At 32.5% G+C, this 119,210-nt stretch overlaps 4 protein-coding genes across 11 annotated transcripts; 1 reads left to right on the top strand and 3 right to left on the bottom strand.

The window, feature by feature from the left end:
• Positions 1-1,026: 1,026 nt before the first annotated feature.
• LOC113510204 (uncharacterized) lies at positions 1,027-19,582 on the top strand. Of its 4 annotated transcripts, none has more exons than XM_052894580.1 (6): positions 1,027-1,166; positions 4,255-4,336; positions 4,866-5,105; positions 16,510-16,587; positions 17,751-17,956; positions 18,961-19,582. In XM_052894580.1, the coding sequence occupies exons 2-6, from the start codon at positions 4,262-4,264 to the stop codon at positions 18,989-18,991; spliced, it is 630 nt and encodes a 209-aa protein (XP_052750540.1). In that variant the 5' UTR covers positions 1,027-1,166; positions 4,255-4,261; the 3' UTR covers positions 18,992-19,582. The 4 variants fall into 4 exon arrangements, 3 of the variants coding, with proteins under 3 accessions (XP_052750540.1, XP_026749454.2, XP_052750541.1); XM_052894581.1 differs by having other exon boundaries at positions 1,049-1,258; XM_026893653.3 differs by lacking the exons at positions 16,510-16,587; positions 17,751-17,956; positions 18,961-19,582 and adding exons at positions 8,347-8,449; positions 9,245-11,652.
• Positions 19,583-27,577: 7,995 nt separating this feature from the next.
• On the bottom strand, positions 27,578-51,123 carry LOC113513917 (uncharacterized). The gene is made up of 16 exons (XM_052894579.1): positions 51,057-51,123; positions 38,516-38,685; positions 36,908-37,068; positions 35,905-36,293; positions 35,288-35,511; positions 34,035-34,137; positions 33,799-33,926; positions 32,323-32,610; positions 31,899-32,183; positions 31,150-31,643; positions 30,761-30,944; positions 30,378-30,573; positions 29,506-30,275; positions 29,230-29,422; positions 28,789-28,902; positions 27,578-27,711 (listed from the first exon to the last, which is right to left on the bottom strand). The coding sequence occupies exons 1-16, from the start codon at positions 51,097-51,099 to the stop codon at positions 27,638-27,640; spliced, it is 3,816 nt and encodes a 1,271-aa protein (XP_052750539.1). The 5' UTR covers positions 51,100-51,123; the 3' UTR covers positions 27,578-27,637.
• A 12,988-nt stretch (positions 51,124-64,111) lies between these two features.
• LOC116413214 (uncharacterized) lies at positions 64,112-69,891 on the bottom strand. 3 transcript variants are annotated; one of them, XM_052894589.1, is made up of 3 exons: positions 69,766-69,891; positions 66,086-66,282; positions 64,112-65,252 (listed from the first exon to the last, which is right to left on the bottom strand). In XM_052894589.1, exons 2-3 carry the CDS (start codon positions 66,276-66,278, stop codon positions 64,360-64,362), a joined length of 1,086 nt encoding a protein of 361 aa, XP_052750549.1. In that variant the 5' UTR covers positions 66,279-66,282; positions 69,766-69,891; the 3' UTR covers positions 64,112-64,359. The 3 variants fall into 3 exon arrangements, with proteins under 3 accessions (XP_052750549.1, XP_052750550.1, XP_052750548.1); XM_052894590.1 differs by having other exon boundaries at positions 69,771-69,891; XM_052894588.1 differs by lacking the exon at positions 69,766-69,891 and adding an exon at positions 66,469-66,657.
• Positions 69,892-73,189: 3,298 nt separating this feature from the next.
• Positions 73,190-81,811, bottom strand: LOC128200610 (uncharacterized). Of its 3 annotated transcripts, XM_052894587.1 has the most exons (4): positions 76,612-81,811; positions 75,547-75,581; positions 75,035-75,231; positions 73,190-74,516 (listed from the first exon to the last, which is right to left on the bottom strand). In XM_052894587.1, exons 3-4 carry the CDS (start codon positions 75,225-75,227, stop codon positions 73,657-73,659), a joined length of 1,053 nt encoding a protein of 350 aa, XP_052750547.1. In that variant the 5' UTR covers positions 75,228-75,231; positions 75,547-75,581; positions 76,612-81,811; the 3' UTR covers positions 73,190-73,656. The 3 variants fall into 3 exon arrangements, with proteins under 3 accessions (XP_052750547.1, XP_052750545.1, XP_052750546.1); XM_052894585.1 differs by having other exon boundaries at positions 75,547-81,811; XM_052894586.1 differs by lacking the exon at positions 75,547-75,581.
• Positions 81,812-119,210: the final 37,399 nt, after the last annotated feature.

Here is a 119,210-nt window from a genome sequence, read left to right as displayed (position 1 = left end):
GGCATTTGTTTGTTAGTGTTTAATTATTTATTAATTAATGTTTTGCTTATTGTATAAATGTTAGTAAGAGTTAGTTGTGTTATTGGATATGGACCCCTCCTCGGGTGAAAGCCTCCTTCAGTCCTTTCGAAATTTAATGAGATATATAAGCCATAGTTACGCTTAATACTTGTCGACATCTACTAAATCTTTATTTATTTAGTCTTTATTGCATACTAACATTTGTATAGACGGCAAAATATCGTATCCCATTTTATATGAGATAATTATTATGTAAAAACAGTAAGAGATTGGCAAAAAAGCTGTGAAATATTGCAAGTATAATAAAACAGATTACCTAATATAAGTTTTTATTTTAGTATTCATCAAAAAAATAATTTCTTTGCATGTGGCCGTAGTTTAAAGTAAAAAAATGTACAGTGATACTGGCAACATATAATTTTAGGCTGCGGTTACTTACACACTTGCGAACGAACTATGAATAATAATAATTAGTATGTTATTTTTAGCAAAGCAATAGTGATGTGTCGATTTATTTTTACTTTAACAATGAATCGATAATCAATATTTACGTAATTAAAAAAATGAATTTCGATTAACATGTAAAGGCGATGTCAAAGAATATTACCTACACTAAATAACTGTCTGATGGGTCTAAAGCGATACAAATTGACCTGTTAATCTGTGTAATCAGTAAATGGTAATCGTGCAATTATTTTCAATCGACTTAAAAAAGGAAGAAGGAAGGTTTCAATTCTTTCTATTTTTTATGGTTGTTTGTTAAACCATTTTAAAACATTTGAAGCATTTTTTTATGTGAAAGTATATATTTATTATTGGACCCATTAGAATTTTATCCAAATCGGTTCAGTAGTTTTGTTTTTAAATCAAAATAAATGATTTTGCCGCAATTAAAGACGATTTTTTTTTTGTGGTGTGTTCCATAATTGTATTATTAAAAATCGATATCAAAACTATATCGATATCGATTCAAAAATCAAAATTATAACTGATTACGCCCATCACTACACAACAAAAGTGAAGTGTTTACATGTGTGTGGTGTGTGTGATTCATTTAGGCGTGTTCTCACTTCGCTTAACGTCGGTTGGAATTTTGCAACTTCTTGTTATAAGTGAGAGCTTTTCAGTTGTTCCGTTTGGAAAAGGTATATTTTTATTTTCTTAAATATTCATTTACCTATATTAACTATTAAACATTTACCATTGCGCTAAATGTTGCACCACGTTTCTTTAATAGGTAAGATAATATAAATACATAAGTGCCTGGAGTAAGCTAGACTTTTTGTCGAATTTGATATTTCTTATTTCATTTTTAGTTTCTCAAATTTCTCAAAAGTTCCTAAATAGATTAAATTGTATTTAGTGACCATTAGATAAAGTAGTAGGTACTTAGCAACCGACTTTAAAGTAAAGGTGATTCTCAATTCAGTTATATTTTATTTATGTTTGTTTGTACTAATTTGTAAGTATATCCTTTCTAATAAAAAAAAAGAATAATTTTCCAAATCGGTTTAGAACTGACGGAAACATAAACAAAATTCAACTGAATTGAGAGGGTGGAAAGGGATTGTTAGTAATGGAGACTGAGAATCTCATTGCTAGCAATATACCCAACCAGGTCGACTTCCTGACGGTTCTCCCTGGAAACTATCATGGTTATTTCCTGATGAATTTATTATGATTGGCTGTTTTCATTCTCATCTATCACCCTTCACTGGTGCTCCGCCAGCGTATCCCGTTAGCGCAGGCGGGGTTACCATACCATTTTCACCCATCAAAAAAAACTGAATTGAGAATCTCCTTTAAAAAGACGGTTGAAATATAGGGGAATTAAAACAAGGGATAATTTTAAATAAATAATCAGTGATGTGGACATCTGCAGGATAACATTCAGTTTAGTTAAATATTTAAAGAAATACAAGAAACAGGCATATATGTTATTAAGATATACAACTTATTAATATTACTATATACTTATTAGCTATATCCCGTGACTTTGCCTGCGTCATTTAGTATATAAAGTATCTTATTTATGTGTTAGGTTTAGATGAGGCCCATCTATCTGTGTAGCAAATATCATTGTTGTGAGGATAGACATTCAGTGAGATTACATCACGTTAAGTCCCGATTGTGTATTTAAAATATGTGCGGATAAAAATACTAATTTTAATGCATGTTAAATTTTGTTTACTGTATATCTATCTTTTTATTGTACGGATAATCTGGTAGTATTGTTTTATTGTTACCCTATACCCTTTGGCCGCAACAGAATATCAGTGCTTTGCTCTTTTGAGGGCAAAGCAATCAACTGAGCTGTGGCCATTTTGTATTGCTATGGCACAGTCACAAACGAAAATTGTATTTAGCTTTGTGTATTTTTTTTTTTATATCTTTTATGTTATCTCGCTTTTTTTTTTTATATATGTATGTTGTAATTTGTGTGCTGTAAGTAATGCAAATAAATTATCTATCTATCTATCTAAAGTTTTATACAATTTCTTTAATTTTACTGAATTTATATAATGGGCTTTAAAACATATTTCCCATATATTTTTCTCTCTATATGCTAATGTGTTTATTCTTAATATGTATAATGATAACGCCATCCGCGTTATCGATATTCGCTGGTCAGAATGAAATGATTTTTTTTAATGGGTGAAAATGGAATAACCTTGCCTGCGCTATCAGTATACACTGTATACACAGTATACACTGACGGGGCACCAATGAGGGATGATAGGTGAGGATAAAAAACAGGTCGCATCCAATAATAATTAACCACGATGGTTTCCAGGGGGAACCTCGTGTCGACCTGATAGGATATATTGCTAGCAATGGGGCCGTTAGATCCCATTACTCACAATCCCTCTCCAACCCGTATGACATTAGAAATCGTGATAAATTTGTCAGGAATTAACCACGATATTTTTCAGGTCCTTTTTTTGTAAATATATAGAACAAGCTGTATCTCTTATGTTTATGGTCCCGACCTAAAATAGACCATCCCTTCCTTTTCTGTGGGTGTCGTATGAGGTGACTAAGGGAATTTAAAGGTGGAGGGATGGCCAGTAGCGTCCTTCTTAAAATACCACACAGGGTTTGTTGGAAGAGCATTCTTATGGAGTTAAGCTTGCATGTTGTACATATTTATTTAATATATATTTATTTATATACTAGTTGTTATCCCCGACTTCGTCCGCGTTTCCGTCGTTTTTTGTAAAATAAGTAGCCTATGTCATTTCTCACAGTTCAGTGGTTTTGATGTAACAGACACATTTCCCTTCACTGCTTTGCTCCTATTGATTGTAGCGTGATATAAAGTATACTATAACCTGCCCAGGAGTATGAAGAATAATTGTACCAAGTTTCATTAAAATTCGTCGAGTAGTTTTTGTTTCTATAACGAACATACAGACAGACAGACAAAAATTTTACTGATTGCATTTTACTAATCAATTTATTAATCACCTAATTAAAAATCAATTATATAATTTTACTAATCACCCCCTGATAGTTATTTTGGAAATATATTTTATGTACAGAATTGACTTCTTTACAGATTTATTATAAGTACAGATAAATGTTTGTTATTTTTTGTGTACAATAAAGAATGAATAAATAAATAAAAGTCTAACTGTGTTTGTTAACCCGCCTGCCAAGCGTGCAACTACTGGCATAACTTCTCTTCTGGAGAAGCTACCAAAGGGAGACTTTATACAAAAGTCGATTGCTTGGGTACCTCTGTCCCATTCGTGTTTCAACCGTGAAGCAGTTGTGTTTGCATAGCTGTGTTTCGGTTTGAAGAGTGGGATATGACGTGAATTTACTGTACTTAGGTGTTATTCCTCTGTACCCAACAGAGGCATAACGCCTGAGTCCTCAGGAGTGGCAACGCATGGGGGATTCATGGGCGAAACAGTATACTCTGTTATTTCCATGTCGATGGTACTGCTAAGAAAAAAAAATATTCTAACATATTTAATAATTTATTGTACATTATATATTATTTTTAATATTAATATATAAAAATTTCAAAAATATGTTAGAATAATTCAATTCCATCAACAGGGCTCAGATGTTACCATTCCTCTGTACCCAGTAAATTCACTGCCATATCCCACCCTTCAAACCGAAACACAGCCATGCAAACACAACTGCTTCACGGTTGAAACACGAATGGGACAGAGGTACCCGAGCAATCGACTTTTGTACAATTTATGATTTTGTCCACAGATTCACGATGTGTTACGCTGGCAAATGTTTTTATTGCATCAAAGTGGAGACGGGTTCTATGATATTTGCTGTTATCAATATGGTTAGTGTTCATCATGATGGGCTAACTGGCCTGTTTTCATTTTCATCGATCACCCTTCACTGGTGCCCCGCCAGTGTATACCGTTAGCGCAGGCGGGGATACCATTCCATTCGCAGTCCATAAGAAAGAGTCGACACCTCTGTCGCTCCCTTCTCGCGGGCTTGGAGTGCCATCAGCACTCGCCCCTGCATTCGCGTCCGGTGAAGCTGTAAAGGCCACTCACGGCCAACAGCAAACACATTCAGAAAAAAAACCATTCCATTTTCATCCAATAAAAACAAACCTATCGCTGAGGAATGGGTTCAGCTCGCATATAGCTTAATTTCCATGGAACCAATTTATTTACCTATCAAACAAAAAATGGTTAGCGTTTTGGGAGTTGTTTTAATGGAATCCAGTGGCCTTATTGCTAGCACAACACGTCATTAGAGCGACTTCCACGTGGTTCCCGATGAATTATTCCGGACGAATTCACCACGACACGTCAACCGACTTACCTTTATTCTCACTTTTAATAATTTCCTTACAGGTAATTACATCTCTGCTCATCATTGGAATCATTATAGGCACGATTATATTTAACGTGACGTTATACAAAGCTCAGCATCCCACTGATGTAGCTATATTGGATAACGTATACCAATATATGGATAAAGGTAGTCAAAACTCCCGTGACGTCCTCATTATAAATGCAATCTTGGGAGGTTCCGTGTTTATTATAATCTTACACTTCGCATTTTCTGCGGTGTTGATCAACGGATTATCCAAGGTAATTGTTACTTATTTATTTATATATGTCCATTGAAAAATAAACCTATATCCTTCTCCATCCCATGGAGTATCTATACTCTTAACTTTATAGTTAGTTATTTGTTAAACTGTCAAGGAGCCAAGAGGTAACTAACAAACTCACATTTACATTTATAATATTATTAGGGACTAGGATTTTTAGAGTTCCTTATTAAAATGATGCAAAGGATTGATGCGATTTCGTCCGTCTGTCTGTCACAAGTTTGTACTTAGCAATTACTAATGGTTACTTATTAACTTATAGACCAGAAGGAGACTGTACAAAAGTCGTTTGTGTGGGCACCTCTGTGAAGTTTTTTTTTTTATTGATGGGTGAAAATGGAATGGAATGGAAAATGGAATGGTAACCCCGCCTGCGCTAACGAGATACGCTGGCGAAGCATCAGTGAAGGGTGATAGATGAGAATGAAAACTGGCCAGTTAGCTCATCATGATGAATTCATCAGGAATTAATCATGATAATTAAAGTTTAATATTTTTATTTTATTATATAATAAGTTTTACATATACCATTTAAACAATACGATATTAATAAAATTATGAACTATAAAGATAACAGATTACATAATGCCTTTTTTTACCCAATTAATACATAACCTTTCAACTGTGTCATGTAAAATGGTGGAAAATCCACATCTGTGGTTTCCCGTGAGCGAACTTTACACAGACTAGGTATTTTTAGCGTATAGGTTTAAAAAACCTGATTTTTCCGAAATCTAATTGAAATTATACAAAATTCAGATTAGAATATTCCAACTAGATTCCTTATGTAATTTCTTACACTACACTCGAATTGCGTTGCAACTGTTCTATGAGAAATAAAATGAGGTCACCTATAAATTACCTTTTATTTTTCAATTATTAAAAAACTAAGACCTTGCTGGATGTAAAATTATATATTTTTGTACAATATTATATAGTTGATAAAATAAAAATAAAATGGTTTATGTTCCAATACATCTTTTTTATACAGCACTTGTTTATAATCATGGACCAAAAAAAGTCCCTCTTCAATTGACACATAAGTGGGTCTCCTATTTCATTATTTTACGTACATTCTTGGCGTTAGGGACAAAAGGTGGTTTGTTTATAATAATTTAAGCTTATCGCTAAGCTAGTTTAGACAAAACAGTATATATGACATTATTATTTTATATGTCCGCTGAGCGAACGCGACACAGATGCGCATCGACACAGTTGAGAGGATAATATAATTTCATTGATAATTAGAGCCGTGAAGAATAAGTCCGGCTAATCGAATATTAGGATAATCGATGTTCGAATAATCGAGATTCTATTGTATGCGAATATTATAGAAAAATGTAACTAACAGTTTTTAAGAAATTATCAAAAACTTAGTATGCTTATTTCATATGACTTGAATTTTATTATATTTTTATTTAATTTTTATCTGGTGACTTGTAATACAGGTTTAATACCTAGTACAGGCACCAGCTCCCACAAATAATATTGCTAAAATGTTTTGCAAGTTATAGATGTTAAGTCCTTAATTGTTTGTGGTGAGAAATATAATAAATAAATAAATAAATCTGTGTTTTTTTCCAATCGAGTAACAGGAATTCACGAGTTCAAGACTGATTACTTATCGTCAAAATAAATAATAATGTGTAATGTAAACAGTATGTAACGGATTAAATTACGTGTCAGTGTACGCGCGGTACAGAATTAAATGTAAATAGATTAGATTAGATTTTTTATGCAAATTACAAAAGCAAACAAGCTGACAGCCCACCTAATGGAAAGTGGTAGGTATGTCCTAAGAGTCTGGATGGTCGAGTACAGTGCTGTTTCACAGATGTTTCTTCCCACGAACGCTTAGGTTATGGAATGAGTTCATAATCGAGGTTTTTCTAAGAAACTACAGCATTGGGTTCTTCAAAAGAGTTTAAGCTTTCTTCAGGATCTACAATGTGCGCGTAATGTCCCTGGAATTACAAGCTTTCATAGGCTACGGTAACTGCTTACCTTCATCCACGGCCGCATGGTTGTTTGCCACCTCAGTGGTATAATAAAAAGCCGGTAACCGTTGCCTATAGATATGTAAAGGACTATGAGTGTAACGGAGTACACTGCGTCGCCCTTGATACCCTTTAAGCTTTACTATTCCTGAGGATCAAGTAGAAAAAATAATTAGATAAAAAAAATAGACGATTCGATTTATTTTAAATGCGTTTTAATAAATAAGAAAATATTAATTTGAATTACACATGTTGTTCACATATTTATATAGTTGTATAAAAAAAATCTATTACATTGTAGAATTTTTGCGAAATGGCAAATAAGTTGACAGCCCGTCTTATGTAAATTGGTAACCCACAGTGAAACGGTATGAAGGCAATTAAAACTATAGTCCTCACTTGAGGGGTAGCTTTCACTGACTGTTCTGTGACGTGATTTATTAATGTAATAGGTGAGTAGGTATAATGTAAGGTCTTTTAATGGGTGATAATGGAATGGTAACTCCATCTGCGCTATTGGTATACACCGGCGGAGCACCAGTAAAGGATGATAGGTGAGGATGAAGTAGGTCTGTTAGCCTATCGTGATGAATCAATAAGAATTGTTCACGATGGTTTCCAGGTGGAACCACGTGGAGGTCGATCTAATAGGGCATATTGCTAGCAATGGGGCTATCAAATTCCAGTGCTAACTATCCTTTTTTCCCTAAGAAGGGTCGACGTAATAACTTTTAGTTATTACGTCGACCCTTCTTAGGGACGGTCGACGTAATAACTAAAAGCCAAAATCTGAGGCGATATGAATAAAAACAAATCTTTATCGACTTTAAGTAATTATCGTCTGAGGGCATCATGAGGCGGTTTGGACCTCGTCGTATCTCGATCCCCACCTGAAGGAAATTAAGTCGTATCCGGTGGATAGGAGACGGCGCTCCGTAAGTTCGTTCGCAGTACCATGTGCACTCGCCCCATTTTTATCCGGAGTAGCTGTAAAGTCCATCTGTAGCCAACAGCAATAATTAGTTCGAAAAAAAAAATTTAGTAATTAGAATAAGGGCAAGAAGATTACGAGACGAAGAATTATGATGTACCCTCTAATTTCACTTCCATTTTCTATACCGATACAGTCATTCAAGGACAATGCTCGCCAGTCGTAATAAGGATGGAATCTGAAAATATAGTATCCATGCAGCTAACTGTTTTATACTTTTTTTTTTTCAGCAAAAATCGGAGCAAGTGAAGATTTTTTTTATATATGGTGTGTTTATTAATGTGCTAAGCTACGGAGTCTTTGCAATTTTGCCGATCCTTGTAATTATTCCATGTAAGTGTATACTTTCACCCATTGATGTAAAAAATACCAAGATACACTATGTAAAAATCGGCACTTCAACCAATTGAAATATTCATATAAATCTTGTAAATAATATCTAATAACATTTCTAGATGCAATGTTTTATATTAACGGAATCAACTCCATTACATTTTTAATTTGAAACACATTTAATTTTTTTTTTATAAAACTTATAATAAACAATATAATAATAAACAAGCACATTTTTTTCCCAAAAAAAGGAGTAGAAAAATAAAAGCAAAAAAAATATTTACTTTCTATATAGCTAATCTAGTATCTTTACATATTTCAATAGCTGAATATGCTATATACCAGAGCTCCTTTACATCCTTCCTTAGCTTCCTTTAGAGTTACTTTGGGGAAAAAATGTTAGTTTATCTCTTAGTTGAACTGAGTACGTTATACTACGTCTATGGTTCAGTTGGTAGAGGACACCGTTAGGATACCAGTGTTTCGATTTAAACCACAGACGATCCAGTAATGGCCAATAAACAAACAAACATAAAATGTATTAAATTATTGATTGTTTACTAATTAATCATATTTACTAATCGATTTTCAAAATTTAATTAGATAGACAGAGTAATTTTTTTTCCTACACCACTAAGAAATTCTATTATTTACTTATTTTTTATTTAGCTATATTTGGACTATCTATTATTTAGCTATTTTTTGGTCTATCAAATTATCTTACTTTTCTTTGTGTTTATTCTTTGAAATAGATTTTAGAGGTATTAATATTGAATATAATTTGATTATTTTCAGTGATCTTCACCTCGATTCTCGTGATGATCTACATGACTTATACAAAAATGGAAAACATGAAGGCATATGGACTAGTAGTCAACAACTACCGCGTACCTTTAGTTGCAGCTTAAGTTATTCACTTCCTTGAATTTAATATTCTCATTGTATTTTAATGTAAAAACTCGTACACTGGTAAATCTTTGGTTTAATTAGTAAATCTCTCGTCCGAAATGATCGATGATCATAGTTATTGACATCAGCAATGTGGTCAGAAAGGTTGGTTTTTTTTTTTAATGGATAAAAATGGAATGGCAATCCCGCCTGCGCTAATGGTATACGCAGGCGAGACATCAGTTAGCCCATTGTGGTGATAGACACTTGGAATTCAGTACGATGTTTTCCAGAGGGACCACGGAGAACTCGACCTATTGGATTGGGGTATTGACAATGGAACTGATAATCCGCATTACTAACAATCCCCTCTCCCCAGAAAGGTAGGTTATATTACGTTTGACTTGATTTAGTAAAAGCCTGAAAAATTATTCTTTATTCTTTATTATACACAAAATATAATGTTAACCACAATTCATTTGAATAATAATAATAATAATAATAATTTATTTATTTGCTAGAAATGTGGTTATAATAATGGTCTTAAATATAATAGATCTACACATTTCGCCTTATCTAAAGGCATGCAAATTTAGTATTATAATTTAGTGGCTTACGTATATTAATAGCCTAGTAGGAGTCAATCCATAAATATTGGTAGCCGCACACATACTAATGGTAGCAGACTAAATAAACACAAATACAAACTAAACAAAAACAAATACACAACAAGTCAATGATATAACAAATGTCATACAATACAAATTAATTACACATTTACATACATTCATTTAATTTTTTAAAAAGTCATTTATTGAATAAAAATTGCATTCCAGTAACCATTTTTTTAACCGTAATTTAAAGTGACTTACTGGTAGTTCTCTTATTTATTTTGGTATTTTATTATAACTTATATATGATATTATATTATATAATATTGAAACATAATGTACAAAGGCGGTATTATCTCTAATAAGAGATTTCTTCCAGCAAAATATATGATATGTATACACAAAGAATAATACAAACTACACATTATAAATTACATAAAATACATAAACCCTGTAAACATACACATTCTATATATTTTTATATAGTTCTTACATTTACCAATTTATTTTAGTGAATCCGAAAATTTACTATTCCAACCAAAGATTTATCAGTTTACAGCCTGTTATAGTAATACATAAAAACTATAAAGGGAATAGTATCTGCGATCCCTTGTTGTATTAGAAAACAACTGTTTTGTCTGAAACTCTGTCGCAAGGATGTATCTATGTGTAAAAAAAAATCTATATTAAAAAAAGAAGTCGAAAAAGTTTACATCGTTGTTTATTCTAAATTTAAAACTGTTTAAAATAGTCGTAACCTATATTTGGCAGTTTGGCATAATCTAAATATCGTAAAAAGTGGGGATCGTAGAAACTATATGTGAAGGTTGTGTGAAAGTGGTACAGCAGATAAAGCAGTCTTATTAAAATATCTGTATTTTATTCAAAATAGTGAAGATGCATTTGGGCATGCAATTAAAGTTTTATTAATCACGAATTGTTTTATAAACAACAGTAGTGAGTAAACGGCCGATTTACTAATTCTATTCGGCCATCTTATTTCTAGTTTTACTATAATAATGATTTATATTAATTAAAAATATAGGAAATATTTCTTACATTTTTGTATACATTTTTAAATGTATATGAAAAATATATTTTTCATATACATTTTTCTCATATTTTTTTATTAGATCTAAGTTTAAATTCATATTTTTTTTTCATTTGTAAGACAAAACAAAATTTTTAGTATTATGCTTAGATTTTATTTTGTTTCTATGATTCAAAAGTAATATAATATAAAGTAGCTTAATTTAGCATTGTCATTATAAAGGCAAATTATATTAAAAAATATATATAGTTTTTAGGCTGTAAGTAAGGTAGGTGGTAGTTGTTCCTTAGAAGGCCACTGTACGATATAACCAACGAGCTTTTTGATTCTGAGCGGTCATTACTCGAAATCTGTCTCTAAAGTAAACATTTTAATTATAGCAAACGATATTGCAGTGAAATCTTTATTCGAAGAACAAAAATTAACTAAATTGCTAACAGATTTGAGACAAAATTATTATTAATTTAGTTTATAATACTTTCTAAAACAGTAATTTTAATTAATTGTTTTCAAATTGTGAATTTAGGATAAATAATAGATAATACTAGCGTTAATCATTTCAAATTTTTATGAATAAGAATCAAGTCTTCGCAATTTGGCAAAAATAGATTGTAATAATGTTTTGTACTATAAAAATATAATAATAATAACTACTCTTTGTTTTTTTTACCAGAGGGAGACTTTGTACAATAGTCGATTGCTTGGGTACCCCTATCCCATTCGTGTTTCAACCGTGAAGCAGTTATGTTTGCATGGCTGCGTTTTGGTTTGAAGGGTGGGATATGACTTGAATTTACTGGGTACAGAGGAATAACATCTGAGTCCTCAGGAATGGCGACGCATGGGGGGTATCATGGGCGAAACAGTATACTCTGTTATGTCCATGGTACTGCTCATGTCTATAGGAGACGGTTACTACTTTACATCAAGTGGGCCGTCAGCTTGTTTGCCATTCTAAGTTGTATAAAAAAATATATATTATTTTGTCCACTACTGGACTTAGGCCTCTCCTATACACTGACATATAGGTATGGTCCTGAGCCTGAGACTAAAATTATACATATTTTTAGTAAAACCTTCCAAATAATACCATGGAATACTCATGGTAGGAACATCATCGTCATATCAGCCTTTAACTGTCCACTGCTGGACATAAGCCACCCCATCGGGGATTGTGCTAGTTACCACGTTTGGCAGGCGGATTGGCAACCGCAGTCAGGCTTTAGAGATGTTTTAAGAGGAACGCTACTGCCCATTCCTCGCCCTCGAAAGGTGGGGTGGCCTATTCTGTGCCGTACGGTCAAGATGATAGGCCATGACAGGATCACTTCTTGTAAATCTGAGTTATGATAAAATAAATTAGTTATTTTAAATCAAATGAAATACTACGTTTACAACAGTGACAGCCGACAGATACCTTTGACTATCCCATCTGGGATTATAGTCGTGATCATATTTAATAATAAAAAAAAATACAAATAATAATTTTTTTATCAAAATAAATCTATAATTAATTTAGCCATCATCATAATTGCTTTGCTTTTTTTTCATTTATTTGTGATTTGAACATCTTCTACTTCTTCAACTGGCTCCAATTTTAGTCTATTTAGTTATACATATTTTCATTTATAAATTATTCACGTTAGATTTAACCCAAAACTTTCAAATTTGATACCGGGGTTTACATTGTTTCATTGTTAAATAAATTTAAACATTTTGATTACCGTAATGCCTAAAGTATCAAAAATGATACCAAATGTTTTTTTTTTCAAAATAAATATATCGTTTTGATTTTTTTTACTATTTTTTCTCATTACTAAGCACAGTAAAGGATACACTTATATTATATATATTTTTTTTAAAAAAATCAAGCATTTAAGTGTTAATTAGTCAATAACTCGATTTAACTGTGCTATAGGCGTAGGTACTTAATGTCGGTTACCTAGATATCTAATATTCTGATACAATATGAGATCCTACCCCATATATAAATATGTAATACATATATTAATATTGTAATTATATATTACTTGTTTCACTCATCTCTACTAAATTTTATTGGTTGATAATGGAATTCTAACCCCTCTTGTGCTATCGGTATACATTGGTGAGGCACCAGTGAGGGATGAGTGGTGAGGATGAAGCAGTTGGTTTATCGTTACGAATTCAACTATAGGGACAATTGGGGAACAGTGGAACACGGGGCACTATGGAACAATGTCGATAATTTTTTTAATTTCAAACTAATTCGCGCGCTACCGCTTTGACCAATCGCAGTGCGTCCTGCGCCATACGAAGACGTAGTGAAATATGACGACGCGACAACAGTGGAGTTGTGAATAGAAAAATATTGGTTTTTATGTTCAAAAGTTAAGATTTTTTTTCAAAGTACTTTCGTTTTTAGTAAAAAAAGTTTAAGCAATAGGTAAGTGATATATTTTTTTCATAAATCTTAATCATTTTGTCTATTTAAGACTACTATGTGTTAAATTCAAAACATAATCTAACTTTTTTGAAGACTTGTTTGAAATTTTGTACACGCTATGGGGCACTATGGAACGGGGCACAGTGGAACACTGTTCCATTGAACCCCACAAACTTAACTTCATTTTTTGGCAGATTTTACACAAGTCTAGAATGGTGAGACACCGCGTCAGAAAAAGGGACAGGGGACTTCATAGCGAAACTAACATGCGAGAAGTTGTAGGACAGAAGGTAAATAAAGAATGTCGAATGTGCTACGTTGCAAACTAAAAAAAGCAACAAAGACACTATTTTCTAGTCCTGAGAAAAGGTTCGATTCAGATGATAATATAACTTCGTGTGAATCAAGTGATAACGATATGAAATTTCCACTGTCCAGCTTTAAATTACCAAAACCTAACGATTTTACGTGGTAAAATTTGCTGATTTAAAGCAAATAAAATTTTTCGTTGGTCAAATACTGTCTGATATAGATGAGAACAACGAATTTGTGAACAACAAAAAACAAATTATTTACGACGAAGCGCAAAAGTTGACAATAGTTTCTATTTTCCGTTAAAACCGGACATGGCAATAGTTTCAGCTGAAGATATTGAACTAGTCTTGCCAAACCCGTCCTTATTTGGAAAAACTAAATGTCAAAAAAGCATCTTCACGTTTCCTGACAAGGTATTAAAAAGATTTGATAGTATTGGTTAATTTTTTGGTATGAATACAGGTCGTGTTCCAATGTGCCCCATACCCTGTTTCATTGTACCCCAGATCTGGGGCACAGTGGAACACAGGAAGGGGTTCACAAAATGAAAGATAAATAGGTTTAAGTTTGATTATTGATCTCTGTTTTGCTGTGCGATTATTAAGTTAAGGTATATTAATGATGTTTGTAAGCAAAAATTATATAAAGAATAAACATAAATTTTTCTAAAAATAAACATATTTTTTTCGTACCATTGTGCCCCAACTGTCCCTAAATCAATCACGATGATTTCCAAGGGAAACCGTGTGGAGGTCGACCTCAAGGATAAACTGCTAGCAATGGGATTACTAATCCCCATTACTAAAATCCCTTCTCCCCCTACCTTTACTAAGTATAACCGTAGGAGTTGATTATGACATACTATTTTCTAAATAAATAAATAAAAAAATTTAGTATTTTGGTTAATTTTCTAGGGGAGAATATATGGAAGTCGATTCGACAGGGTTTTTTTTAAATAGAATAGTAATCCCGCCTATGCTAACGGTATACACTGGCGGGGTACCAGTGAGCAATGATCGGTGAAGATAAAAAATCCGGTCAGTTAGCCCATCGTCGATCGAATTTAACAAGAATTAACCACAATAGTTTCTAGGTGGAACCACGTGGAAATCGACCTGATATAGATCTGAAAGTAAACCTGATATAGATGTGGAGATATATTTGCTAGCAATAGAACCACTGGTTGAACCATATTCAATTACTAAAAATCCTTTGCTTTTAATTATTAACGTTAAGAGGAATGCTGTTGTTGCTGGCTGTTGTTAACCATTAAAAGCCTGATTTTTTAAATCAAATCAAAAAATATATAAGTGTACCCTTTACTGTGTTTACTAATGGGGAAAAATAGATAAAGAATCAACGATATTTTTATATATTTATTTTGAAAAAAACATTTGGTAACATGTAAACAGCCAAATATTAAATTAAAATCGATTGTAGGCACCCAATGCGATTTATAACCCCGGTATCAAATTTGAAACTTCAGGTATTTAAGGGTTAACAGTACATTTTAATAATACCTACAACAAAGTTTATAATACAAATGGCATAGACAATGGCGCGCACATTTCCTCTGATCTTGGGTATAATAGAAACCTAGTAACAATGAGACCCTTACCACAAAAAATATTTAAAAAAGCCCGTTACTAAATACAATTGTATTTGGGTATTATTATTTGGGTGTTGAGGGTGGTGTAGCTAGACTACAGGCCAGTTCAAGTCACAATACGGAGTACAACACATCTCGTTGATGAAAAATTGTCTTGCTGTTCTTTACTTATAGTTTGGATCTCGTCGAAGCTGACTGCAAATACAAGGTACATATTATTCCTATTATAAATATAAACGTGTAACTTAATATTAATTCTACCTACATTATAAATGTTGAAGTCTGTGAAGATGTTTGGATACACATGGTACACGTGTTAATTTCTAATTTTAATTAATTTCTACAAATTCCGTAACTACGTAAAGCTATCTCTGTCCCATTCATGTTTCTGTCTGAAGAGTGAAAGTGCCTGCCAATTTCACTGCCTTATTTCTTTGAATAAGGCAGTGAAATTACACCGTGGTCGCGAAGAGCAGCAATATTATATATGTGCCATATTCTATCATAATGTATTCTATGAGTTTCTTAAAATACATTTCATGTCGTAAAAGATTACTAAATTAAAATTTATTTAAAATTTTAATAATATACTTAGTTAACAGAAAATTAATAAAAATGAAAATCTTCTTAAATATACTAGGTGAAAAGGTATTTATTTGTTTTTTTTCTTTATTTACATTTTTTTTGTGACATTACAGTCTATTTTTTAGTACTTAAAGAAAAAGTATCCATGTTTTGTTGAAATTGTCTCAGGAACGTTCTCTAAATGAAACTTGTAACGAATCGAATCATTGTATTCTTGTTTTGTACTACTAATATTGAACATCGTAGATTGTCTTATAGTCATTTCAATTATTCATTTGTTAACATGTTCAACCGACTTCAGAAAAGGAGTAGGAACCACCTCTAAACGTGCCCACCGACTACGTTCTTATTTCGGTTGTATTTTTAAAATAAAATAACTGGTACCACAGTTGAAGCATTTTATCTATTTAGTATAAAATCTTATTACCTTAAAAAAAATAGACCCCATATTTACACTGATTATTTGGCTTTTTATGGATAAAATAATTTTTAAAGTCGGTTAAGTATTTTTCGAGTTTATCTCTTTATAATATCCGTTTGGAGTTCAGTGATTTTAAATTCTTTCTTTTGTTTCAGAAATTCACGATGTTTCCTTCATGTTTGAACTGCGTCAAAGTGGAGACAGGCTCTGTGATATTTACCATTATCAATTATGTAAGTATAACCTATTACATATTAATTTTTAGTAAGAGTTAGTTTTGTTAATGGATATGGAGCCCTCCTCGGGTTAGGCCTCCTCCAGTCCTACTGATATTTAGACAATAAGCAAAACATTAATTAATAATTAATTAAACAAATAAATACCAATATTCTGAAATAGTGATTTTAAGGATAAGGAAATAAAGGGCTTTTTTATAATTTTTTTATTATATGTTAATTTTTAAGCAATTGGTAACTAAATGCTTCGAATGGTCGAATGCGAAGAAAGATATATGAGTTATAAGATATACTAGCTGAAATGTGAGAATACAAAGGTTTAAAAAAGAGAAAAGTTTAAAGTCAAACCGAGTATAGAAGCATAGAGAAAACAGAGGATGTCATAGATAAAATATAATAGACATACAAAGTCCTTGATAGGCAATAGTCAAGGACAATCCTTGCAATAGAGTAGGGTCATAAAAAAAAACCCAAAAACTTCATGTATTTATTTAAATTTCAGTTAACTTTCAACCACGTTGGATTTAAAAACATCAGCTACACGTGAGCATTGACCAATGCTTCTGACTACCCCATAAGGGATTATAGTCGTGAAATATTTATCCCCCTAGCAAATATATTTGTAAACTTACTATTTCTTTCTCAATAATGCTTAAACGGTCCCGACATAGAATGGTCAACCCCTTCCTTTTCCATGTGCGTCGTAAAAGGCGACTAACGGACGGCGAGAGATGAGCAGCAGTTCTCTCTTAAAATATCTCCAATCTCCAAAGCCTAACTGCGGTGGCCAACTCGCCTACCAAGCATGGTAACTACTGGCAAACCCCCCAGGAAGGTTTATGTTCAGCAGTTGAAAGTTAAAAGCTAATATTATGATAATGATAATCCTAGATAAACACAGGAAACTTTTTAACGCAGACAAAGCTGCGAAATGCAGTTGGTTTAAGTACAACCTCTGAATTAAGTATTCAAATTTCATAGACAAAGAACAAACGAAAGTATTGGTAGAATCGTCATCGCTGGCGAATACATTAGCATTCGACTAAATGAGATGGTAATGATCCGTTCTCTTTTTTTCTTGTGCATGCGTTAAACGAAACGATTCGTCCAAGGAGGCAGGATGTTTTGTACCTAATAAAGTATTTATTGTTTTGTTTCAGATATTCTATGCATTGTATACAGTGTCGTATGCGGCGTTATTCGTATTTGCCTACGTCACGCTACGCCAACCTGAACACCGTGGGAACAATGAATACGTCTGCATTGTAGCGTTATTAATTTTCATCTTGTTCCAATTTTACCTTTTTATTCATTTAATGACTCTGCATTGTTTTTATTTTTTGTATAACTCAACGAACTCATTAGGGTAAGTGTGATATTACCTTTGGAAAACTTGTGATATTATTTGTAGAGTTTGTTTCAATAGAAGTTGTGAAAAATGTATACAAACGAATCATTGATACGACCTTAAGACAGTTTGCTGATATCCAATAAAGAGAAATCAATTAACTTATAAAAATAGTCGATTTGCAATTTATTTCATTTAGAGAATGTTTCTGTGTCTATGGGGTCGATTTTGATGCGTCATTTCTGTATACTTATCTCTCAACTATTTTAATTTGATAGGTTTGTGAGATTACTGTTTTATGAAACGTTAAGAATTAAATTTATAATAATATTGACATCAGTTTTGTTAGAAATTTAACTTATATTAGTTTTTAGAATGTAGATTTCGTTGTGGTATCAAATTGAAATTTTACATTTTGAAATGTTTTAAAAAATTACATCTTATAATAATCGAACCTAGATTATTTAATTTTAAATTTTCGCATATTTTAATTTTTGTGTGTATTGCACCATGTCGTGGTCATGTCGTGACTACGACGTGGTGCTATCTACGTCGAAAGGTCGCCAATAAAAAAACAGGTATGCAGGTACTATTTATTTGCTAAAAATTTGTATCAGGTTGAGTCCCGATAGTGTATTTAAAATATTATTTAAAGTATGTTTAATAGAAGCAGATATGTATTTACTATTTACCTGCAAAGATTTTTCATTGCGTTAAGTACTTTTTTATGCAACTTCGAATGGTAAACAAGCTGACGGCCCACCTGATGGAAAGTGGTCCCAATAGTGTATTAGCGGCTCCGTTGCTAGCAATATACGCAGTCAGGTCGACTTCCTAGTGGTCGTCTCTAAAAACCAATGTTCTCAAATTCAAATTCTAAATGAATTCGTAACTATGTGCTAACTTGGCCTGTTTTCACCCCTACCTATCATCACTCACTAGTACTCCGCCAGCATATACCATTCAAAAAGCAAAACGCAAAATTCTTAATCATATAATAATATATTTCTTTTTTTTTTCAGGCAAAGGACTCGAGTACAACGAATTTTTTGATATATAATGTAGTGAATAATTTAGTTTAATAAGTATTATATATTGTATATAATGAATCAATTTTTTTTTATACCACTGATGTGGTAAACAAGCATACAGTCCACCTAATGGTAAACCGTAGTCTATGAACGCTTGCAATATCAGGAGCATTACACGCGCGTTGCTGACACTGAAGAAACCTTATTATTTTAATTTTTGAAGAAATCCATGCTGTATTTTCTTGGAAAAACCTCGACGAGGAGCTCATTCCATGACGTGAGCGTTCGTGTGAGGAAACATCTCTGAAACTGTGCTGTACGCAACCATCTTGGATCTAAGTTACGAGGTGAACTCCCTGTCGATAGCGAGCTGTACGATGGTAGACGGTGACTGTGGGTATCATACTGAACAAACCAATGCGCCATACACATATTTGAAACTTAGGACCCTAGGACAGTAGCAGTTTGTTATAAAACAGCTAAAAGAACTTATAATATGTGCAATAAATGCTATTTGAGGATGTCTACATGTGATTTTTTTTATTAAAAACCAACTTAGGTATCAATGTATGTATCTTACAAAGAAAATAAAGGGTTCGACATGTTTACAACTTATACGTATTTTATTTATTAATATATAACGTTTTCATTCCACATAATTTAATATTTTGTTCTATAAAAAACGCCTTCAATCATAGCTATACCATGCTATACCAGCTATTTAATTTTAAAAGCTTGAACTACTCAACCGATTTTGATAAAATTTTCTATAGATACACATTCAAATTAGTGGGACCGATTTTTATATAAAAAAGTATTTTCTAGATTAGTTTATAAATGACAGAGTTATGAAGTAATAAATAATTAAATACAATCCAATTGAAAATACCAAAAAAAATGTGTAAAGGAACCCTTACGGCGTGACTTTGTTCGTTCGCTTGTCCATCTATTACAGAGCTATATCCCAATAACTAATAATGAAATTACTGATTAAGAATATATTTTTTCGCTCCGCTTATAAATATTGCGCCAACGTCTTAAAGCCGGCTTTGCATGAAGATAGCAGCAGACTGCGGCCGCAGCGCTTTGCATCGCAGCTAACTTCGGTTATGCACCTTGCGCGCTTATTACGTATACACCGTAGTTATTAATTTTAATTCTTGTTTGTACCTTCACTTCCTCTCATTTCATATCGTTTCATTGTGTATGTGCTTGTTATCATTTTAAATAAATTCATTTTCCTGCTGAATGTTAGTGTGTGCTTTGGATCAATACAGTATTAGTGAAAGTCTAGGAGTCGTCTGAGGGCTTTACACAACATTATGGTACTCAAAAGCGGCAACAGATGCATATATAATACTATCAGAATTTAGGTATTCTATTGCTTTTTTTTTAAATAAATTTCATGTCATAAACTAATTTCCTTTTGTACTAATACTTACTAGACATCGGTTGAATGTCCTATGGTCAGTTCTGTTATTTATTTATTAACATTTTCAATTGAGCAGGTTCTTAATTCGGTCGTATTTTTAAATTAAAATAAGTAATTTTACAAGGTATGAAATTTTTTTGTGGTACAAATTTTTACTATGTTACATAATATATGTAACGCACTGATTTTGTAGTTTCTTATAGATGAAACAATTTTAAGAATGGTAAAGTTTTTGTTTTTGCGTTTATTCATAACAAGCAATAAACAAAAATCTAATCTTTTCCTCATTATAATATTAGTTTAGATTTCAATGATCCTAAATACAGCCTCTCGTTTCAGAACCACGATTTGTTGCTGAAAAAAAATGTTTAAACTGCAGGAAAATAATGACTGCGATAAAGACAACAACAATTTAGTCTCATAAGTATTATCCATTGTATACAATTTCGGTGATCCGAAGTACGTCCTCTAGTTACAGAACCATGATGTGTTGTTCAGAAATCGAATCAGAAATCGTTACTCAATTCCGTTCGACAAGGCAACAGCTGTGTTTCTTAGTTCCGTATTATTTGAGTTTTTAATCAGTGTTTTTTAGCATTTTCCTTTCGTAAGTTATATGTATCGATAAGCTTTAAAAAATATTACAATAGTATAATTAACAAACTTAAATTAATGTTGATATTTAGAAGTAATTGTAAAATAAATTTCAAAAAGTGAAAGTTAACGACTATTTAAATTTTTGTTCCTGACCTACGACAACCCGCAGCCGGCTCGCATCTATGAGTCATCGTTGTACATCGTTGCTCAGACTTCTCGACGACTCAAGCTGAGTACCCTTATTATTTGAATTATAACCGAGATATATTGCATTAAGAACGCAGTTTAAATTTATATAATGAGTATGATACTGATATATCGATTTATATCACCAACTATGATCTGTCTCGCTTGTAACAATCAAGCATGTAGTGACGACTATCTAAGATGCTATGCCTGCAAGAGTATTTATCACTATAAATGCCTGAATATGCAAACTAAGTTCTATAAAGATAATCTTTTTGAATTAAAGCGATCATGGAAATGTCATAATTGTGCACAAATCACTCGTCGGAGAAATGATAGTACCCCAGTCCGTCAACAATTTGATCTAACGAAAACCAATATAACTGATATGTCATGCGATGATTTACCGCACAATACATCCATGGTGTCTGGTGATGTAGATATATCGCTTCAGAGTAAAGATCAACCCCAGAGTTTAACTTCCACATCGGGTACTATAACATACGAGCAATTTAGTAACCTACTAGACATTAAATTGAATTCCATGAGATCTGCCTTAAAAGAGGATATTCACTCAGCTGTTTTAAAGCTAAAATTGGAACTTACTGAAACTACGGATTTTTTAACTAAACAACAAAGCGATTTAAAGGACCAAATTAGTGGGGCTGAAAATAGAATTGTTGGTTTGGAGGCTGAAAAAACTAAAGTAGAATCTTGTCTGACTAGCTTAAATAATCGTATAGTATCATTGGAAAGATCATCAAGAAGCCGCAATCTGGAAATACATTTGGTACCTGAAAGAAGGAATGAAAACCTGTTAAGTTTATTTAAGAAGTTATGCGACATTATTAAAATATCTATTAGTGATTCTGAAGTGCATTCTATCAGAAGAATTGCTAAGTTGAATCCTTCAAACAATCGCCCTAGAAATATATTGGTAACGCTCCCATCCGAACGCCACCGTGACTGTATTCTGTCTGCTTTTAAGAGGTTCAATAAGGAAAACAAATCCGCTACACTTAATTCGTCTCACCTTGATTTTACCGGTGACAAATCTGTCATTTATGTGTGTGAACATTTGTCTCCTGAGACAAAAGAACTTCATGCTGCAACGAGAAAAGCTGCCAAGGAACGGGATTATAAATACGTGTGGATAAAGTACGGTCGAATTTATACCAGAAAGAACGACACATCTCCTGCGATATACATAAAGGACACCTTATCCCTAAATAAGTTAATATAGTGTAGTTTTATATTTGTGTACTTCTATTACTATAAACAGATGGAAATATACTATCAAAATGTTAACCGTTTGAGATCTAAAACTAGTGATATTTACTTAAATGTTTTAAATTGTGGTTATGATTTTATATGTTTTACAGAAACTAATTTAAATTCTTCTGTATTTGATTCTGAATTGTTTGACTCGAGATATAACATATTTAGAAGGGACAGACAGTCCTCCTGTTCTAGCAAAGTTGACGGAGGTGGCGTGGCTGTGGCTGTAAAAAATCAATATAATGTTGTAAGGCGCGCTTCATGGGAGAGCAAGTATGAGGACATTTGGTTATCTATTTACTCTAAAGATAATGTATTTATTCTAAATGTATGTATATGTTATTTACCACCAGATCTTCATAGTAGTGATGTCAGGTGTTTTTACGAGAACTTAGAGAAGGTTGTATTGAATGGTCTTGGCAGGGAGGATGGATTTCTAATTATTGGTGATTTTAATACTCCAAATATTGCATGGTCGCCCGATTTGGATGGCTCGCTTAAGCCTGGCATCCTTTCGACCTCAAATCTTGTTACTTGTCTGATGTTATGGCATTGTGTGGCTTGCGGCAGTTTAACGGGATTTCCAATCAAAACAATCGTTTGCTTGACTTGGTTCTTTCGACGGTCTCCATAGTAGTATCATCAGCTGCTGAACCATTGTCACGCATAGATGTTCATCACCCTCCACTTAAAATAGTACTAAGGAATCTAAAGATACCCAAATATATAAAAAGTAGACGCCATGAAAGGTTTAATTTTCATAAGTGTGATTATAAGGCATTGTGTTGTGATCTATTGCGAATAGAATGGAGTAAGATTTTATCGCCCATTGATGTGGACATTGCGGTATCATCTTTTCAAAATACGCTACTTGAATTGATATCTAAACATACTCCTTTAATAAAAGCTATGGGTAGCGATTATCCCTCATGGTATTCACCTGCTTTAGTCAAATGTCTTAAAGAAAAGGATAAATTTCACAGACGCTTTAAAAAATATTGTAATCCTCGTGATTATGACACGTTCACACTCTTACGTAAAAGATGTAAAGTGCTAATAAAGTCTAATTATACATCGTATATATCTTCAATTGAATCATCGCTTAAGGAAGACGTACGGGCTTTTTGGAAATTTGTTAACAATAAAAAGCGTTCCTGTGGCATTCCTCAGAACATGTATTTGGGGAATGCTACTGCTACAAGTACGAAGGATATCTGCGAGCTTTTCTCAAATTATTTTAGCTCAGTTTTTGAAAGGAATGCCGTAGTAGGAGATATTACGAGTTTCCAAACTCAGTATCGAGATAATAATCTCATCTCCCAAATTAAAATATCACCAGATGAAGTATTAAAAAAATTAAAACAACTTAATTCCAATAAGGGGGCAGGTCCAGATGGTATTCCCACTATTTTTGTAAAACGCTGTGCTGAAGAACTTTGCGTGCCTTTAGCAATCTTGTTTAATAAATCCTTAAACAGTGGCACTTTTCCATCAGCCTGGAAACTTGCTCATGTCATTCCTGTACATAAATCTGGAGATCCAAAGGACTGTGAAAACTATAGGCCCATTAGCGTGCTCTCATGTATACCCAAGGTCTTTGAGTCTCTTGTTTATGATTATTTATACCATCACGTTAAATCTATGCTTTCAGAAGATCAACATGGTTTTGTCAAAAACAAATCGACTGTTACAAATCTTCTTGAATATAAAAATTACTTATGTAGAGAGTTCGGACAATCAGGTCAAGTTGATGCTATTTATACAGACTTCAAAAAAGCCTTTGATAAAGTGAATCACGATCTATTGGTCCGCAAGCTTGCCGGCTACGGTATTCATGGAAGCCTTCTCAGATGGATCCAATCATATTTAAGTAATAGGAGTCAATTGGTTACTATTAAGGGAGTATCTTCTTCACCCATTTCTGTGTTATCCGGTGTGCCCCAAGGATCACATCTTGGCCCTTTATTTTTTATTATTTTTATAAATGATCTTGTAGATAAACTGAAATGCCCCCGGGCTCTATATGCGGATGATCTCAAGATCTTCTATGCCGTTAAAGATATTACTGACTGTCAATTTTTGCAAACCGACTTATACGTTATACAGAAATGGTGTAGAGAGAACTACATGTATCTCAATGTATCAAAATGTTTCGTGATCTCATTTACAAATAAAAAGAACAAACTAGTTTACAATTACGATCTTGACGGTCAGTTTATTACTAGGAGGATGGTGGTCAGAGATCTTGGCATAGAGTTTGATGAAAAGTTATCATTTAAAGAGCATTATAGTACATTAATTACGAAGTCATCTAAACTTCTTGGTTTTATTGCTAGGGTCACGGTTGATTTTAAGAATCCCCATAGCCTTATTCTTTTGTTTAATGCTCTGGTACGAAGTATTCTTGAATACGGTTCTGTTATATGGTCACCTTGCTATAAATGTCATTCCGATAGAATTGAATCTGTTCAGCGAAAATTCTTAAAAATTCTAAGTTATCGTAATGGTTATGGGCGGGTTCTATCAAGTTATGAAAAAAGACTAGAAAAATTTAATGTGACTCTCTTATCTACAAGACGAAAACAGATCGACTTACTTACTTTACACAAAATAGTTCATTACCATATTCACTCGGCTTCTCTACTCTCTGCTTTGACCTTCAATATAAAAACTGTAACACGGAGTTCTAAAACATTTGCACTCTGCGTTTATAAGAACAATACATCGTATTATAACCCGCTTATCCGTATGTGTCGTACTTTTAATGAATTTTCAACTAAGTGTCCTCAAATTGATATCTTCAACTCACGTCTAAACAACTTTAAAAGCATTTTGCAATCGGCCATCGGGTCTCTTTGACATGTCCATATTCTTTATGTGTTTTTATCGTTTGCATGTGCTTCGCTGTTTTTTGCCAATTTCATGTGCTTTCATTGTATAGCTTTGTAATTTGACATTGTATACCGACTGCTTTGACCATGCTGTGCATACACGAGTCTGGGTCTCAATCTGGTTCGGTCTATTGTCTTTGTATAATGTCTATCATGTTATTGATTGTAGCCTGTTGTGTGTGCCTTTAATAAATAAATAAATAAATAAATGTTTAAAATGCTAGAAAGAGATAACAGTGACACACATTGTTAACAATTTTGTAAGTACACCCCATACCATCTAAAAATACGCTCATTTCTAACCGCTCAGTGACGGGGGGAAGGGATTGTTAGTAATGGAGAGGATACCCTCCATTGATATCAATATCAGGTTGACCTCCACGCGGTACCCCCTGGAAACTATTGTGACTAATTTATCGTTGAATTCGTCACGATGGGCTAACTGACCTGCCTTTTCATCCTCAGCTATCTCTCAATGGTACCCCGCCAGTATATAGCGCAGGCTGGGTTACCATGCCATTTTCACCCATTAGATAAAAACCTATCAGTGACGTAATATTTTATATATCTATTAAAATTTTGTTTAAATTTTTAGTATTGGAAAACATTGTAAAAGAACCAAATGAATCCGAGAAGCGAAAGACTGGCCCCTTCTCACGTTGGGTTTAAATGTATCAGCTAAATATAAACACGCCAGATATTACGTGTTGAACGTAACACTATCACACAGGTAACAGTCGACGACTGCCTACCCCATTAAGGATTATAATCGTGAAGTACTTACCCTACCAGCAATTAGATATTGCTTTAATTTTTTTTATACATTAGACCATATCCTAATACAGCTAATTTAAATACAATATCTGAATTAAGTATTTGGACCCCCTAGACAAAGTACAAAGGATCCTATTTATAGAATAATAATCTAGTGAATACATTAGACAGAATGAGACGGTAATGACAGTTTGTCTTTTCTTATGCATGCGATGAACGACATGATTCGTGAAGGGAGTGAGGCCTATTATGTGCCTTATAAAATGTTTGTTTTGTTTCAGATATTCTATATATTGTATACAGTGTCGTATGCGGCGTTATTCGTATTTGCCTACGTCACGCTACGCCAACCTGAACACCGTGGGAACAATGAATACGTCTGCATTGTAGCGTTATTAATTTTCATCTTGTTCCAATTTTACCTTTTTATTCATTTAATGACTCTGTATTGTTATTATTTTCTGTATAACTCAACGAACTCATTAGGGTGTGATATTACCTTTGGAAAACGTGTGATATTCATAGTATAGTTTGTTTTAATAGAATTTATTAAAAATTTAAACAAACGAATCATTGAAACTACCTTAAGACAGTCTAACAAAAAGTAATCAATTAACTTATACAATTTGTAATTTATTTAATTTGAAGAGCGTTTCTGCGATAATTGATAATAATTTATCTTTTAATCTTCTAATTTGATGGTTTTGCATAATTAATTTTTTATTTTATTTAAAAAAAAAAAGAAACAAATTAAGTGCCGTTTAATTTCTTAAGGTTTTGCACGATAGTTCTTGTCAGTGCATCAAAAGGAGCTAACACACCAGGCTTGCGAGTGATGATTGTCAAGTCAATCACTACACGTGTCACTTATGTCTACACGTGAAATTTGTATTAAAAATTAACTTACATTTGAATGTTTTATATCAGACATTAACTGTCCATTACTGAACATAATAAGATTTCACATTTCTACAGTATGCATTTTATTTATATACGAGTAGTATTTGTATTCTACATAACATTTTGATTCATAAAAACAAAACCGACTTTCTTAATTCTTACAAATATTTATATAGTCGTTTTTACTTGCTTATATTAAAAACATAGCAATTTATTTATAGCGCGTTGTAATTATAGCAAACGCCATCTAGCGAGATGCAATTGAATTAATCCTGACGTACCGCTTACCAAGAATTTTGTTCGTCATACACAGACCGCCCATTTTGTGCCTGTACTTCATTTGTAGTCCAGCCACCATGCTAAGATAAATATAACGATGTTTTTATACCTTTTTTAAATGAACAATAACAATGCGTTTTTAACTATTTGGTAGAAGAAATAAAAAAGACAAACGATCCGCGGGGTCTTTCTCCTCTAGAGACTTGCACCGCACCGACCCTCTAGTTTTTACATAAAACGGGGATCTCTTGTATGGAAAATAAAGCTACCCTGATGCTTGTATGAACTTTATTAAATATACAGTTGTCAAAACAATTATAAAAATTACATTTTAGGGCTTAAAAACAAATTCTTCTAATTTCACAGCTAGCGCCTTTAGCACAGACTCTGGTGTGTATGGAACATCTTTAATAAAAAAAAAAAAAAAATTGTTATATATTTATATATAAATTACAATATTCCTTTACTACTATAATGTAAAAATGGATAGAATATTTGTTCTTTCATGCAAATATTACAAAATGGATTTCGAAGAAATTTGGGTGATGGATGAAGTTATATTATATTTTAAAATATAATATATTATATATTTATAGGTATAATTCATGCAGGTAAAGCCACAGGATACAGCTAGTATAAAATAAATACAAGTGCTCACGGCTGTAATTCCTTATGGGGTAGTTTGAGATATAGGTTATACACATATAATTTAATATAGCACACAAATTATAACAGACACAGATGTTCATAAAAAGCGAGATAAGAAAAATGATTAAAATAAAAATATTTAAAGCAAAGTACAATTTTTCCTTTTGTGCGTGTGCCATATCAAAACAAAACGGTCACAACTTAGTTTATTGCTTTGCCCTCAAAAGAGCAAAACACTGATATTCTGTTATGGCCAAAGGGAATAAGTATATCGAATTGTTACCGTCATAGTGACCAAAATATTCCCACGTAGCTGTGGGCGAGTGTGGTAGTCGCTGTCTTTCGGATGAATTTGATTTATTTACAGTGTAATGCAACTGACGACTTGATACTCTAGTAGCATACTGCTTTATCTTCTGATAGTCACGGATAGATCCACGCACATTGTAAACATTTATATTTATAGACATCTAAGTTTGTATTGTTCTGAGTATTTTTTTATGTATAATATATATGTATTTACAAATATATATATATATATATATATATATATATATATATATATATATATATTTAAGTATGTATTATGAATTCTAGACAACGGATAGCAGTTGCCTAGAAATCATAATACAAGCTTTGCTTAGTTTGGGACTAGATGATAATGATGTGATTTGTCCATTTATATTATACGTTAATTTAGTATTATTATTTTTGAAATTCCAAAGCATATTTGCATTGGGTCTTATTGTCACTATTTCCAATTTGTTGTAACTATGTGTGCTAATATATAAAATGTGTGTAAATATTGAAAAGTTTAAGTAACAATTAATTTACCTATATTTATCCACTCGTTAGGGTCGTATCCGGACTCCTTTCTTGATTCCATAATACATCTGCGTAAAGCATGTGTCACTCCATATGCAGTACATATGCCCATTTCTCCAACAGCTGCAAATGAGTAAGGCAAATTGATGAGTAATCGAATCTCTAAAGTATGTCTCGATTCTTTACAGTTACTGTAAATGTGGAGGCTTTTAAAAACAAGATAACTTATTTCAATATGCTATTATAAGCTGAGCAGTTACTTTCCTATATAAGTTAAAAAAAACTGACTAGATATTTTTTTAGATCAATAATTATTCTAAAGTTGATTTATGAAAACAACTGTTTTTCAATTCCTATGAAGAATATCACTTAATAGATTTAAAATTAGATTTTAAACAGGAAGTAAAGTTTTTATAACGCTTTGACTAAATAATGTGCTTATTTACTTACTTTTCGATCCCAATACACCTTTATGATTCTTAGAATTATATCGAAATTTCACCCTAAAATCAGCTGGAATATCCAAGGCCAGAGGTACATGGTATGTTAGAGATCTATTACTGAGCTTCTTGCCTGTATGCTCATCATAGACCATTTTCTCAGTCGTGAAGTATCCCAGACCCTGAATGTAACCTCCTTCTAACTGATATAAAAAAGATAAATATTATTAAAAAAGACAAAATTTTATTATTCAGATTTACGTAAATAGTTAATTTTCATACTAACCTGTCCAACATCAATAGTTGGATTAGCGCTTAGCCCTACATCTTCTAAAATATCTGCTCGTAACAATTCATATCGCCCTGTTAGAACATCTAATTGCGTTTCTAGAATTGCTACACCGAATGCACTATAGTTCGATAAGTCTTTTTCCTGATCTGTCATCATATATTTTGCAGTCAAATCAACTAGATCCTCACCAGCCTTCCAAGCGATCTGTTCCCACGTGGGATTTGTCAATTTCTGTTTTACAGGTTCCAGTCGCTTATTAAGTATTTCACAAGCTTTTATTATAGAGTAACATACACTTTCGCTTGTTATACTAGAACCCGAGAATACATTGTTAGCTGCTACAAAAGACATACTCGGTAAAACAGATATATACCGTAATGGGATATTTAATTCATGAGCGCATACTTGAGCTGCTTTGGTGTTAAGACCTTGACCCATTTCTATACCACCCGTGGTGATTGTCACAGTTCCATCTCCTCTGTATATAGACACCATAGCAGAATAATTTCCATAGTATTCAACTGGGAAAATCATAGGACTGATATGGATTGCCTTCTTTATCCAACGATTTGATTTATTGTAATCTTGGATTGACTTCTTTCGTTCATCGTAGTCGGCTTCTTTTTTTAATATGTCTATAAGTTGCGGTAAATCATTGTCTTCTTTTCTCATATTTGTAAGACGAACATCTGTAGCGTCCTTTTGTACACCATATGCAATGTGTTCCATTATATTCTCTATACAAATAATACCTTCTGATGTCCCTATATTAAATGCAAGATTTCTTTAAACTAAATGCTCAAAAGCTATGTAAAAGTATTTATTAGATACTTTTACAATACTATGAAAATATCATAATATCTCACCTGGTGCTCGCATAAAGGTGTTACATGGCAAATCAGTGAACACGGAAGCAAATTTTACGCTCATGTAATCAGAATTGTAGCAATTCGGAAAGCCTCCCGCTGTGTAAGAAATGACTGAATCATTGATGGAGTATCCTTGATCTTGCACGACAGTCGCTTGTAAGTATTGGATTTCCCCGTCGTCATCCACGCCGACCTAAAAATAATATTATTCTAGTAATTAGCTTTATCTAATTATTTTATGATGATAGATGATTTAAAAATACGGGGTATATAACCATATATATCGAAATTCTGTTTTTACTGATATCATATCGAATTTATTGTTTCATAAAAATATATTTATACTTAAAACTATAACAGGTTTCTATACATTTATATACCTCATAATCGCATTGTGTTGGGAATCTTCCACCGACAATGGACATGTTAGTTTGCATTGGTAGTATGAAACGGCACGGTAACGTCAACTTATGGGCCACTAGAGCACACGCTGTGGCCGCCTGCACATTTCTACTAATTTTGCCACCAAATGCGCCCCCACAACGGCGCACTTTCATTAGTATTCTGTAAATTCGATATATTCATTAGAAAATATTTAATAGTAACAAATAATTAAAACATTTTTAAGTTTGAGTAGTAGTATAATGAAACCTTTAAGTTCTGTGAAATAAACTTAATAACTATTTACCAACATTCGCAAGGAGTTTCAATATGATCTCGATTTATGAAACTATATATTTTCTTAAAATCATTGAAATCAGATACTCACTGACTTTCCTTTATATCCAAACATTGTGCTATTGCTATTTGACTTAAATCCATCCATTGCGTAGACTCGTATACTTCAAGTCCATCGTCTACAGGCACCACTACACAAGATATTGGCTCCATGTAATAATGAAATTGTGTTCCTACTTCATATAAGCCTTTTATAGTTTTTGTAACATTACTTCCACGGCCTTTAGGATCAATACTTTCATCGCTTGGCACATATCTTTTGCTATCTTTTTTTGCTCTATCTATTGTCGTAACTGGAGCCTCAAAACTTATATTTTTATATGTTACTTTAACTTTATTCGCCACATTTGCAGCTAGTTCCTGAGATGTAGCAACAACAATGGCCAATGGTTGACCATAATATTTAACATTGCTGCTTACAAGAATCTCCTCGTTCTTACTCTCCAATTGAACTCCTGGGCGTATGAAAGAATTAGCTCCCGGAATATCTTTAGCAGTATATACAGCTAGCACTCCGTCTATTTTCTGAAATTATAATGCGAGAACAAAACAGCTCTTTATTTTTAATATATATAATACCTACTCAGGATAGGACATAATTATTATAAACTCTGAATAAAAGAAATAAATTGTACACTATGACACGAATTTTTCATAACAATTTTTACAAATCAACAGGAAAAATAGTAACGGTAATGCAATTTTATAAAAAAAATATAGTTGATTCTAGTATCAACTAAAAATACCTAAAATATAGTTAAAAACTTTACTTAATCTTACCAAAACATCAGTTGTATCTATAGAATCAATCTGTCCCACGTGTATAGTTGATAATACAAACGCGCCGAATACTTCCAAAGGGAACGGTGGTATGTCGTTTACAAACTGCGCTTCTCCGGAGCTTTGGAGTAATGCTTCTAACTTGGGAAGTGGCTGGTTGAGGGGATACAGCGAAGAATCTGTCTGGAAGTCTTGAGTGCCATGAGAGATGGGGCGTTGGAGCAACTCGCCACCAGATCTGTAGCGAGCATCGACAGTACTCGACGGGGCAATACTCAATGCGAACTAAATATTCCGAAAATATCAATTACTTACTAATATTAATTACAAATATGAAAAATTTTAAAGAAATGCGAAATAACATTAAATTTTTTGTCGTAATAATAGTAAAATATATATTTGTACATTTAATATAATAAATCACCTTGTAAAATAGTCCAATTGCTAATTTTTTTCGGATATCTTTTGAATAAAAATCGTTTTCCTCTGGACATATTTCATCATGTAATTTTTTAATAGCTCCTTGTAATACTTTATTGTCAAAGCAATTTTTATTTCGTAAATAATCTTCGGTATGTTTGGCATAGATAAATTCCGTTGAAATATTACCGAACACAATGGTAGCTTCTTTTATAGTTTTATTATCGCTACTCATGTTTATTAAAAATGCTGCATTTACAATAGCTACAGCGTTTTGATTTCTCGGCATAATCTGCAAATTTATAGATATTATTAGCAATCCAGACGCAATTTTAAATCAGATTTATAAGATATCCGATGTTTTACGTTGCAATGGTGTGAATAGTACTCGTTCTAACCAAAAAATAAACAAATATAAATAATTATATTTATATTTTCATTATGAAAATTCCACAAACAATTCAAATCAAATCAAATCATTTATTGCACGAATATGGGTACATACATTAGTTGAAAAAAAATAATTAAATGTCCATTATTCCATATTCTACCATAACAATTCTATTGGTAACCTCGTATATTGTGAAATGTAAGAAATAAAATGTTAATATGTTGTTGAACATATTATCGTCATATCAGTCTTTAACCCTCTGACCGCGTATTATTTTATCGTTTCATTTTCGCACATCATTTTGTCAACAACACTTTGTTACCAGAGGGAGACTTTGTACAAAAGTCGATTGCTTGGGCACCTTTGTCCCATTCGTGTTTTAACCGTGAAGCAGTTGTGTTTGCATGGCTGTGTTTCGGTTTGAAGGGTGGGATATGGCGTGAATTTACAGGGTACAGACCTGAGTCCTCAGGAATGGCAACGCATGGGGGGTATCATGGGCGAAACAGTATACTCTGTTATGTCCATGGTACTGCTCATGTCTATAGGCGACCGTTACCACTTTCCATCAGATGGGCCGTCAGCTTGTTTGCCATTCTAAGTTGTATAAATAAAAAAAAAATAGTAGTACGAGTATTTAGTCATCTAGCGAGATTCTGAGAAACAATATCAATCTACCAAAACAAAAACCGCGGGATAACAACGTCAATAAACATAAAAAATGCGAGCACGTCGAAATCGCGGGATGCGTAGAATTAAACTAGTAGATACTGCACGCGGAAATCGCGGGATGCCCGGTCAGAGGGTTAACTGTCCACTGCTGAACAAAAGCCTCCCCTTTAGGATGTTTTGCCAGTAATTGCCACGTTTGGCAGGCGGATTGGAAACAGCAGTTAAGCTTTAGAGATGTTTTAAGAGGGACGCTGCTGCCCATGCCTTGACCATAAATTCTCTTATTCGCCTTTTACGACAACCAGGGGAAAGGAAGGGGTGGCTATTCTTTGTCGGGACCGACACGACGGTGATAATAACTACAATTAAAGCTATTTCCTGGAGTATAGATGAGAATAAGCAATAAATTGATCCTACCTTGTAACTTTTAAAAATATTCGATGCACCTAATGGAGGTAATGCTATGGACAGCATCAACACTCCTTGCATATTGTATTTAAGAAAGTGCGTCATGTATAAGTTAGTTCTCTGGCCGCTCGAATTTCCTGGAAATTTAAAGGCAAGCAAGGTATTATAGCAATATTGCCTACTGTAGTTTTTCGATTATTCAAATAATCACAACTATAATCATTGTCAATAATGATCGCACTTACTGACAGTAACCACAGCTCCCACTGCAGATAAAAGCAAGAAAACATCAGACGGAAATGACGGCATGCTGTGTTTCAACATCAAATTACCAGCTAATGATCCAATCTGAAACATAGATATATGATAAATAATAAAAGAAACTTTTTTTTTTCATTTAAGAGTTTACTCTTGTCGGTGCAACTAATTCATGCTTTTGTTCATTCCATTAGTTGCTACTTATGGGATTATAGTGCAGTAGTTTCCCATCTTGCTTTCTGCACCGCAGTTCAAAAGAAACTAATTACTTGATAATGTAAAAAACGATTATTGAATATAAAATTTGAATTTCTGTGTATATGTAATTGTATAGACTTATATGCAGTTTGTAATTTCAGAAAAATCCTATATATTTTCTCAGTTTATCAATTAAAAGGAGCTATTTTTTTTTCTTTAGCATATTTTTAATGTAACTTTTCTATCGCTCACCACCTCATATGGCCGCGGGGAACGCCGCGCTGTTATATAATAAACTAGCAACCCACTCTGGCTTTTTTTATGCAACTTAGAATGACAAACAAGCTGACAGTTATGGAAAGTGGTAATCGTCGCCTGTTGACATGAGCAGTACTATGGACATAACACTGTATACTGTTTCGCCCATGACACCTTCCATGCGTTGCCATTCCTGAGAACTCGGGTGTTATTCCTCTGTACCCTGTAAATTCACTGCCATATCCTAACCTTCAATCTGAAACATAACCATGCAAACACGACTGTTTCACGGTAGAAACATGAATGGGACAGAGGTGTGCAAGCAAACGACTTTTGTACAAAGTCTCCCTCTGATGGCATCGTACGGCTGTTAAATAGGAATAATGTGGTGATTAATAATATTTCTGCCGTATCCGTTTAAAGAGTTTTCAAAACTCTACATTGTTTATATTTTTTTTTTAATCTTAGAATGGTTATAAAAAGCTATTTGTATAATATACAATACTGTCGTTGATTTTTTTTTGTGTCTCTAATGAAGAAACACAATACTATCATATATTATTATGTTTTTTTTTTTCATTAAAAACTGTTCCGTAGTTTAAAAGATCTAAGCGTACTATGTACGTTAACGGCTGGATGCGACTTTGTTTTATACAATGTAGAAATTCTTCTACATCGCAAGGATTTCAATTATAAGTTTTTATCATTGGATTATAGTATCGATTATTACCCATAAAAATATATCTATATTACGGTATAAAAGTGAAATATCTACATTACTCACGTTTCGTACAGGAATATGAGCTATACTCTCAAAATGTTTGGCAAATTCGGACAAATAACTGAAATCATCATTTGAATGGGCTACGTCGTTGAATATTTGCCTACATTCCTCCAAAGATGTGTTGGCACCAATAATTAAATTTTGATCAAACTGATATCCTTTTAGTGATTTCACATTGCTTATGTCTATTAGTACTCGAGGATATTCATAAGTTTCATAAATACCTATAAAAATACAAAGTTTTTTTTTATACAACTTATAATGGCCTACCTGATGAAAAGTGGTAACCGTCGCCTATAGACATGAGCAGTACCATGGACATAACAGAGTATACTGTTTCGTCCATGATACTCCCATGCGTTGCAATTCTGAGGACTCAGATGTTATTCCTCTGTACCCTGTAAATTCACGCCATATCCCACCCTTCAAACCGAAACACAGCCATGCAAACACAACTGCTTCACGGTTGAAACACGAATGGGACAGAGGTACCCAAGCATACGATTTTTATACAAAGTCTCCCTCTGGTAAGTTATGGCATATTAATCCCCTGAAAACTATTTCAAATCAATTTTCATTTTAATTCTGTATCAGTGTCTACTATAAATAATTATTACCTTTCGCGGTATTTCCATCGACAAGTTGATAAGATTCGACTCCGTATTTATTAAATATGTCAAAAATATCTTCTTCATCGAAAACTTTATACATTTTCTCCTTTCCGAAATCTAAAACTATAGTTTTCTCAGTTCTAGGTAAAGAATTCTCTAACAAGCTCCAGTCGCTACTGACGCTGTATGTTGAACATTTTCTTTGGCAATTTCTAAAATTTTTGTCACATATTTTCAAATCTTCTATATCCTTCACTCTCTGACATAATTCGGGGCTAGCGTCAACAGCGTAGGACTTAATGACATCTAATATGGGTCTGTAGCCTGTACATCGGCACGTGTTACTGCCAAAAGATTTTTCCAACTCTGCAGTAGTCAGGTGCTTATCCTGTAAACTTTGTAAATATTTTTCGAAAATAAAAATATTGTTGCTGATTATTAACATCTAAACTGTTAGTACTTCAGATTCAGATGAGCTACCAAAATACTGTATGCTGAGTGCCTAGGAAAAGTGAAATATATATGATATTATCTAAAAATTTCTCCTAAAAGAGAACGATTAGCAAAAATCTATGAGCTTGAGACTCTAAATATTTTATTGTTTTTTAACTACTTTTTTTTTGGAAAGAATATTCAATTACTGTAATACTAGTAGGACTCTCTTAAAAATACACTAATGATTTCGATTTCAAACTGTACACTATTGTATGTACCTACCTAAAAATGCTATGTGATGATGAATGTTTTGCACCTGTATCTACAGTTTGCCGGCTGGTTACTAGTTGACTGCTATTTTTAGGTCATTGCACTGTATATAATTGTGTTTAATTATACACATATATGGCATTTATACATAAAGAGTCATTCGTCTTAATCATGATAATGTCAAAAATATGTATACCATAAAATTAAATAGAACGCTATTTATTTACTCCGCTTGCTATACAAGTGCAAAAATAGAAGCAAGTAAGGCTATATAAATTCCTGATTCATGATATGAAAATAATACCTATATAAATTCATGATCCAGCCCGGGGTACAATAACCGCACTGCGTGGCGTTGAATGCCTTGAACCTGTTCTGTATGTCGGAATACCCATCGTGGCGATTGCCCACACCCTCTATGGTGGTAATGTCCCAGCCGTGACAGGAGAACACCAGAACCAAACACTGAAATTGTTGAAGACAAACCTTTTAGTGTTTGTGAAATATTATAATTATTTATATTGGTTTTTGTATCAACCGTTAATTGTCCACTATCTTATCTTATATTCGCATATGGGGTCAGCTAAGCCATTGCACGTCGACCCTTCGGGATCTTTTGCGCTTCCCCCTGCCTTATACCATCAGAAACTACTCATTACTGAACATAGGTCTCTACCTTTTGGGAATTTTGTCAATAGTTGCCACGCTTGGCAGGCGGTTTGGCAACCGCAGATGATATGGCGTGATGTAGCTAAATAAAGTGAAAGTATGGAATATGTATGTGCAAATTGACGAAAACAGTAATTTTTATAAAGATGGTAGGTGTTATGGCAAACACGCCACCTATATACTGATAGAAAACAATGGCGGACTATCAGTGGAAGGTAAAACGAGGACCATGAAATGCGGTTAGTTTGGCCATCATTACAAATTTACTAAAATGGACAACTAGCTACGGCATTACTATCAATCCCATCCCCCTTGACTATAAGATTTGGATTAGTCGTGATGAGATATACAATCACTATATACAGTGATCATGAACTGAACAACTAATGTGATTTATTTATTTATTTAACTCTTTATTGCACCATAAACAAAAATATATAATGACAAGTGAATAATTCAAGTAAAGTACAGTAACATAAATACAAATTAAAATATACATATAAAGTTACAAAAGGCGGTCTTATCGCTAGGGCAATCTCCTACAGACAACCTTTAGTTAAAAGAAATATATATATATATATATATATATATATATATATATATATATATATATATATATATATATATAATAGTACACATACATACAAAATACGTAAACATACACATATAAATACATACATAGCACACACAAGGAAATATGACAAATCTATTCTATTCTATTCCACTACAGAGGAATGGAAAAGAGTAACTACAGTGAAAGAAAATGTGATTTGACTTGTCCTTTAAACGAAGCCAAGGACTGAGCACACCGTATAGACAGTTTACCGATTCGACTTCACGGTTTTTACTTTAAAACTTGTCTATTCCAACTTTTATTGGTTGAATATATGAACATTCATCATTTCAGTCATTATCTGTCTACTGATGAATTTAGCCCTCCCCCATAGACTACCATAAAGAATGGTCCTGACCCACCTGCATCCACTGACTTACTGCAATGTAATCGTCACTCCATATATCGGTCGGTTATCCTACACTGCTTTTGATTGTATAGGGTCACCACTCAACAATTTTTCTTCCCCATCGGTATGAATCTATATTAACATTGATATGCGTTAATCCTGTTACTCACGAAGATAGGCAAAAACAATAGAATTTCACTGGCCAAGTCTGTTTCAAGGTTTCTTCTCTTGTTAAAAAGGCGAGCCACATATTTTTAATGTAAGTTTAATATTATACTTACAGAATTAACGGAGAAGGTTTCCGTGTTGCCGGTGGTCTCCCTGCGCGCGCGCACCGACACCGAACAGGCGCCGCATCCGCCCTCGTAGCACATGGCCTTCGTTCCGGGCAGCGCCAGTACGTACCGCAAGTACGCGTTCAACGTCATATCGCGGGGAGTTCGCACGTCCACTGAAAATTAAAATCATCTATCATCATCATCATCATTTTAGCCATAAACATCCATGGCTGGACATAAGCCTCCCCCATAGACTGCCATAAAGAACGAACAGCCATCTGCATCCACTGACTCAATGTATTTCAAGTTGCATCCACTGACTCCGATTGCTGCAATGTTGTGTTTGCATGGCTGTGTTTCGGTTTGAAGGTTATGTCACAGAGGAATCCATCTCAGTGGGGGGTCATCCCTCTGTTATGTCCACGCTGCGTTTACTAGTAGCTTGTTTGCGATCTAGCGTCCCACTTGCGTTTAACGCGATCGAATTTCTCTTCCCCATAGGTTGTCGGTTCTTCGAGCTATATGACCAGCCCATTGCCACTTGCTTATCCTTCGGACTATGTCGGTTATTTTGGTTCTTTTCAGATATCCTCGTTTCGGAATCATCTATACTACTTCTACTTCTCTTTACTCCTTGTGGTCCATATGTGGACATAGAATAAGCCACCACTTTTTTTCCCATGGGTATCGTAAGTACTAAAGGAAATGGTCGTGGGATGAGCAGCAGCGTTCCTTTTAAATCATCACCAAAACCTAACTACAGTTGCCAACCTGCCTGCTAAGCGTGGCAACTACTGGCAAAACCTCCTTTATAGGGAAGTTCTATGTTTACAGTGGACAGATAATGGCTAATATGATGACGATATGATGAAGTAACTATAATTATATAGGTATTTCATCAATTGACGGTATAACCATAAATAAACGCAGACGTAAAAAAATTCGAGACCTTTAGAGGTAGTATTTCGTAAAAATTGCGTGACTTACATTTTTTTTAGACACGCAAGCACCTTAAATTAAATATAATTAATTTAAAATATTATATAGAAATAAACAACAAGTTTGACAACTTATGTAGGTAAATCCAGTGACCTACAATCGAGTCAATTTAAGTAATCAGTTAAGTACATGTGACTTAGTCCAAATTTGACCCTTTGTCATGATGTTTATTTTATTCCACTACGACAAAACTGTAGCTTATACTACTACCATTGACAACGAAACTATCTTTTTAAACAAAATGTTCACAAAATGTTCACAGTTTGATCAAAATACCTAACCGTTTAGATTTGTGATGTTGTAAGACTTGTAATTTTATATGAAATGTAGTTTTTGTATGTTTATCTGTCTTGCGATATCATCGCAAAGGGGGAAGTATGTTGAGGTTTTATTTATGTTACTTTTAAAAATAGAACTTATTTATTTTCTTTTCTGTCAGATTTTGTTTATTAGAAAATTTATTATTGTACTACATCTTTACAGTGTCGATCCAAATATGGGATAGTATCCCTAATATGAAATTTCTCTCAAACGAACACACACCCAATAAACAGTGATTGTCTCTCTCTTTCTATCCCTATTCGCCGTGTCACACGCACTGGTCGTTTGATCAAAATACCTAACCGTTTAGATTTGTGATGTTGTAAGACTTGTAATTTTATATGAAATGTAGTTTTTGTATGTTTGTATGTTTGTCTGTCTTGCGTTTTATATCATCGCGAAAAGAATGGAGTTCAGAGCATATGACGGAAGCTATAAAATTAGTAAGAGAGAAAAAAATGGGTTATTTGAGAGCTGCAAAACACTTTGATGTGCCTAGATCTACCTGATCTTGTTTCGATTATGGGAAGGAAAACTGTATGTTGAGGTTTTATTTATGTTACTTTTAAAAATAGAACTTATTATTGTATCTAATTATGGACTATTCCATAATTGGCGTTGATGATTTTGTTAATTATAAATTTTTCTGTTTTATCAGAATGGCGGGTGTCAACAAAATAAAGCGAAAAGAATGGAGTTCAGAGCATATGACGGAAGCTATAAAATTAGTAAGAGAGAAAAAAATGGGTTATTTGAGAGCTGCAAAACACTTTGATGTGCCTAGATCTACCTGATCTTGTTTCGATTATGAAAAACGAATCTTTTCTGTCAATGAATATTTTGTTTATTAGAGTTTTTAAATATCATTATTATTGTACTAGGGGGAAAAATATAATATATCTTTATTCCGTATTTTCTATTTTATTGTTCTATCCAACGAACCTTTCACATACCGAATGAGGTGAAAAAGTAAAACCGTTATTAATACAATACAATATAAGCCCGAAACTCATTTGGCAGGTGTGAATAAGTTCTAATCAATTATACGTTTGAATTAATTAGTTTGAAATGAATGTAGTTACAAGTAAGTGTGATGTATTTGGATTGCATTATTTTCATTTAATTACCCTTTATTATCACTTTAAATACGAAATTACAAAACATTCATAAATATTTCTTATTAGAATTAATGGAAAAACATATCTAATTCAATTCAAATAAGGTTTATAACATTCACAAATTAATTACCCTTTATTATCACTTTAAATACGAAATTACAAAACATTCATAAATATTTCTTACTAGAAAATAATGGGGAAACATGGATCAAGGTTTATAACATTTAACCGTACGTACGTAAAAGTACGTGAATACTTGCTAATTTTGAAACTTCAATTCCATAAAGATAAATCCAGAGTTGTCACATACACAGGTTTATAAAATGCGCACACTGTTGTAACAATTTTCTTATCTCGTTTTTGTAATTGCTTTGCCAGTCTGTCAGTACATAGTATATTATACTACATCTACGAGTCAATATAGAAATACATCTATACAATATAATTTAACCCAAGATATTTTTTAAAGCTGTCTTTTTTTATATCACGAAGGTGGCAAACAAGCATACAGCCTGTCTGATGGTAAACAGTAACTGTAGCCTATGGACGACTGTAACACTAGAGGTGTCACGTGCGCGTTGTCGACTTAAAGATCGTCACTATACACGTGACACTATTCAGTAATGTAAACCTTAGGTTTATACAGTCAACCTTAATAAACTTTTTTTGAGGGACCCCAAAATGTAGTCTCTAAAAAAACCAGTTTATTATCAAATATAATGTTTACTCTACTCGACAATAGATGGCATAAAATAATAATAAAATTGAAAACGCTTCTCTGATAAGATTTTTGTATCTATGAAAAATACAACATTCGACGATTACTTCGAAACTCGCATAGAATTACGTGTTCGAAACATAAAATGTATCATGTAAAAATGTATAATTACATTCAAATTTTAGGCTTCTATGTATAATTGGCATAATTCACATGCAAAAAAATTAATAAACATGTAACTAGATACATATTACTATTAACCTGTCATTTTAAAACGGAAAACCATAATTAATTATTATTATGATTTACGTTTATGGATATTCGTAATTATTTGCTACATTGTAACACATTGTAATAATGCCGCCACTAATCTGGACATTATAGTGAACGTGGGGGGGGGGGGGGGGGGGGGTAAGAGATATTTTAATAATGAAATTTTTTTATACAACTTAGAATGGCAAACAATCTGACGGCCCACCTGATGGAAAGTGGTAACTGTCGCCTTTAGACATGAGCAGTACCATGGACATAACAGCGTATACTGTTTCGCCCATGATACTCCCATGCGTTTCCATTCCTGGAGACTCAGGTGTTATTCCTCTGTACCCAATAAATTCACGCCATATTCTACCCTTCAAACCGAAACACAGCTATGCAAACACAACTGCTTCACGGTTGAAACATGAATGGGATAGAGGTACCCAAGCAATCGACTTTTGTACGAACTAACTGACCCATGACTAGCAATATACTTTAACAGGTCGACCTCCACGCGATTCCCGCTGGAAAACATCGTGATTAATCTTTGACGAATTAATCACGATGGGCCAACTGATATGCTTCATCCTCACTGGTGCCCCGCCAGCGTATATCGATAGCGCAGGCGAGGTTTCCATTTTCATGTATTAAAAAAAACACACACATTGTAGTACAGTTGAATCATACTTTTATTTTTCGCTTTTTTTTTAAATGTAAATATTTGCATGTCTACATCGCTTAAGACAATTAAACAGGTGCTAAAATAGTATTACACGTGGCTTTTGTAATCATTATAAGACTGTTTTATGCAAATGAGAAATTAGTTTATTTCAGTTTTTAACAGTAATCGTTGTATTTTATATTAACTTTTTCCCGTGTCCATATACGCGTTATCTTTAAAAGTAAGTAATAAAACATATATCACATTTTAAATTCAGCTATCACGAACACAACTGCGAAAACCGTATCCAATTCGGTGCAGTAGATTTTACATGATGACAGAAAACATACACAGAGACAGAAATTAAAAAAAAATAATGTATCTGCTTCTATTCATTATCGTCACCATATCACCCTTAAATTGTCCATAGCTAAATATAAGCCTCCCTCTTAGGGGGTTTTCAATTATATATTTATATTTAATTTTTCTACTCGCATTTCAGAGTAGGACCTCTAATCCCATATCTTTCGCACTTATTTAATAATATTGTATGATTTAGATTGTCAAAGGCCTTAGTCATGTCAAAAAATATTCCTGTTACTCTCTTTTTATTGTCAATATAATGTGTCAAATTCCGAATAACAGAAAATGCAGCTAATGTTTTGCCAGTAGTTGCCACGCTTGGCAGGCGAATTGGCAACCGCAGTTAGGCATTAGAGATGTTTTATGAGGGTACGCTGCTGCTCATCCCTCGCCCTCCTTTAGTCGCCTCTTACGACACCCACGGGAAGGGAAGGGATGGCCTATTCTATGTCGGGACCATATGGCCACTATTGATATTCTGTTTCTATTACTCTTATTTAAACCCATCATATCAATTTTAACCGATTTCACAAAAGCAACCACAGTTAGGCCTTGATAATATTTTAAGAAGGACGCTGCTGTCCATCCCTCGACCTTTAAGTTCCCTTAGTCGCCTTTTACGACACCCACGGGATAGGAAGGGGTAGCTTGTCACCTCTTACGATACTTATGGTAAAAAAAGAGTTGGCTCATTCTATGCCGGGGCTACACGGAAATTTATTTATTTACACTTTATTGAACCATTTATAAATGTAATTAATACAGTAAATTTTAATGAGAAGTGATACAAAAGGTGGTCTTATCACTTTAGTGGTTTAATGTTTAAATAAAAATAACTGGTTTTGCCACTACTGAAGTCGACTTATCACATTTTTAAATTATTCTTAAATAAAATTCAGTAAAATAGTAACTCGACGGTTTCTATATATAACAACCATTATCAAATTACAAGTTTTTTTTTTTCTAAAATAGTAGCTTCTATCCGCGACTTTATCCGGGACCGGAATATTTATTTATACTTTATTGTAAACACTAAGAATATTATAAAAATAAGACAGAGGTAACAAATATATATATATATATATATATATATATATATATATATATATATATATATATAGACGAAATTAACTCTAAAAGAGATATCTTCCAGCAAATCCTATGTGGAAAGGAGCATCAATGTGAGCGGTTACAGCGATGTACAATATTGTCAGTAAAAGTAAAAGATTGTTAGTAATTAGGTTTTACAGGCCCATTGTCAGCAATACACACTATCAGGTCGACCTCCACGCGGTTCCTCCTGGAAAACAAAACGGTTACTTTTTTTTAAATGGGTCATTTTGGTCCAACTGACCTGCTTTCATCCTCACCTATCATCCTTCACTGGTACCCCGCCAGTGTGTATCGATAACGCAGGCGGGGTTACCATTCCATTTTCACCCATAAAAAAAAAATAAACAGTTTTCATTCTCGCCTATTATCTCTTATTAGTTCCCCGCTAGCCTATACAGATGGCGCAGGCAGAGTTACCATTCCATTGTTACCCTTTAAAAAAAATGTGCTATGCTATATATGCTTTGGATGTGCTTTTAAACAATTAAATAAACATTAAAAGTTTAAATAAGATAATGCAATAAAAATGTGAAAAATGTCCTTCGTATTAACTACGTCTGATTGAACTGAATTTTAGTCAATATGTATACAACTGCACAATTCTCTTTTATTCAATAATATTGCGTAGTAAGTATTATAAATCTGCTCAAAATTTATCTCCGTTCTCTTTGCTAATTTATATTTTTTTCATTTAAATAGACAAATAAAATATATAAAATAAATTTTTATTCTAATAAACTTAATTGTAAGTATTTTTTAAGAGTATTTTTTTATTAATCTATCACCTATTTAGAATGCAATTTTAGCTGAGAAGAACGGATATGCAACTCAGCCGTTGCTTTTTTAAATAAAAGCAGTTTAAAACAGAAAGGAAAATAATCACAATATATAATAAAAAAAAAAAAAACAGTGTTACATTTACAATATTAGTTACAATTTGTACAAAAGTCGATTTCTTGGGTACCTCTGTCCCATTCATGTTTCAACCGTAAATATATATATATATATATATATATATTTAGTATCTTGCCTACCTCCATATATCTATCTATTTATAAAAACCTTAAACCATTGACCATAGACATGCGTGTAATTTGAAAGAACTACAATCATTCCATAATAAGCTTATTTATATCTATGTGTGTAGATACATAATACGAGTATGTACATACGTAATCATTGTTGATATAATGCATGAGACAAGACAATCACGGTAATAGAAGCGCTGACATGACACGGTCATGATAGCTATTGTATTTGGACATACTATTTTTGAGGGTTCCGCATCTCAAAAGGTAAATTAATGAAGTTGATTGTTTTTTGTGGTACACATTTTTTTATATATATTTCCAAGGATTATGAAATGGAACCTAAAAAACCCGTCAGAAACCGGTCGCGTGTCTAAATAAATTAATTATGTAGCGATACAGGTCAGATACATTTTTTGCGCAGCAAAATTTTAAAATATATTACTAAAAGTTTTTGTTACTTATAAGTAGGGGAGACCTAGGAGAGTTGAAATAGAAAATAAGAAACGGAACTTTACGCGATAATTTAGGTAAATTATGATTATAATTTACTTGATTTTCTATAAAGTTCCAAAAATATTAATATGTTGTTATGGGTGATAACAATTTTTTATTGGGTGTCTTATTATTGGGTCTTATTATTAAAAAAAAAAAATACAAGAGTTGCCCTCTTGTATTTTTTTTTAATTATTGTGTGATCTCTCTTGTCTGTGGCCCCTTTTTAGAAAAGTATTCTATAATTCTACATGAATATTTTTTTTTAAATGAGGCCACAGATAAATAGTAAAATTATATAGATAGAATAAGTGTTAAATAAAAAATAAATGAGATTTTTCTTCTACCCACACATTCGACAAATTGTGTTCTTATGAGTTGAAGCGAAGAAGGACTACACAAGTCTATTTATAACCCACAGCTGGTGTAATTTGATCGAAATTTCTAAATAATTCAGGTAAGTTATCATAGTTTACCTAATGACCGCGTTAATTCCCGTCTCTTATAAACCATAAAACATGCAGTGCGAAAGTCGAAAGGTTAAGGTTATACAAACTATAACTATTCAGTGCATTAACAAATAATACGAGGCCAGCTGAAACAACCTGTTTAAATAGTTCTCGGAGCACGAATGTTCAAGCATTTAAATATAGGTAATAATAATATTTAACTATATTTAAATATCATTCGTCTGGAAATAGTACATATAAGTATATATAATTATATATCAAGCACCTATAAAAATTTGACTTTGGGTTTTATTTTTTATTTTGACTAATGTTATAGGCGTCCATAAGCTACGGTATTCCCGTTTACCATCGTTATTATCGGCAAACAAGCATACGGCCGACGGACCGCAAATGTTTCCACATTCCTAGGTCTCCTCTGTACATGTTTAATTATAGTAAAATAATATGCTAGAGCTAATATGGTATCAAACCGGTTAAGTGTCTAATTAATAATATTATCTTCCAATAAAAATAGTGGAACTACAAGACATTTGAAATCATTAGTAATTTTACGCGAAAATTAATTCGAAGCTAGAATCTTGCAGGTAGTAATTATCATATATATATATATATATATATATATATATATATATATATATATATATATATATATATATATATATATAACATATGATGACGTGCATATACTAACCTGATACCTGATGGTAATTGGGGACCGACCTTTATAGATATTTATGGTTTATCAAAAATGGCGTAAAGAGGTTTCTTCAGAGTCGACAACACGCACGTTATAATAAGTATTCATATGTTAACGCATAGTCAGTTATATTATCTGTGATTACGGTAACCGCTTACCATCAAGTGGGCCGTATGCTTGTTTGCCACCTCGGGGGTATAAAAAAAGATGAACTATAATATAGTATGTATGTTTGTTTTGACATTACGCAAAAACAACTGCGCAAAATGCACTATCCAGAATTGGTTTGTTTAATTGGTATGCTTTTTTGTCACATAAGAAACCCATGAATTACTTCTAAATTAATAAAATATTTTTTTATTAACCTTTAATTGCTCTTATTAAGACCTCTCTAATCCATTATTTTTATTAATCGTTGCTTAATTGCAGACATAGTTCAGTTATCATTTTATTGTAATACTAGTTGTATCCTGCGGCTTTGCTTGCATGAATCGGTATATAAAGTATCATTTACTAAATGAGGATATAACCGTGCACCAAATTTTATTTGAATCTGTTTAATAACTTCTACGTTAAAGAATAGCAAATATCCATTTATCCGTCCTATAAGGATAAAAGAAAGAACTTTGCGTTTGTAATGTTATGCGTATTTCACCTAAACAAATAGAATACATAATGAAATACAGCTTAGTGATCAACTGTATGCAAATATTTGTTTATACACAATACATATATTAAGTAAGTACGTAGCTAATTCATGACTTAAAGTATGTTCATAATGCGGAAAGAATAAGAATGAACTAAGCCGTATAGAATATGCAATTAATAAAAAAAATTTAAAATAGATATTTATTTAGATATTTGGAAATATATCACATAATTTATTTATTTATTTATCACTTATAAACAATTAAGAACTACTACCTGTAATTTGCAGAACATTCTAATAATATTATTTGTGGGAGCTAGTGCCTGTACTAGGTTTAAGACCTGTATTACAAGTCACAAGGACTCTTACCTCGAATAATACAAATTATACAGATTAGAAAAAACTTTTACAATAAAAGGTGATGTGATGTGATGTAAGTAAAAATAAAAATAGTAAAAAGGTAGTACCTAAAAAAATCTAAATACAGTGCGTATACAAAATAAATAGCTTATGATATATATATATAACTATGACATATTAATGTAAATAAAAAATAAACTTTGACCCAGTATGCTACCCTGAGGAACTCCATAAGTAACAGGTTGTTAGGAACTAGTAAGAGTATCAATTTTTCCACATTGAGAATGACCCATAAGGTTTTAATAAGGATCTAAATAAGGACAGATGATAAAGACAGATACACATTTTATAAATTTTTCGTTTATCGACTAACAAAGTTATAGAAACAGTCAAATGCTCTAGCCAGGTCAACATATATCGCTAAACATTTTTTATTATTATCAAGATCTGCAACCACATAATTAACCACTTCATGCATGGCATCACTGGAAGAAATATTTTTTCTAAAACCTATACACTAACATTAACCTTATTGATAGTTTGGTGAACATATACTAATACACCATTGTTTTGATTATAATTTTTTGTTGCATTAAGTTAGTTATATCCATTTATATTTGGAATACATGGATTACACGAGAGTCAACACTCGGTGAGTGCTATGATATTACAGGAAATATTAATTCTGGATAGAAATATATAAAATAACAATATATTAGCTTTAACACTACGAATATTCTGAGTCAAAATTGTCAGAGTTCTGAGACAAATTTCCGGTTCACAAATATGAGTCTTACTAAAGGTCATCTCATCAATATTTAGCAACAAGCTATTTACGCACGCTATTTATGTAGAAATTTGATTTGTTACATAATATTGGTGTGAAAATATGTAGGAATGATTTATAGTAGATAACAAATTAAAGTTTATATAAGTAGTTTATGAGAAATGTAAATATTTTAATGCACCTTATAAAATGAGTTATTAATTAAAATTCAAATTACAAAAGAAGAAAAAACCAAAACGAAAAAAAAATCTAAATTTAGCTATAGCTTAAGCTAGATTTCGCAATTGTTCTTCATTTTGAACTTCTAGTTGTCTGATACGTTGTTCATATGAATGGGATGTAAGTTTCCAAATGTTCAATTTTTAACTTGGTTTTCCGATAAAGAGCATATTATAGTTTTCTATCTCAGCGTTTGCTTTCTGGACATCCGAAATTTGACGATTTACTTCTTATAACAATGATTGTATACTATCCAATTTAGAGTTTTGATCGGTTTTCCAATCATACAGCATGCTCATTAGTCTTCCTTCAAATTCAACAAATCTATTTGAGTCATCGTTGTCGTGCAGCCTTTTCATACGAATAGTTTTCGGGCCTATATTTAAATTCAATTCAGAATCTGAGCCACATGACATAAAATCATTTGGAGGGGTGCGTGGCATATTATCAACTTAATCTTGTAGTTTATTACAACAAAGGTAGTAATATTTTAACAAAAAAAATAAAAAAGAAGTTGTATGTAATCTTGATTCTGTGGCTGCGACCAACTGAGTAGTAGTTTTCAGTGTGAGCAACGAGAGATAGTGTGATCACGCAATGAGCCATCAAACCAGCAGCGCACACAAATTGAGTGATGACGATCTATATGTATTAACACCAATGCAGTTGGGTAGCATATCTAGTGAATTATTCACTTGGTTGTCATTCATGAAGGACACGTATGATTATTGTCACGACACATTTTATTTTATATTTTATTTTTAACTGTTTACAGGTTTTGATAAAATTTATACGTGGTATACGATAAAAACACCATATTCTTTAATGTGATGTACAAATTTTATTACGGTAAACCTACATATATTACAACCACTTTTAGATTTTAGTGTTACAGCGCATAATAAACACAACTTATTACAACGGCGTTCAGAGGTTAGATTTAATAAGAAAAAATAATAAAAAAATAGATAAGTAGTAGTATCAATTTATCTATGTAAAATAAAAGTCTGTGGTAAATACTCGTAATATAAGATTATTTAGGACCTTTTTTTTTCCTTTTTAAATGTTTTTTTTTCTCTACAAAAGAAACAATTATGTACTATGTAAATATTTTTTTTAAGCCACGAGGTGGCAAACTAGCACACAGCCATTCTGATGGTAAATGGTCCCTGTTGCCCGTGGACGCTTGCAACACTAGGGGTGTCACGTGCGCGTTGCCGACCCTGAAGTAATCTTAATGTAACCTTTTTTGGAGAACCCCATATTGTAGTCTTTAGGGAAAACCTAGGCAGGGAGCCTATTTCATAGCCTGAACGTTTATGGCAGAAAATTTTTGACAAAAATTCTGTATCCGCACTGTATGTGACCTCAGACTTAAGCGTGTGTATGTTATACAAGCGGTAGAACATATAAAGAGTGATAAGGTCTCGCCTTAAACTTAAGAGTTCGATACCGCATGTTAGCTTGGGATCATCAACAATTCTCATAGCTCGTCTCTCATAAACTGAGTGAAGAGGACTAAGCTGGTATCCAAGTGCTCAGACCCACAGATGAGAGCAGTACTCCATGCAGGGCCGGACTTGCGACTTGTACAACAATAGTTTTTGTCTCGGCGTGAAGTACCGTTTCGCTCTATTGAACACCCTGAGCTTTTGAACGTCTTTTTGGACGCCAGTTTGACCTTATCTTTTAGATGCGCTCGAAACTCTACAGTGATGGAGATGTCGACACCGAGAATCCTAATACTTTTGGAGAATGAATTATAAAGATTTTATATACATGTAAATATATATATACAATGAAACGAACTGTAGTCATAAAAATGTTCCATTCAAGCAACTATTACTGTTATTGACTGTAAAAAAATTATCCAATTTAGTGTAGAATAACTAAGATATTGAGTAAGATAAAAATACGCTAATTGAGAATTTATTCTTTTTGTAGTCGATTGAAAATAAAAAAAAAAGAAATATTTAAATAAAATACTATATACCTGAAATATCTTGTTAAATTAAAACCGAATATAGTTTAATTTTTTTAATATTTAATGAATGAGAATATTTGTTATAAAATATTTTTTTTTCATAAATATTATTAAAAAAATCATATTCCAATAATTTATTGAGTGATTGGAAAATTTCGAAGAAAACACAAAAAATATATAAAAAAAAATAATAAAAAAATCAAAATATTTAATAAAAAAAATTTCAAAATATTTTGAATTTTCTATGTATGTATTATTAAGAATTTAGTCCGTTCAATATATAATAACACCATAACTACAATACCTGAACATTTTTTTCCGTTCACCGTAAACTCAATACACGTCATGTTTCTCACAATACTTTGACTGAATCATTTAGCAATTATCTTGTGGGGTTTCTTATATAAGGCACTTGCGAATATACTACAGTAGTTGTACAGTCAGCATCTTAAGTCATATAATTATTACTATAGTAAAAATGGTAATTTTAAATTTTGCTTCATAAAAATAAAATCCTTAATCACTATAAAATAAACATGTCGTAGGACTACTGTGAGAGAAATATATTTTTTATGCATCTGGCTATGGCAAACAAGCTGACGACCCAAAAGTAATTGCAAAAATAATTACCAAAATTGCTTCAGAAATAAGCACGTTATAGTGTAAAATACAAAAAAAAATACTCGACAGACGAATTGGGAATCTACTCTTTTTTAACCGACTTACCGATAAATAAACTAATTACCTATTTATGAACTTAACGTAATTATATATATGCGTTACCCACTGATCTATTTGAAGTCGGTGCCTATACAACTGACTTCAAAAAGAAGGGGTTCTCAATTCGTTTGTGATTTTTTATTTTTATGTTCGCTCTCTCATTACTCTGTCAGTTTTAAACTGATTAATCTATTTTTTTTTATTTGTAAGAATATTTATTTATTATTACAGATTGGTCCCGACAAAAATGTTATCAAAAACGGTTCATTACTTTAGTTTTAGATCAAAATAACTAGGTTTTGTCACAATTGAAGTCGGTTTTTGTGTTTGACACAATCTTTAACTTTTCAAGTATTTTATACGTACTAAAAATCTAATACATGTCGATACATATCTTTATTAATTAATATTCAAAAAGCATAATTTAATACCAATGTTAATCAACAAAATAACGGAGAGCGCCTTCTTTCCTCGGAAGGGCAATCCTGATGTAAGCTTTTGACGGTTGGCGTCCTTATTATTATGTCGCTAAAAGCAACTGCTAAAGCTATCGTTTTTTTTTATACAACTTAGAATGGCAAACAAGCTGACGGCCCACCTGATGGAAAGTGGTAACCGTCGCTTATAAACATGAGCAGTACCATGGACATAACAGAGTATACTGTTTCGCCCATGATACCCCCCATGCGTTGCCATTCCTGAGGACTCGGATGTTATTCCTCTGTACCCTGTAAATTCACAAAATCTACAACAATTTCAAATTCACAATTCTAAAACAATTACTGCCAACTCACAATATTGCTTGGATTGCGCCATCATCATCACCTTACCTTTCTCTTAAGGTCGACACAGTATATTTTTTCCATTGATTACTCTCTCTTTCATCCGTCCATCTGTTATTTGGTCGTCCACGTATTACACATTAAAAAACCTGTCACTCGTTCCTACGTCGAACATGCACATATTAAGATTCTGTAGATAATTATTATACAGAGTACAAAGTAGAGTTTTTTTATATTGTGATAATATTATAATCAGAGGGAGACTTTGTACAAAAGTCGTTTACTTGGGCACCTATGTCCCATTCGTGTTTCTACCGTGAAGCAGTTGTGTTTACATGGCTGTGTTTCGGTTTGAAGGGTGGGATATGGACAGTGAATTTACAGGGTACAGAGGAATAACACCTGAGTCCTCAAGAATGGCAACGAATGGGGGGTATCATGAGCGAAACAATATACTCTGTTATGTCCATAGTACTGCTTATGTCTATAGGCGACGATTACCGTTTTCCATCAAGAAGGCCATCGGTTTGTTTGCCATTCTAAGTTGCATCAAAAATAAATAAGAAGGGATTGTTAGTAATGTGGACTATCAGTTCTATTACTAGCAATACACGTTATCAGGACGACCTCCTCTCGGTCCCCCTGGAAACCAACATGCTGAATTCCAAGTGTATTGATCACGATGGGCTAACTGACCTGTCTTTCGATCCTCACCTATCATCCTTCACTGGTGCCCCGCCAGTGTATACCGATAGCATAGGCGGAGTTACCATTTCATTATCATCCATTAAAAAAAATATACTATTAGAGATATTACACAGCGCCATCTAGTTCTATCTTATGGGCAATAAACAACAAACAGAAATATATTTACTTATATTTTTGTAGCTATATATCTTAATTAATATTATAATTATGTCAGTGGTTTTATTACTTCTTACCGTCTTAATGGTTTAATCACTATGAAAATTGGCATATATATATACATACATTTGATGATTTACCTGAATCTCAACGTTCCTTCTTTTCCCCGCAGATGTCGTTAGACGCGATTAAGGGAATTTAATGGTCGAGGAATTGGCTGCAGCATCTCTCTTAAAATATCACCAAAGGCTAACAACGGTTCCCAACATGTCTGCCAAGCCTGACAACTACTGACAAAACAACGCCTAAGTTCTGACGACATTTAATGACTAATATGATGACAATGATGATTTCGATGATACACCGGCAGTGGTCACGAGTACACTGTCTCTGTGCTGTCATGTCTCTGCTTCCGAGTCAGAAGTTCTTTTTTCTACCCACTCATTGTCCTACATCATAGAAATTATCAGTCTCTTATAGACCGTAAGACACTGTCAAACCGCTATAATAAATACCAAGGTCACGTTAGAAAATGTTACAGGTGTATTACTCTATGGTCAAATCATATTATGGTAAATAAAATTGAACACGAAATACTAGATGGCGCTAGAATCGCGACTTGTGGTTTTCGTTGTTTTTATAATTAAAGATAATTTGAAGCAAAATTTCCAAGTTGGCGAGTAATTTTATTTATTTTTTATTAATATAGTAATAATCTATCATACTTTTGTCTTTATTCTCTTGTACTGTTAAAATTTGTAAAAAAAAAAAAACACCTGTAAGAAAAATTGCAACTGTGTCGATTATAGTTCATTCAGAAAAAGATGGCGTATTATCTGACATATTCATATCTATACATAATAATAAAAACCACTCGCCAATGTACATAGATAGATAGATACTCTTTATTGTTTCCTCCATAAGATTACAATTGTAAACTTATTGTAAATACAAACAATTACAAAAAAATATTACACTAGGCAAACAATGGGCGGCCTTATCGCTAAGAGCGATCTCTTCTAAGCAACCTTTGGATGGAGAAGAGTCATCGTATAGAAATTTTCTCAAAATCGATTCAGTTATTTAGTCTTTAAATCCATCAAGGTTTTACCACAATCGAAGCCGTTTTTAATCTATATGTATATTATAAAAAAATAGATTTTAAATTTTTGTTCGTAATGGACTGTCTCAAAAAGTATTTAATTGATTTTAAAAGTTATTTCACACATGGAAGGTTACATTATCAGCAAAGAAATTGGGCTATATTTTATTAAAATAAAAACTGTGCGAAGCCAGAGCGGGTCGCTAGTGTATCAATTAACACGTGTATTATAGTATCACGTACATGAGACGTGACGGGTAAGTAATGTTCTGAGTTTAATTTTTTTCTCGTGTCTATGTTAATGAACGAAAATGTCTCGTTCGATAGATTCGTTTGGAACATGTCTTATAGTATATACATATATAGGATTTTATATCCTTCTAAATGCAAGTTTGTGAGGACTATTTTATATGGATGCATCTTTTACTCTTTCACGTAAAAACTACTTGCTACTACTATTGTTAGCAACGGAACTGTTGAATGCCTTTTACTAATCTCTTCCCCCCTATCATTATCATCATTATATCAGCCATTATCTATCCACAGCTGAAGATAGGCCTCAAATATAAATTGCCATTGGACACGGTCTTGAGCCACCTGCATCCACTCCTTGCAATGGGTGGGTCATCCTACATTGCATTAGCTATATATATATATATATATATATATATATATATATATATATATATATATATATATATATATATATATATATATATATATATATATATATATATATATATATATATATATATTATTTATTTATTTATTTATTTAGGTTTACCAACAATTGTTTGTAAATATATATACAATTATGGAGCTTAGAACTAAGTGTAACAATTTTTTATAGGCAAACACAGCATATATTAATACATGTATAACAATAAGTACAGAGAAATATATATAGCTTACAACTATTATTAAATACTTAACAACTAACAACTAAAGCCACCATATCCATAAGCAGATCCAGCAGCACGACTCATTTTATATATTTATAGATATTTCGTAAAAAATCATTTGGACTATCAAAATTAATATCGACCTGGTCACTGCAGCTATTTATAATCTTACAGAACCTTACCATTGGAGAATTACTACCCAGAACAGTTCTTCTAAATGGAGGTATTAGCGGAGTTATAGGTCCACGAGGTAATCTAGAAGGGACTCGCAATTTTACAAGGCTTAATAACTGAGGACAATGTAATTTATATGTTATAAGTTTATACATAAATATGGCGTCAGAGACTTTCCTGCGTTTTTCTAATGAGATCATCTATCCTTGTAGGATTTAATTTTTTTGGCAATGCCAGTGGAAAATGCCAAGTGCCATAGGAATCGCTTCTGGATACGTTCCATACGCAATATATGTGTAGCAAAATGTGGGCGCCAGACCACGCTGCAATACTCCAAGACACTCCGCACCAGGCTATTATAAAGTATAATTTTAATGTTACTATTATGAAATACTTTACAGGTTCTTATAACAAAACCAAGCATCCTTGAAGCTTTATTAATAATGTTATTTAGGTGAGGAACAAACGTTAATTGTTGGTCGTATAATACACCTAGATCACGCATACTTCTACTCTCTTCAATTATTTCATTTTTGATTCGGTATTGTGAATATATTAAATTATGCTTTCTACTAAATTTTATTATACGACATTTTTTAGGGTTCAAATTCATGTTATTGATATCACACCAACTAATAAGCCTATCAAGATCACTTTGTAGGAGCGTAACATCGTTATAGGATTTAATAATTCTAGCAAATTTTAAGTCGTCTGCGTACATAAATACTTGTGAGAAAAGAAAACACTCAAGGATATCATTTACAAAAAGATTAAAAAGAATCGGTCCCAGGTGAGATCCCTGGGGTACTCCAGATGTAATTTTACAAGATGCCGATTGAAACCCATTTACTACTACAAAGAAAGTCCTTTCCATCTCCAATCTAATAAAGATCCTGTAATACCATAGGCGCGCAGTTTATAAATAATAATTTTGTGAGAGACCTTATCGTATATAACATCAATCTGCTCTCCAGCATCAATTGCTCCTATTAGAGTTCAGTGAACGATGCCAAGTTTGTACTTGTAGACCGCGACATTGTTGACAATTATCAGATATAAGGCAAGATGATTCTGCAGATGAGTGCAAATAATTGATTCGAAAATTTTACTACCAAGATAGAATGGAAATTGGCCGATAGTTGCCTACCGCGTCATCCTCTCCCGATTTATGTATATATATATATATATATATATATAACATATATATATATATATATATCATATATATATATAAGTATATATATACATGCATATATATATATATATGTTTATATATATATATATATATATATATATATATATATATATATATATATATATATATATATATAATATATATATATATTCTGTGTGTATATATATAATTAATTTTTCGTACAATTTTTAACTCTATCGCGTCTAAAATTTTTATATGTATTATAACGTTCTCTCAATTTGTTTTTTTCTTTTAACATTTTTATCAGATTACGGTTAAACCATGGTGGAAACCTGATTCTTATATTTGCGTAAAGGTGTTATAGTTGAATTTAAAATCTCATAAAATACATCAACCATTTCATTTACAGATCCTCAACTCCAAACAGTTCATCCCAATTTATTGATTTTAACTGTTCCCGACATAGTTAGCCTTGTAATAATTTAGTCTCTTTGCATCGGTCATTATATGCAGTTTTAAATCACCACCCATTACAACATTAATATCAAGGGAGGGTGAAGCTGATCAACAACACATAGAACACTAGTACTTTCATTAACCGTAAAAGTTTGAAGGGTTGAGAAAACGAGATCAAGGGTTTAGTAACATAATTGTGCTGCTGTAATAAATTTACATTTCTATCAAAATTTCACGTGTGCTGGATCCATTATTTTGAGTGGTATCATGAGTAGAGAAAACGGTAATCAATGTTACCCATATTAAAGTCTCCCACGACACATATTTCTGAATTAGTAATCTGTTCAAAAGTAGCATTACATATATATATATATATATATATATATATATATATATATATATATATATATATATATATATATATATATATATATATGTATATATATACGTATATATATAATTAATGAAAGTATTCAATATTTGTTGTATATAATGAACGAGAATGAACGAGTGTGCGTGAATGAGTAAGATTGACAGATTGAAAAGAGCAGATTCATTCTTGCTATGGAGTTCTGGAATAATTTTAAGAAAAGTATATATATATATATATATAATATATATATATATATATATATATATATATATATATATATATATATATATATATATATATATATATATATATATAGATATTAGATTAGATAAATAGCTATATATTAGCCATCCCTAATTGTTGCTGCATTTCATAAATTTCTATGGGACCAATCTGTAAAAATATTCCTTTCAGATAAAAAAAAAAGAAATTTTTCAAATCTGTTTAGAACTAATGAAGTTATTAGGTAACAGATATAAAAAAGAATACAATCGAACCGAGACCCTCCTTCTTTTTGCAAACGGTTGAAAATCAACCGCAATTTATCGTGTTTCCTTCGAGTAACAGGTAGTTATATAGAGTTAAAAGTAATGAAATTTGTTTGCTGTAGATATGTAGGTTCGGTCTGGTAAAAGTAGATAGATGTATGCACTTATTTTTTTTTTACTTTCAAACCTGTTTTTACAGTTTTAATAATTACATCACCTTGTACAGTGAGAAGCGAAACTACATTTTAATTATTAATATTAAGCATGTATTTCTAGAAAATTATAACTATTATAGTATTAAGTATTAATTACCGTTTACGTGCAATTCAGATGTGTGATAGACGTGTTGTGGTACAGTTATTTGATCACTCGGTCGTTTAATAACTCCTTTTAACGCTTCAATTGCTGAAAACTTACCTGTTGAGGGCCCCTGCTCGCACCCAACTCTTATCTCGCTCCCGTCGCTAAAAAATCCATTATGGAACTCTTAAACTAATCGATATAATTATCTTAGAATATATATATATATATATATATATATACCTATGTATATATACCTACCTAGTTTGAGCACGAGCATTTAAATGAGAAATACGCATTTACAAAGAATTATTTCATAACAATGATCGGTTGCGATATCAAATACCTAATGTCAAAAGAAATAAAAATGTGAATAGATTTTGTGTGAACAGGTGACCGGTTCGTGGTAAAAAGTAAACATTGGTAAAATTGTTATCAAAAATGTTAATATGCATTACAATTTAGTTATATCAATACATACTCATTGTATATGTAAACATATAATTCGCATACATAATTCGTCCGCTTACTTAATTACATTTAAAATTTCATGAAACACATCAAAAATTTATATTATAAATTTTTAAGCAACATCTAAAACAGATTGTTCTTAATCTTAGATGTCGTTTGAGTATTTTTTTTTAATATATAGTAAATTACATTTAAAAAGTATAACTATTACGAGTAGTATAGGTACACTCGTGAAATCTAAATTATGATTTACTTAGTTAAATGTTTGGAATTGACTAACAAGACGAGGTGATTAAAAATATCACGAAATAGTTTAAAATAGGCTACAATTTAAAATAAAATTCAAGGTTTAAAAACAAATTTTTCAAATTTCACATTCAATATTTTTAACAACGATTCCGTTGTATATGGATTGTCTATAACAAAACCACAAAATATGTTAATTTATTTATATTTTATACATATATGATGATAATGGAACGGTAACGATATACGCTGGCGGGACACCAGTGAGGGATGATAGGTGAGAATGAAAAGGCAGGTCAGGTAAGCCATCGTGATGAATACACCTGGAATATAGCACGATTGTTTCTATACCACGTGGAGGTCGACCTGACACGGTATATTGCTAGCAATGGTACTAGTAGTCCGCATTACTAACAATCCTTTCTCCCCTGTGGTATATATAGTGTTGTTATTCGTAATCTTTATGACTTATACAAATAAATGTAAATTTTATTAATTCCTCGTGGATAAAAAGTAGCCTACATCCTTTTCTGTCCTATATAGTATACCCTTCAAAATAATCAGTTAAGCCATATTTAATATAATATTATAATTAAAACAGTATTAGGTAACAAATATACAAATAAGGGCGGAAACGGATTGTTAGTAATGGAGACTGAGTATCCCATTGCTAGCAATATACCCAACCAGGTCGACATCCTCGCGGTTCCCCCTGGAAATTATCATGTTTAATTGCTGATAAATTCATCATGATGGGCTAACTGACCTGTTTAAATTTTCATCTATCACCCTTCACTGGTGCTCCGCCAGCGTATCCCGTTAGCGCAGGCGGGGTTACCATACCATTTTCACCAATCAAAAAAATATATACAAATAAACTCACTTTCATATTTATAAAATACAATATTGGTAAAGATTTCAGGATTGCCTGATCAGCAAATGATCACTATGTCAATTTTATATTATTTTTCTTTTGTATTAATATCCGCCTACTATGTACTTTCTATTATAACAGATTGTGAATTGTTAATTTTTGTCGGATGCCCACGATACAGGTTCGTCTTGTGTGGGGCCCATTGTATCTTGTGTTTGTAACTTTGTGTTTTTTTAAATAATAAATTTCTATTTCTATTAATAAAATAATTTTAATGGAATGTTGGTATGATTCTCTTTTCATTTAAGAGTTTCCTCTTGTCGGTGCAACTAATTCTTCTTTCTATTTTTAATAATAGATACTATAATTGTTAAAATAAGATTGTTAATTTGTTACCTCTTGACGCCTTTAAGAAATTTGGCATTATCTTATCAGCCTTTAATTGCTCACTGCTAAACATTAGGAGGTTTTGCCAGTAGTTGCCATACTTTGCAGGCGAATTGGCTTTTAGAGATGTTTTAAGAGGAACGCTTCTGCCCATTCTTCGCCCTCCCTTAGTCGCCACTTATGATACCCTAGGAAAGAAAGGGGTAACCTATTCTATGCCGGGACCACGCGGTAAATGAAATTTGGCATACACACGTAATATTTGTCATAGAGAAATATATAATATGTAGATTTTTAATACAGATAGATACAGTTTGGTTCCATAGAAATTTTATTAAACTCGTTTAAATAGTTTAGTTTTTAAAACAAAATAACTGGTTTTATTATAATTAAAGTCGTGGACGTGATACAAACTATGATGGATAGAAAAAAAATAACGCCTGTACTAAAGAGAACAAAATAATACTGGTGCTTACAATTTTGCCTTTAAAAAAAAAGAAGAAAGGAAAGTATATTTGGGATCGGCGTAATATGTTTTCTCTGATTCATCTCTATTCTTAGTAATTTCCACATTCACCCAATTCTTCATGCAGAGCTATATCAAAGTCCACAGCCTTCTACCTTCTAGAGCCTAGATAGTCGCATACGGCTCGGTTTCAGAGATGCAGCAGCGTCCCTCTTAAAACATTACTAAAGCCTGCCTGCTCTGGCTAATCCGTCTGCTAAGCGTGACAACTACTGCCAATCCCAAATAGGGAGAGGCCTATGTTCAACAGTTTTTTTTTATGTAAACAAGCTGACGGCACACCTGATGAAAAGTAATAACCGTCGCCTATAGACGTGAGCAGTATAATGGACATAACAGAGTATACTGTTTCGCTCATGATCCCCCCCCCCCCCCCATGCATTGCCATTCCTGAGAACTCAAGTGCTATTTTTCTGCACCCTGTAAATTCACTGATATATCCCACCCTTCAAACCGAAACACAGCTATGCAAACACAACTGCTTCACGGTAGAAACACGAATGGGGCAGAGGTGCCCAATCAAACGACTTTTGTACAAAGTCTCCCCCTGGTGAAGCAATGTGCAAAACCAGTGGGCAATTAACGACTGACTGATTATAATGACGATGTTACCTTTTGGCGCATTAACGTAATATAGGTAGTAGGTACTTGGAATCGAGAATACACATACGCTATATTGACCCTGGTTAATCAATATCTCCTGGCCATATAGACGAAGTCACGGGAGTAGTAATTTCCGGAAAAAACAAGGTTTCAATTTCTCAGAATTTTATGTATGTATGTATGTACATATGTGTAAGGTTACGTCATGACATCACCAAATTTGAATCGATGTTCACAATTCTTTTTACATTCGATAGATTTCACTCCAATGATAATCCTATTTTAATTATGACACTCAAACCCGAGTTTCTTGTTCTTGTAGAACAAAAAACTGCTTATTGCGAAGCAAAAGCTGGGATCTACTATAAAATTAAATTCCAAATTGTCGGACTCAAATTTATGTTTCCATTTATACAAAAATCATCCCCTAAATGGAATAAAACATTTCGGTTGTCATAAATCCTATTGTAAAAGTCCAAAGGAATGATATTTTAACAATTTTAAATAGCATGTATCAAGTATGTAATTTTAATATCAAATTTGTGTTTCGTTTGACTTCAAAATTTTGGAAGACATTTCATGGTAGGCCCTCCGGTCTAATCTGGTAACCACATAAATTGCGTAATTGTATTTATGTGTACCATCAGTAGACAGAAAATCACGTTTTCTATTCTTAGTTGTAGAAACTAAAACTAAAAATGTACATAGATATAGAATTCTAAGTATGTATAGCGCAATCATGACAGCGATTTTTTTCTCTCTTTGCCTTATTTGTAAATATAAATAGATTAAACATTCAAATGATAGCCGAAAGACAAGTAAAACAAGCATTAAAAAACCATTAATTCGGTATCGTTTTGATAGACTAATACCTTTAGTATACAGGTAAAACTATCTAATTGTCAGTTTATCTTTATACTAAAAATTTATTTAAACATACAAAAAATTACTGCGATATTAAAACTTGCCTCATAATATTATGACAAGCATCCGAAATAGCGCCTATGAGGCACATACTAGATTGATACTTATAATTCGTCAAAATAGAACGCAGAAAATAGTCCTTACTTGACATAATAGACCAATAGACCCCATACTCATTATAAATAGGTTAACCATCGCGTATTCCGGCCGCATTCCATTATGTAAGAATGTTCTTTTTCTTCAGTTTTTATTTAGTGTAAAACTGCAATATATCTTAACCTCTCTCCCGACCTGATTTATTCACTTTCAGTCTGAAATATCTGGTCTGGTATAATATATAATATATTATACCAGCTTATATATTTTAGTTATGCAAACGAAGTTTCAGGTAAAACCTGTATTTAAATTAATTTGAACATTATGGAAAGACGATTTTAATTATTCCATTAGAAACTAATTAACGTTAAGTGATATATAAAGTGATGACTAATACTTACGTGCAAATATTGCAGAATATGGTATATAAAATTGAATTATTAAAGGACGATAATGGAATGACCAGTCAGGTATGAAATAATGAGCAAGAAAGCAGATTAGATGTCTCATCGTGATTAGTTCAACAAGACTTAATCACAATATTTTCTAGAAATAATCACGTGGAGATCTACCTGACCTATAGTAATAAGCATATATTATATTTAAATACATTAAAACATTTACACTAAATTTGTGTATTATAGTCAGTGGTATTTACTAGTCCTATTCTTGATATAATAGTATATAAAGTAAACAAATTTGTTAGTGGAAGATATTTGTGTTAATTGATTGTGTACTGGTACTTACTGTTGTCTATATACGTATTAGTGTTGTCTTATCTGTGTTGTGGAGCCACGGAATAAAGTGTACAAAATAACTTTATATTTACTCCGTGTGTGAACAATCTTGTTAATATTTCCAGTCATAGTGGTAATAAAAACATACCAAAAATCGATTAATCAAGTAAAAATATGGTCACACTTTATACTACGGAGATATATAAGAGAAGACTATTGGGGAATACAGTATGATACGTGAAAAGACACTACACCCACTCTGAAAGAAGAGGGGGCTACGGGTGGGTGTTCATATAGTTATGAAGAAGCACGATCGGGCCTTTCGAAAATATAAAAAGGACCGTAGCGAGGAAAACTGGATTGCATTTAAAAAGGCGTGTATTCTTTGTAACCGCATAGTAATAGCAGCTGAACGCTGCTATATTAATTTCAATATATTAAATGCTTCACCGGTCAATACTTGGAAGTTTATCAAGTCACTTGAGGTCTGTAAATAGACTTGATTTTGTCTCAACTATTTCATTAAATAAGCTTAATAAGTATTTTTCTTCGACTACACTATTATCTGAGGCGACAAGAACATCAACTTTAGCCGAGATTGCCCCCTAGCCTAACTTATCTACTGATAAATTTTTCTCATCACTGTCAATCACTGACAATGAGACTCATACAATAATTACGTCCATCAAATCCAACTTTATAGGCTCTGATGTTGTGAGTTGACTCATGATCATGCTTTTACTTCAACATGTGGTACCCTTAATCACTCACATCATTAATTCTTCATTCTATACTGGTACTTTTCCTAAAACATGGCAAATGGTTTTCCATTAAATCATAAAGTTAATTCGCAATAAAAAATAAATTAAATGGTTGTATTTCCTTTTGCTACGAACGCCATGCCTACATACACATACCACCAGTGGATGCCGGCTTAAAACCAAGAGACCCGGAGGTTGTAGCCTCCGAAGTGGAAGCTGGGGCAATGGAGTATGCCCCGAGGCCTCTACCTCGCCCGCCTTCACCATCTGGCGGGTCTAAACAAGACTTTGATTGATTGATAGTTATAAGAGTATAAAAATAAAACATTCAGTCCAACAGTGACTTAGACACTGTACAGTGCTGATGCCTGAAAGGTAAAAGTGTCATTAGAAGTAATAAAACAAAATAGAAAAGCATAATTAGTTTATTCGAAATTACTACATTTCATAACAAAGGATCATCATAACAAAGGATGAACCAAGACAAATTAAATGATATCAGTAATACTGGCATCGCTATGTCTAAAAACCAGGCAGACACCCCTGCTTTGTTATATACACTCATGTATATACAAATGAAATAATGCAGATTATTTATATTTTTTTCATTAACAGACAAAAACAAAATATAAAAAGCACTCCATTAGATATTACTTTTAAGATGTTCACGAATCCGAGAGTTGTTCTTGAATTTGCTCTATACATAATTGGATGTCTCCGCTGTCGGCAACCATGCGTTGTAGCTTATCTTGAGTATCAATCAATAGATCCTTTTCTAAATTTCCTTTTTTGAGAGCCGTCATGCAAAAATCAGACAGCGCTTCGAAGCACTTCTTACTGTAGGGAATTTGTATCCGATGATTACATATAGATAAAACTCTAACATATCTCCATGCTAATATGACATATTCAATAACAGACTTCCAGTTTTGAGAATCCAATAAGGCTTCTCCCTGTTTCACTACATAATTTTTGAAAGCTTCTAAGTGGATACGTGCGTGAGAGAAAGCCAGTGAACCGTCTTCAAAACGTATTCCCGGTTTTGACAATATTTTTAAAATATTCATTTTTAAATAAAGAAGTCCTTTCTGGAGCGACATCAAGTCTTGGACTGGCAATTTTTTTCTGACCTCGTCTTCGATGTCTGGATGTTTGTCAATGATAGATTTAATTATATCAATCAGTTGATTTTGACTTAAATCTTTCAGGGCAACATCTAGAGTTCTATTATATTTCAATGTTTCCTCCAGCCTTCGCCTTTTATTTGGCGATATTGATTCAATTGGACAACTTGTGCTAATATTTTGCGATCTGTTAGTATCACTGAAGTCTGTCACCTCTGGTATCAAAGGTATTGTTTCGAAGTGCTCAAGCTGCATGCGTTTTCGTATGCTAGATTGTGAAGTGGCTTCTAAATTCGGGGAAGAAAGACCACCCGAGTTTGTTGGTGGCGGTGGAAGAAGTGCAGTCCACCCAAGTAATTTAAAGTCATCGATAGTCATGGTTTTTTTTTTTAATTCATTTTCCGGCGACCTCGAGACATGAAGACATTCACGATCTGAATTCAAAGAATGTTAATTATACAACAATTGCCATATAATACAACAATAGGCATTAACAATAAAATGAGGAATGATTAATTATACTGGAAAATCTAACGCAAATATAAACAATTAATTTATTCTTGATAATATTCGTGTGGGACCAACACAGCAGTACCTAAACCATTTCAGTTAAAAAATAATAAAATAAACAACACATTTAAAATGTTACTATTGAATTATGTCAGTTTCTATCTGGCAAAAAATCATTTCATATACAGTAGATTACTTTTAGTGTTTGGTGCAATAAAAGAACAAAAGAATTTGTGGTTCGACTTCGTAAGTTTATCTGTCGCAACATAATGTCACGGGGACTACAAATGCTACTTATTTGTATTTTGGAATTGTTTTTGTTGTTGTTGGTCTACATAATGTTGAAATGTAAATACTTAATAATAATAAACAAACAATTGCTGGGAGGTACAAAATTTAAATTTAGCTTTCTAGTCAATGTAGGATGGCATTGTTTGTACATTTTAAAACGGATTCTACTTATTTTCATGCTATATAGTTTCCGACTCATGATAGAAAATATGAACAAATATTGTCTACCTTTTTATAAGTTTAAATATAGAAAAATCTGAAATAATCGAGTATTTGTAAAGTTTAAGAACGATGTTTTAACTAACATACTATGTTTTGAGATTTTATAAAAAGGAACCTCCAAAAACAACAACAGTTACAGCTTAAAAAGTCTAGGAGGTCCATAAACTAGTTTATAATTTGTTATATGAATCAGATATGGCAAGAGGCAAAATTTATTTCTTTTGTTCATCATAAATCCGCTCACTCTGCTGGTTAACTGTTTCATTGCAGGGCGAGGAGGCCCGGCTCTGATGGCTGGACGTCGAAGATGGCTCGCAATCTCTTGCATCCACGAGCGGCAACGAGGCCTCAGAAGGGAAGCGATCTGCGCGTGTGGAGATCTCGTCCAGTGTTTCGCGAACTTGGCCCTTGTCCTCTGGTGTCTTCGCTCTCTCCATTGCTCTTCACAACAAAATAAGAAGTCAATTGCTAAGAATAAAATTGAGAAAGTTTTCGAATATGTACAAAAGCAAGCAATTGAACGTAATCTATTTTAAACTCTTAATAAAAGGTCACATCCAATAACTCAGTCGATACTTAAAAATTGCAATAATACTTAATAGTATAAATAATTCTAAGAGTATTAACCTTAAGGAATCTCAACTGTTTCTATCGTACTATCGTCACCGCGATAATGATTTTCCCAAACGGGGGAAGAGAAAAAAATTATTGTCAAATAGAAATTAATACGCGCACTCAAACACAGTCACTGCTCACAAATATTGTTATTATTATTGCGATATCAGTAGATAATATTTAAAATAATAAACGAACACTAGAAACCAAACGTACACTCCTCGCTAGTTACTACTTCCGAATGACTTTACTGTCACAGGTACAGACCCTTTTATACTCGTACCTTGAAATATCGAAAAATAGACAATTAGTGGAAGGTGAATGAGTACATGGAGCCATTAGGACAATGACAATAATGGGCGTGTTTAGTAAAGGGCGGACTGGAGGGATTCATAGCTCATTAGCTAATTCAACTAATGACTATAATTGCATTCAAATGGTGATACGTAAGTTATAAAAATAAATATGTCTCCATACTCTGGAGTTGTACAGTAATTACATGATAACGAGACAACCGAAACAACATTACAAAATAATCACCTAGTTAATTTGTATTTTATACTCGGCATATTTAAATAATAAATAATCTTTTACTAAATGCTTAGGTGCATGTCTTTACCTAAAAAAACTACCTATTCCTATTAGTAGCCCACTACTTACTATTTACCCTGAATGGGTGGCGCTGCGTCTGTGTGATTTATCCAGTGTAATTTGAAAAAAATTTGCCTTCCTTTACACTAGGGAGATACGTAAATAAGAAGAGACTGACAGATAATACGGTATATTACGCCAAAACTCGTAAAATGCGTCATGACTAAATTAGTACTCCTAACAAATATCCTCTTATAGACAGTCTACTGTCAGTGACCAGCAGTGGGAACTTAACTGTCAGTAAATTGCATGGGTGGCACAGTACAATATTGCCTATAGCTGCGTTTCCTACCTACAAAACGTCTATATTCATTCGGCAATTTACTTCTACTTTCAGCTAGTTTGCTTAGAATTAAATCTTTCTCTTGAAATTACCACATCATCTCTAACTGTTAATATTTGCTTTTCAAACTTTTTAACGAAGTAACATGACTAAAAACAATCTGTTTAAAACACAGTCTTTCGTATGCTTTTTTTTTAATGGGTGATAATGCAATGGTAATCCGCCTGCGCTATCGGTATACGTTGGCATCGCACCAGTGATAGATGATCAGTGACGATGAAAGCAGCGGGTCTACCATGAAATGAAATTCCGAAATTTCGGACTCGATTTCGTGTTTTTGTTTATACCAAAATCGGACCAATAAATGGAGTTTAACATTTCTTTCGTCATACATCCTATCATAAAAGTCAAAAGGAACAATATTTTAACATTTTTAATATTTCCAAACGGCATGTATTATGTAATTTTAACATCAAATTTCTGTTTCATTTGGCTCCGAAATTTCGGAAAACATTTCATGGTAGGCCCTCAGGTCAGTTAGCCCATCAGGACAAATTCCAGGGGGAACCGCATAAAGGTCAACCTGACAGGGCGTATTGCTAGCAATGGGTCAATTAGACATTACTAACATTCCCTTTCCCCCGTTACATAATACTAATATAATACAGTGACATTATAGTTTTTTTTTTGTTTGAACGCGTTTATTCTATGAAATTGGCAGTCGGTTTTGAAAAATTGTTTTTGCATTTGGTAACTCATTTCTTAAGTATAGGTTAATCAGCATCACGATACGAACAAGGGTGAATCCGCAAGATTCAACTAGTTTGGTATATATACACATCAAAAAAGTCTAAGCAACACTACTCATACTAGTACACAAAAAAAAAATCATTTACATACATTTTATTGGAATTGAGAGATAATGCCCTTGTGTCAATGTGTCACGCTTATTTTTATATTTAAAATATGTAATTTGTACCTATAAATATAAAAGAAATCCATACTGAATGAATAATTAAATATGCAATATTGTAACGAATAAAATAAATTGAATTGAATTGAATTGAATTAAAAAGTGCTCAGATGGAGAACTAAAACTTTAATTTTGTAAAAAGTATATATATATTTTAAATTGTAGTTCTACTAGCATCTAATTAGGCTACTTAGCAAGAGGAGAACAAAAAATTACTCTGCTGTGATGGAAATTAAATAATCAAATAATAATATCGAGAATACCTTATTAACCTTCCTTGCTAAGTAAAATTATGAGTTGAAAGACAAATTAAAACAACTATAACAACAGGCTATAAAAGTCAAAGATTTATAACTATTTTGGAAGGGAAAATAGAAGATGTGAAACGCGGAAGGAAAAAGGCCGATATAGAGATAAAAAACGTACCAAAAACAGTAATGAAAACAAGGAAAATTTAATAAGTGTGACTGTCAAATTATCTAAAGCTATAGATTGTAACATCGACAGGCTTGGCATTAAATAATATATAATAAACAGGCATAAAGAATACCACGCGGGCAAAGTCAATATGGCAATAATGTATCCGACTGTTGTATTTAAATTATGACGTCAACCCTCTGGTCATTATCAACACTTTGTTAATTAAGACGAATCTAACGACATGTTATAAAAATCCAAGAAGTCGTTTGCATTACTCAGTTAAATAGAAAAAAAAAATATCACATTATTAATTAAAATAATACAAGTATCAAATTTTTTTCATATATTATCTATACTCAATTCCGCTACACGTTTTCTTGCGTTTTTTTTATACAACTTAGAATGGCAAACAAGCTGACGGCCCACCTGATAGAAAAGTGGTAACGTTTGCGCATGTGTGCTACACACACATGTGCAAATCAATGCGCCTTAGCCAAATTTGAGCGATATGATTTTGTAATAATCAGTGGTTTATTACAATCAGCACATTTATTAGAAACAGAAAGCAAATGTGACATAATGAAAAATGTAAAGAAGCAAGCGTAAAGTTAAAATTACCGCCTCTATGTAGATAACTACGTAATTTCTATCAATATCGGTTATTCATCAATATTTCGTCAAGCTGTAAGCAGAAAGTTGCAAAAAAGCAGGTTGAAATAAAATTATACAGATGGCGCTAAGCGTAAGCTGTTTACGTAGTTATACATACAAAATTTTAAGGTTAGATTTAATTCCAGAGCACAACAAATATCAGATACCGATTAATAACACTAAAAAATATCCAACTCAAATGGTAGTAGGTTGTTAATCACTAATAAAACATCGTTCAGAAATATATGATAACTTAAGACAATTTGTCGGAAAATACCGAGCCTTATATTATGAATATTATATCTTATTTTAGATAGTTAATCATACTTACTTTACCTCCAGTGAAACACTAAGCAACTAGTTATACTTTCAATAATAAATTTAGAACTTCAATGTAAAAATTATTATCAAATAGAAAAAAATTACACAGCTCAATGTCCGTGTGCGCCTAGCAGCACCTACGCTGTACTAAAAGTAGTGAAAGTGGGATAGAGATGTAAGATTAATGGAAAAGAGTCGATTAAATATAAATCGATTTTTCTTTATTTAATATTAATCGATTTTGCAACAATCGATTTTATTTAAAATGATTAATTGATATCTGTAAAAAATTGATTTTTTCTATTATTTAAAAATCTACATGCTTTTCATATTTCAATAATACCCCTAAGAGATTCATATTGACAATTTATCAGATTAAAAATCAAATAAAATGATATAAATAAAAAAATAACCAACCCAAAACTAGAAATCGAAGCTAATGTTTCTTTCTAAATTAAGCTAAATTTCAAGGTTAGGGATAAGGAAACAAAATATCATTATTGATACAAATTTTCAGTACCATTAAACGTTTTATTATAATAAAGATGAAATGATGAGTATCCCAACAAAATGTCAACCTTATTGTCTTAAAAATTAAAATATAAATTAATTAAAAAAAAAAATACTATAAATGTCCAGTACTGGTTTACATTCGACTAGTTTTAAAATAAAATATTTAAAACGATAATTAAAAAACTAAATGACTACGTCGTAGTCAATAAAAAAATAAAAAATAATTATTATCACAAATGTCCAATCCAATTTGACATTTGATTAGTTTTAAAATAAAATATTTAAAACGAAAATTAAGAAAAAACCAAACAACTACGTTATGGTCTCAAAAACTCAAATATAAAACAAATCATTCGTTATTCTGAAAGTTTAAAGAATAAAAAGACGCAAAATAACTATTTGCATTAATTTTTAATCTCGTTGAAAAAATAAAATAGAAACTTACTTCAAGTTTTTTTTTTCATCCGTCGCATAGATGACGCTGTTTGTTGCATAGATCGACTTAAACGCGTAATTTATATAATCGATATATTAAAGATCAATTAATATTACTATGAAATCGATTATACAAAATCGATTATAAGAAAATAATAATTGATTTAAATAAAAATCGATTATTTTTTAATATCCTTAGCGGGAAATAGTGTTAACTGTACACTGCTCTCAATCATGGCTAACAAAAATATATCGAGCATAGCTCGCCTTACCATAATTTAGAGAGTACCGAGTACCAATATTCATGTATGGAAGCGAATCGTGGTTATGAAAGAAGAAGCATGAAAGTTAGATAAATACTATGGAGATAAGAGCTCTGACAAGTACGTGTTGTATTACATTAAAAGGTAGGGTTTTTTTAAAGGATGATAATGGAATGGTAACCCTGCCTGAGCTAACGGTATACACTGGCGAGGCATCAGTGAGGGATAATAGGTGAGAATAAAAAGGCAGGTCAGTTAGCCCATCATGATGAATTCATCAGGAATTAATCTCGATAGTTTCCAGGGGGAACCGCGAGGAGGTCGACCTGGTTGGATATATTGCTAGCAATGGGATTCTCAATCTCCCATTGTTAATAAAGCAAGCCAAAGGATAAAAAATCATTATCTGAAATGTTGATATTGCTCGAAATCGAAAAAAAGGTTAATATTGGTCGCCCTGTATTTATTAGCAATAGGTGATCCGAATGCTCATCTGCAAGCTTGAGTAAGCACCGTGTGGCGAGATCGCTTGAGCTTTTCACCCAATATCTTAGATTATACTTATAATTTGAAAATATTTACTTTCTATATCCGCGATATTTTTCCTGTCATCCTCGTCGTGGAATAAGTTACCTTTAGTGTATTTTCCGTATTCTTGGAATGTATTTTCCACTCGTTCCCGCCGTACTAGTAACGTACTAGGAGTCTTTTTTCATCGAATTCATCGGAAACTTCTGAAGATTCTGAATTTAATTTTTCCTTTGTTATTAACTGAACTCTGAATGAAATATTATTGTTAGAAGATCTCTTTTTTAAGATAAACTAGTGTACAAGCATCTCATATAAATAAATCATAATTATAATTTAAATTTATTTATTTTATTTTTCAAAAGCTTGAATGCTGAAAATAATAGTTTATTAGGTATCATACGTAATGTGTCACTTAAAATGTACTGTATTATAATTTTTTATTATTATTTAATATTACAAACAAAATGACCTTAAGGAACATCTTAAACGTTATCGAAGTTTTTATTAGCTGTAAAGAATAATATAATATGAAGTAAAATGTACGGAATCAGTTTTTTTTTTGTTTATTTATACTTGTCACATGTAAAATAACAATAATCTTTAAAAAAATGAGGAGTAACTCATGAACATTTGAAATATCTTATAAATCTCGGAAAATTCATATTTTATCCTAATATTTTTATTTGATACCATTTATAATGAACGGCTATAAATTACAACGGTAATATTTAGTAACATTATAACAAAAAAAAAAGTTGCCGTACATGAGTTTATGATCTTACAGCCCTAATAACTCGGTAAATCCTCAAATTTAGATAATTATTTATTTATACAAATATTGACAATAATTTTTGGACGATATAATTATTAAACATTATTGTCCGTGTTAAATAATATTTTAAACAAAATGCCGTATAATTTATAATGACCTTCTATCATATGGGTGTAGGGAAAAGGTTGCGATCCTTGGTTTTCGACTCCTGCGCTGGAAATATGTAAGGCGTTCATAGGTAAAGTATCTGTGTATGTATACAAAAGGAATTACACAAATGCCGTACAGTAATAAATGACCTATTTTGCTTCTTCAATTGTCGGCGAATTAAAAATTTGCACTGACTTCTGGGACCACCACTTTAGTACAGCACTAGGTTTTTTGACATTTATTTTTAATCGTCTATAAACTATAAGAAAGCCGTACATACAATAATTAGTAGTATTTCCCCACTCGTACCTGGGAAATTCCATTTACTCAGGTACTCACGTGTACCGCTCAGAAATGACGGCATAGTGCTCAGAGTTATTTTCTGGTATAGTAACAACCTTATAAGCGTTATTCACGTTGGGTCATTTCACAGGTATTTTTTCCATGGGCTTGTAATCTACAACTGAATTGAAGTAGTGATAAATTATCTTGTGGTAGATTTATCTGCATGTTCTATCGTTAATATTTTAATTTGCTATTAAAACACATTTTAAATAAGGAAGAGTAGAAATTATTTAATTATTTTATTCTATATTATTTTTTCTAAAATTGACAGATATCACAGACACTGCCACATTAATGATATGAAATATATACTTTCTAAAAGAGCTTTTTAGTGAGGGGTCTTAAAAATTAATGATATATTCCTGGTGTCTCGGGTATCTTTTTTTATCTTCTATTTTCAAGATTATTCAATAAAAAGCAAAGCATATAATAATATATAAATATTTATTCTTTAATGTTTATTTATACTCTAATGTTTATATTACATCATTGTGTTCTCTTTGAGAACCTTTAGATTATAATTTGACATATTTACATAAATATACAAATCTTAAATATTACAATTGTCGTGATTTAGCTAGCCAAAAATACCTTCATAGGTGACTCTTAATTTTAGTTCATTTTTATTTTATTAAAATATTTTATTTTATATCAGTCTTGCCTAATTTTAATAGTAACTCTCGTAATATATATTTTTACATGTACATTGAAACAAAACTAATATAAGTATTACATCAAATGCATAGTAATACAAGGCCTTTATTCCTACTATCTATTACTATGACAATAAATTGATACGTACAAATTAAAAAAATACAAATAATAATAAAAATAAAATATAAAAAATCACTCCTTTAGACATTAAGGTATTAATTAATAACTATTAAGGTATTCACAAATCCGACAACTTTTCTTTAATTATCTTTATACATGATAGGATGTCTTCGCTGTCTGCAACCATGTCTTGCAGCTTATCTTTGGTGTAAATTAATACATCCTTCTCTAAATGTCCCTTCTTGAGAGCCATTATGCAAAAAGCAATTAGCGCTTCGAAGCACTGCTTCCTACAGGCATTATGTGCCTGATGATCCCACACAGGTGTAGCTCTGACGTATTTCCAGGCTAGTAAAACATATTTAATAACAGACTCCCAGTGTTGAGACTCCACTAAGACTTTTCCCTGTTCCACTAAACACTTCTTAAAAGCTGCTAGGTGAGTAGAAGTACGCGAGTAAGCCAACAAATCGGTTTTAGAAGCCGACCGCAATGTTCGGAGCCCTTTATAAATATTTGATTTTAAATATAGAAGCCTCTGCTTGAACGGCGACAAATCCGGAACCGGCATGTCTTTTCTGATCTCGTATTCGATCTCTGGATGTTTGTAAGTGACAGATGTAATTATATCAATCAGTTGATTAGGACTTAAACCTTTCAATGCCACATCAAAAGGTCCATTATTATCTATTGTTTTCTCTAGCCTTGTTTTTTTAATTGGCGGTGTTGATTTAATGGGACTGCTTATTTCGAATTTTTGCAGTGTGCTAATATCACTGAAATCTATCTTCTCTGGTGTCAAAAGTATTCTTTCGGAGTCCCCGAACAGTAAGCGTTTTCGGACATGTGAATTGACTTCTAATTTCGGCGGAGAAAGGCAGCTCGAGTTTTTCTGCGGTGTTCGAACAATTGAGTAGTTTGTGGAGTTTGTTTTCAATTCAATATCCGGCGACCTCGAGGTAGCAAGACATTCATGATCTGAATTAAGAGAAAGTTAATTACACAATTGTCATATATAACGATAGTATATAACAACAAAATGAGAAACAATCACATTGAAACATATAAAAACAAGTCATCCTCATCATATCAGCTTTTAACTGTCTACTGCTGAACATAAGTCTCCCCCTGGGGAAGTTTTGCCAGTAGTTGGCAGGCGAATTGGTAACCACAGTTAGGCTTTGGAGAAATTTAAGACGGACGCTGCCGCTCATCCCTCGTCTTCCTTTAGTTACCTCTTACGAGAGCCACGGGTAAAGAAGGGGCCTAGCCTATTCTATGCCGGGATCATACGGGATTAAAACAAATATAAACAATATACTTATTCTTGATATCATTAGTATAGAACCAACACAACAGTTAAACACAGCAGTAGACTAGACTTTTTAAAGTTACATATAAAAAAAACTAGTAGGTCTATAAATTAGTTTATAATTTGATATATGAATCAGTTATAGTTAGAGCAAATTTTTTTTGTTCATCACAAATTTGCTTACCTTTTTGTTGCATAATTATCTTATCAGGCAAGGACGTCGAACGAAGGTAGCTGGACGGCAGAGCTGACGAGCGTTCCCTAATTAGCATGATCGACTGTGAGATTGCGACCCGGAGCCGATCCATTCGAGCGGTGATATTGCCCAGGGCTGCTTGAGAATGGTGCCGGCTCTCCGGTGTGATCGTTCCCTCCATTGCTCTTCACAACAAAATAAGAAGTCAATTACTAAAAATAAATAGGCATGTAGCTCAATGACGGCTACCATCGATGCAACAAGCATTGAGGCCTGGCTACCAATCTAATCAACCCATAACTTAAGGCCATATAGATATATCTTCACGTAGGTACATAACAGATATTTAGGTCGCCCCCCCCCCCCACTGATTTTCATCTGTACTATGAATGTGATAACTATTATTCCGTGAATGATTATAATGCAGAACACAACTATTTCATGAAAAATGATCAAAATTGCTATAATTCTAATATTATTAATTCTAAGAGTATAATTACCTTATGGAACTTCAACCGTCAACTTGCGTTATCGACTTTCCCAAATGGAGGAAGAAATAAAAATTAATGTCAAATAGAAATTGATATGCACACTTAAAGACAATCGCACTCACAAATTTTATTATTTAATATTATATATTATAATCGTGATAACTAGGTATATTTATTAATTTAATAAACGAACACTAGTACACTCCTCACAAGATACTATTGGCAAATGATATTGGTTTCACAGCTACAGTCCCTTATATACATTCAAAATATTGAAAAATAGATAATTAGTGAAAGGTGTTTAAGATATTGACAATAATAGGGGTCTTTTGAAAAAGGAGTTCTGAAGGGATCTATTTCTCATTAGCTATTGTAACTAATGACTGTAACAATTATATTCAATTATAGTAATTATTTACTAATTTGATGATAACGCTTAAATAGTAAATGGGTCCCAAACAAAATAACATTAACGTTTTGTGTAATTGTATTATTTACATTCTACGCGTCTTAGAAAAATAAACAAGCTAATAATAATCGGGGATAGTGCAACTGCAAATTCGCGTTACTAACAAACAATAATTCCGTGTACCTAATAGGTTTTATTTGGGGGAAAGGGATTGTTAGTAATGGAGACTAAGAATCCTATTGCTAGCAATATACCCAAATAGGTCGACCTCCTCGCGGTTCCCCCTGGAAACTATCATGATTAATTTCAGATGAATTCATCATGATGGGCTAACTGGCCTGTTTTCATCCTCATCGATCACCCTTCACTGGTACCCTGCCAGCGTACTCCATTAGCGCAGGCGGGGTTACCATTCCATTTTCATCCAATAAAAAAAAAACCCACAACTTACATGCCATATAGGTATGTCTTCACGTAGGTACATAACAGATATTTAGGTCGATCCCCCCCCCCCCCCACACACACACTGATTTTCATCTGTACTATGAATGTGATAACTATTATTCCGTGAATGATTATAATGCAGAACACAACTATTTCATGAAAAATGATCAAAATTGCTATAAATTGCTAATGAGTATAATTAATTCTAAGAGTATAATTACCTTATGTAACTTCAACCGTCAACTTGCGTTATCGACTTTTCCAAATGGAGGAAGAAATAAAAATTAATGTCAAATAGAAATTGATATGCACACTCAAATACAGTCGCCACTCACAAATTTTATTATTTAATATTATATATTATAATCGTGATAACTAGGTATATTTATTAATTTAATAAACGAACACTAGTACACTCCTCACAAGATACTATTGGCAAATGATATTGGTTTCATAGCTACAGTCCCTTATATACATTCAAAATATTGAAAAATAGATAATTAGTGAAAGGTGTTAAGATATTGACAATAATGGGGGTCTTTTGAAAAAGGTGTTCTGAAGGGATCTATTTCTCATTAGCTATTGTAACTAATGACTGTAACAATTATATTCAATTATAGTAATTATTTACTAATTTGATGATAACGCTTAAATAGTAAATGGGTTACAAACAAAATAACATTAACGTTTTGTGTAATTGTATTATTTACATTCTACGCGTCTTAGAAAAATAAACAAGCTAATAATAATCGGGGATAGTGCAACTGCAAATTCGCGTTACTAACAAACAATAATTCCGTGTACCTAATAGGTTTTATTTGGGGGTGTGATGGTCCCCCCTTTGCACCCCTTATAATAACTACCCTCTAAACTAATCTACACATGGAAAACCTACAAAGCCTAAGAAAAGCCTACGTAGGCTTAACCTAATGAAATCTATGAAAATCTAATGAAAACTTACCCTAAAGAATGGCCTAACACCCTCAATATAACCCCATATCTATATTGCCTTATACACCCCAAACATCCTATGAATCATATAAACCCTTACAATAAACACTTAATATTGAACAGATCTTATAGTAGAACACTTGATCATCTGGCCAGATAAATAAATGTGTGATCGTCTAGTAATGTAGGACCCGTTGTGTGTGTAATAACCAAAAGGTTCTTTAATTGGTATATGATAGGAGTTAAATAATGAAGATGATTGATAAATCTTTAAGGATTAAGAATAATTAATGAATTATACTCATAATTCATGTAACAAGGAAGTTATGTTAATTTAATAATAAATTACAGAATAACTGTAATAATAAAAAAATGGGGGAGCGGTCGGGCCCCTCACACGCCCGGACCAGTGGAAGACTTTCCAACTATCTATAACTCTTCCTCCTGAAAGGTAGGGATGGGTATTACTATTTATTAATGCACTCTGATGGTAATAAGGGAATGAGTATTCTCAGTTCCAAACCAAACATAAGTACATTTACTTCAATATTACAGTGGCTCCACCAGCCCCACGATGCTTCCAGTATAAATTAATGTTTGCCAGAGGCAAAAGGATCGGAACTGAAATCCCAGGATCACTCCGACACGAGAGCTTACTCATGGGCGATGACCCTTTCAGTCCTATATGGCGAAATAGAGATCACCCACTAACAGTACGAAACTGTTTCCCAGCATCACCCTGTTACGAGCTTACTCAATGGGGGTTTCCCTTCGGCTCCACAAGAGATCAGACCAAGAAGCGAGATCACCCAGACACCAGAACCTACTTTGATGGGACATAACCCTTCGGCCCTATAATGTGACATTAGAGATCACCTGTGAAGACAGTCCGATAGAAATGAAGATTTGTGTGATAGGGGATACCTTCCACACCCTGGAATTGGCCAAGCCATATAATGTTGATAATTGCTATATCATAACATAGCATTGTCAATTTAATATTATTTACTTAATACCAAGAATACTCAAGGTTCAAGTTAAATCTGTTGATTAGGCCGGAGCCTAAGAACGAGTAGTCCAACCCATAGGTCGAGAGCTACTAAAAGTAATGAGTGCTATTGAATGAACTATAAGTCCAGTCAATTATGTATAATATTATTGTTGATTATCCACATTGTGAATTAACCAATTATTTATTCAGAGAGATATATCTAAAGGAACTATAAGTCCTTTAAAAGACACTGATTAATCACAAGTTAACAACGTCTCGTAAAATAACCAGTTGGGTTTTCTATAAGTTTGAGGACACTAAGTCCAACAAGCTATTATTGTGTTGAGAGTAATAGAGATCTTTTGTAATATTTGTAGAGGTTTGATTAATCACATTGTGAAATAATCAGATTAATAAATTATGTAGCTTTATAGAGAGGACTATAAGTCCTAATTGGTTGTTGACGTAAGTACTGATAAATTACACATTAAAGTGCCAGGTCAATTATTATATATAGGTATATAGGAAGGACAATAAGTCCTATTTGTGTATGTTGAGTAGTAGATGTATATTGAATAATTATAATGTAAAAGATATATATTAAATATATATTTGTATAGAAAGGACAGTAAGTCCCATACAATTATTGTAGCTGTACTATAGTTATACTATATCTACTTCCTTTTAGTGTCTTAGTAAACCTATTTACTAAGAGGATTTCTCAGATAAACAAGTGTTTTAGTGTTTAAATCATCATGATTAAATCCCTAAGAAATTAGGTCTTTAAATAATTATCATATCATTTAAGTGAAATTTCTCATATAAATAATTCCAATATTTCCCCTACAGTTATTATAAAATAACAGAAAATTATATAAATTTTCTATAGACTTAGATATAGAATCATAACGTGTATAATCTCCTTTTGTTTGACATCTGTCACATTAATGACGTATTGAATGACGTATTGATGTATTGAATTGAATTTTGATTATCTATCACAACTGTCAACGTAACAAATACTAGCAAGTTTGTTTATTTGTATTTGTTTAATATAATTAAATATAAAATCATCATATATCAACCGTAATATACAACTAAATTATCAGTGACATAAATAATCATGGTTTACACCAGAAATAATTAATAGTATCCAGTAATGCTGCAGTTTTATATTCATATCAGTAGCCAAGCTTACTTTCAAATTCAAGAATGAACAGAAGATTAGAAGTTTAACATTCTTATTGCAATTGTACTTGCAATAATATATACATACAGTACTAATTATCAAGAACATTCCTCAAATACATGAGTGGTGAAGATTTCCCAATATGCTATCTATTTGATTCCTAACCTCTAATGTAAATTTATTAAAGAAGTGAATAATCAGTGTTAGTGTTTGCTTTATTAATATTTAAAGTAATTGTCCTAACTTGATATTAATAGGATAATATCTCCTTGGATACAGTCCGACATAAACATATAACTCAATAATTAAATTTATAAAATACTAATATTATATTTTACTACTTGTATATCTCCATACTATTCCCATAAAATATTCAAAACATGTATATTAAATATAAATCCAGTAAATATTCACTAATATTAACCCTGTCCGAACTTGTCTAGTCAATATAACATGAACAAACAACATACATACAAACCCCATCGCCAGGACAACTTCCTTTCTAAATATGAGCAAAATACATAGCCTCACAAGTGTCATACAGTACCAATTCCATACCGAACCCCACACCTAGTCAAGAGCAACTATAGTCAGAGAATCTTTCAGTACTTTTATTACCATTAGGAAATAAATCCACACCTATAATATCAGCATAATTAAATATTATTAGTAATCAGTAATACACACAGAATTGTTATTATCAGCTTGCTTACTACAACAAAATCAATATTAAAGTTTATAATAAATCAAGACAAAATATCTATTTAAACAATACAGGCTTGTTTACCATAAACACCCCACAGTCACATGAATTTATTTAGTAACACAATTAATAATGTATTAAAAGTATTACATTCACATAATATCACTTGCAACAGTTAAGCTGTCTCTTTGTACATCTGGTGTAAAACAAATCCCCACATGTAGTCATGGATAATCAAATATAGACTAAGAATCATTAATCTGGTCGACTGAGTAATGGTATAAAAACACTTCACCATGAAGCGTTAAGTATGAACAGATATTCCAAACCAACACTGTAATTGTGTAATAAATACAAATATTTCATCATCATCATCGTCTCAACCATCACCAACCCACGACTGAACACAGGCAATTTCCACCGACTGACACAAGGAACGGCCCCACAATACACATAAAACAGTCACTCCAAACAATGGAGGTAGCCCACACCGCACTTGCATTTACAGGGTCGCCACTCAATAACCCCTCTCTCTCATCAATGGCTGTTTCCCCAGCAATGAGACCAGACCATAGTCACTTTAGTCTATTATCCTCAATAAATAAATACTTTATAATAACTAGATATGAAACTAGTTAGTATTGTAATAGTTCAATAGTTGATTCAATAAGTATTTTCCAAAACTGGACAATTAGAACATTGAATCAAATTGATGAAGTTCTATCAAACGACCATATAATTGGATTTTGTATATGAGTAGAATAACGTAAGTACGTAAATTATATTGATGTAAATTTTGTTCAAATGTGATTGCATTTAACGATATACGCATTACCTAAAGGTATATGGACTCGACTAAATACGTATTTTAATAGTTTTTGGGAAAAATATTAAGTATAGACTTTGCCTGTGATCACAGTCAAAAATCTAACTACGTAGTAATAAATGGAACAAGCTCACCGCATTCTCCAGTCTTCTATTGATTAATTTCACACACTTAATCGATAGTGATACACTAAGATCTCAAACCCCTTCATCGATCCAGTCCCTCCTAGATCTATATCCCAGTTATTTTTTTTATTTTATTGCGCAATCCCTAAAACACGACTCCCGCGCCATTTACCGTCCTTTTTTTTTTTTTTTCCTCACCTAGTAACGTCATAGATTATGTCACCGAAGGGTAGATATTTCAATAATCGGATTTAGCCTATTATTCGAACTGAACTTTTCTTTAAATTCAATTTAATTATATGTTAACGTATTTTGGTATTTTCTATTAAATTGATTATCGAATTTATAAAACTTTAAAGGCCCTCATAAACCTTATTAAACTGTGTTGTATGCATCCTTTTTACACCTGATGAGAAAAAGGTAAACTATAATTTGGTTAATATAAAATATAATATATTTTTGTTTAATTTATTTAATTTTCTTGTGACGTCCACTACACTTTGGAAACACATCAAAGGAGTTTCCCTTCTGTGTCAATATTTCATATATGGTAACGTCTTCTCTGTATACTATTGTGAACCTTGACTTTAAAGTTTGTTTATATTAAATAGCTCAGCTTTCGCAGCGGCCACCCATAGGAACCCCTGTTTCTTTTCTATGTACTTATATGATATTAAACCTATTGTACTATAGGCGAACCGTCACAGGGGGAAAGGGATTGTTACTATACCATTAGGTTACATTACCATATATATAAGGGGCTACTATACCATTTTCACCCATAAAAAAAATAGGTTTTATTTGACATATAAAAAACCATAAAATCGCCACAAAACAATACAGCGTATTTACAACCGACGAGTGTCGATACCGCGTATATGATTAGTTGACATCGGGATTCATAGGGTCACTTTTGATGGATGAAAATGGAATGGTAATTCCACCTGCGCTAACGGTATACGCTGGCGGAGCACCAGTGAAGGGTGATAGATGAGAATGAAAACAGGCCAGTTAGCCCATCATGATGAATTCATCTGGAATTAACCATGATAGCTTCCAGGGAGAACCGCGAGGAGGTCGACCTGGTTGGGTATATTGCTAGTAATGGGATTTTCAGTCTCAATTACTAACAATCCCTTTCTCCCCGGGATTCATAGGGTAGGATATAACGTAAATTTACAGGGTACAGAGGAATAACACCTGAGTCCTCAGGAATGGCAACGCATGGGGGGTATCATGGGCGAAATAGTATACTCTGTTACGTTCATGGTACCTACTCATTCCATCAGGTGGACCTGTAATGATTCGTCATATGTGTAAAAATATATTTAACACCATCTTGTGGAGAGGTGTTGAACTTGCAATAAATTGAAATAGGTAATTAATATTTTAATGTTTATAGAAAAAATTATAAAGCTAGAAAACAATCTAGTAAAATTAATACTAAATCAACGTCCATTTAGTAATAATTTATGATGTTTGATAATAATGCATTGTTAAATCGATGTTCAGAATTGTGTGTCATAATTGATCTGATTTAATAAAACTACTATTATCATATGAAAAACATATATATTACAAAATTTATAAATTATAATATTTAATAAATTTTGAGTAGGATTTAGTGAACTTATAGGCATACAATTAAGACTTAAAATTAATTATTTCTCTGTCAAATTTTACAGAAGTATAGGAAGTTGGAAACATATTCTATATTTGTAAGTAAAGAGGGCGCTTTGTGGTATATAAATTAATAGAAATTCATTGATTATAAGATATAATTTTATGATAAAAGTTAGTAATAAAATATAAAAGCTTTATCGTGAAAATATGATTACTTAATTAACTTTAAAAAGAAAAATCTATTTAATCGGACACTCAATTTATTACCACAGATAAACGATGAATTGAATGATACTTTTTATACGTAAGCGGGAAGAATTTAAATTTATCTCCTGACTAGGAAAAATAATGAAAGAAAGGGTACGATTATATGTCTATCCGTTTCAGTAGTAATGAATTTTATCGCAGATTAAAATTTATATTATATATTTAATGAATTTGATAAAACTATGATATTAGTATATGTTTTGATTCTGAACGATTTTGTTTCTATCTATCTATCTATTTAAGAGCTGTGCTCTTGTCGGTGGAGCTCTTGCCACTCACTACGATTATAAGCATGTCTCTTCACCTCTTGATACGACACGACACCAACTCCTTCCTTGATCTGCCTGATGTTACTATGTCTCGGTCTCCTTCTTCCCCTCCTTCCTTCTATCTTACTTTCTAATTATTTTTAATTTGTCTTTTTTCCTTAACCCTAAGCAGGACCTCCTCATTGCCAATTCGATCCCTCCAGCTAATTTTCTCCATCTTTCTCCAGCACCACATTTCAAAGGCTCTAAGTTTATCCATTTCCTTCTGAGTTAATGTCCACGTCTCACATCCATACAAAGCTATACTCCAGATATAGGTTTTAATAAGCCGCATTTTAATATATTTTGTTATATTAGCCTGTAAAAGGTGTTTTTTGTTATTGAAGGCTTGTAAAACGATAATAATGGACGATCCATATCTGTGGCGTTCCGTGAGCGGACTTTACACAGACTAGGTATTTTTAAGGTATAGGTTTAAAAAACTTGATTTCCCGAAATTTAATTCGAATTATACAAAATTCAGATTCGGTTTTAATTTCAACTAGATTTCTTTATGTAATTTCTTACACTACACTCTACTTTGAATTGTATTGCAACTGTTCTGTGAGAAATAAAATGGGGTCACCTATAACTTATCTTTTATTTTTCAATTATTAAAAAACTAAGACCTCGCTGGATGTAAAATTATATGTTTTTTTGTACAATATTATATACTTGACAAAATAAAAAGAAAATGGCTTATGTAATAGGTAATTTTTTTTTTATACAGCACTTGTTTATAAACATGGACCAAAAGAAGTCCCTTTTCAATTGACACTTAAGTGGGTCTCATATTTCATTAGTTTTATGGCGCATTGTATACATTCTTGGCGTTAGGGACAAGAGGTGGTTTGTTTACAATAATTTAAGCGTATCGCCAAACTAGTTTAGACAAAACAGTATAGGTATATGATATTATTTGAATATCGATTTTGTAAATAGTACATTTTAGTTTTTTTTTTTTTTGATGAATATTTCTGAAATTAATAATGCACCAAATATATTATAATAGGAGTCCCGACTTTTTTTATGCAACTGAGAATGGCAAACAAGCTGTCGGCCCACGTGGTGGAAAGTGGTAACCGTCGCCTATAGACATGAGCAGTACCTACCTAACATGGACATAATAGAGTATATTGTTACGCCCATGATACCATACCATACCATGCGTTGCCATTCCTGAGGACTCAGGTATTATTCCTCTGTACCCTGTAAATTCGCTGATATATCCCACCCTTCAAACCGAAACACAACCATGCAAACATAACTGCTTCACGATTGAAATACGAATAGGACAGAGGTGTCCAAGCAAACGACTTTTGTACAAAGTCTCTCTCTGGTGATAAGTAAATATAAATAATAATAATAAATTTATTTATATATATATTTATTCACAATTTGTGTTTGTTATATTTACATTATTTTCACCGGTGCCTTTCCTGCACTGGATTACCCAAATTAAATTATTTTCTCTTTAACTACACTGGGTTGGCTGGAAGAGATCTTTTTCAGAGATAAGTCCTCCCTTGCTAACAATCGTCGCATGTATTGTTTAAGTGCAATAAAGAATATATATATATATAAATGTAAGTAATAAACAATCTCATACTTAATGCCTTTAAAAAAGTATTTCTGTCAGTTGTCTACTAACTATATTCTAGTAGCGCTGTACCTTTAGAAAGCGTCGAGCGGTTTTAACAAAACTTCACACCACACATTCTGTATTTTACCTAAAGAGTGGGTATTTCCTGTGGCAGGGGGATTACTCCTTTTTTTTATAGGTGATAATGGAATGGTAACCACATCTGCGTTATCGGTATACACGCGCGGGGCACCAGTGAAGGATGATTGGTGAGGATGAAGCAGGTCAGTTAGCCCATCCTGACGAATTCAACAAAAATTTTTCACGATGGTTTCCGGGGGGAACCACGTGGAGGTCGACCTAATAGGGCATATTACTAGCAATGGGGCTGTCAAACTCCATTGCCAACAATCCCTTTCCCCCAGGGGATTACTAGTTACGGATAGATGGAGTAGTCATGGGTTCACCTATAGCACCTGGTATACAAAAGGCTTGTATTTAATTTAATATAGTAGTTTATAGAACCAACAATTTATAGCAGACGACATTTCATGTGTAGACTTGTTAATTGACAAAAAATGCAATAATTGCCACTGGCAAAATATAATTTTATATATAATAAAAAAAACAAACATTACCAGAACAAAAACTTTAAACAATTTATTTTAATATAAAATTTTTGTATTCTGTATTGAACAACACTTGTTGTAGCAAACATATATATGGAATGGTTCGTGGTAAAGGCGACAAGCAGCGCTGAAAATAAACCTAGGTTTTGGTTTCGTTATGTGGCCGATGTGTTTGTTATTATAGATAGAGAAATGTTACCCAATTTTTTGACTTACATCAATTTAATAAATAAAAGGATACAGTTCACTACCGAGTTAGTAAAAGATGGATGGTTATCGTTTCTAGATGTTATTCGCGAACCAAATGAAAAACTCTGTCTCTCTCTCTCTCTGAAAAATCAGCGAATATGTGTGCTATATAAACATTATTTTCGAAAATTCTATCTACCCATCGAAACCATCAGCCGGATCACTAGTATCTAATAAATTTCAAAACTGCGCTTTTCGAAAAAATAAGACACATTAGTAGATACATAATTAAAGCACCTGTAAATAAATACCATCCTATACCTATCTATTAATCTATTAATGAAATGCATATTTTGTTGCACTATATAAGTAAACTTATCGAGAGAATAAAGTATAAAATAAAATTTTAGAGAGAGAAAGAGAAATAATGGCATATACAAGATGGCGGCCACGTGGGCCGGGCCAATCAAGAATAGTCTAACGCCCACCGCAGAATATGGGCGTAGCTTTATACCTATGCGCAAATAACTACAAGTTTGAGAAAATAATCATCAATAAAATATATCAATAAAAGATAGAGTATTTATTGATATTAAACAAATTACGAATTCTTTTTTACCTTTTTTTATAACTAAAATGTTTGTCTACTTCACGAAACAACTACCTAAATCTTGGTGTGACATAAGTACCTAACAATAACTAATAAGTAATAAAAGTATTTTTTTCTAATGGATGACAATCAAATGGTAACCCGCCTGCACTGACGGTACAAATACACTGGTAGAGCACCAGTGATAGATAATAGGTGAGATGAAGAGGTGGGTCAGTTAGCATTTTTGCATGGCTGTGTTTCGGTTTGAAAGGGTGGGATATGGCGTGAATTTACTGGGTACAGAGGAATAACACCTGAGTCCTCAGGAATGGCAACGCATGGGGGGTATCATGGGCGAAACAGTATACTCTGTTATGTCCATGGTACTTCTCATGTCTATAGGCGACGGTTACCACTTTCCATCAGGTGGGCCGTCAGCTTTTTTGCCATTCTAAGTTGTACAAAAAAAAAAATGAAAGTGGCTATTATTAAAATAATGTAAACAACACGTTTGTATATAATAATGTTTGTTGAGAGCGCCACTATCTATAAACTGATTCTTTATATACTTTTATACATATATGTTTGTATTTGTACTTTACAAAGGGTTTAGTTAGGTTTACTTAATGTTTTATGCGGAGATACAATTATTTTGTTTTAGTTCTAACGTTAATATTAGATGGCGCTGTGTTCTAAAACACGCTATAATTTAATTCCCTGAAAGTCAGGTTCTAGCATTGTTGATTTTAAATGTTTAGTAGGTACTACATTATTATTAATTATTTATTTATTTTTTTTAATTGATAAAATAAAAAATATTTCTTAAATAGTCATTCAATCGTAACTAGTGGTGTTTATTTCGGCATTGTTTCGGCTGTTTGATACCGCGGCGTGTACCCCATTAATGTTATTTTATTTGCCCATTTCACTATTCATGCTTTAACACCAAGATAGTAACTAATACGTGACTATACCTAATTGCATTAGCCAACAATCCTTTAAGACTACTTCGCCTCTTAGATATGATATTTCTCATACTCAAAAATTTTTTTTTATCTCTATAAATTTATTTAGATGCACACAGTGGTATATGAATTACAATAATAGATAGATATAGGATAGTACATATTTGCAGGTAATTCAATTAAATAAAAATTTGTACAAATGGTGAGCTTAATGCCATTTAGCATTCTCTATTAGATAAAAAGAGAATGCAATAGGTATATATTTAATTTTATAGTATATACAGCCTATCAATTGACATAAATGCATGTACGTATTTAAGCTACCAATCGATAAAAAAAATTTATATCCAAACAGGGTTCATATACTTACCAAAGATATTTCTAAGCCCCTTTTATCTTTGGCTTTAGGTTACTACTAAAGATATCTATGAAATATCATATAAGGGAACGACCTGGAGTAGGTTTGTTCTGACTGTGGGGATATTAAACGTAACGTAACGTAAGTATTAAGTTATACATAGTTGAATTTATTGAGTTAATGAGATTTAACATTAAAAAAATATTTTGAGTATAAGCTTACCCGGTGTCTTGTGCAGATTGAGACCACATGTATTCTACTTTAGGTTTATGGCGTAAACAGCGAATGAATTGTACATAAATCCATAATTATATGTATTTGTAAATATGTCTAATTTTTTTAAAAAACAGTTTTGCAATTTATTTAATCTTAGTGATTCGGCTCGGGTTCGGCCTGTTAATAGAATATTTAAAAATAATATAGGTACCTACTAATATTATCCTCATGCAGATCACCCAAAAATTAAGCAGGCTCTTAAATAATAATAATAATAAACTATTGTATATTTATTTTATTTTAAAAAACCAACAGCAATTTACAAAAAAAAAAAATTAACAAATATTTTATAACAATGTAGTATGGCCAATAACAGGGTTTTCTAATTTAATTTCGTAGGTTATGTAGCTGACAATTGTTGAAGGAAAAGCAGAAAAGATAAACAAATCAAATAGGTAGGCAATCGTTGAAGTTACAATAATATATTTACACATACGCAACAGATATATACATTCAATAATAAATATATACATATATACCAATACACAAATATACGCATACATATACACATATACATATACACATACATACACATATATACATACACACACACACACACACACACACACACTAAATAGCAACCACAAGTTAAATCAGTTCAAAAAAGAAGAGTTATATTAAGTTTACGTGACGTAACGTTACGTTTAAAAAATATGCAGAAAAGCTCAATAATATATCAAAAGTATGTCATTTGCTTACAATTTGAATAACCCCTTTTCTATAGGCTGTTTTTGTACAATTGAATATATCCATTAGACCGAATGACGCACTATATGCACAAGTTAATCGTGATAAAACAGAATTCTTTGCATAATTGGTGAAGTGGCGCGGTATATGAAATAAAGGAGTGTGGCGAGTACGGTATTTAGGTGTACAATATGTTATCTTGGATACTAGTTCAGCACTATCCATCCGGCCCCGTACAATATCATATAATAAACATTGATCCAACACGGCGCGTCTCTGCTCCAATGTCAAAACACGGTAATATTTGCAATCTTCCTCATATGATTTTGGAGAATTCTTAAAACGAAAATTAATATGTTTAATGAAAACTTTTTGAATCTGCTCTAAGTTATTTTTATAAATAAGGTATTGCGGGGACCAGATTGGACAAGCGTATTCCAATACACTTTCAAAAAACGAATTAAATGCATCACAGATTTCTTTACCATCAGTATACGATTTGTCACCTAGTTTTAAGGTTTTTGGGAAATTGGAGCCACCACGCATTGCTTTGATATACGACCAAAACGTTTTGGGACATGATTTTATATTTTTCTCACACGTTTTAGTAAAGACATTGAAGTATGATGCCTGTACCCGGCGTTCTCTAGCTCGAAGTAAACAAAATTCATCAAAGTCTAAATTGTTTTTAAATTTTTTCTAACGAGAATGGGCTTTGGTTTTTTCTTTAATGATTTGGATTAACGCTGAAAAGTACCAAACAGGATATGTCCGACGACCCGGCTTTCTTTTTAAAGGAACATATTTTTCTATACACTCATATAATATACTATACAAAGTGTCGACATTTTTATCAACAGACGAATTATTTAAAAGTGCATGCCAATCATGTTTAGTCAATTCCTCATTTATATTTTGATAGTTAGCTTTTCTAAAGTTACGTGTTGGTAAAAATATCTCAATGAATGGTTCAAAGATAAGGTCTAACAGTTCTATTGTAAAAGTCGGATGTGATTGATCCTCAGAGACAAGTAGCATAGAGCAGGAAGCAATGTGTACCGGAAGTGTGAAAAAAACCATTTTAGGTTTCGTTATCACAATGGCTTAATATTTACCTTTCAATAAACAAAAAGGGCAGCCGCTATTATACATTGAAATAGCTGTGAAAACGAATTTATGTGACAGTACTAACTTTCAAGAAACGTACTCAGTGTTTGTGTCATAATAATAACAATGGCTCATAAAATTATGAGTAGGTATATTCTTAAGGTCCAGCCGTACCTGTTGACACTGTATTGTCTATACAATGTCTCTTGTATAGAAATCGGTTGCTCCATTCAACGACTTACGTCATTGACGATTATTTTCTCCAACGTCTTTGTGTATCGAATAGTGCAAAGCTCTGCTTTTTACATTTATCGCAATTTAATAGTTTCTTATAAAACTAGCAATGGGGCCTCTGAATCCCATCAATAAACATCTTTTTGCTCTTCCTACATATTGTCCTCATTTTACTGGTAAACTTTAATCAGAATCTTTGGGTACATCAAAATTCAATCGTCTCTTATTAAAAACGGCAATGTATCGCCTCAATACATTCCTCGGCGACGTATTAATTTCCTCGCGTGATCTCTCGACGATTCGCAAAGAAATGTCATACGCTGAATCTATTATGTCGTCTCCGGTCACAATTACCTCATTTGCCGACTAGTCCGTCTTTCGATCTGGAAGTAAAATACACATGTAATTGATTAATTTTATTGAAAATGTATAAATACTATAACTAACCAAAATTACTCGTATTTTTAGATACTTCTTAATTGGTACCTACTAAGAAACTGAAAGAGAAAAACAAACAGGGAACTCAATACGAACGAGGGAATAGACATTGTACGGTCAATACTTTAGACTTTGGAAAAATCTTATACAACGTTACTAGCTTGCCCTAACATTAGTCGTTTACAGAAAATAGTGCATTTACTCTAAAGGATTTTATGGACAATGCAATTATAGAAGCTCAATAGCTACTAATGTATTTTTCAATTCATTTGAATTAGCGAATAAAAACTATGTCCTCAGCAAATCTTAAGTGTGTTAATCTACAGTCCTATAGCATATGAAATATTTATTGCAAAATTTTCCTACTTGATTTCTAAATATAATTTCTAGTGCCACTAAGAGCAGTTTTAGAGAAAGAAAGAGTGAATCACCCTATATTTACTATGAAAATGAATCAATTGCATATGCCAAGAAAGCAAAAAACCTAGGTGTTGTTATTGATGTTGATTGCAATTTATCCTGGAATTAACACATTAATGGGCTATGTTTTTCATTTCATTCTTTTAAACGATTGCAAAAATTCTTACCATTTAAGACACAGCTTACTTTGGCTCAAGCCCTACTGTTAGCTCTTCTTGATTATGCTGACTTGACTTGACATATTCTACCTTGATGCAACTGAAGAGCTTTTGAACAAATTAGAAAGATTGCAGAATTTGTGCATACGCTTTATATATGGTCTGCGTAAATATAATCATGTCTCCGCCTATAGAATAAAATTGAATTGGCTACCAATTCGAAGGCGTCGAGATTTTTATATAATGTCATTTTTATATTTCGTTTAATATAACCCTCCTTTTCCCTCCTATCTTCGTGACGGATTTGATTTTTTAGTTCCCTATGACGTGTCCTCCCGTTAGAAGAAATCACTTATCCTCAAAATCCCTTTACACTCATCTAGGCGCTGTAGTGGATCTTTTACCGTACATGCTGCTAGATTGTGGAATTCTCTTCCCATATCTATCCGTGAGAGTCAATGCCTAAATATTTTTAAGAGTAGACTTAAAGAGCATCTTCTATCTCTATGAACATATATTCATTTATCTATATATGTAGGTATATATTATATTTGAATGCAATTATAGTCATTAGTTGAATTAGCTAATGTGCTATGAATCCCTCCAGTCCGCCCTTTACTAAACACGCTCATTATTGTCATTGTCCTAATGGCTCCATGTACTCATTCACCTTTCACTAATTGTATATTTTTCGATATTTCAAGGTACGAGTATAAAAGGGACTGTACCTGTGACGGTAAAGTCATTCGGAAGTAGTAACTAGCGGAGTTCGTTTCGTTCGTTTATTATTTTAAATAGTATCTACAGATATCGCAATAATAATAACAATATTTGTGAGCAGTGACTGTGTTTGAATGCGCGTATTAATTTCTATTTGACAATAATTTTTTTCTCTTCCCCCGTTTGGGAAAATCATTAACGCGGTGACGATAGTTAACGGCTGAGATTTCTTAAGGTAAATATACTCTTAGAATTAATTATATTTTTTAGAATTATTGCAACTTTCAAAGTATCGTCTGAGTTGTTGTATGTGTATGTGATCTTTTATTAATAGTTTAAAACAGATGGCATTCAATCGCTTGCTCTTGTACACATTCGAAAACTTTCTCAACATTATTCTTATTAATTGACTTCTTATTTTGTTGTGAAGAGCAATGGAGAGAGCGATGACACCAGAGAGCAAGCGCCGCGTTCGCGCAACCCTGGACGAGATCTCCGCACGCCTAGATCGCCTCCATTCTGAGGTCTTAGTGCCGCTCATGAATGCAAGGGATCGCTGGCCAACTTCGACGCCCATCCGTCGGAGTTGGGCCTACTTGCCCTGCAACGAAACAGTTAACCGGCAGAAAGGTGAGCATATTTATGATGAACAAAAGAAATAAATTTGTTAATATGTAACAAATTATAAACTATGGATTTTTTAAGTTGTAATTGTTGTTGTTTTTGAAAGTTTCTTTTTATAAAATCTCAAAACCTATGCTAGTTAAAACACCGTTCTATTTATCCTATAAAATTTGTCGCACCGAACTCAAATGTAATTCAAGAGTGACATTTTAAATGTATTTTATTCTTTTTTAATCGAAAAGGTTTACTGTTGTGTTGATCCCACACGAATATTATCAAGAATAAATTCATTGTTTATATTTGCGTTAGATTTTCCAGTATAATTAATCGTTTCTCATTTTATTGTTAATGCCTATTGTTGTATTATAAGGCAATTGTTGTATAATTAACATTCTTTGAATTCAGGTCGTGAATGTCTACATATCTCGAGGTCGCCGGAAAATGAATTAACAAGAAATTCCACGACTGTCGACGACGTTGAAATATTTGGGTGGACCTCGCCTCTTCCACCGCCGTCAACAAACTCGGTCTGCTTTTCTCCGCCCACTTCAACGGCCACTTCAGTATCTAGCCCACGGAAACGCGTGCGCTCTGAATCTATTGATTCAGACTGGACATCAGAGGGGACAGACTTGAGTGATACTAGTAGATCGCAAGATATCAGCACAAATCGGCAAATTGACTCAACACCGCCAAATAAAAGACCAAGGCTTGAGAAAACAATGGAATATGATGCACCTGTAGATGTTAAACTGTCAGGTTTAAATCTGAATCAACTGATAGATATAATTGAATCTATCATTGACGAACACCCACACATCGAAGACGAGATCAGAACAAATATGCCGGTCCCAGACTTGTAACCGCTCCAGGAAAGGCTTCTTTATTTAAAATTGAATATTTTGAAAGTGCTCTCAAGACCGGGAATGAGTTGTGACGGATCGCCAGTGATGTGTATTGTATATAAAATGTGTATTTTTTAATTTGTATGTACATGAATGTATATATTACGATAGTGCCTTTACTGTAATTAGGCAAGTCTATCTATGTATGAATTTTTATTATTTTATATTTTGTACGTATGCCAGATCTTGACAATTGTATTATTATTATAGTATTATTCAAGATTGTTATATTTATGTACATGTATCAAATAATAATCTAAATATCCTCAGAGAAAACAGTGTTGTAATATAAACATTAGAGTACAAATAAATATTAAGAAAAAATATTTAAAAAATGTGTTTTATTGTATGACATCCGAGACGCCAGGAATATATTTTTAATTTTTAGAATCCCTTCCACAAGGTTGCATGTATATTTATGAAGCATCTGTATTTGTTAAAAAAACATCAATAACTACAAAAAACTTCGCGATACTATATGTTTAACTATTATCGTTATGTCACAACAACCACTTTTTAGATTTTAAAAGTTGATAGAAATACCGACCAAAATTACACCATGTTATTCATAAGTGCTTTTGTTTAAATCCTTATTTAAATAAATCATATTGTTTTCAAAACTGTTACAATTTATGTAGATTACTTTTTGAATTGTTCAAGTCGGCTATTCCATTCAATAGATATTGCGAACTTAGTGATTCATAGAAATAGAAAAAATAACGCTGTCACGTTGTACATGTTATTCATACCTATTTTAGCGGTGCGGTAGAGGGGCAAATCTATGAAACAGGTAGCTAGGTAGGTACAGATAAAAATGTAAAATGTTTTAAAAATGTCCATCTGTGCGAAGCCGGGACGGGCCGCTAGTAAGTAATAAAAGCGCAGGTAGAGTTACATTCCATCGTCACCCATTAAAAAAAACTGCCTACCGTGGCAAATACTGGCAAAATCCCCCAAACGGTAAAATGTAATAAGGAGCGGCCCCATTCTTTATAGCAGTCTATGGGAGGCCTATGTTGTACAGTGGACAAATAACGGCTAATTTGATGATAATGAATAATAGGTATAAAGATTCCATGATACCTGTCTGGTACAGAACCTTAAAAATATAGTAACTGCCCATAACTGATCATTTTTGAAGCTTTTAATTTTGATTCCGCTCCAAACTACATTTTTCATTACTGTGCGGCATCCACTAGGAAAGAAATTGCCTTCGGATTGTCAGATAACAGATTCGAAGGTACTTTCGTTTTGGTGGTAGAAATGCAGTAACAATTTTATCCTCATGCAGATCACCCAAAATTTATGCAGGCTCTTAAATAATTAAATAATAAATTATTAGATAGAATATTAAGTAATAGGTAAACAGTAGGTGTTGCTGTTTCGGTTTTATGTCAGTGAAATTATATGGTATGGAGGCACATTTATGCTTGTGACATAACACCATAATTTTCAACAAATACAAAGAACAACCATGCTCTTCATGTCTACTTCTTGGCGACGGTTATCAACTACCATTGAATGGCTGCCCATCCCTCACCAACACCAGGCGGAGGTGCATTCATTTTCAAATTCGTGGAACCACAAAGTAAAAATAATAGTAGACAAAAACTGATGCAGATATTGGTCGCAGCTTATTTTATATATATAATAATTTGCATAAAAAGAAATATGTAAACAACACCATTGTACAAATAATATTATTGTTATAGTAGTGCGTTATCACCAACATACCTACTAATAGTACGAATGAATGATTCATTGAATTTTATTGCTAAAATGTGATACAATAAGGTCGTATGGTAATATTACAATGGTTTCACACATTTTGTCATTACTGACGTGCAACAGTCATTATTACAAAATAATGCTTTAATGTGTATTAATATAAATGCTTATGTTAATTAATGTGGGACTATAAATTCATTAGACATCAATCCCTTTCCCGTGGGGAAGGAATTGTTAATAATGGGAAGATTAATAATAGAGAGCCCGTCGTGACGAATCGAACAAAACTTAGCCATGATATTTTCCAGGGAACCCACGTTTTCCTGATAGAATATTGCTAGTAATGGGGCTGTCGGACCCTATTACAACTGCTTTCCCCCTACATAGATAGATACTCTTTATTGTTTTTTTTAATAATCTCTTCTTTACACTTTCCATCCTTCATTACCTCAAAATGTGCTTTGAGTTTCATATCGATTCTCAGGGTCGTACATTGAAATCCCTTCGTTTCGTAACTCCTATTCAAAATTCTATTCCTATTCTTTCATTATCCAAGCTATCCGCCTCTGGAACTCCTTACCTCTTTCTATTAGATCAGCGCAATCTATTGCCTCGTTCAAGAGGCAGGTAAAATCTCATTACCTATCTCTTTTGTTTGACGTTTACTATGTGTGATTTATCTTGATCTATTTATATATTTATGTTTATGTAATATTATTTATATTATATATGTATGTTTATGTATTGCAATCTTATTTTATATTTAGAATATTTTGCATTTTGTCTTATTCCTTTTATGCATTTACTGTATCTGACTTATCTACCTTTCTCTCTGTACTTATCCATTCTTTATGATATGCACATTCTGTATAAATACTCTTGTATACATCTCTACTGTGCGCAATAAAGAGTTTATTATTATTATTTTTCGATATTTCCAGGTACGAGTATAAAAGGGTCTGTACCTGTGATAAAGTTTCGGAAAGTAACTAGCGAATGTACGTTTGGTTTCTAATGTTCGTTTATTATTTTAAATAGTATCTACAGATATCGCAATAATAATAACAATATTTGTGAAGTGACTGTGTTTGAATGCGCGTATTAATTTCTATCAATAATTTTTTTCTCTTCCCCCATTTGGGAAAATCATTAACACGATAGTTAACGGCTGAATTTCTTAAGGTAAATATACTCTTACAATTAATTATATTTTTTAGAATTATTGCAACTTTTAAAGTATCGTCTGAGTTGTTGTATGTGTATGTGACCTTTTATTAATAGTTTAAAACAGATATTCAATGTTTCTCAACTTTATTTTTATTAATTGACTCCTTATTTTTGGAGAGAGCGATAACACCAGAGAGCAAGCGCCGCGTTCGCGCAACCCTGGACGAAATCTCCGCACGCCTGTATCGTCCATTAACTGAGGTATATAATAAGGGATGTGTATTTTTACTCATTTAACCGTGAGCATATTTATGATGAACAAAAGAAATAAATTTTGCCTCTTGAAATAGCTGATTCATATAACAAATTATAAACTATGATCCTAGACTTTTTAAGTTGTAAGTGTTGTTGTTTTTGGAAGTTTCTTTTTATAAAATCTCAAAACCTATGCTAGTTAAAAAACCGTTCTATTTATTATTTTAAATGTTTTTTATTCTTTTTTAATTTAAAAGGTTTACTGCTGTGTTGGTCCCACACGAATATTATCAAGAATAAATTCATTGTTTATATTTGCGTTAGATTTTCCAGTATAATTAATCGTTTCTCATTTTATTGTCAAAGCCTATTGTTGTATTATATGGCAATTGTTGTATAATTAACATTCTTTGAATTCAGGTCGTGAATGTCTTCATATCTCGAGGTCGCCGGAAAATGAATTAACAAGAAATTCCACGACTGTCGACGACGTTGAAATATTTGGGTGGACCTCACCTCTTCCACCGCCGTCAACAAACTCAGTCTGCTTTTCTCCGCCCACTTCAACGGCCACTTCAGAATCTAACGAAAACGCGTGCGCTCTGAATCTATTGATTCAGACTGGACATCAGAGGGGACAGACTTCAGTGACACTAGTGAATCGCAAGATATTAGCACAAATTGGCAAATTGACTCAACACCGCCAAATAAAAGACCAAGGCTTGAAAAACAATGGAATATGATGCACCTGTAGATGTTAAACTGTCAAAAGTCTGAATCAACTGATTTATAATTGAATCTATCATTGACGAACACCCACACATCGAAGACGAGATCAGAACAAATATGCCGGTCCCAGACTTGTAATCGCTCCAGGAAAGGCTTCTTTATTTAAAATTGAATATTTTGAAAGTGTTCTCAAGAACGGGAATGAGTTGTGACGGTTCGCCAGTGATGTGTATTGTATATAAAATGTGTATTTTTTCATTTGTATGTACATGAATGTATATATTACGATAGTGCCTTTACTGTAATTAGGCAAGTCTATCTATGTATGTATTTTTATTATTTTATATTTTGTATGTATGCTAGATCTTGACAATTGTATTATTATTATAGTATTATTCAAGACTGTTATATTTATGTACATGTATCAAATAATAATCTAAATATCCTCAGAGAAAACAGTGTTGTAATATAAACATTAGAGTACAAATAAATATTAAAGAAAAAAATATTTAAAAAATGTGTTTTATTGTATAACATCCGAGATGCCAGGAATATATTTTTAATTTTTAGAATCCCTCACTAAAAAGCTTTTTTAGGAAGTGTTTATTACATATCTAAATGTGGCAGTGTCTGTATTATCTGTCAATTTTAGAAAAAATAAATAATTTCTAATATTCCTTATTTAAAATGAGTTTTAATAGAGAATTAAAATATTGGAAGTCTTGCCGACCACTGTTTAAAATAGGTATATAACAGTCTTCCACAAGGTTGCATGTATATTTATGAAGCATCTGCATTTGTTAAGAAAAATTCAAACAGCTTTATTACTGCCACAGAGCATTATCCGCGAAATAGAAGAAATCCAAATAGGCTGGTATTAAATCGAATTCCTAGGACTACGATTTATCAAAAACATTGTTATAATATGTGTACACGAATTTATAATAATAACCCAAAAAATATAATAAATATAAAGACATTGAGAAAATTTAAGAGCACACTGTACAAATGGCTTATGATTAAATATAAAATAAAATTTTAGAGAGAGAGAGAGAGAGAGAGAGAAATAATGGCATATTCAAGGGCGGCCGCGTGCGTCGGGCCAATCAAGAATTGTCTAACGCCCACCGCAGAATATGGGCGTAGCTTTATACCTATGCGCAAATAACTACAAGTTTGAGAAAATAATCATCAATAAAATATATTAATAAAAAGATAGATTATTTATTGATATTAAACAAATTACGAATTCTTTCTTACCTTTTTTTATAACTAAAATGTTTGTCTACTTCACGAAACAACTACCTAAATCTTGGTGTGACATAAGTACCTAACAATAACTAATAAGTAATAAAAGTATTTTTTTCTAATGGATGACAATGAAATGGTAACCCCGCCTGCACTAACGGTAGCCGCTATTAATACATTAATACATAGCTGTGAAAACGAATTTATTTGACAATACTAACTTTCAAGAAACGTACTCAATGTTTGTGTAATTATAATAACAACGGCTAATAAAAATTCTGAGAACATTCTTAAGGTCCAGCCGTACCTGTAGACAAAGGTAATTTCTGTTTTAAATAGCTACAATACATAACGTTGTATAAGGGGTGTAATGGATGACACGATAGATTTTCTACCGCTGTTTATTACACCCACAATATACATACAATAGACACCGTATTGTCTATACAATGTCTCTTGTATAGAAATCGGCTGCTCCTTTCATCGACTTACGTCATTGGCGATTGTTTTCTCCAACGTCTTTGCGTATCGTATAGTGCAAAGCTGCGCTTTATCTCCTTAGTGTAAAGGAAGACACATTTGTTTTTTCTTCGTCATCCTACGTTATTAACTGATGTGTAAGTAGATTAAAGCTAGTTAGTTGCACTTTATTCCGTAGGACCACAACTCAGAAAACAACCCAGCAATGGTTAGTTCGAAATTGGTTATTTGAAAATAAGATATGAATAACACGTGTACCTATTGTCATTCAACAGTACAGTAGGTACGAGTACACAATGAATTAACACAAGTATATTTTAGCAGTTTTAATAAAAAGGCAAATAAGATAATTACACTGGATAAGATAATTACATTTAGTATAAGATTATTTATTATTTAAATATGCCGGGTCTAAAATAAAAATTAAGTAGCTAATTATTTTGTAATGTTGTTTCGGTTGTCTCGTTATCATGTAATTACTACACAACTCCAGAGTATGGAGACATATTTATTTTTATAACTTACGTATCACCATTTGAATGCAATTATAGTCATTAGTTGAATTAGCTAATGAGCTATGAATCCCTCCAGTCCGCCCTTTACTAAACACGCCCATTATTGTCATTGTCCTAATGGCTCCATGTACTCATTCACCTTCCACTAATTGTCTATTTTTCGATATTTCCAGGTACGAGTATAAAAGGGTCTGTACCTGTGACAGTAAAGTCATTCGGAAGTAGTAACTAGCGAGGAGTGTACGTTTGGTTTCTAGTGTTCGTTTATTATTTTAAATATTATCTACTGATATCGCAATAATAATAACAATATTTGTGAGCAGTGACTGTGTTTGAGTGCGCGTATTAATTTCTATTTGACAATAATTTTTTTCTCTTCCCCCGTTTGGGAAAATCATTAACGCGGTGAAGATAGTTAACGGCTGAGATTTCTTAAGGTAAATATACTCTTAGAATTAATTATATTTTTTAGAATTATTGCAACTTTTAAAGTATCGTCTGAGTTGTTGTATGTGTATGTGATCTTTTATTAATAGTTTAAAACAGATGGCATTCAATCGCTTGCTCTTGTACACATTCGAAAACTTTCTCAACTTTATTCTTATTAATTGATTCCTTATTTTGTTGTGAAGAGCAATGGAGAGAGCGATAACACCAGAGAGCAAGCGCCGCGTTCGCGCAACCCTGGACGAGATCTCCGCACGCCTGGATCGCCTCCATTCTGAGGTCTTAGTGCCGCTCTTGAATGCGAGGGATCGCAGGTCAACTTCCACGCCCAGCCATCAGAGCCGGGCCTCCTCGCCCCGCAATGAAACAGTTAACCAGCAGAGAGGTGAGCAGATTTGTAAATGAACAAAAGAAATAAATTTTGCCTCTTGCCATACCTGATTCATATAACAAATTATAAACTATGTACCTCCTAGACTTTTTAAGTTGTAACTGTTGTTATTTTGGGAAGTTTCTTTTTATAAAATCTCAAAACCTATGCTAGTTAAAATACCGTTCTATTTATTATTTTAAATGTGTTTTATTCTTTTTAAATTGAAAAGGTTTACTGCTGTGTTGGTCCCACACGAATATTATTAAGAATAAATTCATTGTTTATATTTGCGTTAGATTTTCCAGTATAATTTATCGTTTCTCGTTTTATTGTTAATGCCTATTGTTGTATTATATGGCAATTGTTGTATAATTAACATTCTTTGAATTCAGGTCGTGAATGTCTTCATATCTCGAGGTCGCCGGAAAATGAATTAACAAGAAATTCCACGACTGACGACGACGTTGAAATATTTGGGTGGACCTCACCTCTTCCACCGCCGTCAACAAACTCGGTCTGCTTTTCTCCGCCCACTTCAACAGCCACTTCAGAATCTAGCCCACGGAAACGCGTGCGCTCTGAATCTATTGATTCAGACTGGACATCAGAGGGGACAGACTTCAGTGATACTAGTGAATCGCAAGATATCAGCACAAATTGGCAAATTGACTCAACACCGCCAAATAAGAAACCAAGACTGGAGAAAGCAATAAAATATAATGGACCTTTAGATGTTGCCCTGAAAGATTTGAGGCCGAATCAACTGATTGATATAATTAAATCTGTCATGGACAAACATCCAGACATCGAGGACGAGGTCAGAACAAACATGCCGGCCCCAGACTTGTTGCCGCTCGAGGAAAGGTTTTTCCATTTAAGATGGAATATTGTGAAATTGTTGTCAACACCGGGAATGAATTTTGAATACGGTTCGCTGGCTTACTTTCACGCACGTAGCCACTTAGAAGCTTTCAACAAGTATTTAGTGGAACAGGGGAAAGTCCTGTTGGATTCTCAACAATGGAAGTCTGTTATTGAATATGTGTTGTTAGCCTGGAAATATGTTAGAGCTATATCTATATGTGATCGTCACATACATATTCCCTACAGAGCGCTGTGCTTCGAAAGGCTGTCTGCTTTTTGCATGACGGCTCTCGAAAAAGGATATTTTGATAGGGATCTATTGATTGATACTCAATATGAGCTACAACGCATGATTGTTGATTGTGAAGACATCGAATCATGTATAGAGAAAATTGAAGAAGAACTCTCGTATTTGTGATTACTATTGTACCTAATGTTTAAGGAATTGCCTTTTATATTTGTCTATTAGTATTTGTAATTTTTTTATTTTTTATTTGTATGTATTAATTTGTATCAAATATGATGATTTTTTTGTAATTTATATCTCTTCATTTTTTGTATTAGTAATAGATAGTAGGAATAAAGGCCTTGTATTACTATGCATTTGATGTAATACTTGTATTAGTTTTATTACAATGTAGTTGTGAAAAATGCCAAAAGTATTATTTTGTATGTAAGAGTAATGATTTTTGTAAACTCTACAAATGTATGTAAGTACATGAGTGTATATATTTCGAGAGTTACTATTATAATTAGACAAGACTGATATAAAATAAAATACTAAAAGAAAATTTAAATGAACTATAATTAGGAAGTCACCTATGAAAATATTTTTGGCTAGCTAGATCTCGACAATTGTAATATTTAAGATTTGTGTTTTTATGTCAACAATATGTCAAATAATAATTTAAAGGTCTCTCATCGCAAAGAGAACACAGTATTGTAATAGAAACATAAGGGTAGAATTAAACATTAAAGAAAATATATTTAACAAATGTTTTTTTTATTTTACCTACTTATTTATTATTTTACCTTATTTATTTATTTGTTTACTTATTTATGACCTTATTTAATAACTTGTTTATTTACTTATTTATTTAATTACGTCTTTATTTAACGCAATATTTTTAATTTTTCCATACAATTATTCATACACTCATTTCATATACTTTACTAAACCTTATCAAGACAATTGTAAAGACAACGAAAAAAGATTTATTACATAAATTTACCAATCGATTCTTACTCATACGGATAGGTATATATCAGCTTTGGTGTAAGGCGTAAGTATTAATTAGAAAATTATCTGACAACGTTACATTGCGCTTAATTAGTTTTTAATGGAAGAATTTAAACATTATTTCCCATAATACTATAATTACATATAATTACATTCCGTTCGATTGTTTTGGCATGAATGAGTAAGAAATTTGCATTTATTATAGTAGCATTAGGATATACTAATAATAGCTGTATTCCTGCGGCTTCACTGACTAAAGCATTATATGAAGCATTGTCACAGATAATATGATAGTATACTAGGTATTGTATAGGTTACGCCTCTAATTCATAAAAACTGAAATATTCTATAAACATACTTTAACTGATACAGTGTTTTGTTGTTTAATTTAAAGAAAGAGATAAAGTAGTTGAATAGCTAAAATAGGTTTGATGTTTTTATGCATAAGGGGGTTACCGACCCGTATACCAAATTTCATTCTAATTTGTGTAGCAGATTAAACATCATTGAATAATAAACATCTTCCAATCAATCAGTGATGATCAGTACGTATAGGTTCCTATAGTATAATTGTGTTGTACAAAAAATAGACTATTATGATATTGAACATTGCCGTCCTATTACTGTGATGTTCGATTTTTTTTTTTCAAATTTTTAAATTTAAAGTATCTTTATTCAAATACACTTCTAAATCGTCATTCCATTTTAAATGTCTCTTAACACCATGTGTAGGTATATAATATTCAAATGTACAATAATACTTTTTCTTAAAATTTAATTTTCAACCAGTTCAATAATATTTTGATCCGAGCTCTTATAATTTAATACTGTATAATGTCACAAAAAAATTGTAATAAAATTCCCAATAAATAATAAAATTAAAGTTATATAAAAAAATGAATTTGAATTCCAACAATCAGGTTTCACTTGTACAAAATATATGGCTATTAAGACATTCAGTTAACAATTCAATATTTCCTATTTTGTTACTAATAGATACATTGACAATATATACGATATATTTGCGAAGATCTTACTGAAGGGACACGACTAGAGAGCAATCTAGAGACCAATCGTAAACTTCTGTATAATACTCTATACAGAGTGCTAGCTTACACATTACATCGTATTTATCGACTATAATAAGGTTTTTGACTGTTTGATACATGACAAGGCTGAAATCACAAAGTACTAATTATAAATATATACGTCTAATTTAAAATATTTATAAACAGAGCTCAGCATGTACAGTTAGGGGAAAGGGAAAAAGGAGAATTATTTAAAAACTACAAAAGTGGTTATAGCTAGGGGATCCACTCTCTCCGAAAAGATAATAGGTGTGGATGGAAAGCAGGCAGGCAATTAATGAAACTACTTATTTAATTTAAAAGAGAGTAGGTACTCCTGATGCGGCCCCATCGTTACCAGTCAGGATCTGATTAGGTACATGTGTTATCAACTGGTCTGTTTGAGGTCGATTACAAGTAAATAGGTAGTTGTTTGATTAGGCTACTATGTACATCCAGGGGGCATGTTACTCTCGCGCGTTTTTAGCATGAATAATTTATAATTGTCTTTCGCAATAAAAAAAGATACAATTCAATTGTAACAATACGAAATGATTTGATATATTTAAACTATAATCCTAAACCATTCTTGTTATAATTTTTATTATACATTAGTACAATAGAAAGTATATACTTATATATTAAAGTAAGTATATCCTTTCTATAAAAAAAAAAAAAAATTTAAGAATAAGAATTAAATTTATTGCCATTCTTCACAGAAATTATAATGTACATATATTCATTAATCAATATATTGTGCAGTATTCGTATGCGCCTGGCAATAGATACAAACTCAGCTTTTGCTGGACTGATCGGTTTGCAATTGACGAAGTTAAGAAGTAATAAACAAACAAAATGCAACCGAATTAAGAACCTCCGTCTTTTTGAAGTCGGTTGAAAAGACACCGACTTTAAATAGATCAGTGGGTACCGAAATGACAGTCGACGATGGAAGGCTGTGGAATATGGAAGGCTGAAAATTCTAGAAGTAATACTGGTAGTCAATCTTCGAGTGATGGTAGTCACACACATAACGGTAACGGACAAGCGAAATTAATTTAAGGCGAACCAATGCAGAATATAGAACACACAGACGGTGAGGATTTTTAAATTGCTTAATTATGAGTAGTATAAAGAAGAGAAGAATTAGGAGAAGAAATAAAACCCCTAATAACGACCATCTGACTAAATCTATCACAATAAATTACCATGAATGCCATATATAAACAATTTTTTAATAAGTAACGAATAGGTGATCTTATCAAAGGCTTTTCAATAAAAAAAGCTAAGCAGCTTATTAAATTATATTTGCAATAGAACATTTCATTCATCTGCGCATGTCTTTATAAACCTAGCAGGCACATCGTCAGGACCAGCACCCTTATTTGAATGAAGCTTCATGATAGCTTTTAATAAATTTTCGCAGTTAACATGTATCACGCTAATAGTTGACAGACTTACGACATTTTGAATGTTGTTGCTACTATCAAATGGCTTTTTATATACCGATTTAAAGTAGGTACTCTGAAAACAGTTTACAAATTACCTGCGCGTCAGATGCAACATTAAATTTGTGTGTCATCAATTGTGGAATGTAATTACTCGGCTTTTTACAGTTCACATACTTCTAAAACATCTTATTATTATCTTTTAAACTATCTTCTATAAACAGAATACAAGACTAGTATCATTCTTCAATTATTTTCTTGCTTCTACGACTAAGTAGCCAGGTTGTCTGTAAGAGATTGCTTTTAGCGATAAGGCCGCCTTTTGTATATGCACATTCTGTATAAATACTCCTTGTATACATCTCTACTGTGCGCAATAAAGAGTTTATTATTATTATTATTAAGTAGAACAAATGTATCGTAATCTCTGGGGTTCTTTTACTTTTTAAATTGACGATGGTATTTCGGTTTCTCGTTAAGACAATTGATCAAAGGCAGACTGAACCGTTCAAGATAGTTTTTTGACTTCGACTTACACTTAGGAGTATATATATTAATTATCTCTCTTATCTAAACCAGAAAGAATAGCATTCCTATCAAGCTCTGATTTCAAAGCGAGTTTAATTTGATTGTAGTTACATTTCCAATAGTTGGTTTTAAAAGACCCAGGGTTATATTTCACAGTTAATAGTTGGGTAATAGATTCAATATTCACATTAAAAGCAGGATTATGTCTATCTAATTTACTTAAAGGATCGGTGCTATATACATTAATATAAGATTATTATTCTTAAAAAGCACAAAATCTAGCAACCTGCCATTAGCGTTTAATAAATGATTAAATTGAGATAAATTGCAAAGTGCCATGGTTTCTATTAGGATAGATGATCGGCAATGTATTGCGTTATAAAATTCAAGACATAATCCTCTTTACGAAAAGGTGATCCACTTTTTCTCTCTTTCTAAAACTTTTCTTAGTGACACTAGAAATTATATTTGGAAACCAACTAGGAAAATTTTGCAATAAATATGTCATACCCATTGGACTGTCGATTAACACACTTAAAATTTGCTGAAGAGGTAGTTTTTTTTGCTAAATCAAATTAATTGAAAAATACATTAGTAGCTGTTCAGCTATTATAATTGCATTATCCATAAATTACTTTAGACAAAATCCACCACTTTATAGAAACAACTATTGTTTTCATTATCATAATGGTTCCATGTATTTATGATTCACTAATTACTTGCCTATTTTTCAACATTTCAATGTTTAAATAGGACTGTAGTTGTGAAAACACAATCATTCGAAAGTAGTAACTTACGAGGAGCGTACTCAGTGTTCGTTTGTTCATTTAAATAATATATAATAATAATAATAATGGCAAATACAAATTGTGAGTGTCAGAGAACCCAGGAGGTCGCAATGTCTGTGGACAAAGGTAAATTTTATGTTTTCGATGTACTATTTATAGGTATATTTTATTTATCACATTTTATATATGTTTTTACATTTCAACTTCAAACAGCTACAACAAATCTATATATAATATATTAAAATTTAGCAGATAGAGCGACCCATTAATATTATATAAGATTTTCGAACGTTTAAAGTTTGTTGTCTCTTTCAGTTTCTTAGTAGGTACCAATCTAAAAGGTATTTATAGATACTTTTTAGATTGGTACTTGATACGAGAAAGTTTGGTCATAGTATTTATACATTTTCAATAAAATTAATTAATTACATGTGTTAATGTTACATTTTACTTCCAGATCGAAAGACGGACCAGTCGGCAAATGAGGTAATTGTGACCGGAGACGACATAATAGAGTCAGCGTATGACATTTCTTTGCGAATCGTCGAGAGATCACGCGAGGAAATTAATACATCGCCGAGGAATATATTGAGGCGATACATTGCCGTTTTTAATAGGAGACGATTGAATTTTGATGTACCCGAAGATTCAGATTAAAGTTTACCAGTGAAATAAATAGGAAGAGCAAAGAGATGTTATTGATGGGATCCAGCGGTCACATTGCTAGTTTTAACAAGAAACAATTGAATTGCGATGGATCGAAGACTGTGATTAAGTTTATTAGTGGTTTAAAGTGATATAGTACGATGCGAACAGTCAATAAGACATTATATATAGATATTTATTTATAATTTGTAGATATATTTGATGATGTGATAAATGTAAATATTGGTAACATATAAAATATAATTATGTTATAGCGCAATAAAGTATAATATTCTATCTAATAGTTTATTATTTTATTACTTAAGAGCCTGCTCAATTTTTAAGTGATCTGCATGAGGATAATATTGTTAGGTACCTGTATTATTTTCAAAAATTCTATTTACCCGGCCGAAGTCGAGCCGAATTATTAGGAATAAATAAATTGCAAAACTGTTTTCTAACAAAATTAGCTATACATGCAAATACATATGATTATGGATTTATGTGCAATTCGTTCGCTGTTACTGCCATAAATCTGGAATAGAATGGGTACGTGTGGCATCAATCTACACAGGGCACCGGGTAAGCTTATATTAAAAATATATTTTTTTCAATTCTACACATATCAACAAATTCAACTATATTTATGTATAATTTAATACTCAAATAGATGTATTACAACATATCGTTACGTTTAATATCCCGACAATCAGAACAAACCTAGCGAGACCTACCTAACCTAACGAGAAAACAATCGCCAATGACGTAAGTTGATGAAAGGAGCAGCCGATTTCTATACAAGAGACATTGTATAGACAATACGGTGTCTATTGTATGTATATTGTGAGTGTAATAAACAGCGGTAAAAAATCTATTGTGTCGTCCTTTACACCCCTTATACAATATTATGTATTGTAGCTATTTATAACAAAAAATACCTTTGCCTACAGGTACGGCTGGATCTTAAGAATACACTTACAATTTTTATTAGCTGTTTTTATTATTATTACACAAACATTGAGTACGTTTCTTGAAAGTTAGTATTGTCAAATAAATTCGTTTTCACAGCTATTTCAATGTATAATAGCGGCTGCCCTTTTAGAAATATTGAAAGATAAATATTAAGCCATTGTGTTAACGAAACCCATAGTTATCTCTCTAAAAGGCGTGGAGATAGTCTAAAAAGATTGTTGGCTAATGCAATTAGGTATAGAGACATAATACTTACTATCTTGGTGTTAACGCATGAATAGTAAAATGGGCAAAGGGATAAAATAATATTATTACGTACAACGGTGTTGTTTACGAGTTGACGATCAATATCTATCTCAAAACAACTATCTCAACCTATCACTGGTGCCCCGCCAACATATACCGATTGTGCAGGCGGGATCACATTCCATAATCATCCATAAAATAGAGGACACCCATAGTACCCAATTTGTCTATGTAGGTACATATATATGTTATGTCCAGCCCCTTGTCTGCAAACTATAGTGTATATAGACAAGTATAAATATGCCTCTACACTACATCTGTTCTTTGTAGATAGAGACATATTTATGCTTGTCGACTTTTTTAACCGAAACTGCATTACATATTTTTACCTACTCAATTTATATTTTACACTTGTCATAATCAAGTAATAAACAATCTTATACTTAATGCTTAGGTGCGTCATCATTATATCAGTCTTAAACTGTCCATTGCTGACCTCCACATGATTCCCCCCGGAAACTATAGTGATTAATTTTAGTGGAATTTGCCACGATTGGCTAACTGACATGCTTTTTCATCCTCACTTATCATCCCTCACTGGTGTAGTAGTACTGGTGGTGGATACAGTTCACTACCGAATTGGAAAAAGATGGATAGTTATGGTTTCTAGATGTTAGAGTTATTAGCGAACTAAGTGAAAAAGTCTATATCACTTTCTCTCTCTTTCTCTCTGAAAAATCAGTGAATATGTGAGCTATATATTATTTTCGAAAATTTTATTCATCCATCGAAACCATGCCGGATCACTAGGATCAAATAAATTCTAAAACTGCGCTTTTCGAAAAAATAAGACACATTATTAATAAATACATAATTAAAACACCTATAAATAAATACCATCTTATACCTATCTATTAATGCAGTTCATATACCACTGAAATGCATATTTTGTTGCTCTATATAAGTAAACTTATCGAGAGAATAAAATATAAAATAACATTTTAGAGAGAGAAAGAGAAATAATGGCAAATACAAGATGGCGGCCGCGTGGGCCGGGTCAATAAAGAATTGTCTAACGCCCACCGTAGAATATGGGCGTAGCTTTATACTATGCGCAAATAACTACAAGTTTGAGAAAATAATCATCAATAAAATATACTAATGATAGGAGAAGGATACAGTATTGATCTTAAACAACCTACAAATTCTTTTTTAACTTATTTTATTTTTATAACTAAAATGTTTGTCCACTTCACGAAACAACTGCCTAAACCTTGGCGTTGACATAAGTACCTAATAATAACTAATCTACATCTACACTTTTATAAAGAAGAAAGATTTGTATTTTTGTGTAAAAATGTAAAATGTTTTAAAAATGTCCACTCGCCGAGAGCGGGCATAGGTACTTTGATTTTAAGGTTTCATGAACTACAAAGTGAAGACAGCTTTAAAGACGAGCCTTGTACCTACACTTAACAATGAATATGACTATTATTAAAATAAAAGTTTCAGATAGATATTGGTCGTCAACTCGTAAAACAAAAACAACTCGTAATGTAAACAACACCGTTGTGTAATAACATAATAATGTTATTTTATTTGCCCATTTTAGGTTTCGTTATCACAATGGCTTAATATTTACCTTTCAATAAACAAAAAGGGCAGCCGCTATTATACATTGAAATAGCTGTGAAAACGAATTTATGTGACAGTACTAACTTTCAAGAAACGTACTCAGTGTTTGTGTCATAATAATAACAATGGCTCATAAAATAATATGAGTAGGTATATTCTTAAGGTCCAGCCGTACCTGTTGACACTGTATTGTCTATACAATGTCTCTTGTATAGAAATCGGTTGCTCCATTCAACGACTTACGTCATTGGCGATTATTTTCTCCAACGTCTTTGTGTATCGAATAGTGCAAAGCTCCGCTTTTTACATTTATCGCAATTTAGTAGTTTCTTATAAAACTAGCAATGGGGCCTCTGAATCCCATCAATAAACATCTTTTTGCTCTTCCTACATATTGTCCTCATTTTACTGGTAAACTTTAATCAGAATCTTTGGGTACATCAAAATTCAATCGTTTCTTATTAAAAACGGCAATGTATCGCCTCAATACATTCCTCGGCGACGTATTAATTTCCTCGCATGATCTCTCGACGATTCGCAAAGAAATGTCATACGCTGAATCTATTATGTCGTCTCCGGTCACAATTACCTCATTTGCCGACTAGTCCGTCTTTCGATCTGGAAGTAAAATACACATGTAATTGATTAATTTTATTGAAAATGTATAAATACTATAACTAACCAAAATTACTCGTATTTTTAGATACTTCTTAATTGGTACCTACTAAGAAACTGAAAGAGAAAAACAAACAGGGAACTCAATACGAACGAGGGAATAGACATTGTACGGTCAATACTTTAGACTTTAGAAAAATCTTATACAACGTTACTAGCTTGCCCTAACATTAGTCGTTTACAGAAAATAGTGCATTTACTCTAAAGGATTTTATGGACAATGCAATTATAGAAGCTCAATAGCTACTAATGTATTTTTCAATTCATTTGAATTAGCGAATAAAAACTATGTCCTCAGCAAATCTTAAGTGTGTTAATCTACAGTCCTATAGCATATGAAATATTTATTGCAAAATTTTCCTACTTGATTTCTAAATATAATTTCTAGTGCCACTAAGAGCAGTTTTAGAGAAAGAAAGAGTGAATCACCCTATATTTACTACGAAAATGAATCAATTGCATATGCCAAGAAAGCAAAAAACCTAGGTGTTGTTATTGATGTTGATTGCAATTTATCCTGGAATTAACACATTAATGGGCTATGTTTTTCATTTCATTCTTTTAAACGATTGCAAAAATTCTTACCATTTAAGACACAGCTTACTTTGGCTCAAGCCCTACTGTTAGCTCTTCTTGATTATGCTGACTTGACTTGACATATTCTACCTTGATACAACTGAAGAGCTTTTGAACAAATTAGAAAGATTGCAGAATTTGTGCATACGCTTTATATATGGTCTGCGTAAATATAATCATGTCTCCGCCTATAGAATAAAATTGAATTGGCTACCAATTCGAAGGCATCGAGATTTTTATATAATGTCATTTTTATATTTCGTTTAATATAACCCTCCTTTTCCCTCCTATCTTCGTGACGGATTTGATTTTTTAGTTCCCTATGACGTGTCCTCCCGTTAGAAGAAATCACTTATCCTCAAAATCCCTTTACACTCATCTAGGCGCTGTAGTGGATCTTTTACCGTACATGCTGCTAGATTGTGGAATTCTCTTCCCATATCTATCCGTGAGAGTCAATGCCTAAATATTTTTAAGAGTAGACTTAAAGAGCATCTTCTATCTCTATGAACATATATTCATTTATCTATATATGTAGGTATATATTATATTTGAATGCAATTATAGTCATTAGTTGAATTAGCTAATGTGCTATGAATCCCTCCAGTCCGCCCTTTACTAAACACGCCCATTATTGTCATTGTCCTAATGGCTCCATGTACTCATTCACCTTTCACTAATTGTATATTTTTCGATATTTCAAGGTACGAGTATAAAAGGGACTGTACCTGTGACGGTAAAGTCATTCGGAAGTAGTAACTAGCGGAGTTCGTTTCGTTCGTTTATTATTTTAAATAGTATCTACAGATATCGCAATAATAATAACAATATTTGTGAGCAGTGACTGTGTTTGAATGCGCGTATTAATTTCTATTTGACAATAATTTTTTTCTCTTCCCCCGTTTGGGAAAATCATTAACGCGGTGACGATAGTTAACGGCTGAGATTTCTTAAGGTAAATATACTCTTAGAATTAATTATATTTTTTAGAATTATTGCAACTTTCAAAGTATCGTCTGAGTTGTTGTATGTGTATGTGATCTTTTATTAATAGTTTAAAACAGATGGCATTCAATCGCTTGCTCTTGTACACATTCGAAAACTTTCTCAACATTATTCTTATTAATTGACTTCTCATTTTGTTGTGAAGAGCAATGGAGAGAGCGATGACACCAGAGAGCAAGCGCCGCGTTCGCGCAACCCTGGACGAGATCTCCGCACGCCTAGATCGCCTCCATTCTGAGGTCTTAGTGCCGCTCATGAATGCAAGGGATCGCTGGCCAACTTCGACGCCCATCCGTCGGAGTTGGGCCTACTTGCCCCGCAACGAAACAGTTAACCGGCAGAAAGGTGAGCATATTTATGATGAACAAAAGAAATAAATTTGTTAATATGTAACAAATTATAAACTATGGATTTTTTAAGTTGTAACTGTTGTTATTTTGGAAAGTTTCTTTTTATAAAATCTCAAAACCTATGCTAGTTAAAATACCGTTCTATTTATTATTTTAAATGTGTTTTATTCTTTTTAAATTGAAAAGGTTTACTGCTGTGTTGGTCCCACACGAATATTATCAAGAATAAATTCATTGTTTATATTTGCGTTAGATTTTCCAGTATAATTAATCGTTTCTCATTTTATTGTTAATGCCTATTGTTGTATTATAAGGCAATTGTTGTATAATTAACATTCTTTGAATTCAGGTCGTGAATGTCTACATATCTCGAGGTCGCCGGAAAATGAATTAACAAGAAATTCCACGACTGTCGACGACGTTGAAATATTTGGGTGGACCTCGCCTCTTCCACCGCCGTCAACAAACTCGGTCTGCTTTTCTTCGCCCACTTCCACAGCCACTTCAGAATCTAGCCCACGGAAACGCGTGCGCTCTGAATCTATTGATTCAGACTGGACATCAGAGGGGACAGACTTCAGTGATACTAGTAGATCGCAAGATATCAGCACAAATTGGCAAATTGACTCAACACCGCCAAATAAAAGACCAAGGCTTGAGAAAACAATGGAATATGATGCACCTGTAGATGTTAAACTGTCAGGTTTAAGTCTGAATCAACTGATAGATATAATTGAATCTATCATTGACGAACACCCACACATCGAAGACGAGGTCAGAACAAATATGCCGGTCCCAGACTTGTAACCGCTCCAGGAAAGGCTTCTTTATTTAAAATTGAATATTTTGAAAGTGCTCTCAAGACCGGGAATGAGTTGTGACGGATCGCCAGTGATGTGTATTGTATATATAATGTGTATTTTTTCATTTGTATGTACATGAATGTATATATTACGATAGTGCCTTTACTGTAATTAGGCAAGTCTATCTATGTATGTATTTTTATTATTTTATATTTTGTATGTATGCTAGATCTTGACAATTGTATTATTATTATAGTATTATTCAAGATTGTTATATTTATGTACATGTATCAAATAATAATCTCAATATCCTCAGAGAAAACAGTGTTGTAATATAAACATTAGAGTACAAATAAATATTAAAGAAAAAATATTTAAAAAATGTGTTTTATTATATGACATCCGAGACGCCAGGAATATATTTTTAATTGTTAGAATCCCTCACTAAAAAGCTTTTTTAGGAAGTGTTTATTACATATCTAAATGTGGCAGTGTCTGTATTATCTGTCAATTTTAGAAAAAATAAATAATTTCTAATATTCCTTATTTAAAATGAGTTTTAATAGAGAATTAAAATATTGGAAGTCTTGCCGACCACTGTTTAAAATAGGTATATAACAGTCTTCCACAAGGTTGCATGTATATTTATGAAGCATCTGCATTTGTTAAGAAAAATTCAAACAGCTTTATTACTGCCACAGAGCATTATCCGCGAAATAGAAGAAATCCAAATAGGCTGGTATTAAATCGAATTCCTAGGACTACGATTTATCAAAAACATTGTTATAATATGTGTACACGAATTTATAATAATAACCCAAAAAATATAATAAATATAAAGACATTGAGAAAATTTAAGAGCACACTGTACAAATGGCTTATGATTAAATATAAAATAAAATTTTAGAGAGAGAGAGAGAGAGAGAGAGAGAAATAATGGCATATTCAAGGGCGGCCGCGTGCGTCGGGCCAATCAAGAATTGTCTAACGCCCACCGCAGAATATGGGCGTAGCTTTATACCTATGCGCAAATAACTACAAGTTTGAGAAAATAATCATCAATAAAATATATTAATAAAAAGATAGATTATTTATTGATATTAAACAAATTACGAATTCTTTCTTACCTTTTTTTATAACTAAAATGTTTGTCTACTTCACGAAACAACTACCTAAATCTTGGTGTGACATAAGTACCTAACAATAACTAATAAGTAATAAAAGTATTTTTTTCTAATGGATGACAATGAAATGGTAACCCCGCCTGCACTAACGGTAGCCGCTATTAATACATTAATACATAGCTGTGAAAACGAATTTATTTGACAATACTAACTTTCAAGAAACGTACTCAATGTTTGTGTAATTATAATAACAACGGCTAATAAAAATTCTGAGAACATTCTTAAGGTCCAGCCGTACCTGTAGACAAAGGTAATTTCTGTTTTAAATAGCTACAATACATAACGTTGTATAAGGGGTGTAATGGATGACACGATAGATTTTCTACCGCTGTTTATTACACCCACAATATACATACAATAGACACCGTATTGTCTATACAATGTCTCTTGTATAGAAATCGGCTGCTCCTTTCATCGACTTACGTCATTGGCGATTGTTTTCTCCAACGTCTTTGCGTATCGTATAGTGCAAAGCTGCGCTTTATCTCCTTAGTGTAAAGGAAGACACATTTGTTTTTTCTTCGTCATCCTACGTTATTAACTGATGTGTAAGTAGATTAAAGCTAGTTAGTTGCACTTTATTCCGTAGGACCACAACTCAGAAAACAACCCAGCAATGGTTAGTTCGAAATTGGTTATTTGAAAATAAGATATGAATAACACGTGTACCTATTGTCATTCAACAGTACAGTAGGTACGAGTACACAATGAATTAACACAAGTATATTTTAGCAGTTTTAATAAAAAGGCAAATAAGATAATTACACTGGATAAGATAATTACATTTAGTATAAGATTATTTATTATTTAAATATGCCGGGTCTAAAATAAAAATTAAGTAGCTAATTATTTTGTAATGTTGTTTCGGTTGTCTCGTTATCATGTAATTACTACACAACTCCAGAGTATGGAGACATATTTATTTTTATAACTTACGTATCACCATTTGAATGCAATTATAGTCATTAGTTGAATTAGCTAATGAGCTATGAATCCCTCCAGTCCGCCCTTTACTAAACACGCCCATTATTGTCATTGTCCTAATGGCTCCATGTACTCATTCACCTTCCACTAATTGTCTATTTTTCGATATTTCCAGGTACGAGTATAAAAGGGTCTGTACCTGTGACAGTAAAGTCATTCGGAAGTAGTAACTAGCGAGGAGTGTACGTTTGGTTTCTAGTGTTCGTTTATTATTTTAAATATTATCTACTGATATCGCAATAATAATAACAATATTTGTGAGCAGTGACTGTGTTTGAGTGCGCGTATTAATTTCTATTTGACAATAATTTTTTTCTCTTCCCCCGTTTGGGAAAATCATTAACGCGGTGAAGATAGTTAACGGCTGAGATTTCTTAAGGTAAATATACTCTTAGAATTAATTATATTTTTTAGAATTATTGCAACTTTTAAAGTATCGTCTGAGTTGTTGTATGTGTATGTGATCTTTTATTAATAGTTTAAAACAGATGGCATTCAATCGCTTGCTCTTGTACACATTCGAAAACTTTCTCAACTTTATTCTTATTAATTGATTCCTTATTTTGTTGTGAAGAGCAATGGAGAGAGCGATAACACCAGAGAGCAAGCGCCGCGTTCGCGCAACCCTGGACGAGATCTCCGCACGCCTGGATCGCCTCCATTCTGAGGTCTTAGTGCCGCTCTTGAATGCGAGGGATCGCAGGTCAACTTCCACGCCCAGCCATCAGAGCCGGGCCTCCTCGCCCCGCAATGAAACAGTTAACCAGCAGAGAGGTGAGCAGATTTGTAAATGAACAAAAGAAATAAATTTTGCCTCTTGCCATACCTGATTCATATAACAAATTATAAACTATGTACCTCCTAGACTTTTTAAGTTGTAACTGTTGTTATTTTGGGAAGTTTCTTTTTATAAAATCTCAAAACCTATGCTAGTTAAAATACCGTTCTATTTATTATTTTAAATGTGTTTTATTCTTTTTAAATTGAAAAGGTTTACTGCTGTGTTGGTCCCACACGAATATTATTAAGAATAAATTCATTGTTTATATTTGCGTTAGATTTTCCAGTATAATTTATCGTTTCTCGTTTTATTGTTAATGCCTATTGTTGTATTATATGGCAATTGTTGTATAATTAACATTCTTTGAATTCAGGTCGTGAATGTCTTCATATCTCGAGGTCGCCGGAAAATGAATTAACAAGAAATTCCACGACTGACGACGACGTTGAAATATTTGGGTGGACCTCACCTCTTCCACCGCCGTCAACAAACTCGGTCTGCTTTTCTCCGCCCACTTCAACAGCCACTTCAGAATCTAGCCCACGGAAACGCGTGCGCTCTGAATCTATTGATTCAGACTGGACATCAGAGGGGACAGACTTCAGTGATACTAGTGAATCGCAAGATATCAGCACAAATTGGCAAATTGACTCAACACCGCCAAATAAGAAACCAAGACTGGAGAAAGCAATAAAATATAATGGACCTTTAGATGTTGCCCTGAAAGATTTGAGGCCGAATCAACTGATTGATATAATTAAATCTGTCATGGACAAACATCCAGACATCGAGGACGAGGTCAGAACAAACATGCCGGCCCCAGACTTGTTGCCGCTCGAGGAAAGGTTTTTCCATTTAAGATGGAATATTGTGAAATTGTTGTCAACACCGGGAATGAATTTTGAATACGGTTCGCTGGCTTACTTTCACGCACGTAGCCACTTAGAAGCTTTCAACAAGTATTTAGTGGAACAGGGGAAAGTCCTGTTGGATTCTCAACAATGGAAGTCTGTTATTGAATATGTGTTGTTAGCCTGGAAATATGTTAGAGCTATATCTATATGTGATCGTCACATACATATTCCCTACAGAGCGCTGTGCTTCGAAAGGCTGTCTGCTTTTTGCATGACGGCTCTCGAAAAAGGATATTTTGATAGGGATCTATTGATTGATACTCAATATGAGCTACAACGCATGATTGTTGATTGTGAAGACATCGAATCATGTATAGAGAAAATTGAAGAAGAACTCTCGTATTTGTGATTACTATTGTACCTAATGTTTAAGGAATTGCCTTTTATATTTGTCTATTAGTATTTGTAATTTTTTTATTTTTTATTTGTATGTATTAATTTGTATCAAATATGATGATTTTTTTGTAATTTATATCTCTTCATTTTTTGTATTAGTAATAGATAGTAGGAATAAAGGCCTTGTATTACTATGCATTTGATGTAATACTTGTATTAGTTTTATTACAATGTAGTTGTGAAAAATGCCAAAAGTATTATTTTGTATGTAAGAGTAATGATTTTTGTAAACTCTACAAATGTATGTAAGTACATGAGTGTATATATTTCGAGAGTTACTATTATAATTAGACAAGACTGATATAAAATAAAATACTAAAAGAAAATTTAAATGAACTATAATTAGGAAGTCACCTATGAAAATATTTTTGGCTAGCTAGATCTCGACAATTGTAATATTTAAGATTTGTGTTTTTATGTCAACAATATGTCAAATAATAATTTAAAGGTCTCTCATCGCAAAGAGAACACAGTATTGTAATAGAAACATAAGGGTAGAATTAAACATTAAAGAAAATATATTTAACAAATGTTTTTTTATTTTACTTACTTATTTATTACCTTATTTATTTATTTGTTTACTTATTTATTACCTTATTTAATAACTTGTTTATTTACTTATTTATTTAATTACGTCTTTATTTAACGCAATATTTTTAATTTTTCCATACAATTATTCATACACTCATTTCATATACTTTACTAAACCTTATCAAGACAATTGTAAAGACAACGAAAAAAGATTTATTACATAAATTTACCAATCGATTCTTACTCATACGGATAGGTATATATCAGCTTTGGTGTAAGGCGTAAGTATTAATTAGAAAATTATCTGACAACGTTACATTGCGCTTAATTAGTTTTTAATGGAAGAATTTAAACATTATTTCCCATAATACTATAATTACATATAATTACATTCCGTTCGATTGTTTTGGCATGAATGAGTAAGAAATTTGCATTTATTATAGTAGCATTAGGATATACTAATAATAGCTGTATTCCTGCGGCTTCACTGACTAAAGCATTATATGAAGCATTGTCACAGATAATATGATAGTATACTAGGTATTGTATAGGTTACGCCTCTAATTCATAAAAACTGAAATATTCTATAAACATACTTTAACTGATACAGTGTTTTGTTGTTTAATTTAAAGAAAGAGATAAAGTAGTTGAATAGCTAAAATAGGTTTGATGTTTTTATGCATAAGGGGGTTACCGACCCGTATACCAAATTTCATTCTAATTTGTGTAGCAGATTAAACATCATTGAATAATAAACATCTTCCAATCAATCAGTGATGATCAGTACGTATAGGTTCCTATAGTATAATTGTGTTGTACAAAAAATAGACTATTATGATATTGAACATTGCCGTCCTATTACTGTGATGTTCGATTTTTTTTTCAAATTTTTAAATTTAAAGTATCTTTATTCAAATACACTTCTAAATCGTCATTCCATTTTAAATGTCTCTTAACACCATGTGTAGGTATATAATATTCAAATGTACAATAATACTTTTTCTTAAAATTTAATTTTCAACCAGTTCAATAATATTTTGATCCGAGCTCTTATAATTTAATACTGTATAATGTCACAAAAAAATTGTAATAAAATTCCCAATAAATAATAAAATTAAAGTTATATAAAAAAATGAATTTGAATTCCAACAATCAGGTTTCACTTGTACAAAATATATGGCTATTAAGACATTCAGTTAACAATTCAATATTTCCTATTTTGTTACTAATAGATACATTGACAATATATACGATATATTTGCGAAGATCTTACTGAAGGGACACGACTAGAGAGCAATCTAGAGACCAATCGTAAACTTCTGTATAATACTCTATACAGAGTGCTAGCTTACACATTACATCGTATTTATCGACTATAA

This window comes from Galleria mellonella, unplaced genomic scaffold (genome assembly GCF_026898425.1).
Source record: "Galleria mellonella isolate WM207_F2 unplaced genomic scaffold, CSIRO_AGI_GalMel_v1 utg2134, whole genome shotgun sequence".
NCBI lineage: Eukaryota > Metazoa > Arthropoda > Insecta > Lepidoptera > Pyralidae > Galleria > Galleria mellonella.
This window is presented reverse-complemented; position numbering and strand designations above follow the sequence as displayed.

Coding starts and splice junctions, on each gene's coding strand:
- LOC113510204 (XM_052894580.1), top strand. CDS start 4,262: ATGTGTTACGCTGGCAAATGTTTTTATTGCATCAAAGTGGAGACGGGT. Junction 4,337..4,865: donor TATTTGCTGTTATCAATATG/GTTAGTGTTCAT, acceptor ATTTCCTTACAG/GTAATTACATCTCTGCTCAT. Junction 5,106..16,509: donor TGATCAACGGATTATCCAAG/GTAATTGTTACT, acceptor CTTTTGTTTCAG/AAATTCACGATGTTTCCTTC.
- LOC113513917 (XM_052894579.1), bottom strand. CDS start 51,099: ATGACGTGTATTGAGTTTACGGTGAACGGAAAAAAATGTTCAG. Junction 37,069..38,515: donor AAACCTTCTCCGTTAATTCT/GTAAGTATAATA, acceptor CAACAATTTCAG/TGTTTGGTTCTGGTGTTCTC. Junction 30,574..30,760: donor CAACACAATGCGATTATGAG/GTATATAAATGT, acceptor TATTATTTTTAG/GTCGGCGTGGATGACGACGG.
- LOC116413214 (XM_052894589.1), bottom strand. CDS start 66,278: ATGGAGAGAGCGAAGACACCAGAGGACAAGGGCCAAGTTCGCGAAACA. Junction 65,253..66,085: donor TGAAACAGTTAACCAGCAGA/GTGAGCGGATTT, acceptor CTTTGAATTCAG/ATCGTGAATGTCTTCATGTC.
- LOC128200610 (XM_052894585.1), bottom strand. CDS start 75,227: ATGGAGGGAACGATCACACCGGAGAGCCGGCACCATTCTCAAGCAGCC. Junction 74,517..75,034: donor GATAATTATGCAACAAAAAG/GTAAGCAAATTT, acceptor CTCTTAATTCAG/ATCATGAATGTCTTGCTACC.